The sequence below is a fragment of the Chiloscyllium plagiosum genome, unplaced genomic scaffold (genome assembly GCF_037043375.1).
Source record: "Chiloscyllium plagiosum isolate Xiang-an unplaced genomic scaffold, Cpla_swu_hap1 HiC_scaffold_3, whole genome shotgun sequence".
In the NCBI taxonomy this organism is placed as follows: domain Eukaryota; kingdom Metazoa; phylum Chordata; class Chondrichthyes; order Orectolobiformes; family Hemiscylliidae; genus Chiloscyllium; species Chiloscyllium plagiosum.
Window position 1 is genome coordinate 131,339,953 of NW_028270141.1, and position 144,179 is coordinate 131,484,131.

General features: G+C 44.7%; 1 long non-coding RNA gene across 1 annotated transcript; it reads right to left on the bottom strand.

Moving 5' to 3' along the window:
• Positions 1-52,780: 52,780 nt before the first annotated feature.
• Positions 52,781-106,798, bottom strand: LOC148151349 (uncharacterized). Its single transcript, XR_015752009.1, has 3 exons — positions 106,683-106,798; positions 102,902-102,955; positions 52,781-53,052 (listed from the first exon to the last, which is right to left on the bottom strand). It is a non-coding gene; the product is annotated as an uncharacterized LOC148151349 (long non-coding RNA).
• Between the last annotated feature and the right edge of the window lie 37,381 nt (positions 106,799-144,179).

The window sequence follows — 144,179 nt, forward strand, 5'->3', positions numbered from 1 at the left end:
CAGATTGCATTGAGAGAGCCATAGGTGGCTGACTTCTTCAATAGAAAACAGTCTCGTCAGATAATGTGCAAATCATAGTTGCCTCGCCTTGGAGAGATCTGTTCCTGGTCTCCTGGAAGTTGCCACAGTGACTAGATCTTTGAAATGCAACCCACATTTTTTTCACCACGGCCAGTGAAGCAGATGATTAGCTGAAGGTGAGTTTCTGGTGCTCTGGTTGGTCTGAGGAGGTCCTTGTGGTGCATTCTGGACAGATTGCTGCATAGTCCCTGGATAATGTGTGCTGCCCAAGTGCAATCAGAGGATGGGACAATGACATGGGAGAGCAGCAGTTGTCTTCTGAGGGGGAAACTGGTGAAATAGAACAGGAGGAATATTGCTGCAGATTTGGGCACACCAAAACAGGCAGACCCCTGCTTCCAACAGAAATTGCTGGAAAAGCTCAGCAGGTCTGGAGAACAATCAAAATTAACGTCTCAGGTCCGGTGACCCTTCCTCAGAAACTCAGCTTTTCAGGCAATTTTTTTTTTAGATTAGATTACAGTGTGGAAACAGGCCCTTCGGCCCAACAAGTCCACACCGACCCACCGAAGCGAAACCCATCCATACCCCTACATTTACCCCTTACCTAACACTACAGGCAATTTAGTATGGCCAATTCACCTGACCCTGCACATCTTTTGGATGATGGGAGGAAACCGGAGCACCTGGCGGAAACCCACGCAGACACGGGGAGAATGTGCAAACTCCACACAGTCAGTCGCCTGAGGCGGGAATTGAACCCAGGTCTCTGGCGCTGTGAGGCAGCAGTGCTAACCACTATGCCACCGTGCTTTTGTTTCCAATAGATCTGAACTAAGTGACAATCTCAGCTATAGGGAGAGGCTAAATAGGCTGAGGTTGTTTTCCCTGGAGTGTCAGAGGCTGAGGGGTGACCTTATAGAGGTTTATAAAATTATCAGGGGCACGGATAGGGTGAATAGACAAGGTCTTTTCCCCATGGTAGGAGAGTCTAGAACTAGAGGGTATAGATTAAAGGTGAGAGGGAAAAAGATTTAAAAGGGACCTAAGGTGGAACTTTTTCACACAGACGGTGGTGTGTATGGGATGAGCTGCCAGAGGAAGTGGTGGAGGCTGGTACAATTGCAACATTTAAAAGGCATCTGGATGGATATATGAACAGGAAGGGTTTGGAGGGATATGTGCCAAGTGCTGGCAAATGGAACTAGATTAGGTTGGGATATCTGGTCGACATGGACAAGTTAGACTGAAGGGTCTGTTTCCCTGCTATACATCTCTATGACTCTGTGACTGTAAAGTCACTGTTGCTTGGAAGTTTAGTTACAAAAGCAGCCTTCGTGTTTGTTCTTCCTTTTGCTTTAGCTTCTGTTTCAAAAAAGTTAATGTCACCACATGTTTGAAGGCTTCACAATATGTGGTGCTCCCTTATGGAGCAATGGCAAGGTGTTATGCAGCACTGGGTTCTAGGTGGACTTCTAACAACTGAGGGTGATGCAGGTAGACAGCTTTTGTAGTGTGATTCTTGGAGCATGCAGCTACCATGACAGACAGTAAGCCAGAACATGTTGCAAGACATTTACAAATGGGATATTACATTTCAAATGAGGTGCCTCCCATGTACCCTCAAAGTTCCCTTGTCCCACTATATGTATCGGCAATGAAGGGCTATTCTAAGCCGGCAAGAACTGACTGGGATTTCAGTTTGACACTGGAGGCAGGAATTCTGGAAGATTCAGGAAGTGCAAGCACCTCTACTGCTGGTACGAATACGAATATAGAGAATACGTAACGAGATAAGCAGCCAAGATCTGTGTAAGTAAACATACCAGAGCTCCGAGAGGGAAACATCATTTTGTGGTAAAATTCAACAGCCTCCCATTGCATGAAAAATAACTGACTGGCCATTTGTTCCTTACCTTTTCTTCCTGCGATAGGCCTGTACCAACAGTGATGTTGCTAGCATCAACAAGCAGTTTAAAAACTTAGTGTAAGACCATATGTTATAGCAGAATTAGACCATTCGGCCCTTCATTACTGCTCACTATTCAATCATGGTTGATATGTTTTCCAAACTCATTCTTCCTTAAGCCTCAGATCAATTTTTACAGATGCATCATAGAAAACATTCTGTCTAGATGCATCATGGTTTGGTATGCCAATTGCTCTGCCCAGGACTGTAAGAGACTGCAGAGAGTTGTGAACACAGCCCAGTTCAGCATGCAAGTCTATCTTCTATCCACTGACTCCATCCATGCTTTCCACTGCTTTGGGAAGGCAGCCAACATCATCAAAGACCCCTCCCAGCCCAGTTATCATCTCTTCCATTGGGCAGACGATACAAAAGCTTAAACATATGTACCATAAGATTCAGGAACAGCTTCTTCCCCGCTGTTATCTGATTGTTAACTGGACCTCTCAAATTTTAAATTTAATGTTGACTGTGCTTCACCCAATGGTGAAACCAAACCCAGGTTTCTGGGCATTGTGAAGCAGCAGGGCTAGCCACTGTGTTCCATTATCTTTCGGCACTTGGTATGGTATGATCTACCCGTACTGCATGCAAAACAAAGCTTTTCACTGTACCTAGATACATGTAGCAAGAATAAATCAAATCAAACCAAATCTCCTTGCTATTCACAAATCTATCTATCTGTGATTGAAGGACAGTCAATGACTTGGCCTCCACAACCTTCTGTGCTAATGGGCCCCACTGATGTAATTTTGTGCTGCTAAACCCAGTGCTGTGGCCTTTATAGCTTTCCAGGCATCAAAGGCAGCCTGATATTTCTTTGTGCACTCTACCTTCTAGCTGTTCTTCAACAAACTTGTCAAAGGAGTCACCGCTTCATGGAAGTTAGAATGAACTTCCAGTAACATCCATTCATGGAGATTATGTTGCAAACTTCCTCACCATGTCTTACACATGGCAATTGCAAGATAGGCCTTTCTTTTTTGATTTTCCATGTACTGCTCAGCCTTGTTCCACATTGTGGCCTCAACATTTGAAGGGCTTTTGCCCGAAACATCGATTTTCCTGCTCCTCGGATGCTGCCTGATCTGCTGTGCTTTTCCAGCACCACTCTGATCTAAACCCTCAATCTATCATGGTTGCTTTGTCAAGTTCATTTCTAGTCAACTTTGTGACCAACTGGCTTGTAATTTTGTCAAAACGTGTGTTCAGGTGTTTGCAAACGTTCCTTCCAGGTTTAGATGAACACAACCACATTTTCTACACATCACAAAACCTTATAATCCTTTGATGATCTTGTTATTTAATTGTTGAAAACTCACTGGTGCATTTTTCATTCCAAATGCCACGATTTACATTGATAAAGCCCATCCGAACTTTCTCTGCCTCTACCTGTCAATTTAACTTTCCAATCATGTTTTTACATGGCAATTTTTGTAACAAGTGATGCTTATCCAATCTTTTCAATACCGTATTCAAAACAAGGAATTGCACTTGAATCTAGCTTTGTTACTGCACTGAGTTTGTGATAAGCTGTACATGATCATTGCCTTGAAGAATCAAAACAGAAGACTCCCAGCTGCTATGACTAGGTATTTTTAAATCATCTTGTGCAGCAATGTTATTAGACTACTCCTGGAACAGGTGGGACTTGAACCTGGGCCTCCTGGCTCTCTAGTAGGGACATTACCATTGCACCATTCAAGCACCTTGCCTGCTGTAACTCTATTGCAGTTACAGCCCATCATTAACTAGATCTCTTTCCTCAGTTCGGTTAAATACTCTGCAAGGATGTTGTATGAGTAATGCATTCCAATATTAACATACATATAGCCAAAGGTGTTTTTCCTGACCCATATACATGAATTGATTTACAACTTTTTAATAGAATTTGTAAGTCACTTTGATAATTTTCTAGAAGATAGTACATTATTGCAAACAGCTTTTCAAGCATTACCCATACTGATTACTGGAGGGTCAACAGCAGAGCTTTCAATTTCTGATTTATTCTCCAATCATTCTGATATTTTTACTTAATCCCTTTTTCCTTTTACCAGTGTAAATATATTGCTGTACTCACTATTCTGCCTGTCACAATATCACTTGAATACTTTAAGGTGGCATGTTCGCTAATTATTTCTCCTGCATGGGAAAATCACTATTGACTATGAGGCCATTCAGCCTATAGCACCCATGCTAGTTGACAATGGCCTGACTATCAGGAATCTTTTTTCCAGCTCTTGGAACATAGTCCTCGAGGCTATGACAATGCAAGTGAATATCTAACTAGTGCTTCAATGTTATGGCCATTTCTGATGCAACCATCTTTTCAGGAAGTGAGTCCCAGACTCCTAGTCCCCTCCAATGCCTAACCAACATGTTTACAGTGTCTCTATAACCCCCCTCCTCTTGTATTTGATGCATCAGCTGAAAAAAAGGTAAGTATCTCACTTGCCTTCTTAATTGCCTGAGTTACTATCCCTGCTACCTTCGGGTAACTGTGGAAATGTATGGCAAAGTCCCTCTGATCTTCAGTAGTTTCCAGAGTTCTGCTATTCCTTGGGTAATCCCTTGTCTTGATATCCCTCCTCAATTGCATTACCTCACATTTCTTTCTGAATTGAATTCCATTTGCCACGGCTCTGCCCACCCTGGCCATTCTGTTTATATCCTCCTGTGGTTTTTAGCTGTTTTCCTTAATAGTTACCACCCGACCTGTTTTCATGTCATCTGCAAACATCTTCAGCATACCCCCTTCATTTCAGTCCTAATCATTAATGTACACCGCAAACACCAAGGGCCCCAGTGCCAAGTCCAGTGGAACCAAACTGGAAGCAGGCTTCCAATCACAGAAACATCCCTTAACCATCATCCTCTGCTTCCTGCCTCTCAGTCAACTTTGAATCCAATGGCTCTTTGTCTTGAATATCATGGGCTCTTGCTTTCTTGACCAGTCAACCATGAACAATCGTATCGAAAGCCTTGCCAATGTCTATGCAGGCTACACCAAATGCCGATCACACCCCCAGCAACACTCATGGCCACAAAATTACTAACACTTTGTTTGTATTGGCAACACGCTGAGGTATTGAATTGAACATTTAGGTATGCAGAGAATGCAGCTCTCTCAATTCAGGATCTATCAGTTGCATTTCTATTAAAGAACATGGGCTCAACATATCAGCCTCATTCTCTTTATCTTTTTTATTGAGTTTTCACACTATCTCCCCTTGCATCAACTCTTTACTTTCTGATCCTTTGAATACAGGGATGCAAAATGAGGACAAAAGGAAATGTGTCAGTGGAAGTCACCTAGAAAGGGGACAAAATGCCTGCAAACTATATGCCCAGCTCAGCGAACATACCCACAACAACTGGAAATCCTTCGCTGTTCTGGGAACAAGGGGAAGGGTTGAGGGCAAAAGTTCAGGATAAGGGTCAGTCCCACAGCCGAGGGCCCCATCAACCACCATGAAATGGAAGACATATCAGAGCAAACCCTTTGGAAAATGGTGACATTGTGACATGCAAACTGGGAGAATAGACTGGAATCCTGGCAAAACAAAGGCTTCAGGGAAGTGTAGTCAAGGTAACTAGGGAAGTTGATGGGTTTGTAGGTATTGGTTAATATTGATGGACAGCTTATCACCTGGAGTGGAAACAATGAAGTCAAAGGAAGGGAAGAGATGGCTCAGCAATGGAACAGGTGAAGGATGGAAATTGGAAGCAAAATTGATTAACATTTCCAATTCCGGATAAGAGCCATAAGCAGCACTGAAGACGACATCAATGTATCGGACAAAGGGTGGTGAGTGGGGGCCCGAGTAGGATTGGATAAAGGGATGTTCCACATACCTCACAGGTGTAACTGAGTCCCACATAACCACCCAGGGCCACACCTTTGACTTGGAGAAAGTGAGATGAAGTACTAGAGAACCTGGTCAAAGTGAGAATGAGCTCAGCCAGGCGGTGTGGATAGAGACAGTTTACATTGCTTCCCGAGGAAGACGTGGGGAGCATTCATCCTGATAGGGATGGACATGTCGAGAATGGCACATCACGGTGGAAGTGGAGATGGCTAGGGCCAGAAAAATGGAATTGTGAATGTAAGTGGGAAAAGATTGAACGAGGTGAAAAAATATTACAGGTGAGAGGTGACAAAATAAATTCAGAGGGGCTGTGAAAGGCTGAAATGATGGGGCTACTAGGCAGTCCAATTTTGTGGATTTTCAATGGAAGGTTGTGCTATCGACCAGACCAGACCCCCTCAAAATAATTTAAGAAAGTAGCCTAGCCCCTAACCTTTTCTTATTTCAAAGGCAAATGTGAAGTGCTTGCTCCCGATGTGATGTGACTGGTCAAACTACTCAATGTTAAGCAAAATACAATTTATTTAAACACTATAGTTAAAATACAAATAAGGAAAGAGGAATTTAGAATAATGTAACTCTATCAGAAAACTTGACAGACTAATAGATACAGTACCTATTATTAATTAGCTGTTCCAGTGTCGTGACATCCCACTAACACACCCCTTGGCAAAAAGGCAAATTCAGACACAATTGTCACATGTAGTTCACCAATCCAGGAGGAAAAAAACCATCGAGAGAAAACTCAGAGAGAAATGCAGTCAGGAGACATTCACTGAAGCTTCCAACTCTGTTGAGACCCCAATGGCTTCTGATACTACTGAGAAAACCAAAATCCAGAAATCCTAATCTCTGAGAGTTGGCCACACCCATTCAGGCTCTTAAACAAAAACCCAAGATATCCCAAGCAGTTTACTTGAGTGGTCTTAACTAGCCAGCTCAACATCTCTCGTTCAATATCTCTCTTGAAGGAAACCAGGACTTAATAACCTCCTGAAGCTATAGCATCGACAAGGTTGTGCGGCATCGGGGGATTGAACAGTGGAAAGCTGTGCTGGTGATGAGCTCAGTGACAGTCCTGGTAAAAAACATGGTTTGCTGTCTAGTGGTGGCCTTGTGATCCAGGAGAAGGTAGGGGGAAGTGTCTGTGAGCTAGTGTTCAGCCTCTGCCAGGTAAGGGGATGGCAACAGCTCCAGCCTTGCCAGCATTGATGTGAAATGTTGACCGAATTTATCTTGCTCGCCAGATGACTTGCGTGTGGCCTGGAAAGGTACTCATTCCTAAAAGAATAACTTGCCAGGTCTTCAGTAATTGGGCACTTGACTGGAGCCCAGTGGGCCTTCCTCCTGACCAATGATGTGATGCTTGGCTGTCTGCAGCTGCTGCCCAATCAGAAGTTGGCAGCTCTTGAACTCGGCAGCGCCACCTGGAGGAAGCCACAATTGCTGCTGATAAACAATGGAGGAGAGACCAGGGACGATGGTTAGGTTCTTTCAGTTGGGACGAGGAGGGAATGTTATGGGGATTGAAAGCAAGAGCAGGACTGGAGCTCTCATTGACCCCTCTGCCCTCTATTTCCATGCTCTTGATCACACACAGAGGTAATTTGCCAACCGAGTGACCCCTCCATGCTCACTTGCCTGCTTTCTGAATTACCTGGAGCCCACCTGCATTTACTTGCCTGCTAAGCCACTTGCAACATACAGCCTAGAGAGGGAGAAAGCACATGTTAGCATGAAGAGCAGCAGCAGAGGAATAGAGACATGCTTCCAACTCCCCAGGGGTCTGTCCACTGCATCCAGCTTCAGAAAGGAGTTGCTGATTGAACAAACGATTTTCAAAGTCATGATTTGAATGAAAGTGCTTTTGCACAGATTAATGGAGAAGTTGGTGAGGAAGGGGAAATACAGAAAAGATTGGAATCAGGAAGATAAAGAGACAGAATTGGGTAGCGGGTGAAATAATTGATTTCCTCTTACTCTCCATATAAACAATGACGAGCTCCTGCAAAGTCCCGTTTTAAGTGTATTGCTGATAATATCAATCAGACTCTGAGGGTATAGGACATGCCTCCCATCGGAATGATGTCTTTATCCAAACATTACTGCCTTGCACAACTTAATTAAAGTGCAAGGGTTTATGAAGTGCAAGAACACTGTTCATTAGAGAGAAGGATTGATAGGAGTTTTTAGTTTTAATAGCTAAATGTGCTGCTCTGCATCATATCATTCAATATTCATTAATTAGTATCACATGGAGGCTATCCTCCTGAAATCCTTTGTAAGACATATCTCATATTGAAAATGATTAGCTTTTAAATGTATTCATGATAGCAGAACATTAAGCAAATGGCTTTGGGGCATTTGAATGCCCCTGTTGGTACCAGAAAGGTCATTAGATCGCTCTTGATTTTCTTTCTCTCTTTTTTAATATACATACAGTTTGCAAGGTCTGAACTCATCAAACAATTTAGTGGCAGCAAAAGATAAGTGAAATGAAGATTTGTCAAGTTCTGGCTTGAATTTTTAACTTCGCCGGGAATGGTACTTACTGTGTCTTTCCGTAGCAGCTCCCTCCTTGGGGAATAGCTATAAACTTCCTTCGATCTTTTCTGTCAATCTGAGCAGGGAATGCCTCAAAACATGACTGGCTCCTCTTTTCCCCGACTCCAATTTCCACTTTAGTGGAAATGTTGAAAATCATTTGGATTTTGATAGAGTCGATTAGGAGAAACCGCCTGGAGGGATAATAACCAGATGACTTGGATTTCAGATGAATGGCAACAAAATCAGTTTAGAAATCCAGGGGGAAAGGCAAAGCAGCGTGTTACCCATCTGTTTCCCAGCGTATGGAAAGTGGGTTGAAAGCAAATTGAATAATAACAAAGCATTGGATTCCTGATTGTTTTCAGTAGTATCCAGGATGGTGAGTCTGGTCCCTGCATTTCTCTATGATGAGACATTTTATGTTTGGAAAAGGAAGCATTATGAAGGTCAAGAAGAATTGTGAATAGAGTATAGAAGTAGGCCAGTGTTGTTATGGGATGGCTCAGTGGTTAGCGCTGCTGCCTCACAGCACCAGGGACCCAGATTCGATTCCACTCTTGGGTGACTGCCTGTGTGGAGCTTGTACGTTCTCTCCCTGTCTGTGTAGGTTTCTTACAGGTGCTCCGATTTCCTCCCACCGTCCAAAGATGTGCAGGTTAGATGGATTGGACGTGCTAAATTTCCCATAGTGCCCAGGGATGTGCAGGCTAGGTGTTTTGGACATGGGAAATGCAGGGATGGAGTGGGTCTGGGTGTGATGCTGTTCGGGCATCAGTGTGGATTTGTTGGGCCGAATGGCCTGCTTCTGCACTGGGTTTGAGGAAAGACTCTGAGTAGTTTAAGCCTATACTTTCTTCAGTTTAGAAGAATGAGCGGAGATCTAATTGAGCTATGTAAGCTGCTAAAGGAGATTGACAAGGTCAACATAAAGTGGATGATGCCCTTTTTGGGCAATATAGAATGAGAGGTCATTGCTTTAGGATAAGAGGTTTGAGATTTAAAACAGACATAAGAAGAAATTACTGAGTCATCAAGTTATCGAGTTGTACAACATGGAAACAGATTCAAAGTTTGTGCGAAGATTTGTAGCTCGGGTGCTCGTTGTTGTGGTTCTGTTCGCCGAGCTGGAAGTTTTTGTTGCAAATGTTTCGTCCCCTGGCTAGGCGACATCATCAGTGCTTGGGAGCCTCCTGCGAAACAGATCCTTGCGTCCAACTCATCCATGCCAACCAGATCTCCTAAACTACTCTAGCCCCATTTGCCAGCACTTGGCCCATATCCCTCTAAACCCTTCGCGTTCATATACCCTTCCAGATGCCTTTTAAATGCTGTCATTGTACTAGCCTCTACCACCTCCTCTGGTAGCTCATTCCATACATGAGCCACCCTCTGTGTGACTAAACAGCCTGTTAGGTCCCTTTTAAATCTTTTCTTTCTCACAATAAACCTATGCCCTCTAGTTTTGGACAGCACCATCCTAGAGAAAAGATCTTGGCTATTTACTGTATTCATGACCCTCATTATAAACCTCTATAAAGTCACTGTTCAGTCTCTGTCGCTCCAGGAAAAACAGCCCCAGCCTGTTCAGCCTCTGACTATAGCTCAAACACTCCAACCCTGGCAATATTCTTATCAATCTTTTCCAAATGGAAAAGTTGAAGATCAATCCTTTCAACTTTCACAACATCCTTCCTATAGCAGGCAGACCAGAACTGAATTCAGTATTCCAAAAGTGGCTAAACCAATGTCTTTACAACTACAACATGACCTCCCAAACCCTGTACTCAATGCACTGACCAATAAAGGTAAGCATACCAAACGCCTTCTTTACTATCCCGTGACTTCTCTTTCAAGGAACTATGAACCTCCATCCCAAGGTCTCTTTGTTCAGCAACACTCCCCAGGCCATTAAGTGTATAAGTCCTGCCCTGACTTCCCTTTCCTAAATGCAGCACCTCGCATTTATCTAAATTAAGCTCCATCTGCTACTCCTCGGACCATCGCCCGGTCAGATCAAGGTCTCTCTCAAAGCCTTATGAATCTGTGGAATTCATTGCTCTAGAGTGCGGTGGTTACTGGGAGATTAAGTAAATTTAAGGAAGAGAAAGACAGAGTTTTAGTCATTAATCAGTTGAAGGGTTGTGGAGAGTGGAGTTGAGGCTGAGATGAGAACAGCCATTATCGTATTAAATGGCAGAGCAGACTCGAGGGACTGAATTGTCTCCTTCTGCTCCTCATTAGACTCATAGAGTCATACAGTCAGACAGCTTGATATATTACAAGAGATTGTTGCACTTAGAGTGGATATCTTGAACTGCAGATCTGGAAGTCACCATCTGTGTTTAATAGATTCAACAGTTTTGCCATACTAAATGCAAGTAATTAGTGAAGAAGTTGGATACATGCTAGAAAAAAAAATTACAGGGCTATAGTGAGTGGTCATGAGCCTAAATTGGATAGCTCTTACCCACGGTCAGCATTGGTACAATGGCAGGAGATGTGTAGAAAGCTATGGTTTTATAATAATTGGGGTCTGCTTATATTTCCCCCTTTTATTCCCACTTTCCCTGGTCCATCAGGTGCACTCTGGACATCAATCAGCTGAGGTAATTTTAACAATGGAATTTACTCAATGTTCTTTATGATAGGAAAAGTACACTGCAAACGTTACTGCAAGAATCTTATCCATGCAACGAGTGAACAGTTTTATGTGGACTTGTCCGAAGATCTGACCAGAATAGGTGACCAGCCTGCTCCAACTCAAGCTCTGGTCGATGATCAGACAACTGTTGCCCTACATTGGTTAGTTTTGCTGGCGAGACAAGCTCTTTCCATGCATTTGTACTCTTCACATGATCGAGTCTCCAGCAAGTGATCAGTTTGACAACTGGCCTGTTTTCACAAATAGGCCTGTTTTCCACATCAGTTTGTTCAATTAACTTGTCAAGACTTACTTATGTCTCCTTTGAAAGATGCTCATTGCTTGCTTTTAATAAACTTGACATAAAACTTTAGCTTCTGTTTGTTTTCTATCACTTTTATGTCATTCAATCAACCATACAACATGTACACAATGCAATTCTACTGCAGTTGCAAATTCAGTTGCTCGCTAGGCCACATTATCACATCTGATACTCTGCGTATGTTTTAAGTAAAACTTCGGTTTTTCCAGAAGGACTGTGACAGTTCAGATCTTTACTGCTGAGTTGCAATGCTTGATGTAAACAGACGCACATATTCTTCAGACTAAGAGAGAAACACTTTGAAACCAGTGACCCATCACCAGGCTTCATATGTTTTCTCTCTCCATTTCACTTAATTTCATTTGACTTCATTTTGCCTACCCTAGTAAATTTTAGGTTAATCTACACCCATTTATTTGCTGCTTCCAGAATCAGGAGAATCCCATTTGTAGAACTGAGACGCGAGAAATCACAGCATCTGGAATATAGTGGATACAATCGATGGGAAGGGGTAAAACATGGGTATATCATAATTGCAGCCAGGGAATGGAGAGAGTAATCTGGATGAATAAGGCTTGTGTTCTGACTGGATAAGGTCAAGGAAAAACTTCATTGCTACAGAGAAATAAAAGGCACATGTGTGAAATCCTGGGGTGTAATATAAAAATGTAAGATATCAAATGCATGAAATGGTAACTGCAATGCTAACTGAAATTGTATGTTGTCCGTGTGCACCAGACGCGTGTAATTAAAACTGACGATAGGTATAAAACAATGGGTGCTCCTGGAAACACTGAATGAAATCTCGCCTGAACGTGCAGTTGTGTTAGCCTTGGGTCCTTGGTTTATAAATATCAGTCTATAACTCACACACACTGCATGTAGATCATGATGTTCTACAGATGCTTCAATATTTCTTGGTCCTCACGTTTGCATTCAAGGCAAAGCAATTTTGACAATTTCCTTTTATATTTCATTGCAGGGGCATAACAATAACAACAACAGGGTAGCTACCATTTGGTCACCATTGGGATCCATTGGAACCAAAGTTTTGTCTTCCTAACGGATTGAGTTCTGCTGCGATGGGGGTGTTTCAAATTCTCCCTCAGATAGCAATGGGATTAAAATCAGACAGCTGTTATTACACATAACTAATCCATTCCAGCAGATTACCATACAGGTAAAGGACTCAGAGGTCTCCTCTGCTCCCTATGCCAAAATCTCTGCATAAGTGCTTGAGGTAGAGAAATTGTGCATGGTTTGCCATGGCAGTGCTTTGTAAGCAATCAGCTTTTCTCACATTAGATCTTGTGATGTTACCTTCCTCAATCTCCTCCTTTCCCCTATGGTTACTGCTTTGGTCAAACTCAGCCATTTTTCAGATATGACTACATGCCTTGCAAAGTCAGGCTTTTCTCAAACTTTCCCTCCAATGACATGATCAATCTGTTTTTAGATTCGGACTCGTGAAGTCTTGCTTATTTTCAGTGAATCTCATTGAGTTTGGCCCCAGGTTTAAGATTCAACGAGTCTCTCTGGGAAATATGAATAGAGAATACTTCCTTTACAGTATCTGTGTGGCCATCCCAGTGCTATCCTTACCAAGTCTCACTGCTGTTAATGCTTCAGCTGCTCAGAATAGAGTCTGACAGTGTTGGTCATTCAAATGTCAAGAGAAACTGAAAATGCTGGGACTACTCAACAGATCTGGTCAGCAGTGTCTGTGGAGAGAAAAGCAGAGTTACCTTCAAAAGTGTGGAAATAATTGAATGTTAGGACCATTTCTGGGTCAACTGTGCTTCGATTGGCAAAACTGTCATCTCTGAATCTTAAGGTCTGCGTATTCTGGAGTCATAGAATCATAGAGTCATACAGCACAGAAGTGGACCCGTCAGTCCAACCAGCCCATGCCAACCATAGTCCCAAACTAAACTTGTTCCACCTGCCTGAGCTTGGCCCTTATCCCTCCAAACATTTAGAGTCCATAGAGTCATAGAGATGTACAGCATGGAAACAGACCATTTGGTCCAACCCGTCTATGCCGACCAGATGTCCCAACCCAATCTAGTCCCACCTGCACTTGTCTAGATGCCTTTTAAATGTTGTAGCTGTACCCACATCCATCATTTCTACACACAAACTTCTCTTTGTGTAAAAAAGTTGTCCTTCATGTTTTTTCTAAATCTTTCTCCTCTCACCTTAGAAATATACCCCTAGTCTTGAAATTGTCCCACCCTAGGGAAAAGACACCCATCAGTCACCTTATCAATATCCCCTCATGATATTATAAACCTCTACAAAGTCACCCCTTAACCTTCTGTGCTCCCGTGAAAAAAGTCTCAGACTAACCAGTCATTCCTGATAACTCGAAGCATCCATTCCTGGCAACATCCTGGTAAATCTCTTCCAAACCTTCTCCAGATTGATAGCATCCTTCCTATAACAGGGAGACCAGAACTGGATACAGTATTCCAGAAGAGGCCTCACTGATGTCCTGTACAACCTCAACATAGCGTCCCACCTCTAATACTCAAAGGTCTGAGCCATGAAGGCAAGGGTAGTAAATGTCTTTTAACCACCCCGTCTGCATGTGATGCAAACTTTAAAGAATTAAGTATCTAAATCAAGGCCTTTGGTGCTTTGAGGCCTCTAATCTCAGCTAATTCCAGTGCAGAAATGAGGCATTGGTCTTTTTAAGATTGCACCTGTCCTTAGTAAATAAAGCTCCCATTGCACTATCAATGGTCTTCCCAGTGAGCTGATCAAAATTTATTCCTTTAGCAACACGTAAAACATTGTTACTTACAGTGCACCAAACATTCAAAGAGACTGGAGAAATTACGATATCTGGATAAAGATGGAATCACCTCATTGTTCATCGATGGGAAGAAGGAAAATATCCATAGGTATATCATAAATCCAGCGAGTGAATGGTAGGAGAAATCTAGAATGAACAGGGCTTGATAAGGGAAGAGAATAAGTTGCAAAAACATAAAAGACACATTCGCGGAACACCCAGAGCGTAATATAAAAACATAAGACATCAAATACATAAAATGGTGACGGCTAACTGTGATACTAAACAAACTTGCATGTATTTTGCTCACATATGCACATGCATGCATGGTGACATGTGACTCCATACCAGTTCCATGTAATTAAACTGATAACTTGCATAAAACACAGGGGCTCCTAGTACTCAAATTTGCACTAAAGCCCAAATATGTTCGATAAGTTCCTTTAATATCTCCACACAGGGACAAACTCTGGAATCTCATTCTAGTAGCAATTGTGGGTGTCCCTACACCTCCAAGAATCGCAGTTAATTGGTTTTCGTGTTTCTGATATTGCAACAGACTCTGCTTCCAACGTGTACCTCATTAGCCTAACATGTCTTGGTCTTCCATCAACAGTTTTGAGTCTATCTACCCTTAAGCCAAGCAATCAACTTCACAGTGTTGGCAAAAATTTGAAGCAAATCTAATGCTGTCCTCAGTGAATGTCTTTGGGCTATATTTGTTACTTCCTCCCAGTGTATATTCCTCCACGGTTCTGTGTTTCTTCAAGTTCTTGATTTTTGCACATCTCCAGTTCTTAGTGCCACATAACTTATGGTCATTTTACCCAGGCCCGAGTTTCTCAACTTCCCACATCTAACTTTTTTTTAGGGTCATAGAGTCACAGACTCATAGAGATGTACAGCATGGAAACAGACCCTTCGGTCAAACACGTCCATGCCTACCAGACATCCCAACCTAATCTAGACCCACCTGCCAACACCTGGCCCATATCCCTCTAAACCCTTCCTATTCATATACCCATCCAGATGCCTTTTAAATGTTACAATTGTACTCCACCACTTTCTCTGGCAGCTCATTCCACACACATACCACTCTGTGTGAAAACACTGTCCTGTTGGTCTCTTTTATACCTTTCCCCTCTCACCCTAAACCTATGCCCTCTAGTTCTGGACTCCCCCACCCCCAGGGAAAAGACTTTGTCTATTTATCTTATCCATGCCTCTCATAATTTTGTAAACCCCTATAAGGTCACCCCTCAGCCTCCGACGCTCCAGGGAAAACAGCCCCAGCCTGTTCAGCCTCCCCCATAGCTCAAATTCCCCCAACCCTGGCAACATCCTTGTAAATCTTTTCTGAACCTTTTCAAGTTTCACAACATCCTTCCGATAGGAAGGAGACCAGAATTGCACACAATATTCCAACAGTGGCCTAACCAGTGTCCTGTACAGCCGCAACATGACCTCCCAACTCCTGTACTCAATACTCTGACCAATAAAGGAATGCATACCAAATGCCTTCTTCACTATCCTATCTACCTGCAACTCCACTTTCAAGGAGCTATGAACCTGCATTCCAAGGTCTCTTTGTTCAGCAACACTCCCTAGGATCTTTCCATTAAATGTATAAGTCCTGCTAAGATTTGCTCTTCCAAAATGCAGGACCTCGCATTTATCTGAATTAACCCACTTCTCAGCCCATTGGCCCATCTGGTCCAGATCCTGTTATAATCTGAGGTAACCCTCTTCACTGTCCACTACACCTCCAATTTTGGTGTCATCTGCAAACTTACTAACTGTACCTCTTATGCTTGCATCCAAATCATTTATGTAAATGACAAAAAATAGAGGACCCAGCACCGATCCTTGTGGCACTCCACTATTCACAGGCCTCGAGTCTGAAAGACAACACTCCACCACCACCTTCTGTCTTCTACCTTTAAGCCAGTTCTGTATCCAAATGGCTAGTTCTCCCTGTATTCCGTGAGATCTAACCTTGGTAATCAGTCTCCCATGGGGAACCTTGTCGAACACCTTACTGAAGTCCATATAGATCACATCTAACGCTCTGCCCTCATCAGTCCTCTTTGTTACATCTTCAAAAAACTCAATCAAGTTTGTGAGACATGATTTCCCACGCACAAAGCCATGTTGACTATCCCGAATCAGTCCTTGCCTTTCCAAATACATGTACACCTTGTCCCTCAGGATTCCCTCCAACAACTTGCCCACCACCGAGGTCAGGCTCACTGGTCTATAGTTCCCTGGCTTGTCCTTACCACCCTTCTTAAACAGTGGCACCACATTTGCCAACCTCCAGTCTTCCGACCCCTTACCTGTGACTATCGATGATACAAATATCTCAGCAAGAGGCCCAGCAATCACTTCTCTAGCTTCCCACAGAGTTCTCGGGTACACATGATCAAGTCCTGAGGATTTATCCACCTTTATGCATTTCAACAAATCCAGCACTTCCTCCTCTGTAATCTGGACATTTTGCAAGATGTCACCATCTATTTCTCTACAGTCTATATCTTCCATATCCTGTTCCACAGTAAATACTGATGCAAAATATTCATTTAGTATCTCCCCCATTTTCTGTGGCTCCACACAAAGGCTGCCTTAGTGATCTTTGAGGGGCCCTATTCTCTCCCTAGTTACCCTTTTGTCCTTAATGTATTTGTAAAAACCCTTTGGATTCTCCTTAATTCTATTTGCCAAAGCTATCTCATGTCCCCTTTTTGCCCTCCTGATTTCCCTCTTAAGTATACTCCTACTTCCTTTATACTCTTCTAAGGATTCACTTGATCTATCCTGTCTATACCTTACATATGCTTCCTTCTTTTTCTTAACCAAATCCTCAATTTCTTTAGTCATCCAGCATTCCCTGTACCTACCAGCCTTTCCTTTCACCCTGACAGGAATATGCTTTCTCTGGATTCTCGTTGTTCGAAACTTTTCTTGTCAAGTGCTTTGAAACAGTTAAATAGCTTTAAGTACTAAAAGAGAGACAAGACTTTCTGAAATCTGCTTTGTGTATGAAGCTGTTTTTAGTGTTTTAAAATCTGTAACTTCATCAGGAGAGTTTGGCATTTCTGATTGCCTTTTTTTGTTCTTTTAAATCAAAGAGCAAACTATCAGCTTGCTTTTATTTTAAGCCGGGTGGTCTTCATACTGAATAGAATTTAAATTTTAAGCAGAAAGAAAATAGCATTGCCATCTGGTTGATCAATTTACAGATTTCTACTCACAGTAATTGGAACTGTTAAAATGTTAAAATTTAAATATTAAAATGTCCAAATGCTTTGATGCCCAGGGCTGTTGCTTCGTTCATCTTCAATGAGATTTTCAGAAGTTTACCACGGGGTTCTTGGATTGTTTTATAACTCACCTCTCGTGTTACCCATGACCTTTCACCATAGAGAAGATTTTTGCTTCCAGCAGGGCATCTGTACTTAACAGGGTCATAGAGGTAAGCAGCCAGGAAACAAGCCCTTCGGCCCAACTCGTCCATGCTGACCCCGTTTCCTCAACTCAACTAGTCCATTTGCCTGTATTTGGCTTCTATCCTTCTAAACCTTTCCTATTTATGTCCCTGTCCAAATACCTTTCACACTTCTACCACTTCCTTTGGCAGCTCATTCTATACACAAGGAAGAAGTTTGTCCTCAGGTCCCTTTTAAATCTTTCCCCCTCACCTTAAACCTATGCCCTCTAATTATGGACTCCCCTACCCCAGGGAAAAGACATTGACTATTTACCCTATCCATGCCCCTCATGATTTTATAAACTTCTATAAGGTCACCCCTCAGCCTCCCGACGTTCCAGGGAAATAAGTCCCTTTGACAAGGCATGTACCAGTTCCTGTAACATCAGAAGTAAAGGTATGTTTTGTGGTGCTGACATATTCAACAGACATCCATAACACTTCCTGATAAACAGTAACATTGCAGTCATAAGTCAGACCATAAGAACGTCAGACATTGGAGCTGAAATAGGCCATTCAGCCCATCGAGTCTGCTCCACCATTCAATGAGATCATGGCTGATCTGGTAATCCTCAACTCCACTTTCCTCCCTAACTCTTGATTCCCTTTCTGATTAAAAATCTGTCTGTCTCAGCCTTGAATATACTTAAAGGTCCATTCTTCTGTGGACAAGATTTCATTACTCTCTGAGGGAGGCAATTCCTCCTTGTCTCTGACTTAAATGTTATGACCCTTTATTCTGAGATTATGTCCTCTGGTCCTAGACTTTCCTACAACGGGAAATAATCTGTCTGCATTTACCCTCTCAAGCCCCCTAAGAATCTTCTATATTTCAATAAGGTCACCTCTCACTCTTCTGAACTCCAATGAATACAGGCCTAAACTATTCACCTTCTCATAAGACAGTCCCACTATATTTGGTATTACCTTAGCGAACCTACTCTGGATCATGGAGAAAGTGAGGACTGCAGATGCTGCAGATCAGAGTTGGAGAGTGCGGTGCTGGAAAAGCGCAGCCGGTCAGGCAGCATCCGAGGAGCAGGAGAATTGACGTTTTGAGCATAAGCCTTTCATCAGGAATGAGGGGGTGGTGCAAGGGGGCTTAGAGATAAATGGGAGGGAGTGGGGTTGGGGGGAAAGGGGGGACAGAAGGTAGCTGAGAATGCGATAGGTCGATGAAGTTGGGGGTGAAGGTGATAGGTCGGAGAGGAGGATGGAATGGATAGGTGGGAAGGCGAGTCTGCTTCAGCTCATGGCCGAAGAGCTTCAGGGCCAAGGAGATGACCTGGGGAGGTGGGGGTGGAGTGGGGGGTGGAGCAGTGACAGAGACAGTCACCGCGATCCTTGGAGAGGGAGGGGGAGAGCTTCAAGGTAGGCATCCTTAGAAGAGGCTTCACTGTAAGGTTATAATCAACTGGAAGAAAGTTGAGGACTGCCCGCCTGCATTTGTTTCCTTGGATAAGGGGCTCAAAGCTATTCACAGTACTCCAGCTGTGAACTGACTAATTCCTTGTACAGTTTGAGGAAAGCTTCCTTCTATTTATGAATCTCCCCTTTGAGATAAAGGCCAGCGTTCCACTTAGCTTCCCGATCAACCACTGAACTTGGATGTGATTCAGGAGACATAGCACAACAGGACAGGTCTGAGTGAAGAACCTCATTCGGCCCAATCGATCAAATCCTTCCAGAATGTTAACTCTGTAATTTCCTGGTTCTAGTTTCATTAAAGTTTAATGCTGAGCAGGGGGATGCCCTCTCAGGTCAACATCTGATCAAAGTGCCATTCTATTGACAAAGCAACACTCCCTTGTTTGGTGCAGGTCGCTGTTAGAAATTCTGACATCACTTCGGTCTTGAAAACAGAATCCATCAGGGGTGACCCACAGATTCAGACAGCAGGCAGCTGAATGGTCTTGGTTACTTTCAGAAGCAGCCTCATTGGGTCATGCAATGCCAAGGAGTTCAGTAAGAGATGTTGAATGGGGTCTAGTTGTTGCTGATTATTTAAGATTCTTGCTGAAGTGCCTGGAATGAAGCTGGGACCCGCTGCGTACATCGTTCATCTAACGAACACAGCAAACTGCGGTAGAACAGGCTTGCAGAACGGGCTCTGTCAGCTCTCCACTGCTCCAAAACAAAAAGGAGCCCTCAGCATAATCCGCAAGCTGTTAGGAGAAGGAAGAAATCTGTGTTGGAAGAAAGCTGTGGAAAACAATGAAGGGCTGCTTTACCTAAAACAGAACAAGTGCCAAATTAAGCCAATTGGCTCTGAGCTGCAAACAGGGAGGCTTGGAGTAAGCTTGTGAGGGCCGAAGATAGCTGGGTAACACAGAAGGAAGGAAGGTCCCAGATCCTGCACTCGGAAGCTGCCTGCTGCAGCAATGCGGACAGGAGTTTGGTATCAGGACCAGGCGGATGCCTCAGAACACATGACTCTGTGGGAATTGCCTGGGAACTTACTCTGTGTCTGGGAGCATCTTGAAAATTCCCCAAGTCTAAGATCAAGTTGGAGGTTTTGGCTGGTTGTGATTCATTTATGTGAATCGTTATGTAAAACTCACTTTGATTCCTGGTTAACTGTCAACATTATCCCACCACCACCACCCCCCACCCCAGACTGACCCCACTGTTGTCATCCAATGCTGTCTCCTCCTCCACATTGCCCAACAGGGACTCAATCCCTGACTAATCCCCCAGATCTGAAACAATGCATACCCAACCCAATCTGATCTTACCCCTCACTATCTGACCCCGACTCTATCACCAACCCCTGCTTGGGTAGATTTCCCTCCAGTAGTCTCCAATCTCCCCTCCCATACTGTCTCCCAGCAAGAATGCTCCTCATATACCTTAAGTCCTGATCTATGAGTCTGCCACACCACACACCCTACCATCCCATAAACCTACTATTTTAACATATTGTCACCTTCATGTCTTACCACCTTACCCACCTACCACCCTCCTATTCTACCCAACTACTACCCTGCAAGGCGAACAACTTGCAACCTTACCTGCCAACTTACCACCCTTACACCACCATAGATTCAGGTGAGTTATAGAGTCATGGAAACAGACCCTTCGGCCCAACTCGTGCATGCTGGCCAAGTTTCCTAAACTGGACTAGTCCCTTTTGCCTGTGTTTGGCTCGTATCCCTCTATATCTTTCCAATCCATATATCTGTCCAAATGTCTTTTAAATTGTACGTGCTTCTGCCAAATCTTCTGGCAGCTTGTTCCGAACACGCACCATCCCCTGCGTGAAAATGTTGCCCCTCAAGTTTCTTTTAAATCTTTCCCCTCTCACCTTAAACCTCTGCCCCCTAGTTTTGGACTCCTCTACTCTGTGGAAAAGACCTTGACTATTCAACTTATTGATGCCCCTCATGTTTTTATAAACCTGTATAAGGTCACCCCTCAGCCTCCTACACTCCATGGAAACAAGTCCCAGCCTATCCAGCCTGTCCACATAACTCAAATCCTCCAGTCCCAGCAACATCCTGGTATTTTTTTTGTATCCTTTCTAATTTAATAACATCCTTCCTATGGCACCTACTCCTTCATCATTACCTCAGGCCCAGTCGCTCACCCAGTTCTGTCGCCCACACTCATTCTCCAAAAATCGTTAAATGGCAATGCATCAGAAAAACTAATTACGCACGGCAGTTTTAAAGTAACAGTGATATTAAAAATCTTTAAAAGAGAAAAGGAAAATCATTACGCTTACCATTAACCAAGAAAATAACATTTAATGTTTAAAAGGAACAGGAAAACCAGTAACAAAAAGCTTTGTGATATTGACAGGAGTTTCATTGCACTTGGCTTTCTGTGTCGATCTTCATGTGTGTTTGCTGCTGTCTTCAGTAAGCATTCCCAGGCCCTCCAGCATAGTGGAGGTGGAAGGGATGCAGGATTTTATCCCTCGCACCGCACTGAGGTATAATCAGCAGCTGAAAGTGACCAGACTCTGAAATCCAGTGCGCAGAAATCATAGAATGAGAACTGCACAGTTATAATACAATTACTGTCAGATAGATCGTCTCAGAAGGATAATTGCAGACTGTACACCTCAGTGTCTAACTTGGTTTGTGAGAGGAATCTGAATGGTTACACTGAAATAAAATAAAGAACTGTGGAAATCTAAAAAAAGAGGAATTTCTGGAGAAACTCAGCAGGTCTGGCAACATCTGTGGAGAGAGGAACAGAGTTAGCGTTTCAGGTCTCTTCTGAAGAATGGTCATTGGACCCGAAACGTTAACCCTGCTTTCTCTCCACAGGTGCTGACAGACCTGCTGAGTTTCTTCAGCAATTTCAGTTTCAGTTTGTGAGCCTTGCAAGATTCAGAATTAAAGGTTCCTCTTTGACTCACAGTAGCTGTGGACTGGACTCCATGTTTATGTTGCATCTAATCACAGTAAAATAGGGATAAATGCTTCTGTGGTACAAAACGGGCTGAGCGTTATAGGAATAGAGACTGATAACTGGCTGCCATCTGAAAAATTGCAGAGATTCAACCAATATGCTATCATCTGCTTTACGCCTCAGGAACTTTTGATCCGGATTGGAAAATCAATGGGATGTCTCTATTGTCCCAGTGACATCCAAGGTCAGTTGGTCCCGTATCAGGATAGGTCTGTAAAAATGTGAGCACATTGCCCAACTGAATGAGATGCAAGGTTGCCTGTCTGTGAATGAAAGATAATGGAGGTACAAGGTCTACGATGTCGGGAACCCACTGGGTTTCAAGCTCAGCTCAAGTTTGCACTGAAGTTGTGAACATCTGGATCAGTGGTTGCTTCATTATTTCTGCCCCAGTGGCAATTGGTGACAATACAACAGGGTCAGAGGTGGCATCGCGATCTTTACCCACCTGATGTTTAACAAGAGGAAATTGCTGCTGAGCCAATTCTGGGTGTTGGGGGGTAGTACATCATCGAGGTGAGACTATGGAGACGTACCCGAGGAAAGTGACCAAGCATCTGAAGATTGCGCTAATAGGATGCCATGTTGATGAAGACGAGCCTTGAGGAGCACCAGAGATAACGCAGTTAGGGAGAGGGCTGGCAAGACAAGCCGTTTCCCCTGATTCTCTGGGTACAAACCATTTGTTCTGTTATAATAAGCATTTTCGTCAATGCGAATTGGCTGTAATGTGATTGATGAATAGGGGACACTGTTTCTAAACCACAAACTTTTAAAACACATGTTGGATGTAGCATGTTTGCATCACCCATACTTTAAGTATTATTTTTATTGCACAATTTTTGCATAGCGCAAGGTCACAGAAGAATGGAACCATTGCGTTATAAAAGAACTACCTGTACTCTTAAGTATTAACATGGCATCACGGCATCCATTGGCAACCCAGCTATGCCGGGTCAGAGAATACAAGAGATTTTCACTGTCACTGCACAATGCACCTGGAATACTTTCCTTCTATTCCTTCACACAATGGAATTGTTGTGGCAAAATCAGAAGTTGTTTCTCATCCCAAACTGCTCTCGAAAAGCTGGACATTATCCACCAACTTGAAATGATAACTGCCATGTGGTGTACACCCATAGGATGGTCAGGGAAGTGAGTGCCAGGACTTTGATCCACTGACAGAGAAGAAACACCAATATTCCTGAAGGGAATATCCCATTCCTATGTGTCAGATGCTCTCGTCGTTCAAAGTGTCAGAGAGCAGGAATTTGGAAGTTGCTATCAATGGAACCTTGATGCTGCTATGCATCTTCTAGAAGGTACATACTACTGTTATTGTGACTCACTGGTGAAGGGAGGGGATACTAGAGTTAGTAATATGATGCCAGGTCCTTTGCCTTGAATGGTGCTGAGCTTCTTGAGTGCTGTTGGAGCTGCTCTCTCTCGCAAGTGGAGAGCATTCTATCACAGTCCTGCGTTATATCTTGTACATGGAGGAGTCACTAAGGAGAGAGAGGAGGTGAGTTACTCCCCACAGAATTCCCAGCCTCTGACCTGCTCTTGTAGCCTCAGCTTTTGTGTGGTTCAGTTCAGTTTCTGATCAACATTTGATGTTGATCAACTTATCAGGAATTCAGCTGCAGTAATCATCACAACTTTGATCCCTATGTCAAGACTCATCACTGAACAAATCTCTCTAGGTAGAAGATTAATTTGTAGCATCTATTCCAGCTTGACTATCAGTCTCCAGGGGTTAGGCAAGTTATTTCATACATTTAAAAATCCTATCTACTCAGTATCAGTGGATTCAAGACCAATCAAATGTTAATCTAATCAAAAGATTTCATCTGCCGCAAACAAAGCACTGCAGTGTCTTCAGATGAACCTCTCGATTGAATTAGTGTCTGACAACCTCAGAAGCCTCCTTCATAAAACTGCATGTGAAAGAACATTTACTTTGGTTTCCATGTGACCACAGAAAGGTTTTATCTGCAATGGATGCAGCTTCAGCATTCGATTTTGTTTGCAAAACATTATCCTCTTGTCGCTCAGTGGAATAATCAGTCTTGAACTCTTTACATAATGAGAAAACAATGAACTCGAAAGCAAATCATATCGGGTGATATCAGCTGCCCTTGTGATCCCAGCCTGGAGCTGTAGTGAAAGCAGCTCTGCCCTGACATTGCTACTGCAGCTCCAGTGTACACAATCCTAGACGTTGACCCTACTGCATTATGCTGCATACACTGAATTAGAGCCATGGATTCATCAGAGTACAGAGGAGGTCGTTCGGCCCATCTTATCTGAAGGAGCAATTCACGCTGTGCCACTTCCCTGTATTTTGCATTGCAATTATCTCTTATTCAGATAAAGGTCCAATTCGCTTTTGAAGGATTGATCTCATGGCCAACAAGCTGCCAGGCTTTGTGCTCCAGGTCATTGCTGTTTACTGCATGAAGGGACAGCCACATATTTCCAAGTCTGGATGGTGAGTGACTTGGAGGGGACTCGTGCAAAGGGTGATTCCCCCCCTCCATGCATCTGCTGCCCTTGTCCTTCTAGATGGTCGAAGTCGTGGGTTTGAAAGATACTGTCCAAGGAACCTTCGAGAGTTGCTGCATTACACCTTGTAGATAGTACAGCCTGCTACTCCCACCCATCGGTGGTGGATGGAGTGGATGTTTAAGGTGGTGAATGGAAACCCAGTCAAGTGGGCTGCTGTACCTGAGATATATCTATGGACTCTTCTCTGGCTGCACTGCCCTGAGAAGCCCTCACCCTTGTTAATTTATAAAATGACAGACCAATTGTCAAACATGTTCAACTTCGGGGACTGCTGTAATAGTCACCCATTCCCTTTCGGCCTGTCTGCTTCTAATTTGTGGTGTAGTCACCTCCATAACTTCATTTTCCTCCAGTTTTACTTTATTTTACATTTTTATATCTATTTTATGATATGACTGATTTTGCCTTCCTTATCCTAGTATTCTTTTGAGAAATTCAAGGAGCTGTTCCTTCTTTCCAAACAGTGCAACACTTTTTTTAACCTTTAAGCTACTCCCTCTCACCGAGCAGTAAACCTACAGATTTCCTGAGATGTATTTTTGGATCTTTTTCAGACTCTGCCTCCTATCCCAGTTCTGCATTCAGAATTAAACCATTCCCAGCTCTCTGTGCTCTGTTTAAACTGCTTTGTCTCTTGACGCGATTTTCAGAATCTAAATTGCTCTGCTATTCAAACCTGAAACGTTAACTTTGATTTCTCTCCACAGATGCTGCCAGACGTGTTGAGCATTTCCAGCAATTTCTATTCTTGTTTCTGATTTACAACGCCCGCAGCTCTTTCAGGTTTTAGATGATGCATTGTGTGATGCTCTGCAATGCATACAGAAGGTAACCATGACTTTGGCTTGATGCCTCAACAGATAAACAGCAACTCGAACAGTGCAGCCCTCCCTTAGAGGGCTCATGCCCGAAACGTCGATTCTCCTGCTCCTTGGATGCTGCCTGACCTGCTGCGCTTTTCCAGCAACACATTTTCAGCTCTGATCTCCAGCATCTGCACCCTCACTTTCTCCTGGTGGCCCAGATTGCCAACTTAGATTGAAGCTTGAACGAATAATCATATTGGATTTGAAACACTAGCATTGACATTGATTTCTCCACAGCTCTTGTTCAGGTTCTTCAGGACACTTTGTTTATCTAACAAACCTGCGACTTCTATCACCTTTTGCTTTTATTGAATATGCGACTTCTGCATTGCTAACCTAAGGCCATATCCACTGGGCTACCCTCCTCTTCACCGGTCAGAAGGGGTATATCTCAAATAGCGTGCATAGCTATAAATTGTGAGGTAACAGATCAAGTCTGTAACCTGTGCGTCTCCAACAGATGCCTGCACCTTCACACGGATACAGGTAATACTTTATGGGAAAGGTGTAGGAAGAAAGACTCAGCTGATGCCAGGTTACTAGAAGGTTGTTAGAGATCAGCCATCAATTAGTAATGGGGTATAGAAAAAGTGATTGAGGCCAGGATTCAGTTTGTAACAAGTTGTTGGAAAAGTGATAGACAGCAGGATACAGAACTCCGACAGCTAGCAGCTCGCTGTTGGAATCCTAAGGTCTGGTGTTGATTAGATTAGATTAATTACAGTGTGGAAACAGGCCCTTCGGCACAACAAGTCCACACCGACCCTCCAAAGAGTAATCCACCCAGATCCATTCTCCTACATTTACCCCTTCACCCAACACTACAGGCAATTTAGCATGGCCAATTCACCTAACCTGCACATCTTTGGACTGTGGGAGGAAACCAGAGCACCCAGAGGAAACCCACGCAGACATAGAGAGGATGGGCAAACTCCACACTGTCAGTTGCCTGAGGTGGGAATTGAACCCAGGTCTCTGGCACTGTGAGGTAGCAGTGCTAACCACTGTGCCGTTGTGTTCTGGAAGGAGATGTTAAACGGAACTGACCAGCTTTGTTTGATCTGAGCTCGCAGTGCTGTCTTATACTTGCTCATTTTGTAGCTGCATTGGAAAACCTACTGGAGCTGCCCAGTCACCCAATCTTTCACTAGAATCTTTTAAAGGGGAAGGTCTGTTTTATCTGTTTTCAACCGTACGGGGTCGATTCCAGGTGAAGAGTTTCCCTGTATGAGTGGGGTGTTATAGAATCAAGGAAGGCTGTGAGCTCTTTGGACAAGAATTCTGTAAAGGGAGTGAAAAGGTAATTTTATTCCTTTATTCCCTCTTTATAAAATTTTGAGACTCGGGTTCCTCTGTTTAAATGTGTATTCATTCGTGAGTGTTCATCAGAAATGGTGCACAAATCAAGCAATAGACAATAGGCAATGGATCTGTACCATTTCTACAGGTAACAAGTTTCCAGTCAAAAGGTTACGCATTGGACGGCACGATAGCTCAGTGGTTAGCACTGCTGTCTCACAGCACCAGGGATCTGAGTTTGATCCCACCCTTGGGTAACTGTCTGTGTAGAGTTTGCGCGTTCTCCCCGCACTTGTGTTGGTTTCCTCCCATAGTCCAAAGGTTATGTGGATTGGCCATGCTCAATTGCCCATTAGTGTCTAGTAATATGCAGGTTAGATGGGTTGGCCAAGAGAAATGCAGCCATTTTGCCAGAGCGGTGAGGAGAGTAGGAGTGGTGAAGCGAGGGCTGCCGGGAAGGGCGAGTTTTCCTGCATTAAAATGGACTTACCTCGCGAGTCGGGCCTCCAATTGCCGAGAGGTGCGAGGGAGGAGTGAAGGACTTTTGGGAAGTCATATATTTGTGTGGGTGCGTTACCCGAAACACTACTCGGGTAAAGTCTCCCACCCATCCTCCTCCTCTAACCAAAAACAAAAGGTTCTGTGCGCCAGACTGGTAAGGTAACGAGTTTATTTTTTTATTCCTTATTTTTTCAATAGTCTCTTTGGGGATTTAGAATCATGGGAATGGAGGTGAGGGCAGTTGAATGTTCCTCCTGCAGAATGTAGGAGGTAAGGGTCACCACTAGTGTCCCTGCTGACCACATCTGTGGGAAGTGCACCCAACTCCAGCTCCTCGAAAACCGCGTTAGGGAACTGGAGCTAGAGCTGGATGAACTTCGGATCATTCGGGAGGCAGAGGGGGTTATTGAGAGGAGTTACAGGGAGGTAGTCACTCCTCAGGCACAAGAAAAAGGCAGATGGATTACAGTCGGGGGACGGAAAGGGAACTGGCAGGCAGTGCAGGGATCCTCTGTGGCTATTCCCCTCAATAATAAGTATACCGTTTTGGATAGTGTTGGGGGGGACAACTTACCAGGGGAAAGCAGTGGGGCACAGGGCTCTGGCACAGAGTCTGTCCCTCCTGCTCAGAAGGGAAGGGGGAAGAGGAGCAGAGCAGTAGTCATTGGGGACTCCATAGTTAGGGGGACAGATAGGAGGTTCTGTGGGGACGAGAGAGACTCACGGTTGGTGTGTTGCTCCCAGGTGCCAGGGTTCGTGATGCCTCTCATCGTGTATTTTGAATCCTTAAGGGGGAGGGGGAGCAGCCCCAAGTCATGATCCACATTGGCACCAACGACGTAGGTAGGAAGAGAGATGGGGATTTAAGGCAGAAATTCAGGGAGCTAGGATGGAAGCTTGGAGCTAGGACAAACAGAGTTGTTGTTTCTGGTTTGTTGCCCGTGCCACTGCTAGTGAGGCGGGGAATAGGGAGAGAGAGGAGTTGAACACGTGGCTACAGGGATGGTGCAGGAGGGAGGGTTTTAGATTCTTGGATAACTGGGCTCTTCCAGGGGTAGGTGGGACCTCTATAAGCAGGATGGTCTTCATCTGAACCAGAGGGGTACCAATATCCTGGGAGGGAAATTTGCTAAGGCTATTGGGGTGGGTTTAAACTAATCCAGCAGGGGGATGGGAACCAAAATTGTAGTTCGAGTATAGAAAAGGTTGAGAGTAGGGAGGTCCAAAATCAAGTTTTAGGGACGCAAGATGGCACCGGCAAGCAAGAAGTTGGTTTGAAATGTGTCTACTTCAACACCAGGAGCATCTGGAATAAGGTGGGTGAACTTGCAGCATAGGTTGGTACCTGGAACTTTGATATTGTGGCCATTTCGGAGACATGGATAGAGCAGGGACAGGAATGGCTGTTGCAGGTTCCAGGATTTAGATGTTTCAGCAAGAACGGAGAAGATGGTAAAAGAGGGGGAGGTGTGGCATTGTTGGTCAAGGACAGTATTACAGTTGCAGAAAGGATGTTTGGGGACTCGTCAACTGAGGTAGCATGGGCTGAGGTTAGAAACAGGAAAGGGGAGGTCACCCGGTTGGGAGTTTTCTATAGGCCTCCGAATAGTTCTAGAGATGTAGTGGAAAGGATAGCAAAGATGATTCTCGATAGGAGTGAGAGAGACAGGGTAGTTGTCATGGGGGACTTCAACTTTCCAAATATTGACTGAGAACACTATAGTATGAGTGCTATAGATGGGTCAGTTTTTGTCCATTGTGTGCAGGAGGGCATCCTGACACAGTATGTAGACAGGCCAACAAGGGGTGAAGCCACATTAGATTTGGTACTGGGTAATGAGCCCGGCCAGGTGTTAGACTTGGAAGTAGGTGAGCACTTTGGTGATAGCGATCACAATCCTGTTTTGTTTACTTTAGTGATAGAAAGGGACAGGTGTATACCACTGGACAAGAATTACAGCTGGGGGAAAGGCAATTACCACTCTCTGTAACCGTCTCCAATTTTGAATGGTACCGTTGCCATACTGGGTAGTGATACATCCAGACATAATGCTCTCGATGGCGCACCTATAAAAGTTGGCAAGGGTATTCGCTGTCATGCCAAATTTCCTCAGATGTCTGAGGAAGAAGAGTCATTGTTGGGCCTTTGTAACCAGTGCATCCACATGAAGAGTCCAAGAAAGCTTGTTGTGGATGAGCACTCCCAGGAGCTTGACACACTCCATCATTCCACCTCTGTGCTGTTAATGTGTAAAGTACTTCTAAAGTATTTGTGATTATCAGAAACCCTATTCTTTTTCTCCTATCAGGAGGCATGACAGCAGGATTTAAATTATGAAGTGACTCAATTGAGAGAACATGAGGAAATAGTTTGCATTGTTGGTGAGCCCACAATGAGGGGCCCAGAATGTAAGTTTGACACAAACAAAGAGTTTAGGAGAAATTTCTATGTAGAGATTGTAGTGAGAAGTTAGAACTCGCTGTCAAATGGAGTGGGTAGTGTAGAAAGCACTGAGGCATTAGAGAGGGCTGATTCATACATAAGGGATTAAGAATGCTAATGGCCTGTGTGCGTGGTGGAGGTTCAATGTTATTCTATTTCTGAGGAACCAGTTGTACGTCTTAAGCATTCTTCGAAATGTCCTGTCTCTGATCTTGTCACTTATGTAAATACATATATGTAGTTTAACATATGGCTATGGTCTGAACTACACTTTCTGGAAAAATAGAGGATGCACATTCAATGTTGATGTATCATCGTAGTCTTACCAGACCACAGGGGCAGCTCTCTTAGAGAGAAGCGACCAATGGTGATTTAACCTGAGGGCTACCAGACCTCAAGCAAGGGAAGAGGTTGAGAAGCAGAGTCCTTCATGGTAACCTCAAACCAGTGATGGGAATTAGAACCCACACTGTTGGCATCACACTGCTCTGTAAACCAACAGTCCAGCCAACTGAGCTAAACCGATTCCCATGCATTTGATAAGAGCTCTCCAAAAAGAATTGAATACGTACTTAGACATGAAAAGTTGCAGATTGATCGATTTTACACTGTCTCTGGGATTAAATTAGGTCTGTAATGGACAGAAATCACAAGTAATTTTGACTTCAGTCAGTCCTGTATGGTTTCAAGTGGACAGGGTCTGGGAAATGAATATTCAAGGATACATGTGTGATCGTAAGGACAGACTGACGGGCAGAGGGGGTGGGGTGGTCTTGTTAGTAAGGGATGATATTCAGTCCCTTGAGCGGGGGGACCTAGTGTCAGGGGATGTAGAGTCAGTGTGGATAGAGCTTCGAAATACTAAGGGTAAAAAGACCCTCTTGGGAGTCATCTACAGGCCCCCAAACAGTAGTCTGGATGTCGGATGTAAGTTAAATCAGGAGCTGAAATTGGCCTGTCGCAAAGATGTCACTACAGTTGTTATGGGGGATTTTAACATGCAGGTAGACTGGGAGAATCAGTTTGGGCCACAAGAAAGAGACTTTGTGGAGTGCCTCAGAGATGGATTCTTAGAGCAGCTGGTGCTGAAGCCGACCAGGGAGAAGGCAATTCTGGATCTGGTATTGTGTAACGAACCAGAATTGGTCAGAGACCTCGAAGTGAAGGAGCCATTGGGAAGTAGTGACCATAATACAATAAGCTTCAATCTGCAATTTGAGAGGGAGAGGGTACAGTCGGAAGTGACAGTATTTCTGTTGAATAAAGGGAATTATGGAGCTATGAGGGAGGAGCTGGCCAAAGTTCAATGGTGCAATACCTTAGCAGGGATGACCGTGGAGGAACAATGGCGGATATTTCTGTGTATAATGCAGAAGTTGCAAGATCAGTTCATTCCTAAAAGGAAGAAAGATCCCAGGAGGAGGCATGGGCGGCCGTGGCTGACGAGGGAAGTAAAGAAACATATAAAGTTAAAAGAGAAAAAGTATAACATAGCTAAGATAAGTGGGAAAACTGAGGACTGGGAAGCTTTTAAAGAGCAACAGAGGATTACTAAGAAGGAAATATGCAGAGGAAAAATGAGGTACGAAGGTAAACTGGCCAAGAATATTAAGAAGGATAGTAAAAGCTTTTTTAGGTATGTGAAAGGCAAAAAAATGGTTAGGACAAAAATTGGGCCCTTGAAGACAGAAACAGGGGAATATATTACTAGGAACAAAAAAATGGCAGAGGAATTAAATGGGTACTTCAGATCTGTGTTCACTTGGGAAGACACAAGCAATCTCCCTGAGGTAACAGTGGCTGAAGGACCTGAACTTAAGGGAATTTATATTTGCCAGGATTTGGTGTTGGAGAAGCTCTTAGGTCTGAAGGTTGATAAGTCTCCGGGGCCTGATGGTCTGCATCCCAGGGTACTGAAGGAAGTGGCTCGGGAAATCGTGGATGCGTTGGTGATTATTTTCCAGAGTTCAATAGATTCGGGGTTGGTTCCTGAGGATTGGAGGGTGGCAAATGTTATACCACTTTTTAAGAAAGGTGGGCGAGAGAAAGCAGGTAATTATAGACCAGTTAGTCTGGCCTCAGTGGTGGGAAAGATGCTGGAGTTTATTATAAAGGATGAAATTACTGCACATCTGGATAGTAGTAACAGGATAGGACAGAGTCAGCATGGATTTATGAAGGGGAAATCATGCTTGACTAATCTTCTTGAATTTTTTGAGGATGTAACTATGAAGTTGGACGAGGGAAATCCAGTAGATGTAGTGTACCTGGACTTTCAGAAAGCTTTTGATAAAGTTCCACACAGGAGGTTAGTGAGTAAAATTAGGGTGCATGGTATTGGGGGCAAAGTACTAGATTGGATTGAAAATTGGTTGGCTAATAGGAAACAAAGGGTAGTGATAAACGGCTCCATTTCGGAACGGCAGGCAGTGACCAGTGGGGTACCGCAAGGATCCGTGCTGGGACCACAGCTTTTTACAATATATGTTAATGATATAGAAGATGGTATCAGCAATAACATTAGCAAATTTGCTGATGATACAAAGCTGGGTGGCAGGGTGAAAAGTGATGAGGATGTTAAGAGATTACAGGGTGACGTGGACAAGTTAGGTGAGTGGGCAGATGCATGGCAGATGCAGTTTAATGTGGATAAATGTATGGTTATCCATTTTGGTAGCAAGAACAGGAAGGCAGATTACTACCTAAATGGAATCAATTTATGTAAAGGGGCAGTACAGAGAGATCTGGGTGTTCTTGTACACCAGTCAATGAAGGTAACCATGCAGGTACAGCAGATAGTGAAGAAGGCTAACAGCATGCTGGCCTTCATAACAAGAGGGATTGAGTATAGAAGCAAAGAGGTGCTTCTGCAGCTGTACAGGGCCCTGGTGAGACCACACCTGGAGTACTGTGTGCAGTTCTGGTCTCCAGATTTGAGAAAAGACATTCTGGCTATTGAGGGAGTGCAGCGTAGGTTCACGAGGTCAATTCCTGGAATGGCAGGATTACCTTACACTGAAAGACTGAAGCGACTGGGCTTGTATACCCTTGAGTTTCGAAGATTGAGAGGGGATCTGATTGAGACGTATAAGATTATGAAAGGATTGGACACTCTGTCAGTAGGAAACATATTTCCACTGATGGGTGAGTGTCGAACCAGAGGACACAGCTTAAAAATACGGGGTAGACCATTTAGGACAGAGCTCAGGCGAAACTTCTTCACCCAGAGAGTGGTGGCTGCGTGGAATGCTCTGCCACAGGGGGCAGTGGAGGCCCACTCTCTGGATTCATTTAAGGAGTTGGATAGAGCTCTCAAAGATAGTGGAATCAAGGGTTATGGAGAGAAGGCAGGAACAGGATACTGATTAGGAATGATCAGCCATGATTATATTGAATGGCGGTGCAGGCTTGAAGGGCTGAATGGCCTACTCCTGCACCTATTGTCTATTGTCTATTGTTTGACAGCATTAAAGATCGACTGTATGCTTGCAGCAATACCCAAGGCTAGCTTTTCCTCACAGGACTTCAACACGCCTATTTACCCTTTCACTCAGCAGTACTGCAGGATGGGAAATATGTGCCTAATCCAGTGCAATCTCATGTTCTCCATCACCACGTGTCTTTTGTGATATTTGTTTTTGGGGATCATTCCAGTGAATGAAGCAGTGACATTGAGTTATTAGTGGGAGATTTCTTTTTCATCTACCCTACATTTCAAGAAAATACTTTTCGCCTTATTTAAAAGACAGAGCACTTTATGTCAACCACTGTGCTGTTCTATATGAAGGGAATAATGCTGATTTCCCTTTTGCTACTTGGTTACCAGCTCTGTCTATTACTTTCGCATCAGGCAACCACTCAAGTCCAAAATCTTCTTTTGGGCTGTGATGTTCTATTTGAGTGTCATTATTGATGAATTTTACTCAGGTAGCTTTGAATCAGAAAGGAAACATAGTGCCTGGTTGTGTTCTATGTGTTTGTGGGGAGTGGGGAGGTCACCCAGGAACTGCAAGCGTGAACACTTCACTCTCTCCCAGTTCAGCTGCAGCCTTTTTGGGAATGTTGTTTTGGGAATACTAGAATACAGGAAAAGACTCCAGGGAACAGCATAGCAAGTAAAATTTGACACCAAGTTTTATAGGCTGATGTTAAACTAAGCATTCAAAATTCTCGTATTAATAGGCATCTTACAGACATCTGTGAGAAAAACTGGAAGGAAATTGGAAAATAACTCCACAGAGGCTGGTATCCTGTCAACAAGTCATCCTTCACTTATACTTGGAGAGTCCTTGACACTGATCCAGCTCCCTCAGAGCCAGCTCTCAGAGTGAACAGAACCTCTGACACTCCTGTCAACCAGGGCTCTCTGATTGGACGAGTTTAACAGCCCCAATCTGGGAACTCATCCTGCATGAGGTCAAGCTGTCTGACCTCCTTACAATCACTGCAGTTGGGTGGAGGAATGTGAAGGGACTACACTGCTGGATGGTGAAGGAATGGAAACTGGGGATCTGGTATTGCAGCATACACTCCAGACCTACAGGTTTGTGCATATAAGATAATGACGTGTCATCACGCCAAGTGGTGTCCTAGTATGAAGGTGACTGCCTTGCCTTCAGTCACAGTACCAGTCAGTGTAATCAGTCAGTTATGTGTGTACAATTCACAGTAACATCATTAAGCATAAGATCCGACTGTGCACGTAAGTCTGTGATATGAAAGCCTTACAAACAATTGCGTTGTAAATAAACTTCAAGACATTTGACTCAACAGAACCCATGGTGACATGGACTGACCACTACAGAAAACCACAAACAGGATGCATAGGAGACAAAATTGGAGATTGCAGAGTTCCTGGGTGGTTGAAAGATATTCAAGATAAAAGAGGTTATGGAGATGGAAAGGGGCAGGGTCACAGATCTCCTCTATCAATGAGGAAAGGAAACAACAAAAGGGTTCTGCTTATTATTGGCCTTTGTTCCTCAGGTGAAAATTAACATGCATTCAGACTCAGCATCAAACTATCTAGCAACATTCATTGTCTTCAGTAAAGTATGGACACCACATTAGAGAATTGAAAGGGCAAATGCCAAACTGACCAGTAAATGGCTGGCTCCAAAGTCTGATGTTTTCAGATGAAATAATACCAGTTTCCACTCGGGCAGACAGAATGGCCTGTGGGTTGGATCAATGAATGTTTCTCGCCTCCCAGTTGGTTGCTGTTGTTGGGCCATGAACCCAAAACTGTTTAAAAGGTCCCCAAAGCATATTTGTTCTTAGTAGTTAAGCAATAAAACTTTGATTACCGAACAAGCTATAACCTCAAGCAATGAGGGAAACATTTCACAAGAGCTTGTTATTTGGTTGGGAAGCTGCCAAGTTTTTATGCATAGTTCTCACAGGGTCGTAACTGGGCTCTTAAAGGCAAATGGGAACTGATGACTCTTTGGCAGAATTCATTCTTTGTTCACTTTTTGAATCATTATTAGATTAGATTAGATTACTTACAGTGTGGAAACAGGCCCTTCGGCCCAACAAGTCCACACCGCCCCGCCGAAGCACAACCCACCCATACCCCTACATTTGCCCCTTACCTAACACTACGGGCAATTTAGCATGGCCAATTCACCTAATCTGCACATCTTTGGACTGTGGGAGGAAACCGGAGCACCCGGAGGAAACCCACGCAGACACGGGGAGAACGTGCAAACTCCACACAGTTCGTCGCCTGAGGCGGGAATTGAACCCAGGTCTTTGGCGCTGTGAGGCAGCAGTGCTAACCACTGTGCCACCGTGCCGCCCAACTAGTCCCACCTGCCAGCACCCAGCCCATATCCTTCCAAACCTTTTCTATTCATATACCCATCCAGATGCCTTTTAAATGTTGTAATTGTTCACTTTTTGTTGAAATTGTAACAATTTCAATCATAGAATCATAGCATTATACAGCATAAAACAGGCCATCTGTACTAAACTAAATCTACACTAGGAGAAAGTTAGGATCTCTACATTTGTCCCACATGCCTCCATGAGGCCCCATAGCCTTGCAAGACAAACGGTGGTGGTGGAGGGTTGTTTTTCAGACTGGAGGCCTGTGACCAGTGGAGTGCCACAAGGATCAGTGCTGGGACTACAACTTCTCGTCATTTATATAAATGATTTAGATGCGAGAATAAGAGGTATAGATAATAAGTTTGCAGCTGACATCAAAATTGGAGGTGTAGAGGTCAGCGAAGACTGTTACCTTAGATTATAATGGGATCTTGATCAGATGGGCCAATGGGCTGAGGAGTGGCAGATGGAGTTTAATTCAGATAAATGCGAGGTGCTGCATTTTGGAAAGGCAAATCTTAGCAGGACTTATACACTTAATGGTAAGGTCCTAGGGAGTGTTGCTGAACAAAGAGACCTTGGAGTGCAGATTCATAGCTCCTTGAAAGTAGAGTCGCAGGTAGATAGGATAGTGAAGAAGGCATTTGGTATGCTTTCCTTTATTGGTCAGAGTATTGAGTACAGGTGTTGGGAGGCCATGTTGCAGCGTACAGGACATTGGTTAGGCCACTGTTGGAATATTGCGTGCAATTCTGGTCTCCTTTCTATCGGAAAGATGTTATGAAACTTGAAAAGGTTCAGAAAAGATGTACAAGGATGTTGCCAGGGTTGGAGGATTTGAGCTATAGGGAGAGGTTGAATAGGCTGGGGCTGTTTTTCCTGAAGCGTTGGAGGCTGAGGGGTGACCTTATAGAGGTTTATAAAATCATGAGTGACATGGATAGGATAAATAGACAAGGTCTTTTCCCTGGTGTCGGGGAGTCCAGAACTAGAGGACATAGGCTTAGGGTGAGAGGGGAAAGATATAAAAGAGACCTAAGGGGCAAAGTTTTCACTCAGAGGGTGGTGTGTGTGTGTGTGGAATGGGTTGCCAGAGGAAGTGGTGGAGGCTGGTACAATTACAACATTTAAAAGGCATCTGGATGGGTATATGAATAGGAAAGGTTTGGAAGGATATGGGCTGGGTGCTGGCAGGTGGGACTAGATTGGGTTGGGATATCTGGTCGGCATGAATGAGTTAGACTGAAGGGTCTGTTTCCGTGCCGTACATCCCTTCGACTCTATGCTATGAAGCTTCAATGCTCATGCAAGTACCTTTTAAAGGTTGTGAGATTTCCCTCCTCTACTGCCCTTGTGGGCAGTTCATTCCCTGGCCCCCACCACATTCTGGGTGAAAAAGCCTTTGCGCAAAACTCCACTGAACCCTCTGACTTTCACCTTAAAATTATGCCCCCTCCCACGAAGGGGACCAGCTGCTTTCTATTCACCCTTGTCCATGCCCCTCATAATCTTATACGTTCCTTTCAGCTTTCGCTTAATCAAACCTCTGTTGCACAATTATTGAATAATTATCAGGAAGGTGAAAGGTGAGCTTAATGGACCGCATCCCTTTCTGTCAAGCACTTGCTGCATTCTGTTCGAAGTTGGAGATGAGATCAACTTGAGTTTTAAACAAGCCCCAAGGAAAAGCTAGCTCATGCCAAAGACACATAAGTCCTGACCTATTTCCCAGCTTCATACACATTTTGGCAAAAACCTACAAAATCAACTACAATGGACTAAAGAGTGTTTCTGGATGTTCAAAAAGCCTCTGCCCAGCCAGTTCTGTTTACTCAGATCTGACATGGCTAGATTACATAAATAAGCACACAACATGTTAAATCTCTCCTTGAAGACCAGGAACAGTGCCATTAATGCTTGGAAAGAGTTTTCTGCTTCTTTCAAATTAGTAACAACTTGTTCATCAGGATGAGTTATGCTTTAAGTCGCAATGAGTCCAGGGAAGGTTTATGCGGCTTACACTGAGTATGGAGGGAATGTCTTTTGGGGAGAGGTTGCGTAGATTGGGCCAGTACTCAATGGAATGTAGAAGAAAGAGAGGTGTTCTTATTGAAACATCCAAGATTTTTCAGGGACTTGATAGGTAGATGTGAAAAGATAGTTTTCCTTTGTGGGACAGCCAAGGACTGGAAGGCATCATCTCAGAATAAAGGTTCATTCTTTTAAGACAGAAATGTGGAGGAATTTCTTCTCTGAGAGGGTAGTGAATCTGTGGAATTACTTACCACAGAGGCTAGGTCATTCAGTACATTCTAGGCTAAGATGGACAGATTTATTAAAAGGATAATGGCAAATCCCATTGACTGATAGAGGCAAAGAAATATCAGCATTTGTATAACCAGATAGAGTTTAGCAATGCCAAGTCTTTTGGAATGAGAATGCTCCGGCAGCTTTTTAACGATAACCAACATGTCATTGAAGAATTGTGTAATTGTGTTGCCTCTATTATGAATCTGGCCATGTCTAGCCAGACCTGGGAGATACACTTACTCCACTTGAATGAGCTGTTACATCGAGACAATTTGGTCATAAATCTGTCTAAAAGTGAACATGACAGAATCGAAGAGACTTATTTTGCTACTCTGTGAGATAAAACCTTGTAATACCTTGCGGAAACTCAAGTAAGGGACTTCCGTGTACTTAAAGCAAAAAGTGAAATTCTACAATACACTGGCATAAGTGAATGTTATCAGAAATTTATTCTAAACCTCAGAATGATAGTGGCTTCTTTATCAAGTTTAGTAAAGAAAGCAGGAAATTTGAAGAGACCAAAGAATGTCTGAAAGCCTTTTTCAAGTTGAAAGGACAATTTGAAAGTTGTGCTGATGTCCTGTTTTAAGCAGCACAGAAATATGAGAAGATATTACAACTCACAGTTGATGTCAGTGACAGGGGTATGAATGTCATTTTACTGCGAGAAGATGAGATAGTGGTCAAAGGGTCAGGCGGCCATTTTTTCAGGAAGTTGTATGCTTGTCAACAGAACTATTCAACTTCAGTCGTAGGAGATGCTGAGCATTGTTTTGACTCTAAAAGCTTTGGCTTTACATATCAAACAACTCCAAAGAGACTTTTTGAAAAGCATCACATTCCATGACAAAAATCTCAGGTTGTTTTGTTGGGATTTAATGTCATAGATATGAAACTTAAAAATCATTCATATGGTTGGGATGGAGAACATTACTTGTCAAGAGCAAATATGAATGAAACTGAATGTTATAGTCAGATTATATAAAATATGGTTTCTATGGAAATTAAAGCATGTTTAATGTTTGTATATATTATTGTCAATGTAACATAGAAACAGTGATAAGGAGGAATTGTGATGGAACCTGAAAGTGTCTCATAAGGATATCTGTTCATTTTTCTTTGGAAAGACATGTAATAAACATGCATAATATATTAGTTAGGGAAACTGGTGGCAGGTGGACTTTAGTTTCAGTTTTGAGAAGATATTGTTTTGTAAAAAGGGCCAGAATATCATTTGGAGTAGTTAGCTCAACACATTATTGCTTAGAAAACACATGATTCAGACAAATACCTAACAGGAAAACTGTGATGTTAATTAATGGAATATGTATACTGCTGAGTTCATGACAGGGGCAACAGACCATTGGCCGTTAGTTTAGTCTTTGTCTTCAGTTCAGAAGAATCAGGAGTTCAGTTCAGGAGAACAGCTTCCTATTCGCAGGAGAATTCAGTTTTCAGGTCTGAGGAACAATCACCCTAGCAGAAGTCTTCAAGCTGTGAGAATATGCATAGAAGTTCTCAAGGTATCAAAACTGAAAGGAGATTCAGTCTAGCAGGATTAGGAAGAAGACGTATAGCACTTTCAGCAGTACAAGAAAGAGAATTGAACTTAGTTAATAAAATAAGTAATTAAAGAGTTGAGATAGGATTGTTTGGGATTTGAGTGGATATTCTTCAGCCTGTTGATGTTGGTGGGTCCTCAGAGCTATGCAGTAAATGTCTGGCCCATCGAACCTGAGCTAATTTGGTTATAAAGGAGCAAAGGGCGAGGAATGGAAGAGTAGTGGAGGCAAGGGATTGAATAGTTAGAGGAACACACAGGCACTTCTGCAAATGTAGACGTGACTCCAGAATGGTATGCTGCCTCCCTGGTGCCAGGATCTAAGAGGGCACAGGGTGGCTGTAGGATATTCTTCTGGGCAAGTGTGAACAATGTCCAAATTGGTACTCATAATATAAATGTGAAAGGAGATATGTTCCTGCAATCAGAATTTGGAGAGCTAGGTAGAACATTGGCAAGATGGACCTCAAAAGTAATAATCTCTGGAATAGTCCCCGTCCCACGCTCCAAAAACAAGATTGATGGATGTGTGGCAGGAAAGATGGTGTACAAGGGAGTCTGTTGGATTCCTGCTGAAGTGGGATTGGTTGTGGGGAAATTGACACCTGTTCAAGTAGAACAGGTTGCATCTGAACAGAGCAGGAAGTGAATTCTTTATGGGGTGGTTTGGTAGTTGTAGAGGGGTTAAACTTAGTCTGTAAGGGTGTGGGAACCAGGAGAGAATATTAGGGAGGAATACCAGGATGCACAAGGTACTGAAGAGACAATTAGCACTAGAACAGGAAATAGCAAGTTAATACTTGGAGTCAGAAAAGCAAGAACTTAAAACTCTCACAATCAATGTTATATTTGCATCAAACATTATAGGTAAGATTGGTGAGTTACAAATGCAGATTGCCAGGTGGAATTATGATGCTGTGGTGCTAAGAATTTATATTACTCCTCCTGCTACCCTTCATATGTCCATTGCAATCATAGCACCTGCATGTTTCGGCTCAAGCTGAGAAATTCAGATGTACTGTATCATCTTGCCGTTACCATGTCATGCTGCAAGAGAACTGAGCTCAATAGGATAGAGACTGAGAGCAGTTATATCATTAGATCGTAGGCCATGATATGGTGATGAGATCATGACCACGGTCCTTAAAAATATTTTGCAGATCTGGTGTGAGACATAAGACAATAGTTTTAGGTATGGACAATATTGTAGCACTGGAGAAAAAGCATGTCTTGAGCCTTGCGAGGAGAGAATTGATTTGTAAAGAGATAAGAAATGACAAGGGTGCAATGACATGCCCACTGAGGAGATAGAGGAACAAATGTGTCATGAAATTACAAAGAAGAGCTAGCTTGACTGAATAGTTAAAAGTGTGTCTTTAACTATCTAAATATAAATTTGGATTGCGTTAAGGATAGCCGCTTCACCTATCTGCTCCACCCTCCTCACCGAGCTATCACCATTACCCCACCTCCATCTACCTATCGCACTCTCAGCTACCTTGCCCTCAGCCTGACCCCCATTCCCATTTTTCTCTCTACCCGTTAGCTCACAAGCCCCATTCCTGATGAAGGACTGTTGCCCAAAATTTCAATTCTCCTGCTTCTCAGATGCTGACTGACCTGCTGTGCTTTTCCAGCATCCGATTCTCAACCCTTAAGGATAGAAATGCCAGTAGTTTTAGGTTGTGCTCAGGAGAGTTTCCTACAGCAGCGTCTGTGACGTTCAAGAAACAAAGATACCACTAGTCTTGTTTCTTGGAAATAGGTGGGTGTGACGATACTATGGTTTTAAGAGGAATATTTCATCTTAGTTTTGTTTTGAAAAGAAGTTTAAGGCAGAGGTGCAAAGTGGTCTATTGAAAACTTGTAAAATACACAGCTTGCAAGACTTTGGTGTTTTTTAAAAGTTGGAAAAATAGAAGCAGCCTGAATGGGTGGTGGTTGAGTTCCCACAGAAACAGGATTTTTAGTTTTGATTTTCAGCAGTTGCTGTTGGTATCTTGAAGATGTGGAAGCTGTTCTTCCTCTCTCTTGATTACAGCTAAAAGCTGGGGGTTGTCTTCTTGCTGTGGGAGTTACATGTGAGACAATCAGTTTTCTGAATTTGCCTTTTGCCAAGGGTGTGTTTATGAGCTGTTCCTCTATTGGAACAGCTACTGTTTAGTCATAAAATAATCTATTTTTCCGTTAAGTTTTCCATTAGAGTCAAGTTATTCCAATTTCTTCTTTCTTTTGCTGTACTTTAACTATAATGGATGGATAAAATGTGTTTTGATTTAAATCTGGAAGTTTAACCAGACAAATTGCTTTTGGAACTTAACGCTTTATCATTAAAATAAGAAAAAGTTCGGGTCTAAACTATCTTCTTGATATATTTTAAGGGGGTTGGTCTGGTTCATAACAGTGAGTCAAAAATACCGAGTGTCAGTTGGGCTAGGGGACAGTTGAAGGACAGTGATCATTGAATCAGAAGATTTAGGATAATGTTGAATCAGGACAGTGAGCATTCTGAAGGTTAATTAGAAGGAAGAAAGGCAATTTCAATAGGACAAGAGCTGAGCTGTGCTGGATAAACTGGAGCACTCAAGATAAACAGTAGCTGTACATTGGGATACCTACAAAAAAAGAGATGGATCAGATACAGTCCAGTTAGGGAAAAGTAGAGCAAACCAATCCAGAGCACGCCTGAATGGAAAAGAAGATACCAATTAAGAAAAAGAAGAAAGTCGTGCTTAAGAAAATTGTGAATCAAGCTGAAATGTTCAGAAGGGAAATTGAAAAGATAAATAACTGAAACAAAGAGGCAATGTGAAAAAAGACTGCCAGCTAACATAACAGGGAATCTCATGGGTGCAATTAAAATAAAGTGGTAGAAGGATAGTAGGGTCAGTCAGGGATTGAAAAAGAGACTAACGCATGGAGGCTGGGATGTGAACATTTTGCATCTGTCTTTACCAAGGAAGCAGATTTCACCTAGGCCATGTTGAAAGCAGAGGAACCTCAGTCGCTGAAACAGTTTAAAATTGATGAGCAGGAGATATTAGATACAACGTTTATACTTGACATAACTCCTAGACCAGCTAAAATGCATCTAAGGGTATTGAAGGAAATGAAAGTGCAAAGGTACTGACCATTGACAGCAGCAGTGAAGATAACGATATATTTCTAAGTCAGAATGGTGAGTAACTAGGAGGGAACTCACAGGGGATGGTGTTCCCCTGTATCCGCTGCCTTTGTCCTTCTAGATGTAAATGATCATGGTTTAGGAAGGTGCTGTCTAAGGAGCCTTGATGAATTTCTGCAGTTGTAGATGGTGTACACTGTTGCTACTGAGTGTCAGTGGTGGAGCGAGTGGATGCTTGTGGATTTGATGCTAATCAAGTGGGCTTCTTTGTCTTGGATGACGTCAGGCTTCCTGAGTGTTGTTGGAGCTGCATGGTTAATTTACCTCTTGTTGTGGATGTTCCTTGCTTGTCACTTATGTGGGTGAATGTTACTTGCCACTTGTCATCCCAGGCCTGGATGTTTTCCAGATCTTGTTGCATTTGAACATGGACTGTTTCAGTACCTGATGAGTTGCGAATGGTGCTGAACGTTGCGCAATCATTGGCAAACATCTCCATTTCTGACAGAGGGTCAGACAGCATCCTTGGAAAGACAGCAAGCTAATGTTTCGAGTTGAGATGACTCTTCATCAGAGCACTGATGGCTCTGTTAGGGTCATTCAGACTTGAAACATTAGCTTGCTCTCTCTCTCCATGGATGCTGCCTGACCTGCTGTGATCTCCAGCATTTGTTGCTTTCAGTACAGATTCCAGTATCTGCAGTAATTTGATCCCACTTCTGACTTTAGGATGGGATGGGAGTAAGGTTTTTCCTGAAGCATCTGATGATGTTTGGACTTAGGATACAGCTGTAAGGAAGGCCTGCAGTGATGTCCTGAAGCTGAGAGGACTGACTTCCAACAATTACTGCCATTTTCCCCTTTACTAGGTATAACACCGAACAGCGGAGAGTTTGGAACTAGAGTTTTGGCACAAACTGATGCAATAAATTTGAATGAAAGTAGTGGAAGCACTTTGGTGACAAAATGCTTCATTGATCAGTGAATGAGTTTGAAGTGGAGGAACTGCCGTGCTCTAAGGAAATGTGGTGGTACACCAAAAGATCCCACAAGTATGGATGATGTATAGGACCATGTCAGTATGTTTCCAATGGGTTTGGCTATGGGAACCTATTGATGTTCTGTTGCATGTTTGATATAGGAACAAACTAGTTTCAAGTTGGCTAGGGACTCTGAGGAGCATGCACGCATAATATATGGGGGTGGGGGGGCGGGGGGTGGACAATGTGGGTGAGCAAGGTATCAATATCTCCTGGCATTTCCCTGAACAATATCATTTCTGCTAGCATGCTGTCTGTTACTTTGTCCTTGGAAGCTAATTTGACTTGAACAACTTATTCTCTCATTATCTTTTTTGTGCTTTTATAGTCTTCTTCGAACCTAACTTGAAAGTTCCCACATTGTGTCATATTGTGCTGATGGAGAGTCAAAAGGTGTTTCATTGCAATCTTCCTTTAATGAGAAAGAGCCCACTCTGTGAAATGAAGTCGCTTCTGGTTTAGCCGAGGCTGCCTTGCCAGCTGATTTAAAGGATGAATTATTATTGCAGAAATGGATAAGACATTCCCCAAATGCATCATTATTTTGTGTCAATAAAAACGCCTGAAGCTATCTCTATGCTAAGTGGACTTACCTCAGTTATAACACCAGGTTTTATTTCGCGGCTTGTGCATGTGTCCCATGATACCAAGCAAACACACAACCCAGTGCATCTTAGTGCAGGTGCTTCTTGGTGGAACTGTCAGTTGTCGCTCTGTCTAATGACAAGTATTTTATCTGTTGCCAAGGGAATGAAGGATGTCCCACAGTTATAAGGAAATGTCAATTCTTCTTTTACTCTATGTGTTCATTTTAAGAGTTTGACACCTTTATTTTAAATAAAGGTTTTGAAAGCACTCTTCCTCTCTACTCCTATACTAGACACCTCATTCCAGGAAGCTCACAGAGTCATACAGCTGTACAGCATAGAAACAGAACCTTCGGTCCAACTCATCCATGCCAACCAGATATCCTAAATTAATCTAGTCCCATTTGCCAGCACTTGGCCCATATCCCTCTGAACCCTTCCTATTCATATACCTATGCCTTTTAAATGTTATAACTGTACCAGCGTCCACTGCTTCCTCTGGCAACTCATTCCATACATGCACCGCCCTCTGTGTGAGAAAGGTACCCCTCAGTTTCCTTCTAGATATTTCCCCTCTCACCTAAAAGCTATGCCTTCTAGTTTTGGACACCCCCAGTCCAGGAAAAAGACCATGGCTATTCACCCTATTCTTGCCCCTCATGATTTTTTAAACCTCTATATGGTAACCCATCAGCCTTTGACGCTCCAGCTTATTCAACCTCTCCCTAGAGCTCAAACCCTCTTACCCTGACAACATCCTTTCTGCAGTCTCTCAAGTTCAGCATGGAAGGGTGACCAGAATTATAGGCAGTATTTTAAAAGTAGCCTCCCCAATGTTTTGTACAGCTGCAACATGATATCCTAGTCTCACCCCAACACATCTCACTCCATCCACCTCACTCCTGAGGTCTCCAATCCATGCATCCTACTTGAAAGATCCCATCCCAGACTCTAAGACATCGCTCTCCAGCGGTCACAGTGTACAGTTCCTGTGTAGGACCAAGGGGAGATGGGTGGGGAAGACAATGCTGCCCGAGGCATGGGTCAAGAATTCCGAAAACACCTGCTTCCTGGCACTGCCCATTTTCCTTACTGTGGGAATGAAGGGAGATAGCAAGTCCACACACAGTTTGAGCAATGTCCCAGGCACCATCAAGTTGAGTGCTGAACCCTTGGTCACTCCCGGATCAATGCCAGGTTGAGTTGGACATGGGAGATCAGTTTGCACAACAGGGGAATTGTGAAAAACCTGCAGTTTGAGCAGCCTTTTTGGGTAAAGGGATGAATGCTGGAAAAGATCAGAAAAGGTGATGGAGTTGGATTGAATTGGAGGGGTGATGGTAGAGGCAGATGATAGAAATGACCTTCATGCTGAGTCAGGGATAGTTCAAAAGGAAACTGGCACTAATTGGAAAACAGACTGTCCATTCTGACAGGAAGAAACTCAACCTAGAGCAAGGAAGGCTGCCCCTGATGGCTGCCATTGATGCAGTACAGAGACAATGTTGCACGTTACCAGGAAGGAAGATTAACCATGACCGTATTGACTGGTAGAGAAGGCTCAAAGGGCCAGACAGCGTGCTCCTGCTCCAATTTCTTATGTTCTTACGATCCTGGTCTACAAGAGAACAAACCTCTCACAGGAGCCTAGATCAAGATGGAGGGCGCTGGAAGAGTATGAGCATTATCTCTACCACAACAGACTCACTTACATCTGGAGACGTCTGAGTGCCAGTGAAGGAGCAGACTCCGATAGCCTGCTCACTTGGGAGTGACCAAGATTTGCGTCCTCTTTAATGATGAATTGACCCCAGGAACCGCACATCAACAGGCCCTCCCAGTAACACAGTGAGACTGTGTGTCACAACATCATCCTTTTGGCTTCATGTCAGGGCTCGGCTTTTGAGATCTCCTGATTGGCTGCCTATCTCTATATCACTGCAGTTGGTCACAAGGTTCTTTTCTGCAAGGATGGCTGTCTGTATCAGTTTCCCCCATGTCCTCTCACTGTACAGAGCTATAGATTTAGCAACAGTAGCTGAATGGCCCCAGGTTTCATGAGTGATTAACATCACGGTGACAGGTCGGACAGATTTGCCAATAGGAAGTGTTACATTGCGTTTATGATCAGCCCGTGCGTGAACATGTGAAGAAATGTCTGCATATCTATTGTTGTGTTCCCAGCTAATGGTAATATTAGACAAGACTGATTTCCAAATGAAATCTGGCTTAATAGATCAAAAACGTCATTCTTTTTCACCATGATAGTGGGTCACACAAACAAATTCTTATGAGGCAGTAGATGTTCTTTAATAATGGAATGTAAGTTTATCCACAAAAGATCAATCACAAACACAACTACATATATAAGATAATTTTATTGACCAGGCCAGACCCCCTCAAAATATTTTAAGAAGGTAGCCGAGACCCTAACTTTTTCTTATTTTAAAGGTAGACATGTAGTGGATTTTCTTGGTGTGACGCAGCTGGTCAAACCACTCAGCTTTAAGCAAAACAGAATTTATTTAAATGTCATAATTGAAATACAAACAAAAGAAAATGTAATTCAGAATAACTTAACTCTTGGAAAATTTAACTGAGTGCTCAATACAGTTAAGTAGCTAATTAACTATTCCAGTAAAGTAACATCTTATAAACACACCCCTTAGCAAAAAAAAATTCTAATACAGATTCTTACAGGCAGGAGGAAACAGTAACCAGAGAGATTTCTGAGAAGATCAGTTAGGAATCATTTACTGAAGCTTGCAACCTTTTCTGGTACTCACATCTTGTGACAGAAAAAAACGAGAGAATGGTGAACTGGGAGAACTGGCCCCTCCCCATCCATTGTGACACTGTTGTAAAAAAACACTGATCCAGGCTGGTTTCCTAGCCACTTCGGCACCTCTGCCACTACAACCTCTCTTCAAAACAACCAGGACAAAATAATCTTTTTAAAGTGACAGTATGATCACAATAGCTGGAAAGGTCTTAACACATAAACTGCAAAACATTGTTTTAACCTGTTTCCCAACAATGCCCATTTACCAATGCTCGATTCCAGAGACATCTAACTCCTATCTCAACTTTATATTTTTACTTTACTGACTTCTCCCAGTTTCTTTTCTTCAGGCTGTCAAGATGGTTGCATGATTCCTTTCTAAGTCTGCATTTAGAACATTGAACATAGAGCATTACAGCACCATACAGGCCCTTTGGCCCTCAATGTTGTGCTGACCTTTTATCCTACTCGAAGATCAAACTAACCTACAAACCCTCATTGTACTAACTTCTGTGTGCCTATCCAAGAGTCGCTTAAAAGTCCCTAATGTATCTGACTCTACTACCACTGGTGGCAGTGTATTCCATGCACTACCACTTCTCTGAGTAAAAACCTATCTCTGACATCTCCCTTAAACCTTCCTCCAACTACCTTAAAATTATGCCCTTTCATGATAGACATTTCCGCTATGAGATAAAGTCCTTGGCTATCCACTCTATTTATGCCTCTCAACATCTTGTACACCTCTTTCAAGTCACCTCCATACTTTCTCCCCCAATGAAAAAAATCCCTAGCTCCCTCACCTTTTTCCATAAGTCATGTCCTTCTGTCCAGGCAGCATCCTGCTAAATCGCCTCTGCACCATCTCTGAAGCTTCCACATCCTTCCTATAATGAGGCAACCACAGCCTAACACAATATTCCAAATATGGTCTAACCAGGACTCTATAAGCTTGCAGTATAACCTCATGGCTATTAAACTCAATCTCCCTGCTAATGAAAGCCAACATACCATATGCCTTTTTAAACAAACCAATCAACCTGGGTGTCAACTTTGAGGGATCCAGAGACATGGATCCCAAGATCCTTCTGTTCCTCCACACGGTCAAGAATCCTGCCTTTAACCCTCCAGTCTGCATTCAATTTTGACCTTCCAAAATTAATCACTTCAAAATTTTCCAGGTTCAACTCCACTTGCCACTTATCAGCCCAGTTCTGCATCCTGTCAATGTCCTGTTGCAACCTACAACAGCCCTCCACACTGTCCACAATTCCACCAACCTTCGTGTCATTGGCAAACTTACTAACCCACCCTTCCACTTACTTATCCAAGTCATTTATAAAAATCACACAGAGCACAGGTCCCAGAACCGATCCCTGGGGACACCACTGGTCACCGACCTCCAGGCTGAATACTTTCCATCTAACACCACCCTCTATCTTCCATGGGCCAGCCACTTCTGTATCCAGACAGACATTTTTCTCTGTATCACATGCCTCCTTACTTTCTGAATGAGCCTACAATGGGGAACCTTATGAAATGCCTTGCTGAAATCCAGGTACACTACATCCACCTTCCTACCTTCATCAATGTGTTTTGTCACATCCTCAAAGAATTCAATAAGATTTGTGAGGCATGACCTGCCCCTTGCAAATCCATGCTGACTATCTCTAATGAGACTATGCTTTTCCAAGCATTCATAAATCCTGCCGCTCAGAATCCTCTCCAATACTTTGCCCATAACCGACGTAGGATTGGCATTAGATTGACTGGTCTGTAATTCCCAGGAAAATCTCTATTCCCTTTCTTGAACAGGGAATAACATTTGCAACCCTGCAATCATCTGGTACTACTCCAGTGGACAGTGAGGATGCAAAGACCTTCGACAAAGATGCAGCAATCTCTTCCTTCACTTCCTGTAGCAACCTAGGGTATATCCCATCTGGCCGAGGGGGTTTATCTATTCTTAATGTTTTCAAACTTTTCAGCACATCCTCCTTCCTAACATTGACCTGTTCTAGCACATCAGTCTGTTTCAGGCTGTACTCAGAAACGTCAAGGTCTCAACTCTCAATTCTGATGGCCTCAACTATTTTAGTTTTTGCAACTTGAAGATTACTATCTGTACTCTGCTTGCTTGGAAGCTTCACAGACTAACGCCTTTCAGCCAGTGTGACTGGTTCCCTGAATTAAGAGGAAGTGAGAACTGCAGAACTAGGATGAAGGGCTTTTGCCCGAAACGTTGATTCTCCTGCTTCTTGGATGCTGCCTGACCTGCTGTGCTTTTCCAGCACCCCACTCTCAACTCTGGTTCCCTGAATTGAACTACAAAGCCTCACTTCCCTGGTAGTAGAAAATTTTTCGCCTTTATGAATTGAATTCCTGATTCTCCTGAACTGAAGTCAAAAACTAAATGAATGGCCTCTGCCCTATTTGTAAACTCAGCAGTATAAACAGTCCATCCATTAACATCATAGGCACAATGGCAGGCATCTAGCTGAAGTCACATACCTCATGGGAATTACGTACTGTCTGTTCTGATATAATGCAATAGTTCCGTAATCATGAGATCCTAAATTATACGAAAATCACATAATCACAGCACCATTTAACCAGTGAGACCAGAATCGCATGATAGCCAATACAGGTAAGGAAAGTTCACTTTCTATAAATGATGGTCTAAATTCTCCAATCGTGTTATAGCCAATTTGCGTTGAAGAAATGTGCATTATAGTAGAACTGACTGTATTAAGGTCACTGTTCCAAAACACTTTCTGACCGTTTAAAAAGAATGCATCTTCTCAGAATTAATCAAAGTGAGCCTGTCATTATGTTGAAATCAGAATTGAAATAAATGCTTTTTCTAACCTTGCATGCCCTCTAAGCAGCTGACGTGAGACCTTTATTCTCAGATACTCCAGCCTCAGCTCTTTCAACTTCCTCTGCTTCCAGTGGTATCATGCTAATGTCACGAACATCACAGGCTCTGATTCTGGGTTTAAGTCGCATTGTGGAAGGTTAAAATTAAATAAGATTGACACTTAACATAATATATCGCTGCCAGGGTGCCCTAAATGGTGGCAGTGTGCTGCACACTGTACAACATGGCCCAGTAAAGGCAAGTGGCACTTGTTGTGACAGGCCATCCTATTGGAGGAAGAGGGAGATGTGAGAGAGTAAGGACTGGGCTGAAGACAAGATTGGTTTAGATCAGAAACATGGGCTCAGTGCCGGAGGGATCTACTCCTCAGCTGGATGCTGAAGACATGCCAGCCAATGCCCCAAGGTGGAGCCTTCATGAGGCTAGCAACCAGCTTTCAAAGGTCCATCCTTACCTGATGATGGTCTTTACTCTCTGAGACACCATTGAGAACATGCTGTTATCTGTGTATACTGTAAATGGTCTTTGACATCAATTTATAAAGGGCATACAAACATCAGAAGTCCCTTTAATTACATTGGAGGTGAGGATGGGTTAGTAAATTTGCAGATGACACTAAGGTTGGTGGAGTTGTGGATAGTGCAAAAGGATGTTGTCGGTTACAGAGGGACAAAGATCAGCTGCAGAGCTGGGCTGAGAGGTGGCAAATGGAACGTAATGTTGAAAAGTGTGAGGTGATTCACTTTGGAAAGAGTAACCGGAATACAGTGTACTGGGCTAATGGTAAGATTCTTGGTAGTGTAGATGAGCAGAGAGATCTCAGTGTCCATGTACATAGATCCCTGAAAGTTGCCACCCAAGTTGATAGGGTCGTTAAGAAGGCATACGGTGTGATAGCTTTTATTGGTAGAGAGATTGTGTTTCGGAGCCACCAGGTCATATTGCAGCTGTACAAAACTCTGGTGCGGCCACACTTGGAGCATTGTGTACAGTTCTGGTCACTGCATTGTAGGAAAGATGTGGAAGATTTGGAAAGGGATCAGAGGAGATTTACCAGGATGTTGCCGAGAATGGAGGGAAGTTCTTATGAGGAAAGGCTGAGGGACTTGATGATGTTTTCATCAGAGAGAAGAAGGTTGAGAGGTGACTTAATTGAGACATATAAGATAATCAGAGGGTTAGATAGGGTGGACAGGGAGAGCCTTTTTCCTCAGTGATGGCTAGCATGAGAGGACATAGCTTTAAATTGAGGGGTGATAGATATAGGACTGATGTCAGAGGTAGTTTCTTTACTCAGAGAGTAGTAGGGGTGTTGAACGCCCTGACTGCAACTGTAGTGGACTTGCCAAATTTAAGGGCCTTTAAATGGTCATTGGATAGGCATATGGACAAGAATGGAATAGTGTAGGTTTGATGGGCTTTAGATTGGTTCCACAGGTCGGCACAACATCGAGGGCCAAAGGGCCTGTACTGTGCTATAATGTTTGATGTTCCATGTTCTAAATGATTTACAAATGATACAGATACCGAAGGAGACTGACCACCTGGTAACCATAGCGATGCCTGACAAAGACAAGCTCTCCGATGGTGCGATTCTCTTGCTTGAGGGCCGGAGGGGTTGGGCTGCTCATGTGAAAGGTTCAGCCAGTGTCAGAACAATCGACCTTGTTGAACAGGAACCTTTCCTTCGACTGTGCTGCCTATATCTGTGCACAGGGTGCGATTGACCCTGGCCCCGAGTTAGAGAGGCTGGTGAAACTGAGGGGGATGAGATTCCTGCTTCCAACCCGAGCATGCTCAGGAACTGGTTCGGACTTTCCCCCGTCATCAGGGAGTCTGGTGCTGGGGCATGGACTCCAGAATGCTCCATGGATAATCCGGGTCTGAACCGGCTGGGCGAGGGGAGAGACTATTTTTTATTCTGTCTCGGAATGAGGGTGGAGCTAGGTCAGCATCTATTACTCACCCCTAATTGCCCAGAGGGCAGTGAAGAATCAACCACATTGCGGTGGGTCTGGAGTCACTTGTCGGCCAGACCAGGTAAGGATGGCAGTTTCCTTCTCTAAAGGAAGTTAGTGAACCAATGGTTTCCTACGACATTCGATAATGGATTCATGACCATCATTAAACTCTTAACTCCAGGTTTTTATTGAATTCATATCTCACTGTGGCACATGGTCCATATCCCTATATTCTCTGCCACTCCATGTGGTTGTCTAAATGCGTCTTCAATATTGCTATCGTCTTTGCTTCTATCACCTCCCTTGGCAGCACGTTCCAGAGACCTATCACACTCTGTGTAAAAAACTTTGCTCACACATCTCCTTTAAACTTGCCCCACTCACCTTAAACCTGTGCCCCTCCCTCTTAGTGTTTGACACTGCCATCCTGGGAAAAAAGACTGATGATCCAACCCATCCTTGCCTCTCATAATTTTATATCCTTCTGTCAGGTCGCCACTCAGCCCTGATGCTGTAACGAAAAGCATTGAAGTTTGTCCAAATTCTCCTGACAGCTAGCTGTCCATAATTGAAACAAACTCCGCAAGAAGCATTAAACCATGCAAGTTAGCCTCCTCCAGTTTCATGCTCCTGAAACTGGATTAACATCATTGACTGTTGCTTGCCTTGACGAACGGTTGTTTGCCAAATCACCTGGGTGGTACAATTGTAACATTGTCTAGGTCAGCCTCTTGCCACTGCGGCACCCGATAAACTCTCTCCCACACCAAGCCCACTCCACCCCCGCCAACGAGAGACAGATGCAATTAGCATTTCTATTTGTTCGAATTGAAAGCAAACATTTTACTACAATCCAGGATGTGAAAAACAGAAGACACTTCTCACAGGTTGATCATCTAGTTCGAGTTCATAAATGATGAAGGAAAATGTCTGGCGCAAAGTTTTCCCCAATGGCAGTTCTTTATATGGAATCACTGTGTCAATTCAGTGCGAACCTTTTGTACATAATTATCCTCACTTCCCTGCTCTTTCCCTCGACATGTTGCCTTTCCGGGTATATATCCAGCACCCCTGCCTCTGGGCCTGAAGTTCATGGTTCAAGTCCCACCTGTTCCAGAGGTGTGTCAAACCATCTTCAAGCAGGGTGATTAAAATAAACAACTGTCTTTCTTGAAAAGTTACTATTGAAGCAATTTCCATCACGCATTAGATCATGCTTCTTTGTCTGTAAGCACAAAGCAAAAGGATTTAAATTTCAGTAATCTTCATTTCACCTCTCAGTAATTAATAGTAGAGAACTAAGGTGGTTTTTTTTGTTTAAAATGGCATGTCAGATATTATAAATGGCAAAGTTTGGGTGTAAAAATCCCTTAAAAGCAGCAGGGAAAGATAATAAAGTGATTAAAGATAAATATGAGTTATTCCAGTTGATAGTTAGAGAACCAGACTATAAAAATAAATGGATTTTGTTTGAACTTTAGGAATCACAGGTGAGACCCCGGTTGGAATATTGTGAACACAGCTGAACCTCATACTTTTGAAGCATTAGAAAAGGGGACAGAGATTGACCAGGCGTGGGGAAACTTTAGTTAGGTGGAAAGAAGAATTAGAATTCAGTTTTATTGTCACATTTACTCAAGTACAGGGATACAGGAGTGCAGAGAAAAGTGTGCAATGTCACCAGTACCACCTTAGGGACAAACATGCTGAGGTGCAGGTGTGGTGGCAGAGGAAGGAGTTGTGTTTGGTGTTCCTGGTGGTGCCAAGGTACAAGGTATAAAGTGGAAAATAAAAAGTTCAACATTGCACTCTGCCTGAAGTGCTCAGCCATGGGCTTGGATGTGGGCTCTTCCACTCCGACACTGAGAAGGTCACCAACAGGAAGCAGTTGGCCTGCCTCAAATATCTTCACCATAATGCAGCTGCAGAACCTGGTTGCCATGCCTTGCCACCATCTTGTCTGACTGGCTATGCCGCCACCATGAGACCATGCTGGGCTGATCTCGGCCATGCAGCTGCCAGATCCTACCCTGGGCACTGTGGCCAAACAAACCTCCCTCTGCCACCACCAGGAACACCAAACACAACTCCTCCCTCTGCCATCACCAGGAACACCAAACACAACTCCTCCCTCTGCCACCACCAGGAACATCAAACACAACTTCTCCCTCTGCCATCACCAGGAACACCAAACACAACTCCTCCCTCTGCCATCACCAGGAACACCAAACACAACTCCTCCCTCTGCCACCACCAGGAACACCAAACACAACTCCTCCCTCTGCCATCACCAGGAACACCAAACACAACTCCTCCCTCTGCCACCACCAGGAACACCAAACACAACTCCTCCATCTGCCACCACCAGGAACACCAAACACAACTCCTTCCTCTGCCACCACCAGGAACACCAAACACAACTCCTCCCTCTGCCATCACCAGGAACACCAAACACAACTCCTCCCTCTGCCACCACCAGGAACACCAAACACAACTCCTCCCTCTGCCACCACCAGGCCACCAAACACAACTCCTTCCTCTGCCACACCTGCCCAGAGCAAACCTTGCCCCCCACATACTGGACACCTCGATGCCACCAGAGCTGGCACAGCAAGTAAGTAAGGTTGAAGTAAATAAAAAGGCAGAGAAAAGAGAGAAAGACATGGAGCAGACAAGTTTCGGGTTCTTGGGCTGAGGAGCTGACATGCTGCACTGCTATCCAGCGGCCATCTTGACTGGCTTTACTGAAAGGTCGGGTGGGTTTAGACTTGAAAAGTTGGGAAGCGATCACTTGGCTGAATGAGGATTTGAGACATTAAGTCAAAAAATAAAAACCACTTCCTTGCAGTAAAACCTTTGACAAGATGGGTGTTATAGAGTCACAGAGATGTACAGCAAGGAAAAAGACCCTTCAGTCCAACTTGACCATGCCGATCAGATATCCTGACCTAATCTAGTCCCATTTGCCAGCACTTGACCCATATCTCTCTAAACCCTTCCTGTTCATATACCCATCCAGATGCTTTTTAAATGTTGTAATTGTACCAGCCTCCATCACTTCTTCTGACAGCTCTTTCCATACACGCCTCAGCCTCTGCATGAAAAAGTTGCCTCTTAGCTCCCTTTCTAATCTTTCCCCTCTCAACCTAAACCTATGCCCTCTAGTTCTAGACTCGCCCACTCTGAGGAAAATACCTTGTCTATCCATGCCCCTCATGATTGTATTAACCTCTGTAAGGTCACACCTCAGCCTTCGACACTCCAGGGAAAATGGCCCAAGCCAATTCAGGAGGAACTTTTTTTTTCTGGTTAAGGGTTTGCAATTCCTGACCTGGAAAGATGTCGGACACCGATTCCATAGATAATTGTGAGAGGGAGATGGGCAAGATGTTAAGGTTATGGAATCTGGAAAAGAGAGTGTGTGGGACTAAATCTGATGGCTCTTTCAAAGTTTGAGAAGAGGAGTGATGGGTCAAATGCCCTCCAACCATGCTGTCGGTGTGAAGGATGCTGGCAGGATAAATGCAGCAAAGTAGTGTGCTTCCCTGGGGAGAGAGAGGTGATTGAGTCATGTGGTGAAAATGTGAGGGGTTTAGTGCTTTGATCTTGCCCCCATTAATTCTGATGCAGTAAGCTGAATATGAAAAGATCAAGATCAACACTGAGATGAAGCTCACCTTTGCATCTCTGTTAATACAGTTTCAGCAAATGATATTTAGAGCTAACCATCTTAGACTGAAGAGTGAAACCAACTGCAGAACATTTTCCAACATTAAAGCAACTCCTTTTCTCTCCCAGAAGAAGAATAGTTGGTGCTGTTTTAGAGGTCCACAAGGGCTGGCCCAGTGGTTAGCACTGCTGCCTCACAGCACCAGGAACCTGAGCTCGACTCCAGCTTTGGGCGACTGTCTGTATGGAGTTTACACATTCTCCCCGTGTCTGCGTGGGTTTTCTCTAGGTGCTCTGGTTTGCTGCCACAATCCAAAGATAGAACATAGAACATAGAAGAATACAGCGCAGTACAGGCCCTTTGGCCCTCGATGTTGCGCCGATCCAAGCCCACCTAACCTATACTAACCCACTATCCTCCATATACCTATCCAATGCCCGCTTAAATGCCCATAAAGAGGGAGAGTCCACCACTGCTGCTGGCAGGGCATTCCATGAACTTACGACTCGCTGAGTGAAGAACCTACCCCTAACTTCAGTCCTATATCTACCCCCCCTTAATTTAAAGCTATGCCCCCTTGTAATACCCGACTCCATACGCGGGAAAAGGTTCACACTGTCAACCCTATCTAACCCCCTAATCATCTTGTACACCTCAATCAAGTCACCCCTAAACCTTCTTTTCTCTAATGAAAACAGCCCCAAGTGTCTCAGTCTTTCCTCATACGATCTTCCTTCCATACCAGGCAACATCCTGGTAAACCTCCTCTGCACCCGTTCCAGTGCCTCCACATCCTTCCTATAGTATGGCGACCAAAACTGCACACAATATTCCAGATGCGGCCGCACCAGAGTCTTATACAACTGCATCATGACCTCAGGACTCCGGAACTCAATTCCTCTACCAATAAAAGCCAGTACGCCATATGCCTTCCTCACCGCACTATTTACCTGGGTGGCAACTTTCAGAGATCTGTGTACATGGACACCAAGATCCCTCTGCTCATCCACACTACCAAGTATCCGACCATTAGCCCAGTACCCCATCTTTTTGTTATTCTTCCCAAAGTGAATCACCTCACATTTAGCTACATTGAATTCCATTTGCCACCTTTCTGCCCAGCTCTGCAGCTTCTCTATATCCTGCTGTAACCTGCCACATCCTTCCTCACTGTCAACAACTCCTCCGACTTTCGTATCATCCGCAAACTTGCTCACCCAACCTTCTAACCCCTCTTCCAGGTCATTTATAAAAATGACAAACAGCAATGGTCCCAAAACAGATCCTTGCGGAACACCGCTAGTGACGGCACTCCATGAAGAAACTTTGCCATCAACTACTACCCTCTGTCTTCTTCCATCCAGCCAATTCCTAATCCAAACCTCCAACTCACCCTCAATGCCATATCTCCGTATTTTCTGCAGTAGCCTACCATGGGGAACCTTATCAAACGCCTTACTAAAATCCATATATACCACATCTACCGCTTTCCCCTCATCAACTTCCTTCGTCACCTTTTCAAAGAATTCAATAAGGTTTGTGAGGCATGACCTGCCCTTCACAAAACCATGCTGACTATCCTTGATCACATTATTCCTATCCAGATGTGCATAAATCCTATCCCTTACAATTCTCTCTAAGACTTTGCCCACAACAGAAGTGAGACTCACCGGCCTATAGTTACTAGGGTTATCCCTACTCCCCTTTTTGAACAAGGGAACCACATTTGCTATCCTCCAGTCTTCTGGCACTACTCCTGTAGACAAAGAGGACATAAAAATCAAGGCCAATGGCTCTGCAATCTCCTCCCTTGCTTCCCAGAGAATCCTAGGATAAATGCCATCAGGCCCAGGGGACTTATCTATTTTCACCTTTTCCAGGATTTCCAACACCTCTTCTCTACATACCTCAAAGCCATCCATTCTACTTATTTGTGACTCAGTATTCACATCGACGACAATGCCCTGTTCCTGAGTAAATACTGAAGAAAAGTATTCATTCAGTGTCTCCCCAATCTCTTCCGCCTCCACACGCAACTTCCCACTACTATCCTTGACTGGACCTATTCCTACCCTAGTCATTCTTTTATTCCTAACATACTATAGAAAGCCTTAGGGTTTTCCCTAATCCTACCGACTAAGGACCTTTCATGTCCCCTCCTTGCTGCTCTTAGCTCTCGCTTCAGGTCCTTCCTGGCTACCCTATAACTCTCAATCGCCCCAATTGAACCTTCACGTCTCATCTTGAGATAGGCCGCCCTCTTCCATTTAACAAGGGATTCCAATTCCTTATTAAACCATGGCTCCCTCGCACGACCCTTTCCTCCCTGCCTGACAGGTACATAATTATCAAGGACACTCAATAGTTGCTCCTTGAACAAGCTCCACATATCATTTACAAGATGTGCAGGATCGGTGAATTGGTCATGCTAAATAGTGTTCAGGGATGTGTAGGTTAGGTGCATTAATCAGGAGTAAATGTCGGGGAATGGGTCTGGGTGTTTACTGTTTGGAGGGTTGGGTTGGGCCGAATGGCCTGTTTCCATACTGTATGATTCAATGAAGTATCGGTAGCCCTGTGCCATCTCAAGCATATTTGATTTATGTGACCAAAGCTCTAAGGGGCTTTACTGCAGAGCTGTAACCAGGCTCAAATAAAAACCCTGACAAGATTACTATTGGATGTGATGGCCAAACAGAGAATCCCAGTGATAGGCTCGTTAGAGTAGGCCATTCAGCATCTCGAACCCCTTCCATCGATCAATGAGAACATGGCTAATCTGTGCTCCACCTTTAGCCCATATCATTTAATACTTTTGCCTAACAAAAAAAATTATCAAACTCAAAGTTAAAATTAACAACTGATCCAGCGTCCACTGTGGAAGACAACTTCAAATTACTATTGCCATTTGCGTGTCGAAGTGCTTTTTAACATCTCTCCTGAACAGTCTAGCCTTAATTCTCAGACGATGCCCCAAACATTGGAAATAGTTTAACTTTATCGACTCTCTCTTCTTCTGTTAATATTTTGAAGACTTCAATCAGATCATTCCTTAAGCTTCTAAATTTGAAAGAAAACAGGCCTAGTTTGAATAATTTCTCTGCATAACTTAACCCCTGAGGTCCAGGCATAATTTTTGTGAACCCATGTTGCCGTCCCTCCAAGGTCAATAGATCCTTCCTGAAGGTGAGGTGCCCAGTTTTGCTCTCAGTACTCCAAGTAAGGTCTAACCAGGGCTTTGTATAACTGCAGCATAACTTCTGTGACCTTATACTCCAGTTCTCGAGACAAAAAGGCCAACATTCCATTAAACTTCTTGATTATTTTATGCACAGGGTCATGATATTTTAAAGATCTATGTACCTGAACTCCTAAATCACTTTGGAGATCCATTGTGTTTAACTTCATACCAAACAGAAAATACCCTGTTCGATCTTTTATCGGACCAAAATAAATGACTCCACGCTTACTTACATTGTACTCCATCTTCTGTAGTTTTGCCCATTCACTTAGTCTATTAATATTCCTCTGGAATTTTATGCCATAATTTACCCAATTTCACCCAACTTTGTGTCACTCAGCTTTTGGGCATTAATGTGAGCTGGGCAGCATGGTGGCTTAGTGGTTAGCACTGCTGCCTCACAGCACCAAGGACCCAGGTCTGATTCCAACATTGGGTACGATGCATGTAGAGTTTGCACTTTCTTCCTGTGTCTCTGTGGGCTTCCTCCGGGTGCTCCCGTTAGGTGGATTGACCATGCCAAATTGCCCATTGTGTCCAGGAATGTGCTGGTGAGGTGGATTAGCCATGAGAAAAATAGTGGAGGGCGTGTGTCTGGGTGGGATGCTCTTTGGATGGTTGGTGTGGACTTGATAGGCTGATTTGCCTGTTTCCACACTTTGGGATTCTATGAGTTTGCTCTTTGAATAAAGTGCCTTTTGTCCTATTCCTGTTGGTCACTTGTCCTTAATTAGCAGAATCCTGTTGTTATGGTCAAGCAATTCACGCCATTGAAGTAATAGGAGAAAGGGAAGAAATAACAAAACTGAGAAAGCTGCTTTCATTTAAAAAAAAATGATCCCCCACACTATCGCCTAACAGCGGTAGTGCTTATATTTCCCCCAGCACCCATGGTGTGTGTGTGTAGGTGTGAGACACAGTGAAAGACAACAGGTGTACAAACCTTTACTCAATTTCCACCGCCAGGAAGAAAGGAAACACCCAAGTGGCCAGTGACAAGCAGTGCCCTTCTCCGAGGGCAATGCTGAGTCATCAAAACAGTGAAGGGGAGGGCAGGGATTAAATCAAAATATAGTTGGAGGGAGAAATAAAGCTCTCCACTCCCTGTGGTGCCCCCCTCTCCCTGAACAGCTCAAGAGTGTTGGTAGACACCGCGTGCTCCTTCTCCAGGAACACCCGAACACAGACGTATAGAAAGCTGCTTTCATATAGTGTCACAACAAAAAAACGAAATTGCTGGAGAAGCTCACTAGTACAGGCAGCATGTGTGGAGAGCTAACAGAATTGGCATTCTGAGTGCAGTGAACCTTCTTTTGAATGGAGTCAGGGAGTTAACAAGATGGTGCTAAGCAAAGGATCTTCCCAGATCGAGCCGAGGAATAGTACACAGGAAGGCTGAGCTTCCTCAGTGAGGTTGCTGACACAGGAACTTACTATCTGCTGGCCAGCCAGAACACCACAAGTGGCTGGAGATTCAGGCCGAGCGATATTTCCATTTCTCTTTGTTTTGCTCTAGGGTTGTTCCAAGGTGCAACTGAGACATCTTACACTTTGCTGAGTTAGCAACAGTTCATTAAATGAGTGTTGAGTGCCATGCTGTGTCATGTCAGAACCTTGGGTTCTGGCAGTAGTCTCTGGTTTTTACTGGCAAGCGGCTGTTGGCTGTATCCAGTCACATTGCTCACAAGGGGTTCCACAAGACCAGACTGGAGATTTTTAAAAATTGGCTTCACTCAATTAATGTACAACTTCTCCATGGTCAGAGGAATAGGATTATCCAACAGTGTCTGGCTGGTAGACAACTGGGCGGCACGGTGGCACAGTGGTTAGCACTGTTGCCTCATAGCGCCAGAGACCCGGGTCCAATTCCTGCCTCAGGCAACTCTCTGTGTGGAGTTTGCACATTCTCCCCGTGTCTGCGTGGGTTTCCTCTGGGTGCTCCGGTTTCTTCCCACAGTCCAAAATAATGTGCAGGTTAGGTGAATTGGCCGTGCTAAATTGCCCGTAGTGTTAGGTGAAGGGGTAAATGTAGGGGAATGGGTCTGGGTGGGTTGCGCTTCGGCGTGGACTTGTTGGGCCGAAGGGCCTTTTTCCACACTGTAATCTAATCTAAATATACATAAATGGGTCTTTGCCTGAATTGATAGGATATGATGAGTGGACTCCTGTAGACCTTTTCACAATGTACATCAATGGGTGGCTCAGTGGTTAGCACTGCTACCTCACAGTGCCAGGGACCCGGGTTCAATTCCACCCTCCGGTGACTGTGTGAGTTTGCCCATTCGCCCCATGTCTGTGTGTATTTCCACCAGGTGCTCCGATTTCCTCCCACAGTCCAACAATGTTGCAGTTTGGGTGGATTGGCCATGCTATATTTTTAGATTAGATTAGTTACAGTGTGGAAACAGGCCCTTCGGCCCAAGTCCACACTGACCCGCCGAAGCGCAACCCACTCACCTACATTAACCCTATGGGCAATTTAGCAGAGCCAATTCACCTAACCTGCACATTTTTGGACTGGGAGGAAACTGGAGCACCCGGAGGAAACCTACGCAAACTCCACACAGTCAGTCGCCTGAGGTGGGATTTGAACCTGGGTCTCTGGCGCTGTGAGGCAGCAGTGCTGACCACTGTGCCACCATGCCACCCACTATATTGCCCATAGTGTCCAGGTCAGACCTGGGAAACGCAAGTTTACAGGGGTGGGTTAGAGCAGGGTGTTGTTGGTGTGGATGAACCTAATAGTCTATGAGGATGGCAGAGCAGTTAAATTCGTGATAAAACCAAGGAACTAATGTTGTGAAGAAGAGATAAGGAAGTTGCACAGGCATATGGATGGATTGAATAAGTGAATGGGAAAAAATCTGGCAGCTGGGAAAATGTGAAGTTATTTACTTTGTCAGGAAGAATAAAAATGTCAAATATTACCTGTGACTTGGAGTTGCCGGTGTTAGACTGGTGTGGACAAAGTCAAAAATCACACAATACAAGGTTATAGTCCAACAGGGTTATTTAGAGTATGAGCTTTCGGAGCACTGGTCCTTCCACCTAAAGAAGAAGCAGTGCTTCGAAAGCTAGTGCTTTCAAACAAGCCTGTTGGAGTATTACCTGAACAGAGAACAAGTGCAGACGTCTGCCGACTTTGTACATTTATTTCAGATGTGGTCGTCACTGGCTGGGCCAGCATTTATTGCCCATCCCTAGTGAACAGGGTAGTGGTAAATTGTCTTTTCGCATCTCAGCAGTCCATTTCCTGTAAATAGATCCACAATGCTGCTGGATTCCAGGATTTTAACATAGCAACCCTGAAGGGGCGGTGATATAATTCCGAGTCAGAATGGTGAGTGGCTTGGAGGGAAACTTGTAGGTGGTGATGTTTGCATGTATCTGCTGCCCTTGTCCTTCTAGATGGAAGTGGTTATGGGTTTGGAAGATGCTGCCAAGGAGCTTTGGTGAATTTCTGCAGTGTGTTTTGTAGATAGTACACGCTGCTGCTATTAATCTTTGGTGGTGAAGATAATAAATGTTTGTGGATATGGTGTCAATCAAACAGGCTGCATTGTCCTGGATGGTATCAGACATCATGAGTATTGTTGGAGTTACACTCATTCAAACAATGGGGAGTATTCCATCACACTCCTGACTTATGCCTTCTAGATGGTGGATAGAATTTCAAAAATCAGGAAGTGAGTTACTCACTGCAATCTTCCTAGCTCTGACCAGCATTTGTAACCTCTTGTAGATCTCATATGTCTAGTCCAGTTGGGATTCAGTGATGGTCATGCCATTGAATGTCAAGGAGGCAATGATTGTCTCTTGTTGGAGATGGTCAGTGCTTGGCACTTGTGTGCTACAACTTTACTTATCACTTGTCAGATTAGAGCTGGATATTGTCCAGATTGTGTTTGATTTGAACATGGACTGCTTCAGTATCTGAAGAGTCACGAACGGTATTGAAAATTGTACAATCATCGGCCTTGTAATGGAGGGAACATCATTGATGAAGCAGCTGAAGATGGTTGGGCCTAGGACACTACCCTGAGGAACTCCTGCAGAGACGCCCTGGACTGACATGACTGACCTCCAACAAGCGCAACTGTTTTCCTTTGTGCCAGCTGTAGGTGTAATTAGTGTAGAGCTTTCCCGTGATTCCTGTTGACTCCAGATTTGCCAGGGTTCCTTGATGCACAATCAAATACAGCCTTGATGTCAAGGGCAGTCACTCTCACCTTACCACTGGGAGTTGGCTCCTTTGTCTGCCTTTTGAGGGTACAGAGTGATTTAAAAGTTCTGGTGGGTGAGTCGCACATGGTTAGTATGCATGTACAGCTAGCAATCGAGAAGGTTAATAAGATGCTATCCTTTACTGTGAGAGGAATTGAATGTAAAAGGAAGGATATCATTCTTCATTTATACAGGTAATTGGTGAAGCCACTTGTTGAATACTGTACACAGTATCTAATGAATGATGTCGATGTGCTAAAAAATGTTCAGAGGAAGTCTATTAATTTGGTACCTGGAATAAGTGGGTTCAAAGAATCCCTACAATGTGAAAATAGGCCATTTGGCCCAACAAGTCCACACTGACCCTCCCAGACCCATTCACCTACTCTATATTTACCCCTGGCTTAACCAATTCATCAAACTGTGGGACTGTGGGAGGAAACTGGAGCACCTGGAGGAATGCAAACCCCACACAGACAGCCGCCCGAGGCTGAAATTGAACCGGATCCCTGGTGCTGTGATGTAGCAGTGCTAACCACTGAGTCACCGTGCCGCCCCCAGCCACCATTTAAAAGTTGGACAAATTGTGCTTCTTTCCACTGGAGATCAGAATAGTCAGAGGTGACCTGATAGAAGCGCATAAGATCCTGAATGGTTTTGATAAGGTGGGTGTGGAGAGGATGATTGTTTTTTGGAGGGGTCCAGTACATGGGGTACTGTCTTAAAATGAGTGCTGCCATTACTGGACAGAGGAGAGGAGAAATCTTTTCTTTCAGAGGGCTGTGACTTTGAAGCTCTTTGCTTCAGGAGGCAGTGGAAGTGGCATCATTGAATATTTTTAAGCAGAGGTTACATTCTTCATGGGCACGGGAATGGAGGGTTATCTGGGTAGATGCATATGTGGAAATCCAGGTACAGACAGATCAGCCATGGTCATATTGATTGGCCCAGCAGGATGTTGAGCTGAATGGCCTACTCCTGCTCTTACTTGGTAACTGAGTAATTTGGAAATCTGAAGCTCAAAAGGAACTGGGAGTCCTGGTTCAGGATTCTCTTAAGGTTAACGTGCAGGTTCAGTTGGCAGTTAGGAAGACAAATGCAATATTAGCTTTCATTTGAAGAGCGATAGAACAGAGAGTGGAAATGTACAAGGTTCCAGTTAGGCTACATTTGGAATATTATGAACAGTTTTAGGCCCCATATCTAAGGAAGGGTTTACTGGCATTAGAGGGAGTCCAGAGAAGATTTAGAAGAAAAATCCAGGGGACAAAGGGCTTGTCATATGAGGAGTGGTTGGGGACCCTGGGTCTGCATTCAAGAGAGTTTAGAAAAATGACAAGAATCTCATTCAAACTGATAGAATGCCAAAAGGCCTGGATAGATATGGAGAAGATGTTTCCAGATGTGGGGAGACTGGGGCCTGAGGCCACAGCCTCAGAGGGAAGGGATGACCCTTTAGAACTGCAATGAGGAAGAGTGTCTTCAGGCAGGGGGTGGTGGCTCCGTGGAACTCATTGCCACAGGTGGATGTGGAGGCCAAGGCATTGAGTGTCTTTAGGACAGAGATTAGTAGGTTCTGGTTGGTAAGGGGATTAAGGGTTACAGGGAGAAGGCAGGAGAAAGGGGTTAAGAAGCATATCAGCCTTGGTAGAATAGTAGAGCAGAATGGATGGGCCTGTCATGAACCAGGCCAGACCCCCTCAAAGCATTTCAAGAAAGCAGCCCGGGCCCTAACGTTTTGAGTTGTTTTCAGCAGGTGTGAAGTGGATATTCCAAGAGTGATACAGCAGGCCCAACCCCTCATGTTTTAAACAATGAAATACAAACAAAAGAGAACCAAATTTAGAATAACCTAAACTCCTTTTATCTCTCCACTCTGCAGGCACCCTGCCTTTATTCCTGATGAAGGGCTTTTGCCCGAAACATCGATTTTCCTGCTCCTCAGATGCTGCCTGACCTGCTGTGCTTTTCCAGCACCACTCTAATCTAGACCCTATCTGAAAACCCAGTTGACTCTATTGCAACTTAATGATGCTGTTCAAATACCTACAACATCCCCTTCAACAGCCCCTTGGCAAAAAAGGTCAAATAAAAACAAACACTCTTACAGGAGAGATGTCAGAAAGAGAGAGAGAGACTCAGCCAGAAAACCTGTGTTGAATCAGGGAGATGTTCCCCCCGGAAGCTTCCTTTGACTATCAGCTTCAATCAGAGCTGAAAATGTGTTGCTGGAAAAGCGCAGCAGGTCGGGCAGCATCCAGGGAACAGGAGAATCGACGTTTCGGGCATAAGCCCTTCTTCAGGAATCAGCTTCAATCCTATCAGCTTCAATCAGACTGCTTGCTAAAACCAAACAAAAGCAAACCAGGAAAAACCCTGAACTGAAAGAACTGGCCAGTCCCCTTTCACTGTACAAATGTTTTTAAAAAAGTTAAAAACCTTTTCTAGGAGTTATTTCCAGGCATATTGGAACCTCTGTCTTTACAAACTCCTCGAAAGTAAAACCAAGGACAACTTGCTAAAGGGGCAGAAACCAAAAGCGAAAATGTTGGAAAATCTCAGCAGGTTTGGTAGCATCTGTAAGGAGAGAAAAGAGCTGACGTTTCGAGTCTAACTGACCCCGGGCTTTGACTAAGGGTCAGTTGAACTCAAAGCGTCAGCTCTTTTCTCTCCTTACAGATGCTGCCAGACCTGTTGAGATTTTCCAGCATTTTCTCTTTTGGTTTCAGATTCCAGCATCTGCAGTAATTTGCTTTTGTACTTTGTTAAAGGGGCAGTATTGTCACAGGCTGAATAATCTAATTCTGCTCCTATACCTTATGGTCTTATATTTAGGCAGAACAGAATAGCAGCATTTAAAAAGAAGTAAGATAAGCAGATGGAATAGAAGGATATGGTGCTCATTTGCGTTTGCAATTGTATATATAAGTGAATTAGAACATAGAACATAGAAGAATACAGCGCAGTACAGGCCCTTTGGCCCTCGATGTTGCGCCGATCCAAGCCCATCTAACCTACACTAGCCCACTGTCCTCCATATGCCTATCCAATGCCCGCTTAAATGCCCATAAAGAGGGAGAGTCCACCACTGCTACTGGCAGTGCATTCCATGAACTCACGACTCGCTGAGTAAAGAACTTACCCCTAACATCTGTCCGATACCTACCACCCCTTAATTTAAAGCAATGCACCCTCGTAATAGCTGACTCCATACGTGGAAAAAGGTTCTCACGGTCAACCTTATCTAAACCCCTAATCATCTTGTACACCTCTATCAAGTCACCCCTAAACCTTCTTTTCTCCAATGAAAACAACCCCAAGTGCCTCAGCCTTTCCTCATACGATCTTCCTACCATACCAGGCAACATCCTGGTAAACCTCCTCTGCACCCATTCCAGTGCCTCCACATCCTTCCTATAGTATGGCGACCAAAACTGCACACAATACTCCAGATGCAGCCACACCAGAGTCTTATACAACTGCAACATGATCTCAGGACTCCGGAACTCAATTCCTCTACCAATAAAAGCCAGTACGCCATATGCCTTCTTCACCGCACTATTTACCTGGGTGGCAACTTTCAAAGATCTGTGTACATGGACACCAAAATCCCTCTGCTCATCCACATTACCAAGTATCCGACCATTAGCCCAGTACCCCATCTTTTTGTTACTCTTACCAAAGTGAATCACCTCACACTTAGCTACATTGAACTCCATTTGCCACCTTTCTGCCCAGTTCTGCAGCTTATCTATATCCCGCTGTAACCTGCCACATCCTTCCTCACTGTCAACAACTCCTCCGACTTTCGTATCATCCGCAAACTTGCTCACCCAACCTTCTAGCCCCTCCTCCAGGTCATTTATAAAAATGACAAACAGCAATGGTCCCAAAACAGATCCTTGCGGAACACCGCTAGTAACGGCACTTCAAGATGAACCTTTACCATCAACTACTACCCTCTGTCTTCTTCCAGCCAGCCAATTCCTAATCCAAACCTCCAACTCACCCTCAATGCCATACCTCCGTATTTTTTGAAGTAGTCTACCATGGAGAACCTTATCAAACGCCTTACTAAAATCCATATACACCACATCTACCACTTTCCCCTCGTCCACCTCCTTAGTCACCTTCTTAAAGAATTCATTAAGGTTTGTGAGGCACGACCTGCCCTTCACAAAACCATGCTGACTATCCTTGATCACATTATTCCTATCCAGATGTTCATAAATCCTATCCCTTACAATTCTCTCTAAGACTTTGCCCACAACAGAAGTGAGACTCACCGGCCTATAGTTACTAGGGTTATCCCTACTCCCCTTCTTGAACAAGGGAACCACATTTGCTAGCCTCCAGCCTTCTGGCACTACTCCTGTAGACAACGAGGACATAAAAATCAAGGCCAATGGCTCTGCAATCTCCTCCCTTGCTTCCCAGAGAATCCTAGGATAAATGCCATCAGGCCCAGGGGACTTATCTATTTTCACCCTTTCCAGAATTTCCAACACCTCTTCCCTACATACCTCAAAGCCATTCATTCTACTTAATTGTGACTCAGTATTCACATCGGCAACAATGTCCTGTTCCTGAGTGCATACTGACGAAAAGTATTCATTCAGTGTCTCCCCAATCTCTTCAGCCTCCACACTCAACTTCCCACTACTATCCTTGACTGGACCTATTCCTACCCTAGTCATTCTTTTATTCCTGACATACCTATAGAAAGCCTTAGGGTTTTCCCTAATCCTACCAACTAAGGACCTTTCATGTCCCCTCCTTGCTGCTCTTAGCTCTCTCTTCAGATCCTTCCTGGCTGCCTTATAACTCTCAATCGCCCCAATTGAACCTTCACACCTCATCTTTACATAGACCACCCTCTTCCATTTAACAAGGGATTCCAATTCCTTATTAAACCACGGCTCCCTCACACGACCCTTTCCTCCCTGCCTGACAGGTACATACTTATCAAGGACACTCAACAGTTGCTCCTTGAACAAGCTCCACATATCAATTACGCCCTTGCCTTGAAGCCTACTTTTCCAAGCCACGCATCCTAAGTCATGCCTCACCGCATCATAATTTCCCTGCCCCCAGCTATAACCCTTGCCCTGCAATTGAGTAGACAGATGTTCGAGTGAAGCAATAAATGCAAAATAGTTGGGCTGAATGGCCTGTTCCATGCTCAGAATTCTATGCAGACTTCTATGGACTGAGACAGGTTCCATCCGGCACCTCAGGGAATGTGAAATGGATTGATATATGGAATTTTCAATGAAGAAAAACGAGTAACAAGCTTATAATTTAATTTCAGCTTTATTTAATTAACCCAGATAGCGTCAGCCGCCATGGCAGTGAAATCTGAAAGGACAACATCCCAACACCCAGATTAAATTACAACCTCATTACTTACTCTGCGTGATCCATCATTTCTTTTTATATCCTGCGTTATAGTCTCAATAAAGGGGGAACAGTGTTAATCACAGTTAAAGCCAGCAGTGAGACTGCATTGATTTAAGACGTCAGGAGGTTATTGTGCTATTGCTGTAGAATAACATTACCCTGCGTCGATATGATAAGGAAATTATTTAGCAAACAAAAAACTTTCAGACCAAGTAAGAGGGATTTGCATCTTGCCTTTTCTCTTGGAGGAATAGATCTAGTTATTTCGAATTACGGGAATGGCTTAAGTGGGTTTAATTTAAAAATCACACTTGCAGTTATGACCAAATGAATAGATCATGGGGATCACAGTTAAAGTTAGAAATGTTAGCGAGCAGGTTGTGTCTAAAATGGATTAATCATCTATTCTAATCATATCGGCAGAAAAGTAATCTATATTCTACTTTCTTAATATCCACTTGACCAAGGCAGGTGTGACCTTGGCTTGACATTTCTTCCAAAGGTCATCACCTTTGACAATTTAGCACATGCTCAATGCCTTTTGAGGCTTAACCAGCAAGGACTGAATGACATTTTGAAGTGAGAGATAATCCGGGAAAGGTGTTAGTTTACATAAAGCTATTGCTGTTTGACACTGACTGGGACGTGTGGGGAAGTAGGGTTTGGATTAGAGTGGTGCTGGAAAAGCACAGCAGGTCAGGCAGCATCCGAGGAGCAGGGAAAATCCTGCCTGACCCTGCCGTGCTTTTCCAGCACCACTCCAATCTTGACTCGGATCTCCAGCATCTGCAGTCCTCACTTTCGCCTGTATAGGGAAGTAACCAGAGGCAGAAAAGCACTAGGAGGCTCCAACGCATGGATAAGGCGACAGCAGACAGGGGGAACAGGCAGCATTTCTTGCAGGCCACGTGCGTCACCATGGTGATCAGTGTATCCGGAGGCTTGAAAATTGATGCCAATGCCGAAAACAAGGCCACCGGTAAACCACCTCATTGTGGGACATCTACAGCAGAGACTGCCTCGAACTTCTCAATCACTTCAATGCCAGCAAACGTGAACCAGGCGAGTGTGGGGCAGCACGGTGGCTCAGTGGTTAGCACTGCTGCCTTACAGCGCCAGGGACCCGGATTCAATTCCTGCCTTGGGCGACTGTGTAGAGTTTGCTCATTCCCCCAGTGTCTATGTGGGTCTCCTCCGGGTGCTCCAGTTTCCTCCCACAGTCCAAAGATGTGCAGGTTAGGTGGATTAGCCATGGAAAATGCAGGGTGACAGGAATGGGGTGGATCTGAGTGGGATGCAGTTTGGAGGGTCAGTCTGGGCTAGAAAGGCGTGCTCCCAAACTGTCGGGATTCTATGATACTTTGTGAAAGAATCACATTCGCAAAATACTTGGTGCATGTCCATGATATTACTTTGTGGAAAGGTATCAATGAGAAATTAGAAAGATGGCAACAGAAAGCTCCAGGGTAGATGTCATTGAGAATTGTCTGTGTGTTAAAATTGCTGTGTTTGGTGTCATTGTAATGATGACCTTTCCTGGTTAATGATGTTGTTGATGGATCCCTGAAAAGCTGAATTTTCTGAGTATTTACAGTGTAACATGAGATTTCAATGAAGTATTTTTGAAAATAAACTTATAAAGAATGGTAAAACAACCCTCATGTGAGGGCGGGCAAGGGGACAATTATTGGCCCAATGTCATGAGTCATTGGCCAAAAGGATTCAGACAATCGATTGACACTGTACAAGCTACTTGCCCCTAGCAATATGGTGGCTCAGTGGTTAGCATTGTTGCCTCACAGCACTGAGGACCCAGGTTCAATTCCACCCTCGGGCGACTGTGTGGAGTTTGCACATTCTCCCCGTATCTGTGTAGATTTCCTCCAGGTGCTCCAGTTTCCTCCAGCAGTCCAAAGATGTGCTGATTAGGTGGATTGGCTGTGCTAAATAGCCCATAGTGTCTAGATGGATTAGCCATGGGAAATGCAGGGTTTTTAGGGATGGGTTTAGGTGGGCTGCTATTTGGAGGGTCGGTGCAGACCTGATGGGCAGACTTGCCTGTTCTCACACTGTAGGGATTATGTGAATTAGTGCTATACTCCAAGAGAGGAGGACTGAGGATAGGAGGCATTGGGGATGGTCGTGGGGGCTAGGTCAATTCCGAGTTGAAATAATCACCTCAAGGCCAAGGACGTTTGAGGTGCTGAATCTGTGCTAGAAAAGCCATGTTGGGCCCAAGTCAAATCTACACTGGAGGATTTGTGCAGGGGCCAAGGATAGAATTGACTTAGAGCAGAGAGGAGTTTGTTTAGAGAGCAGCTTTCATCAAGCAGTCCTCACCAGGCAGATGGAAGACAGACAGAGGGAGAGGAGGAAGACTCAGGGAAGAATTCCCTTGGCTAGAGTGCAGGATGCAGCCCCGACGACTTTAATGAGACTGACATGTTCCACACCGACAGGTTGTTTGACCCCAATTGTCATGGGTGCATATTTTTCTAATCTGGTCAACTAAAATATCATATCCAAACTACTGTTTAACAAACTCGATAAATTATCTGAAAATCATTGACTGCCTCACTGCGATCGCAAAACCATAAAAATAATATCAAGAGTTGATTTCTTGTCAGTTTGAAGAACTTACCATGTTTAATGGTGAGCTTTGAACAGGAGTGAATTGGCAATAAAATTGTTCCTTTTAGTGATAACTCAACTAAAGAATAAATTTGACATCAGGGGCAAATTATCGATTTAATATAAACCCCCTGGAGTGGTGGGGCAGTTGTTCGTGACTGAGGGTGAATTTTTGACTTTTCTTTTGACAGTGACAAAGCCTCATCCATCCAAGTGAAGATCTTGTGTGACGGAAAATGGAGTGTCTTTGAGAGTTGAGGGGTGGGGGGTGGGGGGGGGGGGGGGGGGAGAAGCAGTTTTACACAAAAATATTGAGTTCTGCCTTGCTTGTTTTGTAGTAGCACGTACAGCGAGAAAATATAGGGGAGCAAATTAATTCCTTCAAAAACGAAAAGAATGATCACACCCTACCATGACATGCCCAAGCCACTGTGTGCTATTGATATCACAAACATAGCAAGCAACACTGTTTGCCAGTGACAATTGATTGACACTGCGCGAGCTACTTGCCCCTAGCAATATAATATAACAATACTCAGAGACAGGAGGACCCAGGATAGGAGGCATGAGGGCAAGTCTAGTCACTAATTATCCACAATGCCAAGAGTTCACCACCCTCATTACCTGCACTTAAGTTATCCACTGGAATTGAAGCATGTCAACCTCACTGCAGATGTCAAAATTGCATGGTAGTTCTGAGTGCTATGTGAGAAGTAGACCGTTTTTGGTGTCTGGCAAGTCAGTAACAAAGTGTAATACCCACATAGTGATGAAAAGAAATAAATGTCTTTTGTGAAGACTGGGTTGTTGGAATATCGACAAGTTGTTATTGCTGCAGAATCGACAACGATTATAATGCTGTGGATAAGGATTTGAAAGAAATAAACCAATGAAGATACATAGGGAAGTGAGATTCAAATAGACAGTGACAGAGGTTGCCAGAAATGCACAGCAGGTCTGTGAAGAGAAATTCATAGTTAGCGTTTCAGCTCCAGCGACCCTTCCCCAGAGGCTCTCTGATTTCTCTTCACAGGTGCTGTCAGACCCGCTGAGCTTTTTCGGCAGCCTCTGTTTTTGTTTCTGATATACAAGCATCCCCAGTCTTTTTAGTTGTTTTATTCAAATAGACAATAGCTGCTTTAAGTTTTGCACTCTGGGCCGTTGGCTTCCTCTGCTGCTGAGGTGTTTATAATACGTGAACATAGCTTTTGTTTAATTCTGTAGCTGGTCGCCCCCTTGGTAAATGAGGAATATGTCAGTGTTGTTCTGCGCAATGCACTGGGGGAGTGTTGCAATGTTGACAATGGGCACTTGATATGAGATTTTAAAACTAGAGCCCCATGAAGTGGAAACTGAAGTAATTTGCAAACCCCAAACGTCCTGGTTTTTATTTATTCCTTAGCAACAGCAGAACCAATCTTCAACAGTCCCCATCACTGCCACTAACAGATACGTAACTTAAACCGTTTATCATGCTTAACTAGGTTATGGCCTTCATTAGTTTCCTCCTCTGTGGTATATTCCTCAACCTTGTACACTGCAGACAGTTGAAACACAGAAGGAATTGAGGGTCCTTGTTCATGAAACATTAAATGCTACTGTCCAAGTTCAACAGGTATCAGGAAGGCGAAGAAATTGCTGGTCTTTATTTCAAAGGGAAGACAGTATAGCAACAGGGAGGTTTTGCTGACATTATACGAGGCATGAGTCAGAGCACAGCTGGAATACTGTGAACAGTTTTGGGCACCTTGTCTAAGGAAAGATATATTGGCATTGGGGAAGATTCCCTTGGTATGGAAGAGTTTTCTTGTGAGGACAGGCTGAGTAGATTGTGGGTGGAGTTTAGAACGACAAGCAATCTTATGGAAAAATGTAAGATATTTGAATGCTTGGTGATGGAGAAGTGGAATAACGTTTTCCCCCTGTGGGAGAGTACGAGACCACAGAGCATCATCTCAGAGTAAGGGGCTACACATTTAAGACAGAGGTGTGAAGGAAATTCTTCTATCAGAGTTTCGTGAATCTGTGGAATTATGGATCACGAAGGACTATCGTGACTGGGGCACCTGAATACATCCAAGGCCGAAAGAGATAGATTTGTAATCAGTAAGGGAATCGAGAGTTATGCAGAAAAGGTAGGAACGTGGAATTGAGGATTAGCCATGACCTTCTTGAATACTGGAGTAGTTCCAATGGGGCCTTTGGCTGACCTCTGCTCTCAAGTCATATTTGCTCTCTGGATAAAGAGTCATAGAGTCATAGAGATGTACAGCATGGAAACAGACCCTTCGGTCCAACCCATCTGCCGACCAGATATCCCAACCCAATCTAGACCCACCTGCCAGCACCCGGCCCATATCCTTCCAAACCCTTCCTATTCATATACCCATCCAAGTGACTTTCAAATGTTGCAATTGTACCAGCCTCCACCACTTCCTCTGGCAGCTCATTCCATACATGTACCACTCTCTGCGTGAAAAATTTGCCTCTTAGGTCTCTTTTAAATCTTTCCCCTCTCACCCTAAACCTATGCCCTCTAGTTCTGACTCCCACACCCGAGGAAACATACTTTGTCTATTTATTCTATCCATGCCCCTCATAACTTTGTAAACCTCTATAAGGTAACCCCTCAGCCTCTGATGCTCCAGGGAAAACAGCCCCAGCCTGTTCAGCCTCCCCCTATAGCTCAAATTCTCCAACCCAGGCAACATCTTGTAAATCTTTTCTGAACCCTTTCAAGTTTCACAACATCTTTCCGATAGGAAGGAGACCAGAATTGCATGCAGTATTCCAACAGTGCCCTAACCAATGTCCTGTATATCCGCAACATGACCTCCCAACTCCTGTACTCAATATTCTGACCAATAAAGGCAAGCATACCAAACGCCTTCATCACTATCCTATCTACCTGCAACTCCACTTTCAAAGAGCTATGAACCTGCACTCCAAGGTCTCTTTGTTCAGCAACACTCCCTAGGACCTTACCATTAAGTGTATAAGTCCTGCTTTCCCAAAATGCAGCACCTCGCATTTATCTGAATTAAACTCCATCTGCCACTTCTCAGCCTAATGGCCCATCTGATCAAGATCCTGTTGTAATCTGAGGTAATCTTCTTCGCTGTCCCCTACACCTCCAATTTTGATGTCATCTGGAGTTGAAACTTTATTGCTGGAACAGCACAGCAGGTCAGGCAGCATCCAGGGAACAGGAGATTCGACGTTTCGGGCACAGGCCCTTCTTCCTGAAGAAGGGCCTGTGCCCGAAACGTCGAATCTCCTGTTCCCTGGATGCTGCCTGACCTGCTGTGCTGTTCCAGCAATAAAGTTTCAACTTTGATCTCCAGCATCTGCAGACCTCACTTTCTCCTCGATGATGTCATCTGGAAACTTACTAATATATCTCTTATGCTCCCATCAAATCATTTATATAAATGATGAATAGTGGAGGACCCAGCACCGATCCTTGTGGCACTCCACTGGTCACAGGCCTCTAGTCTGAAAAACAACCCTCCACCACTACCCTCTGTCTTCCAGCTTTGAGCCAGTTCTGTATCCAAATGGCGAGTTCACCCTGTATTCTGTGAGATTTAACCTTGCTAATCAATCTCCCATGGGGAACCTTGTCAAACGCCTTTAATTCACAGAGAAGCAGAGTCTTGTTTGTAATCCTTCCTGCAAACATGTCTTCTGAAAGAAATCTCTGGCACAGATGTGAAATCAAAGTGGAGTTGATTAAAATAATTAAAATGATCAAAGCCATCTAATGGTGTAATGATGTTTACAAACAATTTCAGATTCCTCATCACAAAGCAATCACCAAAAGCCACAATTCACATCTCACTTGGTGATAATTGAGTTTTATTTTCTCGCATTTCCGGCTTCTTATCCACTGGTACAATGGATGAATCCCTCTATCCACAGCTCAGTTTAACCGTGTGAGATCCGCAGTTTGTCATTTGGTTTCGGTACTGGGAACCATGCCTGAAAAACGAGCTTGTTGGCTTCTTTTGTTGGTGCGATTATTGCTTGTGGTGACAGTTTTTGCTTCGGAGATGAGGAAGCATCTCTTCTATCAGAGGGTTGAGAGACTTTGGAATTCCCATCCTCAAAAGGCAATGAATGCAGAACCGTTAAATGTGTTTAAGGCCGAGGGAGATAGATTTTTGGTTGCCAAGGGGGTGAAAGCTTCTCAGGGATATGCGGGAGCGCAGGTTAAAATCAGATCAGCCATGATGTTTTTGAGGGATGGAGCAGGCCAGAAGGGCTGAGTGGCCAACTCTTCTTTGACGGTATGCAAACTTGGGTGAGGAGGTCTCCCTTGGGATCAGCAAACACAAATAGTATGACCAAAAAAAAATGACATTTTCAGCTTCCCACATTTATGGACTGTACACTGAAATTCCACTCTAAATTCCTGAAGTTTGTCTTGGCTTCCTAATTTCCTGTCCATTGTAAATCCTTTGCAAACCTGCACAAGCAGAGGAAGATCCCACAAGCAGCAAAGCACAGTGCAGAGATTGCAATGGGGTCAGCTAGCTGGTCCTGAGAATATGAGTTCCCTGATTGGGCCTGTTAACCTGGTCCCATCCAGGAGTCCTGGCTGACATGTAGAAAGGGGAGTGTCAGAGATGCCGACACTCTGGTAGTTGATTCTGAATGAGGCAGTACTAAAGTCAAGGACTGTTCCTTTGTACATGAAGGGTGATTGGTGACCGGTAGAGGCCTCTGCAGAGTTGTTTTTCACAAGTGATGAGATAATCTGTCTTTGCCATTTGATCGAGGAAACTCTGATGACCCTCTTGAAAACAGGCTAACTGTGCCTGAGAGTTTGCACATTGACATTGAGGAGACAGGATAGGTGAGGAGTTGGTTAAAAGTCTCAGGTGTAGAACGTGATGCTGTGTTTGAGGCACCAAGCTGGTATGTAGCAGCAATTTCATACTTTCCCGGTACCTCTATCCAGTTCGAATTGCATAAAGACTTGGTGTCAGTTCCCAAAAGGCACCCTGTGCTACATAATTATACGTGAAAGGGAATAAGTAAGATAGACTAACAATCACTGTAATTAAAACACGCGATTAACCTGTCATCCATCCGTTGATCCAACAAAACACTCTCATTTAAAGTGGCTGCTGGTAGTGCTGTTGTCGTTTGTTTACAGTGTGGGTGATTAATTATTCAAATGAGGAGCTGGTATTTTGAAGATGATATCTTCATTGTTAATGCAAATGTTTGCATCTCGTCTGCTAATCCAGCCTCGGCTGTGCTGCACAATGTGGACTGTTGGGCCCCAGTAGCTCAGATAATAGCTATTCAGTAATAAAGAGAAAGACCTGCCCGGTGATTAAATTTGAACTTCTCCATCAGAAATACCCCACAGTGCCTCATCCCTGGATTCTGACCTTACAGCATTTAGCTGGCTGAGAGGGTGTTAATCTTAGTTATCTCATGTTTCTCTGCCACTGTTCCCTGGTTTGTGGATGTGGACATCTCTGGTTTGTTCAGCATTTATTGCCCGTCCCTTGTTGCCCCTTGAGAAGGTGGTGGTGAGCTGCCTTCATGAACCACTGCAGTCCACCTGCTGTTGGTAGACCCACAAGGCGACCCAATGACACAGAAGGAACAAGGATATATTTCCAAGTTAAGAAGGCACGTGGCTTAATGGGGAACTTACTGTAAGTAGCGATCCCATGTCTCTGATGCTCCTGTCCTCTAGCTGGAAGTGGTTGTGGGTTTGGAAGGTGCTGTCTGAGGAGTCTTGATAAATTTCTGCAGTAGTTCCTGTAGACGGTACACACTGCTGTTACTGGGGGAAGAGAATGAATGTATGTGGATGTGGTACCAATCAAGTGAGCTATTTCGTCCTAGATGATGTCAAGCTTCTTGAGTGTTGTTGGAGCTGCACCCATCCAGGCAAGTGGGGATCATTCTATCACACTCCTGATTTGTGCCTTGTATATGGTGGACAGGCTTTTGGGAATCAGGAGATAAATTATCCATTGCAAGATTTCTAGTCTCTGAACTGCACTTGTATCCACAATATTTATATGGATAGTTGATTTTGGGGTGAGTGGTAACTCCGAAGGTGTCGACAATGGATATTCAGTGAAGGTGGATGCCATTGAAGGTCAATAGATGATAGTTATAATCTTTCTTGCTGTTGATGGTCATTGTCTGGCACTTGTGTGGCCTGAATGGTATTTGGCCTAAAGGTCTTCTTGAAAGTTTTTCGATCTGCCCTCCCTATGCCATGCTACAGACTCAGAGAATACAACAGGTATTCCTCTGGGGCAGGAGTAATTGCCAAAATTCTAGAACAGCCTAGCACAGTGTCCCGTGAGCTTGCACAATTAAAGTCAAAACAAAAGCATTCCATCTGTAACTGGTTGAGTGGCTCTCCTAAAGAGTATCATTGTAAGCCGACTCATAGCTTAGCCCTTATTGCAGGGACTGTGGGTGTTAATCAGGTATCCCGACACCTCAGCAACTGATTGGGCAGGGCAATGTCGAGAGAGCGTTCACAGGCCTCTGGCACACATTGGCATTGTCCACATCGTTCCCAAGATGCTGTGTTGTATAAGATCCCAACAGGATGACACGAGACTTTTTAGTGTCACTGGAGATGATTAGATTAGATTTCCTACAGTATGGAAACAGGCCCTTTGGCCCAACAAGTCCACACTGACCCTCCGAAGAGTAACCCACCCAGACCCATCCCCCTACCCTATATTTAGCCTTGACTATTACACTGAACACTATAGGCAATTGAGCATGGCAATTCACCTGACCTACACATCTTTGGACTGTGGGAGGAAACCGGAGTACTTAGAGGAAACCCACGCAGACACAGGGAGAATGTGCAAGCTCCACACAGACAGTCACCCGAGGTGGGAATGTTGAGAGCTGAATTTTTCTCCCTTTTAAATCAACACCTGCTCAGCTGTCAGTTTTCAATCACAGTGTAAAAATTCTGTCAGTTGTCTCTCCGATTTGAGAGCTGTTTAGAAATGTTAGTTTTTATCAATTGAGGAGACATTCTTCTCCTATTTGCCTTTTGACAGACAGCTTTCAGAGTCTGCCATTGCCTAACCCATTCCTTTGTTATTCTTGACATATGCTCCGAACTGAGTGTTTTTAAAAAAACTAATCGGACATTATTGCGTTGACCTGCCTATCTTCATCAACCCCTCCAGAGTTGTCACCAAACCAGCCAAGCAATGTACAAATGAACAAACATGTGTCAAAATAACTGCTTCTTTGATGGAAGAGATTTGCTGAGTTCCATTTGATAAAAAATGTCTAAACTCCCAATGTTTAAGCAGCTTCTATTTGGCTTCCTTTACCTCTCTCTGGCTTTCTCCTGTACTGACGCTCTTCCTGATCAAGAAACCAGGACAAGTACTTGTGTTCCCAGAATGCAGTCTGTGGGTCTCTCTCCCCTAAACACATGTGGATCTTTCTGTTTTGGTAATGCCTTTGATCAGTCCTTGACAGCTTGGTTGAGATAAGTCCATGTTTGTGGATTTCCGATCAGAACGCCAGTGTTCCCTCAATGCTGCTGTAGTTAATGATTGACGATGTGTTTCTGCAACTAAGCAGAAAAAAGGACTGTGAGGAATACAGCACGGAAGGCCATTTGGCCTAGCTAAAGAACTCGCAACTAATCCCACAGCTTTGTTGCCTTGTTCTTACCTCATGGCATTACCATATTTTTCCTTCCTGAGGAGAGATCCTCAGATGAATTGGAGGCATGAAGTGACACAGTTTTGGTGTCATTGCCTCTGAGCCAGAAGTCCCACTTGCTTCAAAACTATGTCATAATACATTGATTGGAATGTCTTATGTGCCACTTCTAAATGTGAGCTCACGGAGCGGTGGTGGTGTTGTGATATTGTCGATGAACAATTATTTCAGAGCCCTATGTTCTGGGGACAATGGGTTTGGACCCCACCGTAGGCAGATACTTAGATTTAAGTTCAATGGGATGCCTTAAATAAAAGTCTCAGTGACTAGCACTGCTATCTCACAGCACTAAGGACCTGGGTTCAATTCCAGCCTTGGGTGACTGTCTATGTGGAGTTCGCACATTCTCCCTGTGTCTGCATTGGTTTGCTCCCGTTTCCTCCCTCAGTCCAAAGACATGTAGGTTAGGTGAATTAGCCATGCTAAATTGCCCATACTGTTCAGGGATGTGTCGGTTAGGTGTATTAGTCAGGGGAAATGTAGATTAATAGGGTTGGGAAATGGGTCTGGGTGGGATACTCTTTGGACGGGTTGGTGTGGACTTGTTGGGCCGAAGGGCCCGTTTCCACACTGTAGGGAGTCTGTGACAACAATGATCATGTAACCATTGACAATTGATTTTGGGAAGGAAGCTGCTGTCTTTGCCTAGTCTGTGAGTCCAAATCCACAGCAATGTGGGTGACCCTTAGCTGTCCTCTGGGCAATTCTGGCTGAGCAATTAGTTCTGGCCGAGTTAGTGACACCCACATCCGAAATATGCAAAAAACTTAATTTACTATTGAGACGGTTTCCACCATCATTTCAGACAGTGCTCTCGTGGATTAAAAAGCATCTCTTATTTGATTTGAACAATTTCATCTTCAATGTTGCCAGACCTGTTGTTGTGTCTGACCAGCACTGTCTGTTCTTATTTCAGATCTCCAACCTTGCCAGTATTTTGCTTTCATCCAAGATCACAACAACATGCTGAAAAGATCGCTGGAAAATGAAGAGGTTTCTTCTCCTGCTCGCTGTGTCCCTGCTCAGTTCAGTATATGACCTCTGATTGCTGATCTCCCTCCCTGCCACTGTTGCTGAGATCTCCTCCTCATTAAAACTCCCCAATAATGCTCCTTATTATGTTCCCCACTCCAAGGAGAACCATCCGGTGTACTTTAGCCCTCTCTCCCCCCGAGCTGCCTGAACTCTTCAAAGTTGCCTGACCGTTTTCAACGAGATGTATTTTCTAACTGGGGCTGCCCATGTATGTTCACTGACTTAACCTGGCTGACAGGATCGATTTCCCACCTTGAAGATTCCCTGTCACTGCTCATGGGCTCTTTGTGTGGCCGATGAGCCTGATCCTAGAGTCTCATCTCTGATCATACGCTTCTGGGAGTGGGAAGTGGTCCTTATCTTTGAGGCGTTCTGCATTCCTTTCTCCAGCTCTTTATGAGTACCTTCCCTTGTTGACAGGAGGTCTCAAAGAATTGTGTCCCTTTGCACAGGAGTTTCCTCCAAGTCGGATTCTTCCAAACCAAGATCTCCTACATGTTGACGTCTATGTTGCATTTCTTAAGGGAAGCCTACAGGGACCCTCTGATATGCTTCCTTTGTTCACCTCTTATCTGAGTGCCTCCCTTGAGCTAGTTGAGGAGGACTTATTTTGGCAGTTGGACCTCAGGCATCGAAAGCATCTCCTCAGGTGGAACCAATCTTGCACTGAGAAACACACTGAGGGATTTAGTACACGGATGTTTGGTCAAAAGGCAAGGAAGGTTGAAACATATAGCAGGTACCATTTTACTGATAGCTGTTTGAGTATTGGAACACGGGTGCAGTTTTATAGTGGGTACCATCTTACTGATAGCTGTTTGAGTATTGGAATATGGGGTGCTGTTTTATAGCAGGTACCATCTTACTGATAGCTGTTTGAGTATTGGAACACGGGGGCAGTTTTATAGCAGGTACCATCTTACTGATAGCTGTTTGAGTATTGGAACACGGGAAGGGCAGTTTTATAGTGGGTACCATCTTACTGATAGCTGTTTGAGTATTGGAACACGGGGGCAGTTTTATAGTGGGTACCATCTTACTGATAGCTGTTTGAGTATTGGAACACGGGGGCAGTTTTATAGTGGGTACCATCTTACTGATAGCTGTTTGAGTATTGGAACACGGGGGCAGTTTTATAGTGGGTACCATCTTACTGATAACTGTTTGAGTATTGGAACACGGGGGCAGTTTTATAGTGGGTACCATCTTATTGATAGCTGTTTGAGTATTGGAACACGGGGGCAGTTTTATAGCAGGTACCATCTTACTGATAACTGTTTGAGTATTGGAACACGGGGGCAGTTTTATAGTGGGTACCATCTTACTGATAGCTGTTTGAGTATTGGAACACGGGAAGGGCAGTTTTATAGCAGGTACCATCTTACTGATAGCTGTTTGAGTATTGGAACACGGGAAGGGCAGTTTTATAGCGGGTACCATCTTACTGATAACTGTTTGAGTATTGGAACACGGGGGCAGTTTTATAGCAGGTACAATCTTACTGATAGCTGTTTGAGTATTGGAACACGGGAAGGGCAGTTTTATAGCGGGTACCATCTTACTGATAGCTGTTTGAGTATTGGAACACGGGAAGGGCAGTTTTATAGCGGGTACCATCTTACTGATAACTGTTTGAGTATTGGAACACGGGGGCAGTTTTATAGCGGGTACCATCTTACTGATAACTGTTTGAGTATTGGAACACGGGAAGGGCAGTTTTATAGCAGGTACAATCTTACTGATAGCTGTTTGAGTATTGGAACACGGGAAGGGCAGTTTTATAGCAGGTACCATCTTACTGATAACTGTTTGAGTATTGGAACACGGGGGCAGTTTTATAGCGGGTACCATCTTACTGATAGCTGTTTGAGTATTGGAACACGGGGGCAGTTTTATAGCAGGTACAATCTTACTGATAGCTGTTTGAGTATTGGAACACGGGAAGGGCAGTTTTATAGCAGGTACCATCTTACTGATAACTGTTTGAGTATTGGAACACGGGGGCAGTTTTATAGCAGGTACAATCTTACTGATAGCTGTTTGAGTATTGGAACACGGGGGCAGTTTTATAGCGGGTACCATCTTACTGAAAACTGTTTGAGTATTGGAACACGGGGGCAGTTTTATAGCAGGTACAATCTTACTGATAGCTGTTTGAGTATTGGAACACGGGAAGGGCAGTTTTATAGCAGGTACCATCTTACTGATAACTGTTTGAGTATTGGAACACGGGGGCAGTTTTATAGCAGGTACAATCTTACTGATAGCTGTTTGAGTATTGGAACACGGGAAGGGCAGTTTTATAGCGGGTACCATCTTACTGATAGCTGTTTGAGTATTGGAACACGGGAAGGGCAGTTTTATAGCGGGTACCATCTTACTGATAACTGTTTGAGTATTGGAACACGGGGGCAGTTTTATAGCGGGTACCATCTTACTGATAGCTGTTTGAGTATTGGAACACGGGAAGGGCAGTTTTATAGCGGGTACCATCTTACTGATAACTGTTTGAGTATTGGTACATGGGGGCAGTTTTATAGCAGGTACAATCTTACTGATAGCTGTTTGAGTATTGGAACACGGGAAGGGCAGTTTTATAGCGGGTACCATCTTACTGAAAACTGTTTGAATATTGGAGCATGGGGCAGTTTTATAGCAGGTGCCATCTTACTGGTAGCTGTTTGGTTATTGGAACACGGAACAGTTTTAAAATGGATACCATCTTACTGATAGCTGTTTGAGTATTGGAACATGGTGGGGAGGAAGCAGTTTTAGGTCATCCAGCCTCCTCTATCATGCTGGATCATGGCTGATCACCGTCACCGCACTCTCTGCCCATAATCTGTGATATCATCAATAGCTCGAAATCTATCAACCTCTGTTTTGAACTTACCTTGGGACAGGGAATTTCTCAGATTCATCATCCACTGAATGAAGAAGTCCCTCATCATCTCAGCCTTGTATTCTGAGACTGCACACCCTGTTGCTACAACCCACAGCCTGGGGAACAAACCCTTTCAGTATTGACTCCATCTGTCTCTTTAAAAATGTTTTAAGTTTCTCTGGGATTGCCTCTCATTCTTCCAAACTCTAGAGATTACAGGCCCAGTCTCCTTCAGCTGACATCAGAGGACAGTCCAACGAAGCCAGGGATCAGTCTAGGAAAGCTTTGCACTACTCTCTCTCTGGCAGATTCATCCTTCCTTCGGTAAAGGAACAAAAAATACACACAACACTTTGGGTGTACTCTATACAAATGAAGGAAGACTTCATTGTACCTGTATTCAACAGCTATTAAACTGAAGGCCAATGTACTGTTTGCCTGCTGAATAGCATGTTGTACCTGCTGTCAGAGACGTCCAAGCTTGCTCCCTTTGTACAACTCTTTATGGCCTCTCATCATTTAAGAAAAATTGTACATCTTCAGTCCTCTGTCCAAAGTCAGACTCTTCTCCATGTTATATTCCATCTTCCCTGCTCTTGCCCACATACTCAACTCATCTCAGTCTCCCTGACACCTCTTTGCATCCTCATTTGAGTCACAGGCAAGACTTCCCTCAGGATCAGTGGGGACAGCTCACTAGGCCAGGTTCAAGATTGCCAATTGGGTGAAAGTAGCCTCGGGGGGAATGCACAACACGCACGGTCAAGGTCTGCCAGTGTAAGAGCCACCATCTGTTCCCTCCAATTCGCTGTCTCAGCTAATGCATTGCTATGAAGGTATAATGTGACTGTACCTTTGAGAGAGCTAAAAGCCAGCAGAACTACCTGACAGCGCCAAGTGTTCTGAACAAGATGCAATGTAACCTTTTGGTTCAGCAGCTAGGGGAGATGGTTGCCTGGAGATAAAAACAAATTCAAATTCGGCCAATCAGTTTAAATTATACCCCAACAAAAAACCAAACTCCAATCAAGTTTGAATTGAGTATATTGACAATATCTTAAAAGCTAATAACACAATCCAAGGCTTTGGTGGTACAAGATCGGGGAAAAATTGAAGACTTGGGCAAGGACTGCCAAGCCACCAACACATGCAGACTGCCCAGAGAATAGCTCACTTAAAGGTACCTTTATTGATCAGTGACCTGTGAAACAGAAACCCTAAGAAAAAGAAAAGAAGACAGAGGAAGATATAAAGAGAAGATTCGACAGCTGGCTGGTTTTGAAATTTAAACTTTTGGTAAATCTTAATCGGGGGTTTTATCAGACTAGTATTATAGCAGGGAAAGATAAAAGGTAGGTTAGAAGAAGGAGTTGTAAATAATTGTTGGTTATTTATTCTCTGGTATACACTAAGAAATAAAATTGTTAATTTTTACTTTAAATAGGGACCTTTGGGATAGTTCTTGGCCTCTCAAATTTTGACAGATTACTGTGTTGCTGGTTTAAAATAGCCGGGGTGGGGGTGGAGGGGGTGGGGTGTGACCCCATGGCGTTACAGTACTTAATTCCCACCAAGACTCATTCTCTACTGCTCTCACGGCAACACCTTCCCTCATGAAGTGCCATCCTTCCCCAACCCCTGGCACCACTAACCCTGCATGCCCTCTGCACCAGCTACTCACTCACTTAGGACACCTCTCCATCTGCCCCAAAATAACAAGCTGCACTGCCCACTTTCAGCTCCATTAATACGGCTCCTCTCTCCTTCGAGGAGGGAATAAAGACGATAATTGGACAGAAAGATTTGGGACCAATGGTAGACCAGTTTGAATGTGTCTATTCCTTGTGAGTGAAGACTTGACTTGATTGAGAACTGCTGAGGAGAAAGTGAGGACTGCAGATGCTGGAGATCAGAGCTGAAAATGTGTTGCTGGAAAAGCGCAGCAGGTCAGGCAGCATCCAAGGAACAGGAGAATCGACGTTTCGGGCATAAGCCCTTCTTCAGGAATCCTTCCTGAAGAAGGGCTTATGCTCGAAAAGTTGATTCTCCTGTTCCTTGGATGCTGCCTGACCTGTTGATTGAGAACCACTGCCAATCATGTTCTGGATTTGTGTCTGAAGTAAATGCCAAAGCAAGACAGAGTAACGTGAGCCTTGTTTGTCTGGGTGAAGGGGAATGAGTGCTGTGCATGTGACTGGTATCTACGGAGTACTCCTTGAATTGCTGCTTCATCACTAACTGCAATAAGGTCAGAAGTGGGAAGATTCACTAATGATTGCACAACGTTCTGCACCATTCATGACTCCACAGACACTGAAGTAGTCCAAGACCAAACGCAGAAAGACCTGGGTAACATCCACCCACAGGCAGACAACTGGCAAGTAATATTAATGCCACACAAATGCCAGGCAATGGTTGCATCATAAACAAGGAATCTAATATCACTCCTTGAAGTTCAATGGCACTGCCATCACTGAAAATCTTAAAATCAACATCCTGGGAGTTACTACTGATCAACAACTGAACGAGATTAGCCATTTAAATGGGCGGTACGGTGGCACAGTGGTTAGCACTGCTGCCTCACAGTGCCAGAGACCCGGGTTCAATTCCCGCCTCAGGCGACTGACTGTGTGGAGTTTGCACGTTCTCCCCGTGTCTGCCTGGGTCCCCTCTGGGTGCTCTGGGTCCCCTCCCACAGTCCAAAAAAAATGTGCAGGTTAGGTGAATTGGCCACGCTAAATTGCCCGTAGTGTTAGGTGCATGGGTAAATGTAGGGGAATGGGTCTGGGTGGGTGCACTTCGGCGGGTCGGTGTGGACTTGTTGGGCCGAAGGGCCTGTTTCCACACTGTAAGTAATCTAATCTAATTTAAAAAAGCAACATCAGAAGTTAGGAATCCTATTGCATGTAACTCATCTACTGACTCCCCAAAGCTGTCCACCATCTGCAAGGCACAAGTTAGGAGTGTGATGGAATAATCCCAACTTGCCTGGATGGGTGCGGCTCCAATAACTCTCAAGAAAACAGGAAGTAGGACACCAATTAATTGGCACCATCACAACAAGCATCCATTCCTTCCACCAATGATGTTCTGTAGGAGCAGTGTATACCATCTACAAGATACACACCCAAGATCATCACAGAACCTTCCAAATCCATGATCACTTCCATCTAGAAGGACAAGGGCAGCAGATAAATGGAAACACCACCTACTGCAAGTTCCCCTCCAAGCCACTCACATCTTGACTTGGAAATATATCACTGTGCCTTCATTATCGCTGGATCAAAATCCTGGAATTCCCTCCGTAACAGCATTGTGGGCCCACCTGTAGCAACTGGACAGCAGTGCTTCAAGAAGGCAGCTCATTACCACCTTCTCAAAAGGCTGTAGGGATGGATAGTAAATGCTGGTCTAACCAGTGAAGCCCTGGCAGTATTAAAAAAAATTATTGGTGCCCAATGTTCAATCGATATTCTTTGGAGCAAGCATGAGCCACATGTGCCAGATATCCATTCCAGTTTCCCCCTTCAGTTTTCCTTATGTCCAGTTTATTTGGTGAGTGTGGTAAGATGGGAAGTTGGATATTACTGAGTTTGGCTGTTAATGAGGCACTTCACAAATAACAATTCCCCTTTACTGGCAATTCAATGGTGCCTTGCAAAATTCTTATCTCATCACTTGTGAAAAGAACAAAAGATGGAACAAGGTGCTCCTGGTGTTGAGATGGGCTGTGCCACACTTCTCATCCAATTCTGCCACAAATCGCACCATGGCCCAACTCACTGAGACCCCGATAAGATTCCATCATTACCTCCGTAACCTTCCTTTTTGACACTCTAGGATAAAGATCATCAGATTCTCAGGGATTTGTCAAGTTTCAATCCAATTAATTTCACAAATGTTACCTTTTTGACAAATCCTTAATCATTAAATCTCCAGAGTTCTTACAATGTGGAAACAGGACCTTTGGCCCAACAAGTCCACACTGACCCTCCGAACAGTAACACACCCAGACACATTCCCCAGCCTATTACTCTACATTTACCCTGATTAATGCACCTAACCTACACATCCCTCAACACTATGGGTAATTTAGCATGGCCAATTCACCTAACCTACACATCCCTCAACGCTATGGGTAATTGAGCATGGCCAATTCAGCTAACCTGCACATCCCTCAACACAATGGGTAATTTAGCATGGCCAATTCACCGAACCTGCACATCCCTCAACACTACGGGTAATTTAGCGCGGCCAATTCAGCTAACTTGCACATCCCTCAACACTACGGGTAATTTAACATGGCCAATTCACCTAACCTACACATCCCTCAACACTACGGGTAATTTAGCACGACCAATTCACCTAACTTGCACATCCCTTAACACTATGGGTAATTTAACATGGCCAATTCACCATAACCTACACATTCCGCAACACTATGGGTAATTTAGCATGGCCAATTCACCTAACCTACACATCCCTCAACACTATGGGTAATTTAGCATGGCCAATTCACCTAATTTGCACATCTCTCAACACTACGGGTAATTTAACATGGCCAATTCACCTAACTTGCACATCCCTCAACACTACGGGTAATTTAACGCGGCCAATTCAGCTAACTTGCACATCCCTCAACACTACGGGTAATTTAACATAGCCAATTCACCTAACCTACACATCCCTCAACACTACGGGTAATTTAGCACGGCCAATTCACCTAACTTGCACATCCCTTAACACTATGGGTAATTTAACATGGCCAATTCACCATAACCTACACATTCCGCAACACTATGGGTAATTTAGCATGGCCAATTCACCTAACCTACGCATCCCTCAACACTATGGGTAATTGAGCATGGCCAATTCACCTAACCTGCACATCCCTCAACACCAAGGGTAATTTAGCGCGGCCAATTCAGCTAACTTGCACATCCCTCAACACTACGGGTAATTTAACATGGCCAATTCACCTAACCTACACATCCCTCAACACTATGGGTAATTTAGCATGGCCAATTCACCTAATTTGCACATCTCTCAACACTACGGGTAATTTAACATGGCCAATTCACCTAACTTGCACATCCCTCAACACTACGGGTAATTTAGCACGGCCAATTCACCTAATTTGCACATCCCTTAACACTATGGGTAATTTAACATGGCCAATTCACCATAACCTACACATTCCGCAACACTATGGGTAATTTAGCATGGCCAATTCACCTAACCTACACATCCCTCAACACTATGGGCAATTGAGCATGGCCAATTCATCTAACCTACACATCCCTCAACACTATGGGTAATTTAGCATGGCAAGTTCACCTAACCTACACATCCCTCAACACTATGAGTTATTTACTATGGCAAATTCACCTAAACTACACATCCCTCAATACTATGGGTAGTTTAGCATGGCCAATTCAGCTAACCTGCACATCCCTCAACACTATGGGTAATTTAGCACGGCCAATTCACCTAACTTGCACATCCCTCAACACTACGGGTAATTTAGCATGGCCAGTTCACTGAACCTACACATCCCTCAACATTATGGGTTATTTAGCATGGCCAATTCACCTAACCTACACATCTCTGGCGCTGTGAGGCAGCAGTGCTAACCACTGTGCCACCGTGCTGCCCCAACTTCTTCTTTAAAATATTCAATGTTTTGACGTTGATCACTTTCTCTGACTGAGACTTTTTCAGGTTCGCCATTCTCTGGGTGAAGACATTTCTCCTTCTCTCCTTAATGGGCTCCCCCGAATCCTTAGACTGTGACCCCTGATTCTGTACTCCCTGATCATCAGGAACTTCCTTCCTGAGTTAACCCTGTCCTGACCTGTTAGAATCTTATTGGTTCTTGTGAGATTTGCTGCCTCATTCTTCTAAACTCCAGTGAATATAATCCTAACCAACCCAGTCTCTCTTCGTCTCTCTTCATCCTCATCTGAGGAACACAGCCAAGGTGGATGCCCGGAGAAGAAGCCAGTGAACTGTAAGTACCAGGTAACTACTCTGAATAGTATTCTGTGTCGTTTTTGAACTGCTCTGCATGGCAGTCATCATATAGTTGGTGTGTACAACATCTCTACCAAACATAATCCACTTGCCAACCAAGTAGCACTCTGTTCTCTTACATTACAAAACATTGATGGCCCTTTATGGGCATTTCTTGCTAATTGTTCTGAGCAGTGCGATATGGAAAGCTTTCGTTTCTCAGCAACACATAAACTCTCTTTAAAGAAGGAACAAATTGGTTGTCTTCCTAAGACCACCATTGGCAAAGGTATTCTTCAACTCCCATTCCAAGGATTCAGTTATACAAAGTAAGTAAAATCGCCATAGTCCCAGAGGACCACTCGCGCTGTTCTCTCAACACATAGAGGTGACCAGTGGTTGTTTAACCTGAATGCCACCACGCCTCAGGCAAAGAGAGAGGTTGAGAAGGAGTGTCCTTCAAAGTAACATCAGCTGGTGTAGGAGTGCTCAGGTATATTATCTTGGCTGGCATTGTATTCTTTACTGATAGAGCGCAGGACTGTCTTTTGGTCAGTATGTGGAGTCAAAGTTCTCTCTGCCCTCGGGTGGATTTATAAATCTCCATTTTTCCAAGATGGCCTGGTCATCTTGGAAAACTAGCAAGAGCATTTATCCTACTGGTTTTGAGGGCAGGGGTGGGGGGAGAGCAGGTCGTGGTGGAGGGGAGTCAGTCAGAGAAAAGTGGTTCCAAAGTTCATGTTTCCTTTATTCGTCCGAATTTTTGTCATGCATGAGAAATTACCCACAGGGGACAAATAGGACTCACAACCACCTGATGAAGGAGCGTCGCTCTGAAAGCTAGTGCTTCCAATTAAACCTGTTGGACTATTACCTGGTGTTGTGCGATTTTTAACTTTGTCCACCCAAGTCCAACACCGGCATCTCCAAATCGAGACAAATTGTGGGGTGGAGGCAACAAGGTTAGAAATGAGGCTGGTTTGGAGGCGGACTGAGGGGCATGGGGTTATTGGAGGGAGAGCAAGGAAGAGTTGAGTCATGATACGCCAGCCATTACGCTGCAGAGTGACTTAATCAGGCATTTTCATGCGCCTAATCTTCTATACTTGGATACATTATGTGACGGCAGAATTAAACTCCAATAATTTTGCTTTTCTAATATCTCTGGGTCTCATGGATAAGGCTTGACAGGACAACACATCCTTTACTGTGTTTAAAGCCATGCTCCCTGGTCCTGAAATTCAAGCTGGTGTTGCCAATTAACATTTCATTCTTCAGCAAAGCGCGGTGAGGATGCATGCTGTGAATGTCGCATTTCTCTCAATACATGCCCCGGTGTTGTTTGGTTTTGCTAAAAAGTTTAACTGCTTGGAGCTGCTCAGTGTGAGACACATCCGTCGCTTCCAGCAGCATGAGTAAGCACTGGGTATGTCAATCCACAGTTGGCTAGGAATTAATCAGTAACCTAACCTTTGTCCTTATATATTTATAATTTCTCTCATGTCTCTCTCTCTCTCTCTCTCTCCCTCCCCCCCCCCCCCCCCCAGCCCCAGTCAGTGTTGCTATGTTTCCAGGGAAGACGATAGAGAAATTATTTGGGCATTGAATGAGGGGGTGGGAAAAATTGACAGAAAATTTGAACTACAGCCTGTTCTTTATAAAGAAGGAGCGGGGTGGTGGGTGACATTGCCATAGTAACCATGCCCAACATAAACATTCTGCCTTACCTCAACTCAAAGAGTGTAATGATATAATGGATAACATGGTGGTGGTGTTGTGCTGTTAATTGTCTTTGGCAATCAAGTTCCCTTTCTATCATCTCTCACTCTCTACCGTTGCCTGAAGGAACTATTTATCAGCAACAAGGTACCTTACATAGAGGTGGCTGCAGAGTCTATTCAGCTCAAATAGGCTACATAGAACATAGAACATAGAAGAATACAGCGCAGTACAGGCCCTTGGGCCCTCGATGTTGCGCCGATCCAAGCCCACCTAAACTACACTAACCCACTATCCTCCATATACCTATCCAATGCCCTCTTAAATGCCCATAAAGAGGGAGAGTCCACCACTGTCACTGGCAGGGCATTCCATGAACTAACGACTCGCTGAGTGAAGAACCTACCCCTAACATCAGTCCTATATCTACCCCCCCTTAATTTAAAGCTATGCCCCCTTGTAATACCTGACTCCATACGCGGGAAAAGGTTCATACTGTCAACCCTATCTAACCCCCTAATCATCTTGTACACCTCAGCTATATGCTGCTGTTTCTATTTCAGACAGATGTTAGACCATGTCTGTCTCTGCATTGATGTAATCTTCAGTCTCTTTAACCCTGGACGTGGCAGACTAGGAAAACAGGCACCCTGTTTTATGGGCAGGGATGGGAGGTCTCCTGCTGGAAGAGGTGCTGCCAAATCAGTTCTGCTTGGATCTCCCAAGACCAGCAAAGGAAGTCCCAGCACTGGACCATGCCAGCTTGGTTGCTAAACAGATCACTCCAGGCTCAGCTGTCTCCACTGCCCAGAAGGAGGAGGAAACAGCCAGTGTGATTAAAAATAGATGAACCGTCATCTCTCCCTTATCTCACAGTCATTCTACCTCTACTACTGTAACCATCTCTGCCCCTCACAAGACTCAAGCTCTACCACTCCCAGCTTTGCCTGCACCATTTTCCCTCCCTCACCGTCACCCAGCCTATCCCCTGACACCGCTAACCCTGCGGAACCCCCTCTGCGCTGGGTGTGTCTGTGTGTGTGGCTGGTACCTAACAAGTGTGTCATGAGATGTTGGTGCCCAGTGTCCAACATGGAGGGCCTGTGGAGAACTGAATGCGCCAAGTGCCCGTTTCGCCTTCCGTATCAAGGATTCTCAGGTTGCTCGTGGTGTGTAATACGCTAGAGAGCTGTATATTGAGGAGGCGATATTTGCAGTTAATAAGGTTGGTGCCAAGCAATAATCTACAATGAACTTTTCACAGATCACAATTCATGTAAGTTTTGTGTTGGCTGCAATTGTTGAACTCTCCCCCTGCACATCAAGACCTTGATCATAAGACCATAAGACACAGGAGCAGAAATTAGGCCATTCAGCCCATTGGATTTGCTCCACCATTCAAACATGGCTGATAAGTTTCTCAACCCCGTTCTCTGCTTTCTTGCCTTGATCCCCTTGATACTCAAAAACCTATCTCCGTCTTAAATTTACTCAATGACCTGGTCTCCCTCTGTGGCAATGAATTCCATAGATCCACCACTGTCTGACTGAAGAAGTTTCTCTTTATCTCCTAAAAGGCCTTCCCTTTACTCTAAGGCTGTGCCCTCATGTCTTAATCTTTCCAACCAATGGAAACATCTTCCCAACACCTACTCTGTCCATGCCATTCAGTATTCTGCACGTTTCAATTAGGTTCCCCCTCATCTTTCTAAACTCCATTGAGTATAGACTCAGAGTACTCAAACCTTCCTCATATGTTAAGCTTTACATTCCTGGGACCATTCTTGTGAAATTTATGTTATGGAAAATGAGGCATCTCAATATCAAACCATGCAGAACTCCAGTATAAACTTTCCCTTAGACTAAAAAATGCCCATCAAGTATTACCCTCTGTTTCCTACTCCTCAGTTTGCCTCCACTCTCCACGTGGTCTGTGACTTTCAACATAGAATCATCATCATCATAGAATTCCTATAGTGTGGAAACATGCCATTCAGTCCCTCGAGTTCTCACAAGTCTGTTGTGCAAACCCTTTTGGAAGTCCACGTGCAGTATATTAATCTCATTGACCCTCTCTGTTACCTCTTTTGAAAAAGACCAGCTAGTTAGTTAGACACAACTTACCTTTTACAAATCTGTGCTGACTCTTTCAAATCAATCCACATTCTTCCGTGTAAGTATTCATTCCACCATGAAGAATTGTTTCTAGAAGCTTCCACATTGCTGAATTTAAACGGACTGGTCTGTGATTGCTTAGTCGATTGTTATAACAGTTTTTCAATCAAGTGCAGTATTTGCAAATTTTCGACCTTCCTGCATCTGGGAATGATTTCCACTCTCAATTTCCTCATCTAGTGTCCAATAAAGGAAAGCATACCAAATACCTTCTTCACTATCCTATCTACCTGCGACTCCACTCTCAAGGAACTATGAACCTGTACTCCAAGGTCTCTTTGTTCAGCAACACTCCCGAAGACCCATTAAGTGTATAAGTCAATGGGGATAGCCACAGAAGACTCCTGCACTACCTTCCCATCTCTGTTACCTTTCCTGGTGCTAACCCAGCTATGTGACTGTACCTGAGACTTTCCCCCTTCCTATAACTGCCATCCATCACATCCCCTTGCTCTTGTAAATTCCTCATTGCCTCCAACTGCCTCGCCAAATGAACCATTCGAAGTGATAGGATTCGCAACCCACGGCATTTATTGCAGATATAATCCTCAGTAACCCGTAAACTCTCCCAAAACTCCTACATCTGACAAGAAGAGCATATCACTCTACTAAGGGCCATTTTTGCTTTTTTCAGAAAATAGCACTGTCTTATTCCTCTACAAAACACTGCTCCAGGTTAAATTAATACTTATGGCTTATGTTTTAAGTGTAATCAAGAGACATAGCACAATAAAACATATAATCCAGAAAGAACCTACTCTACTCAGTAACTGCACATTTATTTTAAGGCAGACTTATTTTAGTGCTGGAACGTTATTAAGTTTACTTCCCGATAATGTATCTAATATCTCTTTCTGATCAATTATAAACCCTTCTTGAGTTTCCTCCTCGATTACCGTGGGCTGGGTAGGATCTGGTCATTCCCACGGATGGTCCAACGAGGAAAAGTTATGAAAGTTGGTAACCTTTGATAAATAAATATTGACCTATTGAACAAATCTCTCCTCTCTGGGCTACCGGCCCTCATTGTATAATTATCTCTCGATATGAGCAGGAGACTGGAGAAATTTCAGGAATAGGAGTAGGCCATTCAGCTACTTGACTCCTCTCCGCTATTCTCTAAGCTCATGCCTCATCTGATTGTATTAAATTCTTACTTGCCCTCACCCTGATAATCTTTCAACTTCTTGCTTCATGCAAATCTATCTACTCTGCCTGGAAAATATCCATGATGTGGAGATGGGGTGTGCTGGGGTGGGCAAAGGTAAAACACCAGGTTAATGTCCACCTGATGAACTATAATCTGGTGTTATGTGATATTTAATTTGGAAAATATTCATGCACTCTAGTTCCAATGTCTTTTTAGAAAGAGAGTTGCAAAGAAACCTGCTCCTCTGAGTGATACAGCTTGGAAACAGACCCTTCGGTCCAACTAGTCCATTCCAAACATAACCACAAACTAAACTAGTACCACCTGCCTGTTCCTGGCCCATATCCCTTCAAGCCTTTCCTATCCATGTATCCATCCAACTGTCTTTTAGACATTGTATTTTTACCCATATCCCACCACTCCCTCAGGAAGATCATTCCACATGCGAACCACCCTCTGTGTAAAAGATTTGCCTCATGTCTTTTTTAAATCTCTCTCCTCTCATCTGAAAAATGTATCCCCTAGTCTTGAAATCATCTATCTTGGGGAAAAGGCAACTCCCATCAACTCTGTCTATACCTCTCATTATTTTATAAACTTCTATCAGGTCACCTCTCAACCTCCAGAGAAATAACTTCACTGTTTTAAATGGGAGACCACTGGTTTTTCAATGTGGCCACTCATTTTAGGCTCTTCCAGACTGATTGGTTGATTGTCACGTGTACTGAACTACAGTGAAAAGCTTTGTTTATGAGCAGTACAGGCAGATCATCGTCAGCAAGTATGTACTGATCAAAAAGGCTTAGAGGCTTACAGGTTAGATTGCACAGTGCATGCACTGTTAGCAAGATCACCATTATTTGAGATTAGAGATTCCATTCATCAGTCTAAAACCTCTCAGGCTCCATGGCTCAGGGATTATAGCACTGGCCTTGCAAGCCAGGTGTTGTGAATTTGAGTATTGCTGGGGCCTTTGAGATGTTTTACATTCATGCTCCCTACAACAGTCGAAGGAATGATTTATTTGCGGGTGACACAGTGCTCAGCACTGCTGCCTCACAGAGCCAGGGACCTGGGTTTGAATTCAGATTTAGGTGACTGTGTGGAGTTTGCACATTCCCCCTGTTTCTGTTGGGTGCTCCGGTTTCCTCCCACAGTCCAACATGTGCAGGTCAGTGGATGGGCCATACTAAACACCTCAGTGGATCAGTCGTGGGAAGCACACTGAAATGGAGTGGGGTGGAGTGGGTCTCAGTGGAATGCCCTCTGGTTTGGGGAGGGTGGGGAACGTAGGGGTTGGTGCGGACTTGATGAGCCGAATGGCTTCTTTTGCACTGTAGGGAATTCTATGAATGGCAACATCTTCTTCACATCTGCACTGTTAAGACCCCTCAGGATCTTGCATGTTTCAAATTTAATCATCTCTTTCGCTTTTAAACTTTAGCAAATTGGTGCCAAACCTGCCTGACCTTTCCTGGTAAGACAATACACCCATTCCGGCTATTAATTGAATAAATCTTCTTTGAACTGAATTTCTGTAATACATTTACGTCCTTTCTTAAATAAGGTGACACCCAACTATGCGCAGTCCTTCCCAGGTGATCTCACCCATGCACCCCCACCCCACCCCCCCCACCCCCATATCTGAAGCAGTAACTCCCTCCCTCTGTATTCAATTCCATTCATGATAAATGATAACATTTTGTTCAATGTTCCCTGGATGTCTCAAGGGCAGAAAGTCGTGATCCCACTGCAGAGCCTCGAGCACAAATCGTGGCCTCACCATTGCTGTGCAAGTGCTGAGGGAGTGCTGCCCCCTCAGAAGTCTGCTCATTCAGGGTGGGTCCTTGAGCTTTTTGTCATGTCAAGAAACGCCCTTGGCATTATTCTGAGAAAGGACAGGAGAGTTTTCGGGTTCACCTGATTACCGAGAAACAATTATTTGCTTAGTATCACATTGCTGCTGGTGTAGCCTACTGCGTTACACTTCCAACATTACAACATTGATGGCATTTCAAATGTACTTAATTGTCTATAAAACACCTTGGGGCATATCGCACTGGTGAAAGCCAATGTACAAATGGAGATCTTTCCTTTATTCTAGCAGACGGGTTATGTTGTAGACAGCAAACGTTATCAAAAGTCAGCAGGCAGACTAACCAGCATAAATACATGTTTTCCTTAATTAACATATAGTAATAGACTGTTTCAAGAAACATGTATTATTCATGTTGTATTTGTAGTCACTCATTGTTTACTTTACATCTGGCAGTGTTGATAACTATTCCTGGAAAAAATGCGTCGCTGTTTACTTGTTACGAAACAGTCTTGTTAATTATACATAGTCCCTATTGTTCCAGACACCCAATTAAGGAACTCATGCTATTATAATTGTACACGCTTTGGAAATATTACTCAAAGTGGTGCATGTGTGACTAAATTATCAGGTGGATGTGCAAATTATTAAAATTGATCTAATCATTCCCTGTTCCCAATTTGCCAGTCCCCAAAAGCACTGCCTCTCATGAATGCTGTAGCAGGGAACCTGTTGCTATTTTTAAACTGGTTGGAGTCTTTTGAAAGGGTGAGGCTTTAGGTCCACTGGGTGAAGGTAGTTTAGGACCTCCCCACTCTCAACCAGGGAGACACAAATTATAATCTCAGAGCTCCACAACAGGCAGGAAAAGAATCTTGCTGTCAGGAGGCAAGTCACACAAAGGGGTAAAACTTCTTCCTGGTGAAGGGCTCATGTTCGAAACACTGATTTCCCTGCTCCTTGGATGCTGCCTGATCTGCTGTGCTTTTCCAACACCCCACTCTCGACTCTGATCTCCAGCATCTGCAGTCCTCACTTTTTCCCGGGGGCAAAAATTGGTCAGGGCAATAAAGGAGAGCCTGGAACAGGCTACCATTTCACTCAGATTAAGGCTACGTAAGTGCAGTGGCAGGGATGAGGAATCGTCAGATGGTGCAATTCAAGCATAACTTTTTAAATCAGACTGGACCTAAAGCAAAATGAAAGAACTGCAGATGCTGTAAATAAGAGACAAAACTGAGGAAAGGTCACTCAACCCGAAACAATCCAAAGCAGGTGGACTCTTCATCAGGGGGCGTCTGGAATATTTGTGTATTACACTTCTGCTAGCCCAGTAGATGTTGTGGACTTGCCATTGAATCCATGTAAAATGTCAAAGGTGGATTCACAGCCACTAATCCTTCCTTTCTGTGTTAGTCTGGATGGAGAAAGCTGTCTCCACAAACTCTTTGGCTAAAGAGAGACTCGGAACTGATGAACAAAGCTGGTTTATTACATCACACTCAATAGCTAGTTACATTACCTCTGAGTTACATGATTGTGCTTTGTGAAACGGCAGGTTGGTCTCAAGAGTAAGTACACATTACTGTTAGCTACATGGAATGAAGCACTTGAACAACTTGTACAAAGCATTGCTTATTCCCTCACAGCAACAGTTCATTATATCCTGATGAAACTTATCTTGTTTTGTCAGTTAACTCCTTCAGGGTTATGCAACCTTGTACAACCAGTTGCTTTAGACAACTAGCTATCGACTCATTCAGCATGGACACAGACCCTTTGTTGCAAATTGTCCATGCCAACTAAGTTTTTCAGAGTAAGCTAACCCCATTTGCCTGCATTTGTCCCATATTCCTCTAAACCTTTCCTACTCGTGTACCTGTTCAAATGTCTTTTAAATGTTGTAACTGTACCTGCATCCATCACTTCCTCTGGCAATTCATTTCACACGAACCACTCTCTGTGTGAAAAGATTGCCCCTCAGGTCCCTTTAAAATCTTTCCCCTCTTAACTTAAACCTATACCCTCTGGTTTTGAACTGCAAATCCTAGGGAAAAGATCTTAGCTATTCACGTTATCTATGTCCCCCATGATTTTCTAAACCTCTATAAGGACACCCTTCAGCTTCCTACTGTCCAGGGGAACATGCCTCAACCTATCCAGACTCTTGCTATAACTCAAACCATCCAAGTCCTGGTAATATCTTTGTAAATCCTTTCTGGGCCATGTCCAGTTTAATGAAATGCTTGCTCTCGCAGTGCTACCAGAACTGTGTGCAGTACTCAAGAAGTGGCCTTACCATCGTCTTGTACAGCTGCAACATGCCATCCCAAGTCCTGTACTCAATGTTCTGACCAATGAAGGCAAGTGTGCTGAACACCTTCTACACCATCCTGTCTACCTGTGATGCCACTTTTAACGAACGATGTATCTGAACTCTAGATCTCTCTGTTCAACACACTCCTCAGGGCCAATCCCATTTACCAATAAGTCCTGCCCTGGTTTGTTTTCCCAAGATGCAATTTGCATTTATCTAAATTAACCTCCATCTGCCATTCCCCAAACCCATTGGCCCAGTTGTGCATTAAGACAGTTTTATATTGCTGGCTTGCACATCAGGTGGATTCTACATTGAAGTTGTGAAGAGGACATAAGCAGTGGGGTATAGATAGGGTAAGTGGGGAAAGGAAAAGGCATTGGCAGATAGAGTGGGAAAATGTGAATCTGCCCACATTTTCAATGGGTTCTTCCAAAATGGTGAGCTCAGTGTATAATGTGCTCCTCGATTCCACAAAATTCCAGGAAGAATAGAAACGCAGCATCTTACGTCAATAGAGAGAGCCTACAGAACTCTGAGGTACAGGGTGAGTTGGCTATTCTGATACATGAATTATGACTTTGCTTTGCAGTTGTAGCAAATGATTAAGAAAGCAAATGAAATGGTAGTGCTCATTGTGAGGGAAGTGAAATATAAAAGGAGGGGTATTTTGTCCCTGATATAGAGGGCGTTGGGAACCCATAGCAGAATGACTTATTTAGGGAAGAATATAACTGATTGAAGAGCAGTTCAGAGAAGTTTCATCAGACTGATTTCTACAACGAAGAGTTTGTTTTGTGAGGAGAGGTTGGTCAAGTTGGGAGCGTATCCATTGGAGTGTGAAAGAATGAGAGCTGATTGTATTGAAAAATGTAAAATCCTGAGAGGGTGGACACTGAAAAGATACTTCATCATGCATAGAACAATACAGCAAAGAACAGGCCCTTCGGCCCACGATGTTGTGCCGAACATTTGTCCTAGCTTAAGCACCCATCCATGTACCTATCCAATTGCCGCTTAAAGGTCACCAAAGATTCTGACTCTACCACTCCCACAGGCAGCGCATTCCATGCCCCCACCACTCTCTGGGTAAAGAACCCACCCCTGACATCTCCACTATACCTCCAACCCTTCACCTTAAATTTATGTCCCCTTGTAACACTCTGTTGTACCCGGGGAAAAAGTTGCTGACTGTCTACTCTATCTATTCCTCTGATCATCTTATAAACCTCTATCAAGTCACCCCTCATCCTTCGCCGTTCCAATGAGAAAAGGCCTAGCACTCTCAACCTATCCTCGTACGACCTATTCTCCATTCCAGGCAACATCCTGGTAAATCTTCTCTGCACCCTCTCCAAAGCTTCCACATCTTTCCTGAAGTGAGGCGACCAGAATTGCACAGAGTACTCCAAATGTGGCCTAACCAAAGTCCTGTACAGTTGCAACATCACTTCTCGACTCTTGAATTCAATCCCTCTGCTCATGAACGCTAATACACCATAGGCCTTCGTACAAGCTCTATCCACCTGAGTGGCAACTTTCAAAGACCTATGAACATAGACCCCAAGATCCCTCTGTTCCTCCACCTCACTAAGAACCCTACCGTTAACCCTGTATTCCGCATTCTTATTTGTCTTTCCAAAATGGACAACCTCATACTTGGCAGGGTTGAACTCCATCTGCCACTCCTCAGCCCAGCTCTGCATCATATCCCAGTCCCTTTGCAGCTGACAAGAGCCCTCCTCACTATCCACAACTCCACCAATCTTCGTATCATCTGCAAATTTAGTGACCCACCCTTCGACTCCCTCATCCAAGTCATTAATAAAAATTACGAACAGCAGAGGACCCAGAAACTGATCCCTGCGGAACTCCACTTGTAACTGGGCTCCAGGCTGAATATTTACCATCTACCACCACTCTCTGACTTCGACCGGTCAGCCAGTTTTCTATCCAATTGGCCAAATTTCCCTCTAATCCATGCCTCCTGACTTTCCGCATAAGCCTACCATGGGGAACCTTATCAAATGCCTTACTAAAATCCATGTTTACTACATCCACTGCTCTACCCTCATCCACATGCTTGGTCACCTCCTCAAAGAATTCAATCAGACTTGTAAGGCAAGACCTACCCTTCACAAATCCGTGCTGGCTGTCCCTAATCAAGCAGTGTCTTTCCAGATACTCATAAATCCTATCCCTCAGTACCCTTTCCATTACTTTACCTACGACCGAAGTAAGACTAACTGGCCTGTAATTCCCGGGGTTATCCCTATTCCCTTTTTTGAACAGGGGCACAACATTCGCCACTCTCCAATCCCCTGATACCACCCCCGTTGACAGCGAAGATGAAAAGATCATTGTCAACGGTACTGCAATTTCCTCTCTTGCTTCCCACATAATCTTAGGATATATCCCATCAGGCCCGGGGGACTTGTCTATCCTCAAGTTGTTCAAAATGTCCAACACATCTTCCCTCCTAACATGTATCTCCTCTAGCTTACCAGTCCGTTTCACACTCTCCTCTTCAACAATACGGTTCCTCTCATTCGTAAATACTGAAGAAAAGTACTCATTCAAGACCTCTCCTATCTCTTCCGACTCAATACACAGTCTCCCACTACTGTTCTTGATTGGACCTACCCTCGTTCTCGTCATTCTCATGTTTCTCACATACGCATAAAATGCCTTTGGGTTATCCTTGATCCTATTCGCCAAAGATTTTTCATGCCCTCTCTTGGCTCTCCTAATCCCTTTCTTCAGGTCCCTTCTGGCTATCCTGTATCCCTCCACTGCTCTGTCTGAAACCTGTTTCCTCAACCTTATGTAAGCCTCCTTCTTCCTCTTTACAAGACATTCAACCTCCCTCGTCAACCAAGGTTCCCTCACACGACCATTTCTTTCCTATCTGACCGGTACATACATATCAAGGACACGTCGTATCTGTTCCTTGAAAAAGTTCCACATTTCCACGACATCCTTCCCCGGCAGCCTATGCTCCCAACTTATGCTCCTCAGATCCTGTCTTACAGCATTGTAATTACCCTTCCCCCAATTGTAAAACCTACCCTGTTGCACGCACCTATCTCTCTCCATAACCAAGGTGAAAGTCACAGAATTGTGGTCACCATCACCAAAATGTTCACCCACTAACAAGCCCATCACTTGTCCCGGTTTATTACCGAGTACCAAATCCAAAATGGCCTCCCCTCTGGTTGGACAATCTACATACTGTGTTAGAAAAGCTTCCTGGACACACTGCACAAACACCGCCCCATTCAATCTACTTGATCTAAAGAGCTTCCAATCAATATTTGGGAAGTTGAAATCACCCATGACTACTACCCTGTGGCTTCTGCACCTTTCCAAAATCTGTTTCCCAATCTGTTTCTCCACATCTCTGCTGCTATTGGGGGGCCTATAGTAAACACCCAACAAGGTGACTGCACCTTTCCTATTTCTGACTTCAGCCCATACTATCTCTAAAGGCAGATCCCCCTCGAACTGCCTTTCTGCAGCCGTTATACCATTTCTAATTAGCAACGCCACCCCCCCCTCCTTTTTTACCACCCTCCCTAATCCTGCTGAAACATCTGTAACCAGGAACCTCCAACAACCATTCCTGTCCCTCTTCTATCCACGTTTCCGTGATGGCCACAACATCGTAGTCCCAGGTACCGATCCACGCCTTAAGTTCACCCACCTTATTTCTGATACTCCTTGCGTTGAAGTATACGCATTTGAACCCATCTCTGTGTCCGCAAGTATTCCCTGTCAGTGCTACCTTCTTCACAGCCTCCCCACATACTTGGACATCCTGACAAACAGCTAGCCTACTTGCTGGACTACAAGTCCGGATCCCATCCCCCTGCCAAATTAGTTTAAACCCCCCCGAAGATAGCTAGCAAACCTACCCCCCAGGATATTGGTGCCCTTCTGGTTCAGGTGCAACCTGTCCTGCTTGTACAGGTTCCACCTTCCCCAGAATGCAGTCCAATTATCCAAATACCTGAAGCCCTCCCTCCTACACCATCCTTGCAGCCACGTGTTCAACTGCACTCTCTCCCTATTCCTTGCCTCACTGTCACGTGGCATCGGCAACAACCCAGAACTGACGACTCTGTCTGTCCTAGCTTTCAGCTTCCAGCCTAACTCCCTGAGCTCCTGAATGACCTCCCCACCCCTCTTCCTACCTATGTCGTTGGTGCCAATGTGCATCACGACTTCTGGCTGCACACCCTCCCCCTTAAGGATTCTGAAGACACGGTCTGAGACGTCTTGGACCCTGGCACCCGGGAGGCAACAAACCATCCGAGAGTCTCGCCCATGTCCACAGAATCGCCTGTCCGTCCGTCTAACTGGAGAGTCTCCTATAAATAGCGCTCTCCTCCTCTCCCCCTTTCCCTTCTGAGTCTCAGAGCCGGACCTCGTGCCAGAGACCCGGTCACTGCAGCTCACCCCTGCTAGGCTGTCCCCCCCAACAGTATCCAAAGCGGTATACTTATTGTTTAGGGGAACGACCACAGGGGATCCCTGCACTGCCTGCTTCCTCCCCTTCCCACCTCTAACTGTTACCCAGCTACCTCTGTTCTCTGGTGTAACTATGTCCCTGTAGCTTCTATCTATCACCTTCTCAGTCTCTCGAATAATCCTCAGTTTATCCAACTCCAGTTCCAGTTCCCTAACTCGTTCTGTGAGGAGCAGAATCTGACTGCATTTCCTGCAGACGAAGTCGGCAGGAGTATCGGTGGTCACCCCTACCTCAAACATCCTGCAGGAGGAACATTCCACTGCCTGCGCTGCCATTACTCTACACTTTGTCTCCAAAGCAAGAACACTGAGAGCTTACCTGTGGACTTTAAAGTTAGATTAGAGGAGGAGGATGGGAGGGAGGCCCTACTATGTAGGGCCTGGGCTCTAAAACACACCCACTCAAATATCAATCACTTACCTTCCCGACCAGCTCTGCGCTCCAACCTCACTTCCGCCCAGCTCGCGCTGCTCTCTGCTGAGAAAAGACCGTTGGCGTCGAGGTAAGTTCTTTATATATCACTTACCTTCCCGACCAGCTCTGCGCTCCAACCTCACTTCCGCCCAGCTCGTGCCGCTCTCTGCTGAGAAAAAAAAAGACACTGTTAAGTAATAAGAAGTCCGTCAATAGAGATGGGTTTGAACAGAAATGTAGGTCAGAGGCCTTTGGAGCTTTCTCTCGCCCACAGTATGGAGGAGTCAGAGTCATGACATTAATGTAAGTCAGAGGTCGATAGATTCCTGACAGAGAAAAGAGACAATATTTATCAAGGGTTGGGTAGAAGGGTTGGTGTTGAGGTCACAGACTGACCAGCGATGTTCTTATTGAATGGTGGAGCAGTCTCAGGAGAACTGAAGCCTCCTTTGAATTTGTACACTTGTATAAGCATTGGGCAAGTACTAAGTCAGATGGGTCCTACATCAAGTGAGTTCTACTTCAGGAGATTTCTGCTCTCTAATGGTTTCTGCAGCAGGTGAGTCCCATATCAGACGTGGCCGACGTTGGTCAGATTCTAGATCAAAGAGATTCTAACTTGGGCGGCTTCTAGACCGATCAAGGTTCTATATACTGCGGGTTCAGTATTCAGTGGCAGTGGAGTGACATTCGTGATTCACTTGGCGAGCTGCAGCAGACACGACAGGCTGAATGGCCTCTTCGGTGCCGTACAAATGCTGTTATTCTGGAATTTTGTGGAATCGAGGAGCACATTATACACTGGGCTCACCATTTTGGAAGAACCCATTGAAAATTGTGAAAGCAAACTTATCAACACCAAACATTTAAGCAATCAGCAAATTAACACAATTACCAAAGGAAACAAAATAAAGCAGTGGGATTTTATTTAGACATAACAGTAGCAAAACAATTATGATCCAATTTACTCCACTCAAAGCCAGTGATGGCTAGATACTCAGTAGGTGTCTAATAACTACTCGATATGCTAAAAGTGTTAGCATACATAATTATTCCCAAGTAAACAATTTGCTTATAGGCTTCAAACATTGAGAAAAAGGCATTGCCTGAGGAAGTTGCTTTCACACCACAACCCCTTAGGCAGCAACACAAACGGCTAATTAATGGGTTTTTTTACCTGACTGGAATTAAAGGGAGACTTGCACTTATATCACGCCATTTGTAAAATCAGAACCATTAAAAATGCTTTGGATCCAAAAGAAATTAGGTAGATTTTAAAGTTTACTTACTATTGTAATTTGGGAAATGAGGATATTGAAAGGACTCCTGGAGGTGAAGCAATGGGATTATTAGTTATGGGTCCTCTTTACTCCAGGTCCCTCAACAGCCAGAGTGCAGGTTTGCACCCATGTAGGAACATTCTCAAGCAAACACTGAGCCAGCCCAGGAAACATTGGACAGGTGACCGAAAGCTGGTTCAGGAGCCAGTGTAGGTCAGACAGCAGAGTCACCATGGCTTCATGAAGGGGAAACCATGCCTGACAAATTTATTAGAATTCTTTGAGGAGGATACAAGCAGGAAAGATAAAAGGGCTCACAGGAGATGTAAGGTATTTGGGTTTTTGGAAGTTTGTAGAGTCAGAGCGCCATTAGTGGAGCTGAGAGCCATAAGATGCATCCTGCACAGATGGACAAGATAGCTGTGGGTCGCTTGAGTGCAAAGCAACCTGGCAGAAGTCAAAGATGTCCCTGAGCTCCACAGTGATGTCCTGAAGGGGATTCTGAGTTGGTTGATCATGCGGTGGGGCTAATGCTTGGACTGTACCGTCTTCAGTAGATGAAGGGTGAGGCATTTACTGCTGGACCTTATCCTGAGATCTCCAGACATGGAGGCCAGGAGAAACCCCTGATAGGCCACATCCACCTGGTAACAGCTCTGCCTTTCAAATGGGAATTGACGCTGTCTAAGTTCTCACCAGTCCCTGGGACAATTGCAAACTGCAAATGAGAAAAGTCACATCCATTACATGGAAGACTGAGATCATGGCAATGTTTGAAAGCAAGGATCAGAGTTTTAAAATCAAAACTCATGGTCAAGGTAACATTTATCATCCTCGGGCTTCACGTCTGCAGGTTGGGGAGTTGATGGCCTAGTGGTATTATCGTGAGACTATGAATCCAGACGTCAAGATTAGAGTGGTGTTGGAAAAGCACAGCAGGTCAGGCAGCATTCAAGGAGCAGGAAAATCGACTTTTCAGGCAGAAGCCCTTCATCAACAATTCATGATGAAGGGCTTTGCCTGAAACATCAATTTTCCTGTTTCTCAGATGCTGCCTGACCTGCTGTGCTTTTCCAGCACCACTCTAATCCTGACTCTGATCGGCAGCACCTACAGTACTAACTTTCACCAATGAATCCAGAAGCTCAGCTAATATTGTAGAGGTCAGGGTTCAAATCCCACATTGCAGATGGTGAAATTTGAATTCAATAGAAATATGCCATTGGCAAGATAAACCCAGAAGAGGTTGCAGCATAGGAGTTGTTAATATTGAATGTGGACCTTATGGCATCAGGTTAAACATGGACAAGGAAACCTCCTGTCGATTGCCACATATCATCCTCCCTCAGCTGATGAATCAGTTCTCCTCCATGTGGAACAACATTTGGAAGAAGCACTGAGGAGAGGCAAGGGTGTAAAATGTACTCTGGGTGGGGAATTTCAATGTCCATCACCAGGAGTGGCTCGGCAGTATACCACTGAGCGAGCTAGTCGGATCCTAAAGGACATAGCTGCCAGACTGGGTCTGCGGCTGGTGGTGAGGGAACCAACAAGAGGGAAAAGCATACTTGACCTCATCCTCACCAATCTGCCGGCTGCGGATGCATCTGTCCATGATAGTATCAGTAAGAGTGAACAGTAAGTGTTGAAGTAAGTGCTGATCTATCTTGGCTTCCTCCAGTGGACCCCAGCATCACAGATACCAGTCTTCAGCCAATTCAATTCACTGCACACAATATCAAGAAATGGTTGGAGGCACAGGCTATGGGCCCTGACAACACTTTGGCAATAGTACTGAAATCCCATGTTCCTGTAGCCAAGCTTTTCCAGTATAGTTACTGGCCTACGTTTGGTTTGTCCTATATATAAAAAGCAGGACAATTCCAAGGTGGCCAATTAATACTCCATCAGTCTACTCTCGATCATCATTAAAGTGATGGAAGGGGTCAAGAACAGTACTATCAAGCTGTATCTGCTCAGCAATAACCTGCCCAGTGACGCCCAGTTTGGGTTCCATCAGGGTCACTCAGCTCCTGATCCCATTACAGCCTTGCTTCAAACAGGGACAAAAGAGCTGAATTCCAGAGGGGTGGTGAGAGTGACAGCCCTTGACATCAAGACAACACTTTAGATTAGATTAGATTCCCTACAGTGTGGAAACAGGCCATTTGGCCCAACTAGCCCACACCAACCCTCTGAAGAGTAACCCACCCAGACCCATTCCCCCTAACTAATTCACCTAACTCTACTGTAATTTAGCATGACCAATTCACCTGACCTGCACATCTTTGGACTGCGGGAGGAAACCGGAGCACCCAGAGGAAACCTACGCAGACACGGGGAGAATGTGCAAATTCCATACAGATAGGCACCCAAGGCTGGAATCAAACCCGAGTCCCTGGCGCTGTGAGGCAGCAGTGCTAACCACTGAGCCACCATTCCGCCCAATAATAAGGATTTATTTTTCACACAGGAAGCAGTAAAGCTCTGGGATATCCCTTCTGCTGAGACTGTGATGGAGGTAAAGTCAACCATGGGTCTGATAAGAGAACTGAATAACTATATGACCTCATGGAGCCCTTGAAGAACTGGAATTGATGGTTGGAGTCATACCTGACACATAGGAAGATAGTTGTCGTTGTTGGAGATCAATCACCTCGGCTCCAGGGCAACTCTGCAGGAGTTCCTCAGGGTAGTCTTCTAGGCCCAACCATCTTCAGCTGCTTCATCAATGACCTTCTCTCCACTATAAAGGGCAGAAGTGGGGATGTTAGCTGATCATTGCATAATGTTCAGCACCACTCGCGACTCCTCAGATACAGAAGTGGTCCATGTTCAAATGCAACAAGATCCAGTAGTCGAGCTATCAAGTGGCAAGTAGCATTTGCATCACAGAAATGCCAGGCCATGACCGTCTCCAATCCAAGATAATTTCAACACCGCCCTTTAACATTAAATGGTGTTACCATCACTTATCAAAGGCTTTGCCTCAAATCATATAAATACATCAACTGCACCATCGTCAAGAAACCCTGTTAGATTTTCTAAGTATGACAGAGCTATACCGACTCTCCTGGATAAAACCTTGCCTCTGTGAAGGTGGAATTTTCTCCATTACTTTCCCTGCCACTGCTGTAAACCTTATGCATCTATAACTCTCTGAGTGCTGGATCCCTGGATGCTCCTACACTTCAATGCTGCCCCAGTGACTCTCATGGTAATGCAGCAACAAGCAGACTGTGTCCTCAGGGACACTCACCCAGCTCGTGGACTGCACCAGGCTGTATCTCTGGGTTCCTTAATCACTGTCACTTCACTTGCTTGGAGCTTACTTGGATACCATTAGCATCCCTGCCTTGTTTTACTTGCCTTCTTATGGTTTTACTTGCCTTCTTATGCTTTGACACAGATACCAGGCTCACGCAGTCTTGCTGAGCTGTTTAATGCAGACACAAAGCCAGGAACCTTGTCACAGTTGTCAGCAGGCCTCAGTCAAGTCAAGGGAGATGGTTGGGTTTTTGTTTTGCAAAAATATACTTTATCCATTAAAAAAAAGAAATCTTTATGCATATACAGTTACTAAAGCAGTTCAGATCTGTACAGATTTTGTGTACATAGAAGAAAACAAACATTGGCATTTGGCTGTCTAACAAATCTAAAGGCATTTTGCAATTATGCTGGGTATGAGGAACCATTTACATGTATCTGGGGCATCGGGAGGATCTGATAACTGAGTGGACTCGCTGCGGCAGGAAGACCTTAAGTCAAGGAATAGGGCTGTTACGCAAAGGGTCACAAACCCCTCCCCAGGTTGCTCCATCCTCCCTGTCCAAAATATTTGGCTCAGGCATCCATCTGCCTTTCTTCATAGAGGTGCCTGGGGTCCTAGCAACACCCAATCCTCAGTTTTTGACTCTATTAAGACGCTGGCCAATCAGATTAACCAGTAGCTCTCGAACACAGGGCTTCCTCCAACTGGAGAAATGCAGAAGGTCTTGACCTGAGCCAGTTTAGTTCGCTGGAGACACCCTATCCAGGGTAGCAGGGGATGGGGGAAGCTTCTTTACATCCGCCCGTCACTGGCAAACTCTTGCAATGGGAGCACAATGAGTAAATCAGACCACCCTCCCTGTGAAATGCAGCCCCCTGATGCGTTGGTTGTTGGGCATTTAAAAAAAAGGTGCTATTTTAAACAAGAGTGAGGAAGCCTCTTCAAGTGTCTTGGTTGACATATACCCATCCAGAAAATCTTCAGCAGATGATCAGGTTATCTATTTTGTTGTTGTTGATCTCTTTGCTGAAATGGTTTGCTGTGTTATCTACCTTAGGAGAACAAGTACCCACGAATTCCAAAAGGATTGCATCACTTGTGAAGAGCTTTAGGATATCAGAAAAGACAATTGAGTCTTTTAATTCCCCTTTCCAGTCTTTATCTCCCTCTAACTATGAGTAACTCTGATTCATTAACAATGGCTTCGCTCCAGTCACCAAGGAATTAGTAAAATCATGTTTTCTTAGCAAATCTCAGAATTACTCGTGTTGAAATTACACACTTTGTCGTCTCAGTAATGGATATGTGAATGTGTTTGTCTGAAATTCTTCAGTCTGCTGTAATGCATGCAATATTAAAATAACAGATTAAAGAAATCAATTCAAACTCATTTAAAACTGTCACACAGCTCATTTTAAATTCACAAATGAGATTTGTAAATCTTAAAAATCTTACAGCTCAAAGGAAGTCCTGTCGATAAAACCTCGCTTCCTGTTACCAAACCTTTTTTATTCCCACTTGTGTGTTCTTTCTCAGCAGGATAAAGCTCCTTGCCCAGATTTATGATAGAAAGGTCTATAATTAGAAACTTTGCACATTACTGTTGTAGCATGTTGCTCGTGATGGCACTTGAATATATTGGCTTTGCTCTGCAGACTCTATTGCAGAGATGATTTGGAGATGCCGGTGTTGGACTGGGGTGTACAAAGTTAAAAATCACACAACACCTGGTTATAGTCAAATCAGCTGATGAAGGAGCGTCGCTCCAAAAGCTAGTGTTTTCCCAATTAAACCTGTTGGTCTATAACCTATTGCAGAGAAGATGACTACACTTTAGCTTCTGAGATGTCACTGGCTTCTTGACTCCTGCCCCTGCATCCCTCCCATCTAGCACTCCTGAGGTAGGCCAGAGATATTGACAGAGATCGCCCATCAACAGAAAGTTGAATGGCAGGTCCAGGTAGAGGGCTTCTTTGTCTTCTGATTCTTAAGGTCTGTCATATGCTGGAGTAGTAACCGTTAATGGCTTGTGGTTGGGTTAGTGTGCTGTCACCAATCTGTTTTGTATTGCAGGCTGTAAAGCTCTATCAAATTAACAATGTTAGAGGATCAATCATGCATCTTAGCAAGAAGGAAGCACTTCTCTTAACACCAGGATACAGTTTAAATAATTGCTTGACAAGACAGAACTTAGACATTCCCAAAGGGAAATATGAAGTTAAGACCCATTGCTTTACACTTAGTCATAGAGTCATAGAGATATACAGAACAGAAACAGATCCTTTGGTCCAACCCATCCATGCCAATCAGATATCCCAACCCAATCTAGTCCCACCTACCAGCACCCGGCCCATATCCCTCCAAACCCTTCCAGTTCATATACTCATCCAGATGCCTTTTAAAAGTTGCAATTGTACCAGCCTCCACCACTTCCTCTGGCAGCTCATTCCATACACGCACCACCCTCTGCGTGAAAAAGTTGCCCCTTAGGTCTCTTTTATATCTTTCCCCTCTCACCCTAAACCTATGCCCTATAGTTCTGGACTCCCCCACCCCAGGGAAGAGACTTTGTCTATTTATCCTATCCATGCCCCTCTTGCTTTTATAAACCTCTGTAAGGTCACCCCTCACTTATTGGGACTTGGACCAAGAAACGAGACTTTAATAAGGAACACCAATGTATAAAGCACGAGAAGAGGGTGCTGATTGGTTGGGCATTGTTGGAATGGCCATGCAATAGGATCAGCTAACTGTCAATCAGACCTGGTAGACTTTAGCTGGTAAGAGGGTTGTCAGGAGAATATAAGGGAACTTTTATCAATGAATCCTTTTTGCCTGCATAAAATAAGTCCACTTGTACCGTCGAGCACACACTAAATCTATTATACACTGTGATGAATAATAACCTTAGTTTGGTTTCTGGTGCAATTCTGAGCATTGCCTGGGTTATTTAATAAATGCTATTCAATAAACTTCTGGGCGTATCTTATATTTTTGATGATGTACCATCCTTTTGTCATAGCTGTGCGCTATTTGTATCTTTGCTCCACAGCTCTGACATGAACACTTAGTATCTGCTGAAAATATGTTGCTGGAAAAGCGCAGCAGGTCAGGCAGCATCCAAGGAGCAGGAGAATCGACATTTCGGGCATGAGCCCTTCTTCAGGTATCTGCTGTCTGGCCGACTCTTTGTGTTGAGTGCATCTGTAGAGTATTTGTTCCTTAAAAATTAGATACATTTTCTTGGCCTCCTGTGGTCAGGCTGTCCTTCCCTTCTCAGGATTTTTCTGTTTTCAGCTTCCACCACAATTTGAATAAAATCTTTTTTGGACTGTAGTATTTCTGAAAAAAGACTCCTCAGTAATTGCACCAACAATTCTGTGTCTTATGAACTCTGCTTTCAAATCTCCACAGTCATATTTTTCCATCAACCAGTAGAAGGTTGTTAATGAAATTTTCCATCTTTTTTTCCTGGAAGCTGAAATCTTCTATGAAATTGGGTTCTTTCAAGAAATGAGTTTGCTCTCAAATTAAAGTAATCATCAAAAGCTGATAGAACTTCTTCAAAAATCCTGTACCTCCTTTTATATCTTAACAATCTATAAAATCATTCACTGGAGGACTTACCGAATATTTGTATAGTTATTTGTTCAGCCTGAGATTTAGCATTTAGAGTCACAGAGATGTATGGAATGGAAACAGATCCTTCAGTCTAACGCATCCATGTCAACCAGATATCCCAGCCTAATCTGGTCCCATTTGCCAGCACCCGGCCCATATCCCTCTAAACTGTTCCTATTCATATACGCATCCAGATGCCTTTTTAATGCTGAAATTGTACCAGCTTCTACCACTTATTCTGGCAGCTCATTCCATACACGTACCACCCTCTGCATGAAAAAGTTGCTCCTTAGGTCCCTTTTATATCTTTTCCTTCTCACCCTAAACCTATGTTCTCTAGTTTTGTACTCCCCCACCGCAGGGAAAAGACTTTATCTGTTTATCCTATTCATGCCCCTTATGATTTTATAAACTTACATAAGGTCACCCCTCAGCCTCCGATGTTCCAGGGAAAACAGCCCCAGCCTATTCAGCCTTTCCCTGTACCTCAAATCCTCCAACGCTGGCAACATCCTTGTAAATCTTTTCTGAATTCTCAGTTTGCTGATTTTAAAAAATGGACCAGTTTATCCCAAATCCAGATTGACTAACTAACAGGAGGCAAAGTGGGACCAGCTAAACTTTGTAACCTGCAACTTATCCCAGTCCCAAGCCTTCAACTCAGCACCGCCCTCTGGACCCATCCATCAATGCCCCCTCTGACCTATCCCTTCTCCCTCACCTTCATCCACCTATCGCTTTCCCAGTTACCTCCCATTTATCTCTCAGCCACGACCCACAAGCTTCATTCCTGATGAAGGGCTTATGTCCAAAATGTCAATTCTCCTGCTCCTTGGATGCTGCCTGACCTGCTGTGCTTTTCCAACACCACACACTCGACACTAAATTCAGCTATAGGGCAAGGAAAGAAGTACGTTTCTCAGAATTCGGTATTTTGCTGTGGTAATGTGTGGTCATAAAGAATCTCCCTGAAAGTGCCTTTTCCTTTGAGTACCTAGTCGACATTTAGTTGTTTATTCACTTATTCAAGGTTTATTAGATTATTGTGGAGTGTTGGACTTAAAGTAAAACCACAAAGGTCAGAATCTCTTGTTTGGGAATAATCAAATTGGCATAAAGAACAGTTACTAATGTAGGGAGCAAACTAACATGGCTAATTGGGCGAAACATAATATTTGATTTTCCACTATGAAGATATGATGATGCAAAAGGCCAACATAGGTCGATCGCTCTTTCAGATTCCCACGCTTCTCGGATCTTCTTTTTTTCAATCCTTCAGGCTGACACTTTGATAGGGTAGCATGGTGGCTCAGTGGTTAGCACTGCTGCCTTACAGCACCAGGGTCTCAGGTTCAATCCCAGCCTCGGGTGACTGTCTGTGTGAAGTTTGCACGTTCTCCCTGTCTCTGTGTGCAGACCAGGTGAACTGGTCGTGCTAAATTGCCCATTAGTGTTAGGAGGGAATTGGTTCTGCGTGGGTTACTCTTTGGAGGACTGGTTGGGCTGAATGGCCTGTTTCCACACTGTAAGAAATCTAATAACTTAAACTTTTATGTGTGTTTCAAACACATGCACACACACAGATGTGGGATTCAAGATGTTTCGTACAATTAACTCGTACCTATACAATTTGCTAAGTTGCCACAAATACGCCACCAAGGTGAGGGATAGGAACAGATGGTATGAGAAAGTATTTAATTGAGGGGGGAGGTAAAATTATATTGCTTTAGAAGGGAGCTGTGGAGAATAGATTGGGAACAATTATTCTACAGGAAATGCACAACAGAAATGTGGAGGCTGTTTAAGGAGCACTTGTTGTGAGTGTTGAATAACTTTATCCCCATGAGACAGGGAAGGAATGGTAAGGTGAAGGAGCCTTGGATGACAAGACAAGAGGAGCTTCTTGTCAAGAGGAAGAAGGAAGCTTACTTAAGGAGGCAAGGCATAGCTTTAGAGGATTACAGGGTAGCTTAGAAAGAACTCAAAAATGGACTGAGGAGAGCAAGAAGGGAGCATGAAAAAGCCTTGGTGGGAAGGATTAGGGAAAACCCCACAGGCGTTCTACACGTATGCGAGGAATAAAAGAATGATGAAAGAGAGGGTAGGGCCGATCAGGGATAATGGAGGGATCTTGTGCTTAGAGTCTGAAGAGGTAGGGGAGGCCTTTAGTGAGTATTTTGCTTCAGTATTCACTAAACAGGGGGACCTTGTTGATAGTGAGAACAATGTGGACCAGACTAACGGGCTTGAACACATTGACATTAAGATGGTGGATGTGCTGGAAATTCTGGGAAGCATCAAGATAGATAGGTCCCCAGAGCCAGACCAGATATGTCCAAGGTTACTATGGGAAGCAAGGAATGAAATTGCTGCACTTCTGGCAATGGTCTTTGCATCCTCGTAGTACCGGATGATTGGAGGGAGGTGAATGTTGTTCCTCTGTTCAAGAAAAGGAATAGGGAAATCCCTGGGAATTACAGACCAGTCACTCTTACATCTGTGGTAAGCAAGGTACTGGAAATGATTCTGAGAGATTGGATTTATGATTATTTGGAAGAACAGTTTGATGAAAGAAATTCACATGGCTTTGTGACGGGCAGGTCATGCTTCACAAGCCTTTCTGAGTTCTTTAAGGATGTGACAAGACAAGTTGACAAAGTTTGAGCAGTGGATGTGGTGTACATGGATTTCAGTAAGGCATTTGATTAGGTTTCCTACAGTAGACTCTTGCAGAAAGTTAGGAGGTATGGGATACAAGGAAATCTGGCTGTTTGGATACGGAATTGGCTGGCTAAAAGAAGACAGTGAGTGATAGTGGATGGAAAGTATTCTGCCTGGAGGTTGGTGACCAGTGGCGTCCCGCAGGGATCTGTTCTTGGGCCTCTGCTCTTTGTAGTTCTTATAAATGAATTGGATGAAGGAGTGGAAGGATAGCAAGGATATAGATACTTTAGAGAGGGTGCAGAGAAGATTTACCAAGATGCAACCTGAATTGGAGGGCTAATCTTACAAAGAGAGATTGAGTGAGCTAGGGCTTTTCACACTGGAGAGAAGAAGGAAGAGAGTTGACTTGATAGAGGTGCACAAGGTAATGAGAGGCATAGATAGAATAGAGAGCCAGAGACTTTTCCCCAGGGCAGAAATGACTGTCCTGAGGGGTCGTAATTTTAAGGTGATTGGAAGAAGGTATGGGGAAATGTTAGAGGTAGTTTCTTTGTGTGGAGAGTGGTGGATGCATGGAATGTACTGCCAGCAGTGGTAGTGGAGTCAGAGACATTAGGGACAGTTAAGTGACTGCTGGACAAGCACATGGATGGCAGTAAATTGAGGGATGTGTAGGTTGGGTTAATCTTAAGTTAAGATTATGCTTGGCACAATATCGTGGGCCAAAGGGCCTCCACTGTGCTGTACTGTTCTATCTTCTAAAGGTGACTTCTAATAATTGCAATCATAACAATACCAAGCTCCAGCAGCACAGTTCAGTAATGCAGGCTGGCTTATAAATATATTGTGATAATGTAAACTTTGTAACTTTAATAACTGTGAAAGAAGTAGTGATAACTCTGTCTGGAATAAGCTCCTAAAGGGGAAGGACAAACTTATCCAGGAATTGAAAGCAAGTGTCTGGGAAAAGGAGGAGTCAAAGCTGTATAAAGAAAACTATTTTAACAACTCCTTGATAAATGGTTGCCCTATGCCACAAGGACAAACAGTTGCCCTGCAGAATTTAAAGAGTTAATGATGGGAAAGCTGTGTCTTCAAATAGACAGGCAACATCAAATGTAACAAGGAACAAGGAAGCTGATTCTGATAAGAAGGCGAACTGTGGACCGGCAATACTTTGGAAGAAATAGGACCAACAATGATGTCACACTACAAACTTGCAAGATGGAAAACTGTATCAAAATTGAACTCCAGGATTATTTGAGAGCAAACTCTGGAGAACAACACTGCATGAGGATCAAACTTTGGGCACTTGTCAGTGGGAATTACAGCTAAATAACACCATTAATTGAGTAATAGTTACGTCAGGTTGTGAGGCTTAACTTGCTTACTTGAGGGCTATTATTTTGATTGCTACATGCAATAATGTTTGTATCATTGTTTCAGTAATTGATTGTGAACTTCCTTAGTTATTTGCCAAATTACAAGTTGCTTGTGCTAATTTACCCACAACACTATATTCACTGAAAGATCTCTGCTTAATGAGATTGGAAACACAGACCATGAAAGTCAAGCTGAAGAACTCATTTCACTTTCTACTTCATCACTTTGTGCTTTATTGTTGGATATTGTATCTTAAAAACTGTTTTCTCCAAGATATTCAATCCTGTGTACTGCTTGGCCCATCTCAGACATTAAAACTGGATGTCAAGATTATTTTTCCAGTTATTCCTCTTAACATGGTTATTTATTCTTATTACTTGTGAGCTCTTTGCTAATGGACTATTTTCTTAAACATTTAGGATTCTGCAATAGATAAATGTTGCTGGATTTAAAGCTGGTAATCTTAAGTTAAATCAATGTTGTTTTAATTTTCTTGTATTGATGTCTCTCCAAATTTCTAAACTGTATAATAACAGTGTTACAGTATTTTCTTCGACTGCAAGTTTTTAAACTCTATTGTGTGGTAATTTATTCTAATAAAACTGCAAATTCTGCATTATGGCAAAACTCTGTTGCTTTACTTATTTCAAGCTCATTTCATTTTTATAATAATTTTGTACCATTGTGCAGCTTACGAGGGATTCGCATGCATTTTTTCCCAATGGTGGTTATCCATCTTCTGGCGGTATTCCCACTTTCTACAGTGAGGAATTCCCACTTCTTCATGAGCAAAATGTTTGATAAGCTTCAAGGGTTTGGGCCTCAGTAAATCATCCAACAAAAGCCATTGTACAAATTATGAATGTCTCAGGTTTATCAAAATCTTAAATTTCTTTGAACTGTCTTGTCTCCAATATCTTAAAAGCAAACTACAGGTTTCCTGATACTGCGGCATCAGCAGAAATTAGTTCCCTGGCTCGTGTGTACATTTAAGGTTGGGATAGATGGACCTTTGATCAGTAAGGGATCAAGGGTTCTGGGGGAAAGGCAAAAAAGTGATCATGAGCAAAGTCAAATCAGACACGATTTGACTTTGAATCAGACCTATTAAATGGTGGAGCACGGTTGCAGGGTCAAAGGTGGGGTCAAAATACTGTTCTGACTTTTTACCGTCTTCCTCTATCTACTTTAGCTGTCGCTGTGTGGAACCTGGTCACAGGGAGGTGGCAGTGCTCGTTCTGAAAGGTCAGGCTCTTTTCGCTTTTGATTATTAAATCCCCTCACCACAAAGACCAACGTACCATCTGCCTTCCTCAATTACAATCTCATGCTTACTTTCAGAGATTGGTGTACGAGTCTCTTTGCACCTCCTCCTTCTCCAACCTATCACCAATCGGATAATAAGCTGCCTTCCTGCCTTCGTTACCTCATCAGATTCCTCAGGGTCCAGTTGGTGCTTTGAATGTGGCTCCTGCCCTTTGGAGTGTCACATCGACATTTCAGCCTGTTGGTTTTTCTGAGGGTCGCTTACATGAATTCCTGCTTATACTATAGAACTATAGACCTATAGAGCGAAAACTATAGACCAGTGAGCCTGACCTCGGTGGTAGGCAAGTTGTTGGAGGAAATCCTGAGGGACAGGATGTACATGCATTTGGAAAGGCAAGGATTGATTCGGGATAGTCAACATGGCTTTGTGCGTGGGAAATCATGTCTCACAAACTTGATTGAGCTTTTTGAAGAAGTAACAAAGAAGATTGATGAGGGCAGAGCAGTAGATGTGGTCTATATGGACTTCAGTAAGGCATTCAACAAGGTTCCCCATGGGAGACTGGTCAGTAAGGTTAGATCTCATGGAATACAGGGAGAACTAGCCATTTGGATACAGAACTGGCTCAAAGGTAGAAGACAGAGGGTGGTGCTGGAGGGTTGTTTTTCATACTGGAGACCTGTGACCAGTGGAGTGCCACAAGGATCAGTACTGGATCCTTTACTTTTTGTCATTTACATAAATTATTTGGATGCGAGCATAAGAGGTAAAGTTAATAAGTTTGCAGATGACACCAAAATTGAAGGTGTAGTGGACAGATTACAACAGGATCTGGACCAGATGGGCCAATGGGCTGAGAAGTGGCAGATGGAGTTTAATTCAGATAAATGTGAGGTGCTGCATTTTGGGAAAGCAAATCTTAGCAGGACTTATACACTTAATGGTAAGGTCCTAGGGAGTGTTGCTGAACAAAGAGACCTTGGAGTGCAGATTCATAGCTCCTTGAAAGTGGAGTCGCAGGTAGATAGGATAGTGAAAAAGGCGTTTGATATGCTTTCCTTTATTGGTCAGAGTATTGAGTACAGGAGTTGGGAGGTCATGTTGCGGATGTACAGGACATTATTAGGCCACTGTTGGAATATTGCGTGCAATTCTGGTCTCCTTCCTATCGGAAAGATGTTGTGAAACTTGAAAGGGTTCCGAAAAGATTTACAAGGATGTTGCCAGGGTTGGAGGATATGAGCTACAGGGAGAGGCTGAACAGGCTGGGACTGTTTTCCCTGGAATGTCGGAGGCTGAGGGGTGACCTTATAGAGGTTTACATAATTATGAGGGGCATGGATAGGATAAATAGACCAAGTCTTTTCCCTGGGTTCGGGGAGACCAGAACTAGAGGGCATAGGCTTAGGGTGAGAGGGGAAAGATATAAAAGACACCTAAGGGGCAACTTTTTCATGCAGAGGCTGGTACGTGTATGGAATGAGCTGCCAGAGGATGTGGTGGACGCTGGTACAATTGCAACGTTTAAGAGGCTTTTGGATGGGTATATGAATAGGAAATGTTTGGAGGGATATGGAGGGATATGGGCTGGGTGCTGGCAGATGGGACTAGGTTGGGTTGGGATATCTGGTCAGCATGGATGAGTTGGACCGAAGGGTCTGTTTCCATGCTGCACATCTCTATGACTCTATGACTCTATTTGGGAATCCAGCTATGAGTCCTTTGGGAAAGTCCAACGATCGCTGACCCCAGACTTGGGAGAGAACGCAGCGTCAAACATTTTCCCAATGAAGATGATAGTTATCATCAGGGTAACGTTATGATGAAAATTGCTATCAACCATCAACAATGAAAAAAAAATCCAATAATACTTGTATTTGATACCCTTTATTTGCCCTAACATTCTGATATTGCATAAAACATCAAAATCGGAATGCAGAACTCTGCGTAATTGAAATATTAACAGTGAGCTCAGTATTTATGGTGACTCATGGAAGCTGTTTGCACTCCATTGCCACTTGAGTTTATTTAATTCCGGCTGATTTACTGGCTGGAGTATTTGACTGTTGCTATTTCCATGTGAGGTTGCATTCAGGAGCTGCTCTGTTCTGCAACCTCTCTCACTTGCCATGGGGGACCTCTGACTAGCCTACTGCCACCACTGGAGCAGCTGACTGATGGCAAATTTCTCATGTACGCTCAGTCCCAGCACTGTTCCGATGGATTGAAGGCTTAGATAGTGGTTGGCTGGCCCAGTAAACTGTATTTCTATCGCTGAGTGTTAACCATGTGGAACGGGGAGTCTGTGAAAGCACTAATTATTGCTTTCCACTTCACTAGATTGAAATCAGTAAATAGCTGCTTGAGATACATCACTAGAGCACTATTTGCACAACATTCAGAAGTATTCATGATTCCTCACAAACTGAAACAGCCTATGTCCATATAGTAAGGCCTGGACAGCACCCAGCCTTGTGTAAGTAAGTGGTAATTAATATCCACTCTACATAATTGATGGGAAATGACTATTTTCAACAAGCGAGAATCTAACCACACCTCATTGACATTACCATCACTGAATCATCCGCGATCAACATTGTGGAGGTTACTTATTGACCAGAAACAGAACTTAATTCACCATATAAATAGTGTGGCTCTCAGAGCAGATCAGAGGCTAATACTATGATATGTAACTGAATTGAATTAGGTTCATTGTCACATGTACTCACATAAGTACAGTGAAAAGTTTACAACTCACCACTTACAACACTATCTTAGAGACAAAGGAACCAAGATACAGATTCATCAGTCCATGTTGTTAGGAAAAAAAAAAGAAAATAAAGAAATAAAAAGTCGAGCACTGCAGGATGTGGGAATAAAGTAGAAATTGTAGAAATAAAAGGTTCAAGCAACGGTTCCTCCAAGCCAGTCCACAAGGCAACCCAGCCTCCTGTCCACCCCACACCATGACTCTAGAACCCATCAAGCTTCATCTTGAGGTTCCCGAGGTTGGGAGATCACTCTGGAATCACCTCAAGATCAGACATCCATGCTGAGGCTATGCTGGGCTCAAAGATCACCACGTTCCATGGAAGCCCACCATGCTGGGGCACCGAGAGACTGCCACGCTGGGTTAGGAGATCACAATGTCAGGATAGGACGTTGCCATACTGGTTTGGAATTGAGGCAGGGAGCCCCAGTCCGGGTGTCCAGACCCACACTGAGGCAGGGAGCCCCAGTCCGGGTGTCCAGACCCACACTGAGGCCAGGAGTCCCAGACCGGGTGTCCATACCCACATTGAGGTAGGGAGTCCCAGACTGGGTGCCTGCACCCACACTGAGGCCAGGAGTCCCAGACCGGGTATCCATACCCACACTGAGGCAGGCAGTCCCAGTCTGGGTGTCTGCACCCACACTGAGGCCAGGAGTCCCAGACCGGGTATCCATACCCACACTGAGGCAGGCAGTCCCAGTCTGGGTGTCTGCACCCACACTGAGGCCAGGAGACCCAGACTGGGTGTCCATACAAACACTGAGGCAAGAAGTCCCAGTCCGAGTGTCTGTACTGATGCTGACGCATGATGTCCCAGTCTGGGTGTCTGCACGCACGCTGAGGCAGGGAGTCCCAGACCGGGTGTCTGCACCCACACTAAGGCAGGGAGTCCCAGTCTGGGTCTCTACACCCACACTAAGGCAGAGAGTCCCAGTCTGGGTCTCTACACCCACACTAAGGCAGGGAGTTCCAGTCTGGGTCTCTACACCCACACTGAGGCAGGGAGTCCCAGTCCGGGTCTCTACACCCACACTAAGGCAGGGAGTCCCAGTCCGGGCCTACACCCACACTGAGGCAGGGAGTTCCAGTCTGGGTCTCTACACCCACACTAAGGCAGGGAGTCCCAGTCAGGGCATACACCCACACTAAGGCAGGGAGTCCCAGTCTGGGTCTCTACACCCACACTGTGGCAGGGAGTCCCAGTCCGGGCCTACACCCACACTAAGGCAGGGAGTCCCAGTCTGGGTCTCTACACCCACACTGAGGCAGGGAGTCCCAGTCTGGGTCTCTACACCCACACTAAGGCAGGGAGTCCCAGTCTGGGTCTCTACACCCACACTAAGGCAGGGAGTCCCAGTCTGGGTCTCTACACCCACACTGAGGCAGGGAGTTCCAGTCTGGGTCTCTACACCCACACTGAGGCAGGGAGTCCCAGTCTGGGTCTCTACACCCACACTGAGGCAGGGAGTTCCAGTCTGGGTCTCTACACCCACACTGAGGCAGGGAGTTCCAGTCTGGGTCTCTACACCCACACTAAGGCAGGGAGTTCCAGTCTGGGTCTCTACACCCACACCGAGGCAGGGAGTCCCAGTCTGGGTCTCTACACCCACACTAAGGCAGGGAGTTCCAGTCTGGGTCTCTACACCCACACCGAGGCAGGGAGTCCCAGTCTGGGTCTCTACACCCACACTAAGGCAGAGAGTCCCAGTCTGGGTCTCTACACCCACACTAAGGCAGGGAGTCCCAGTCTGGGTCTCTACACCCACACTAAGGCAGGGAGTCCCAGTCTGGGTCTCTACACCCACACTGAGGCAGGGAGTTCCAGTCTGGGTCTCTACACCCACACTGAGGCAGGGAGTCCCAGTCTGGGTCTCTACACCCACACTGAGGCAGGGAGTTCCAGTCTGGGTCTCTACACCCACACTGAGGCAGGGAGTCCCAGTCTGGGTGTCTGCACGCACGCTGAGGCAGGGAGTCCCAGACCGGGTGTCTGCACCCACACTAAGGCAGGGAGTCCCAGTCTGGGTCTCTACACCCACACTAAGGCAGGGAGTTCCAGTCTGGGTCTCTACACCCACACCGAGGCAGGGAGTCCCAGTCTGGGTCTCTACACCCACACTAAGGCAGAGAGTCCCAGTCTGGGTCTCTACACCCACACTAAGGCAGGGAGTTCCAGTCTGGGTCTCTACACCCACACTGAGGCAGGGAGTCCCAGTCCGGGTCTCTACACCCACACTAAGGCAGGGAGTCCCAGTCCGGGCCTACACCCACACTGAGGCAGGGAGTTCCAGTCTGGGTCTCTACACCCACACTAAGGCAGGGAGTCCCAGTCAGGGCATACACCCACACTAAGGCAGGGAGTCCCAGTCTGGGTCTCTACACCCACACTGTGGCAGGGAGTCCCAGTCCGGGCCTACACCCACACTAAGGCAGGGAGTCCCAGTCTGGGTCTCTACACCCACACTGAGGCAGGGAGTCCCAGTCTGGGTCTCTACACCCACACTAAGGCAGGGAGTCCCAGTCTGGGTCTCTACACCCACACTAAGGCAGGGAGTCCCAGTCTGGGTCTCTACACCCACACTGAGGCAGGGAGTTCCAGTCTGGGTCTCTACACCCACACTGAGGCAGGGAGTCCCAGTCTGGGTCTCTACACCCACACTGAGGCAGGGAGTTCCAGTCTGGGTCTCTACACCCACACTGAGGCAGGGAGTTCCAGTCTGGGTCTCTACACCCACACTAAGGCAGGGAGTTCCAGTCTGGGTCTCTACACCCACACTGAGGCAGGGAGTTCCAGTCTGGGTCTCTACACCTACACTGAGGCAGGGAGTCCCAGTCTGGGTCTCTACACCCACACTGAGGCAGGGAGTCCCAGTCTGGGTCTCTACACCCACACTAAGGCAGGGAGTCCCAGTCTGGGTCTCTACACCCACACTGAGGCAGGGAGTTCCAGTCTGGGTCTCTACACCCACACTAAGGCAGGGAGTCCCAGTCTGGGTCTCTACACCCACACTAAGGCAGGGAGTCCCAGTCTGGGTCTCTACACCCACACTAAGGCAGGGAGTCCCAGTCTGGGTCTCTACACCCACACTAAGGCAGGGAGTTCCAGTCCGTGTCTTTACACCCACACTGAGGCAGGGAGTTCCAGTCTGGGTCTCTACACCCACACTGAGGCAGGGAGTCCCAGTCTGGGTCTCTACACCCACACCGAGGCAGGGAGTCCCAGTCTGGGTCTCTACGCCCACACTAAGGCAGAGAGTCCCAGTCTGGGTCTCTACACCCACACTAAGGCAGGGAGTCCCAGTCCGGGTCTCTACACCCACACTGAGGCAGGGAGTCCCAGTCTGGGTCTCTACACCCACACTGAGGCAGGGAGTCCCAGTCTGGGTCTCTACACCCACACCGAGGCAGGGAGTCCCAGTCTGGGTCTCTACACCCACACTGAGGCAGGGAGTTCTAGTCTGGGTCTCTACACCCACACCGAGGCAGGGAGTCCCAGTCTGGGTCTCTACACCCACACTAAGGCAGAGAGTCCCAGTCTGGGTCTCTACACCCACACTAAGGCAGGGAGTTCCAGTCTGGGTCTCTACACCCACACTGAGGCAGGGAGTCCCAGTCCGGGTCTCTACACCCACACTAAGGCAGGGAGTCCCAGTCCGGGCCTACACCCACACTGAGGCAGGGAGTTCCAGTCTGGGTCTCTACACCCACACTAAGGCAGGGAGTCCCAGTCCGGGCATACACCCACACTAAGGCAGGGAGTCTCAGTCTGGGTCTCTACACCCACACTGTGGCAGTGAGTCCCAGTCCGGGCCTACACCCACACTAAGGCAGGGAGTCCCAGTCTGGGTCTCTACACCCACACTGAGGCAGGGAGTTCCAGTCTGGGTCTCTACACCCACACTAAGGCAGGGAGTCCCAGTCTGGGTCTCTACACCCACACTGTGGCAGGGAGTCCCAGTCTGGGTCTCTACACCCACACTAAGGCAGGGAGTCCCAGTCTGGGTCTCTACACCCACACTAAGGCAGGGAGTCCCAGTCTGGGTCTCTACACCCACACTGTGGCAGGGAGTCCCAGTCCGGGCCTACACCCACACTGAGGCAGGGAGTCCCAGTCTGGGTCTCTACACCCACACTAAGGCAGTGAGTCCCAGTCCGGGCCTACACCCACACTGAGGCAGGGAGTCCCAGTCTGGGTCTCTACACCCACACCGAGGCAGGGAGTCCCAGTCTGGGTCTCTACGCCCACACTGTGGCAGGGAGTCCCAGTCCGGGCCTACACCACACTGAGGCAGGGAGTCCCAGTCTGGGTCTCTACACCCACACTGAGGCAGGAAGTCCCAGTCTGGGTCTCTACACCCACACTGAGGCAGGGAGTTCCAGTCTGGGTCTCTACACCCACACTGAGGCAGGGAGTTCCAGTCTGGGTCTCTGCACCCACACTGAGGCAGGGAGTCCCAGTCTGGGTCTCTACACCCACACCGAGGCAGGGAGTCCCAGTCTGGGTCTCTACACCCACACTAAGGCAGAGAGTCCCAGTCTGGGTCTCTACACCCACACTAAGGCAGGGAGTTCCAGTCTGGGTCTCTACACCCACACTGAGGCAGGGAGTCCCAGTCCGGGCCTACACCCACACTAAGGCAGGGTGTCCCAGTCCGGGCCTACACCCACACTGAGGCAGGGTGTCCCAGTCCGGGCCTACACCCACACTGAGGCAGGGTGTCCCAGTCCGGGCCTACACCCACACTGTGGCAGGGAGTCTGTGGCTGAGAAAAAATAAGCGAGAAGTAGTAAAAAAACTCAAAAGCAAAAGAAAGAGAGAAAAATGAACTAGAAATGGATGGAGCAAATGAGCTCTGGTTGAAACGGTATATTCTGCTACCATCTTGAGTCTTTCTCACTTCCTGTCAGGAGTATAAAGTTAAAAGTCACACAACACCAGGTTATAGTCCAACAGGTTTAATTGGAATCACACTAGCTTCCAATTAAACCTTTTGGACTATAACCTGGTGTTGTGTGATTTTTATCTTTGTACACCCCAGTCCAACACCGGCATCTCCAAATCATGTCAGGAGTATGATGAATTACTCTTCATTTGCCTAGCTGCCATTCCATCAACACTGAAGAAGCTCTACATCATTCAGGAAATAGCTTCCTGCTTGACTGACACCCCATCTAAAACCTGTGACATCTATCCGTCCGTCACCAATGTCCAGTAGCAGTAGTATGTACTATCTACAAGATGTAACTCATCAATTCATCCAGCCTCCTTCAACAGCACCTTCCAAATCCATGAGCTCTCCCACCAATGCTTCTCCCTGGAAGGACAAGGGCAGCAAATACATCGGAATGTCACCATTTGAAACCTCTACCCCCCCTCCCAAGACACACTTGTCTTGGAAACGTTTCACCAGTGATGCTAGGTCAAACTCCTGGCGCTCCCTTGCTAACAGATCTATGGGTAAACATATCCTGAATGAACTGCAGTGATTCAAGACATTTGCTTACCACCACCTTCTCATAGGCAGCTAGCTATGGACAAACACACCAGCCCAGCCAGCAATGCCTACATCTGCTGAATGATTGGTCTAACTTGCTTGGGAGGGACAGGTCACTTTTGACCAAGGGCACCTAAATCTCTCACCCAATGTCGTAAATCCCTTGTGGGTCACAAATTTCCTTTAAGCAGGATAATCTGCTTTCCTTGTCCCGCCTATCAGTCACTCCAGGGTCACAGTAATGTGGCTGACTCAAAATGGCCCAGCGAGCTACTCAGTTTTTCCCAGAGACAAAAATAAATCTGCAGATGCTGGAATCCAAGGTAGACAAGCAGGAGGCTGGAGGAACACAGCAAGCCAGGCAGCATCTGGAGGTGGAGAACCAAATGTTTCGGGTGTAACCCTTCTTCAGGACTGGGGGTGGGTGTAGGGGAAGCTGCAAATAAAAGGAGGTGGAGGCAGGACTATCTGAGGACTATCTGAACCAGTTGAATTCTAAAAGGCTTTCAGTCATTTTGGATTAATGCTCAGCTAATTAGTTCCTCATTGAAACCTGGGTGCCTTCAGTGTTAAGGTGTCTATTGTACCTCAGTGAAAGTATTATGCCTTCCAGGTCATGAGGTTATGGGTTCAAGTCCCACTCCAGAAAGTTGTGCACCAGCTATTAGATTGTAGCCGGATGTGACAAATCATGCAATGTTCTAATTGCAGGCTTTTTGGATGAGATGTTAAACTGCATCACAACCTGTCAACATAACAGTACAACTTTATTTCAAAGAGACATAAGATGAGGTAAGATAAGAGGCAGCACAATGATTCAGTGGTTAGCACTGCTGCCTCACAGCGCCAGGAACCTGGGTTCAATTCCACCCTTGGGCAACTGTCTGTGTGGAGTTTGCATATTCTCCCTGTGTCTGTATGGGTTTTCTCCAGGTGCTCTGTTTTCCTCCTGCAGTCCAAAGGTGTGCTGGTTAGGTGGATTGGCCATTCTAAATTGCCCCATAGTGTTCAGGAATGTGTAGGTTAGGTGTGTCAATCATGGGAAATGCAGGGTTACATGGGATGGGTCTGGGTGGGATGCTCTTTGGAGGATCGGTGTGGACTTGTTGGGCTGAATTACCTGCTTTCATACTGTAGGGATTCTGTTCCCCCAGTACCTTGACAAATGTATCTCCCTTAAACCTGCTTGTCTGATTCCATTGTGTTTCAAGAGTTTGCCGTGTGCAAATTTACAGTGTTTTCTATATGGGGACATCAAGAGGTCATGCCACATCCTGTATGGTCATGCTACACTATGGTCTCGCAGTGCTTATTCCAAACCAGCTAACAATTTCAGACCGACAGGAAGCCTCGCAGGCTAGTAATGTGAACGGTTTTCATTGGTTAAACACACTTATAGACAGTTTGCCATCTTATTTCAGCAAAGCCACAGGATAGGGTGGAGCGAAGGTGCACAGAATGTTGCCTGGCTTTGAGGGTTTCAGCTACAGGGAGAGGCTGAATAGATTGGGGCTCTTTTCCCTGGGGGCTGAGGGGTGATCTTCCAGAGATTTTTAAGGGCATGGATGGAGTGACAATCCAAGGACAGGAGAGTCCAAAACTAGAGGACATAATTTTAGGATGAAAGGGAAAAAGGTTGAAAAGGGACTTAAGATGCAATTTGTTCACATAGAGTGTGGTGTGTGTACGGAATGAGCTGCCTGAGGAAGTGGTGGAAGCTGTTACAATTATAACATTCAAAAGGCATCTGGATGGGTATATGAATAGGAAGGGTTTAGAGGGGATATGGGCCAAGTGCTGGCAAATGGGACTGGATTAGTTCAGGATATCTGGTCGGCATGGACGGGTTGCCCTGAAGGATTTGTTTCCCTGCTGTACATTTGTATGACTCTAATTTGGACCAGCCCCCTGCAGGAGGGATTTCTCAATGACGTGGCTGGGAGAATGTTACCCACAACACAGGATTCCCAGAAAGAAGCCCACAGCACCAATCTGTGAAGAGAGAGGAGCTGACGTTGACATTTTGTTTTTAATTGGACAGCAGCCATCCCATCTAGCTCCAGTTTCACTGTGGAAGCCGACTGCATCCGTTCTGCGACACCTGGGCCGGGACCTCATTAAACAGGCGCTGACATCAATCTCGAACACAGCGTGTTCAATCTGAGCTTCTGAGCTGAATAGACCACTCTGAGTTTCCTTTCAGCCCGTAGCTGACAACATCCCCCAGTTTCACAGATTACTGAAAACCTGTTACAGCTCATTATCACATTCCTGGGAGTGAGCTGCTGAGCAGGTGTGGAAAGCACTTTGACAGACGGTTGACGTGAATTGTCGTTTGTTTTCAGTTCATGCAGCGAGCTGAAAGCTGGAGTGGGGCGGAGAGCAGCCTGTGAGCATGGAGCAGCAGTGAATCTTGGTGCCATGTTCGAATCTTATCAGGAAAAAGACAACTGCTCCCTTTCTAAGTTGCCTACCCTTTCTATCAATCTGCCAAGCAGGCTAATGCTTGTGGTTCAAAAAGATCTATCTGGTGACATCTTCCTAAACTTGTCTCCTGACCAACCTCAACAAAACAAATTATCTGGTCATTATCTTTTTTCTTTTGGCAAGAACCTGCTGTGCCTTTACTGACTGCCATCTTTCTTGACATAACAACAGTGATTGTAATTCCAAACTGCTTCACTATTTGTAACACACTTTGGGGCATCCTGAAATCATAAAATGCACAAGTAAATACAGCTATTTCTTTTGTTACTGCTAATTGTTGGCATTTAATATTCATTGCACTTAGACAGATACTCCATGATCTTGTAGGTTTAGACCTTTACTATTGAACATGAAAGATTCAACAGTGGTGATGCCATTGTATGTCAAGGCATGATGGTTGGACTGTCCCTTGTTGGAGATGGGGGAGGGGACAAACTGGAAATTTAAGAAGGAAGTTGAAGGGAAAGTCAAAATAAGAGAAGTTAAAACAGACAACGGAATCAACAGAGCAGAAAATTCGAGAAGGGATCAGACAGTATGATCAAGTGAAATAGAGAGTGATAGGAAGGGTGAGGGGAGTAACAAATTAAAAATATTATATATGAACGCATGAAACATAAGAATTAAGTTGGATGAGCTTGAGGCTCAGTTGGAAATTGGCAGGTACAATGTTGCCGGGACAACTGAGACGTGGCTTCTCATGGACAGGGCCTGGGAAATGAATATCCAAGGCTATACGTGTTATCGAAAGGACAGACTGATGGGCGGGGGATGGGGGGGGGGGGGGTTTGGGGGGGGTGGGGGGGGGGGTGGCGGTGGCCCTGTTGTTGAGGAATGATATTCAGTCCCTTGTGAGGGGGGATGTAGAGTCAGTGTGGACAGAGCTGAGAAATTCTAAGGGTAGAAAGACGGTAATGGGAGTTATCTACAGGCCCCCAAACAGCAATCTGGTTGTAGGGTGTGTAAGTTGAATAAGGAGTTGAATTTGGCCTGTTGCAAAGGTATTACTACAGTTGTTATGGGGGATTTCAACACGCAGGTAGACTGGGAGAATCAGGGTGGTACTGGACCCCAAGAAAGGGAGTTTGCGGAGTGCCTCTGAGATGGATTCTTAGAACAGCTTGTGCTGGAGCCTACCAGGGAGAAGGCAATTCTGGATCTGGTGTGCACCGAACCAGATTTGATCAGGGACCTCGAAGTAAAGGAGCCATTTGGAAGTAGTGACCATAATATGATAAATTTTAATCTGCAATTTGAGAGAGAGAAGGGAGAATCGAAAGTGTCAGTATTGCAGTTGAACAAAGGGAACTATGGAGCTATGAGGGAGGAGCTGGCCAAAGTTCAATGGTTCAATACGCTAGCAGGGATGGCAGTGGAACAACAATGGTAGGTATTTTTGGATAAAATGCAGAACGTGCAGGTTCAGTTCATTCCAAAGAGGAAGAAAGATCCTCAGGGGAGGCAGGGGCTGCTGTGGCTGATGAGGGAAGTTAAGGACTGTACAAAGATAAAAGAGAAGAAGTATAACATAGCAAAGATGAGCAGGAAGCTGGAGGACTGGGAAACTTTTAAAGAGCAACAGAGGATAACTAAAATGATAATATGCGGAGTAAAAATGAGGTACGAAGGCAAACTGGCCAAAAATATAAAGGAGGATAGTAAAAGCTTTTTTAGGTATGTGAAAAGAAAAACAAAATGGTTAAGACAAAAATTGGGCCGTTGAAGACAGAAACAGGTGAAGTTATTATGGGGAGCAAGGAAATGGCAGAAGAGTTGAATAGGTACTTTGGATCTGTCTTCACTGGGGACGACACAAGCAAACTCCCAGATGTAATAGTAGCTGAAGGACCCAGGGTAATTGGATGAACTGAAGGGAGTTTATATTAGGCAGGAAATGGTGTTGGAGAGACTGTTAGGTCTGAAGGCTGATAAGTCCCTGGGACCTGATGGTCTGCATCCCAGGGTGCTGAAGGAGGTGGCTCTAGAAATCGTGGATGCATTGGTGATCATTTTCCAATGTTCTATATATTCAGGATCAGTTCCTGCAGATTGGAGGGTGGCTAATGTTGTCCCACCTTTCAAGAAAGAAGTGAGAGAGAAAACAAGGAATTATAGCCTGGTTAGCCTGACATCAGTGGTGGGAGAGATGCTTGAGACAATTATAAGAGATGAAATTATGACTCATTTGGATAGCAGTAACAGGATAGGTCAGAGTCAGCATGGATTTACGAAGGGGAAATTGTGCTAGACTAATCTTCTGGAAATTTTTGAGAATGTAACTTTGAAAATGGACAAGGGAGGGCCAGTGGATGTAGTGTACCTGGACTTTCAGATAGCCTTTAATAAAGGCCCACTAAGGAGATTAGTGAGCAAAATTAGGGCACATGGCATTGGGAGCAAAATACTGACTTGAATTGAAAATTGGCTGGCTGACAGGAAGCAAAGAGTAGTGATAAACAGGTCCCTTCTGGAATGACAGGCGGTGACCAGTGGGGTACCACAAAATTCGGTGCTGGGACCGCAGCTGTTTACAATATAATTAATGATATAAATGAAGGCATTAAAAGTAATGTTAGCAAATACTCTGGTGACACAAAGCTGGGTGGCAGGGCGAAATATAAGGAGGATGTTATGACAATACAGGGTGACTGGGACAGACTAGGTGAGTGGACGGATACATGGCAGATTCAGTTTAATGTGGATAAATGTGTGGTTATCCACTTTGGTGGCAAGAACAAGAAGGCAGATTGCTTTCTAAATGGAGCTGAAAATGTGTTGCTGGAAAAGTGCAGCAGGTCAGGCAGCATCCAAGGAGCAGGAGAATTGACGTTTCGGGCATGAGCCCTTCTCTTCCTGAAGAAGGGCTCATGCCTGAAACGCCGATTCTCCTGCTCCTTGGACGCTGCCTGACCTGCTGCACTTTTCCAGCAACACATTTTCAGCTCTGATCTCCAGCATCTGCAGTCCTCACTTTCTCCTACTTTCTAAATGGGGCCAAATTAGGTAAAGGGGAAGTACAATGAGATCTAGGTGTTCTTGTATGTCAGTTAATGAAAGCAAGCATGCAGGTACAGCAGGCAGTGAAAAAAGCTAATGGCATGCTAACCTTCATAACAAGAGGAATTGAGTATAGAAGCAAAGAGGTCCTTCTGCAGCTGTACAGGGCCCTGGTGAGGCTGTACCTGAACTATTGTGTGCAGTTTTGGTCTCCAAATTTGAAGAAGAACATTCTGGCTATTGAGGGAGTGCAGCGTAGCTTCACGAGGTATATTCCTGGAATGGCGGGGCTATCATATGTTGAAAGATTGGAGCAACTGGGCTTGTATACACTTGAGTTTAGAAGGATGAGAGGGGATCTGATTGAAACATATAAAATTATTAAAGGATTGGACACTCTGGAGGCAGGAAGCATGTTTCCACTGATGGGTGATTCCAGAACCAGAGGACACAGTTTAAAAATAAGGGGTAGGCCATTTAGAACAGAGTTGAGGAGAAACTTCTTCACCCAGAGAGTGGTGGATATATGGAATCCTCTCTTAATTACAGTCAAAAGCTGGGGTTCCCTTCTTAGGCTGCTGGATTGCATGAAAGGCAAAATTTGTTTTTCTGAAATTGCCTTTTTGCCAAAGGGTGTGTCGATTGGATATTACTATATTGGAACAGTTAATTACTGTATCTATTATTCTGTTACATTTTCCAAGAGGGTTAAGCTCTCCTTTCTTGTGTTGCACTTTTGTTACCTTTAACCATTTGTCTTTAAAATAAGAAAAAAGTTCGGGTCAAGGCTACCTTCTTCAAATATTTTGAGGGGGTTGGACCTGGTCCATAACATCTGACCCAACATGTGACTCCAGACCCACAACAACATGATTGACACTTAACTGACCTTTGTTTTGGGCAGTAAACACTGGCTTAGTCAGTGATGCTGGCATTCTGTGAACTAATTTGAACACAAAATGATGGAGCAGAAGTTATTAGTAAAGCAGCTGAAGGTGGTTGGTCCTAGGTGTGGAAGTAGTAAGAACTTGACATACTGCTGCATGATGGGATACTTGACGAAAGTAAAAAGTGACCTGGCTCTCAGGTTTGTAGCTGTGATGGAAAAATACTGCCGGAGATAAAGACTGAGGTTGTGTAATTATTTTTTGACAAAATCTAGAGTGTATCTTAAGCTCGTCAGTCTCTCTGTCCTTGAGCAACATTGAGAACAAAGGGAGTAGCATCTGAATACCTTTCTTTATCTTGAATTATTGTATTCAACATTACTTGAGTGTGGAATAAATCTAAGTAAAACAAGCAAAGTTGTTTGTATCATTGTACAAATACAGGCTGATGTTCAACTCGGCAGCGCGCTGTGAGACAGTGAAGACTGGCAGCCTCTCTGTGAGTTCACAAAAAAAAGCTTCTTGAAACAAGTTTTGAAGTCTCAGACTAAGCAATTACCTCAACACCAGGTCACTGACCTGAAGAACCCCTGAGATTGAGATAATCGATGTCCAACAAACACAACCACTTTCCTTTGTGCCAGATATGATTCAAAGCAGCAGGGGGCTTTCTGTCTGATCCCATGGACTTCAATTAAACAAAGTCTGCTAAAGTCAGTCAGGTGTTGCCTTGATACCGTGTCACTCTCACCTCACGTTTGAAGTTTAAATTTTCTAACCTCTTTTAGAGTAAAGGTTCAATGAGTCTGGCATGAGTGGCTCCAATAGAAACCAAACTGCACATCAGTGAACATGCTATCACGGTTCTGCCATCACTTGATAGCATTTTTGAAGGCCCGTTCTGTCATATTGCTGATGATTAAAATTGGTTCAGTTGGATTTGGCCTACTTTTTGTAGGTGGCACACATGTGGGCAATTTTCCACACAGTAAGCATTACACCTGTACTGGAACAAAGGGCACAGCTAGCCCTAGGTTGTAGATTTGATCACTACAGCTGGGATGTTGTAAGGCCCCAGACCCTTTGCTGTTTTCACTGCACTCTAGAATTCCTTAATATCAGGTTAAATGATTTCAGTTGCCAAGCGCCAGGCTTCTGTGATGATGGGGACCATTGGAAGATGTCGAGATGGATCATCCAATGAGTACGTCTGGCTGAAGATTGTTACGAATGCTTCAGCCTTATGTGTTTTGCACTGAAGTAATGAATTATCCTATCATTGAGGATGGGGATATGTGTGGAGCTTCCTCCTCCAGTCAGTTGTTGAATTGGCCAGCACCATTCAAGACCAGATGGGGTGAGAATTTAGATCTGACTTGATAATGTGTAGAATGCTTAACTCTGTTCATAGCATGAACCTTCTGCTGGTTAGTGTGCATTCAGCTCTGCATTGAACTTCAATGGGTTGACATCTCAGTTTCACATAGGCCTAGCACTATTCCCAGCATGATCTCCTGCATGCTTAATTGATCCAGGGTTGATCTCTTAGCTTGATGGTATGTGTATGTGTGTGTGTGTGTGTGTGGTATGTTGGCCATGAAGCCACAAATTGTGGCTACATAGAATTCTGCTGGTGATGATTGCCCATAGCCCGTTATGGATGTCCAGTTTTGAGCTGCTCAGCCTAAAACCTATACCGTTTGTTGAAATTTTGTGCCATACACCACAAATGGGGAGGATGGGGGTTGTGGTGTGCCCCCTTAATGTGAGCATAGTCTTCATCTCCGTAAGGGCTGTGCACTGGTCACTCTTGCCATCACTGTCATAGCCAGATGCATCTGTGACAGGTAGATTAGTGAAGATAAGCAGGATATTCCCTCTTGTTCATGCTTTAACCACTTGCTGAAGACCCGGTCTAGCAGATATATCCTTCAGGATTTGATCAACCTGCTTAGAAGTGGTGCAACTCTTAAGATGGATTTTCTCATGTTAGAGCACTGAGTAAAAGCACATTGGTGTCATACCATTCTGGAGTAGTGAGTATGCATGGTGTGGTAGAAAATCCCCAATGTCGTCTAAAAGCTAGGCCTGTGCTCAGTAACTTGCTCTTGAATCCAATATGTTTGAATGCCTATCACTGATAATTTGCTCTTCAAGTCTATCAGGTTTTGTGTTAAAAAAAAAATCCATTCAGCTTTTCTCTTTTCCATAATTATTTCTACCCTCATATATAAAAATAAAAATCACCAGGGTCTGGTCTCTCATTAGAAAGAGATAATTGATTTTGAGTCGACAGAAACCAAAATTGCTGAAGAAACTCAGCAGGTCTGGCAACATCTGTGAAGAGAAAAACAGAGTTAACATTTTGAGTCCTATATGGCTCGTTTTCAGAACATATAGTCATTAGGAAAAGGTGGTAATTATGCTAATGACCAGGGGGTGGAGTGAAAAGGAGTGTGTGGGGAGTTGGAGGTGGAGCCCACAGAGCGAGAATGATAGTTAGGTGGACAAAGGGAAGGCTGATAGGAAGACAGAGAAGGAGATACACTGAGAACAGGGACAATGATGAGGTGAAAATTGATGATGTTGAGTTTAAACCCCAAAATTACTCGAGAAACGCAGCACATTTGGCAGCATCTGTGATAAGAAAGTAGAGTTAACATTCAGAGTCTTTTTACTCTTCATTAGGACTTTGTTGGCAGTTGGGAAAGCATGCTATTTATGCTGAAGACAAAGTTGGGGTTGGGGAAGGGAAGAGGTGAGTGATAGGAGCAGATGGAACTCTAAGAGCGTCAGAGATATGAAAAAGGATAGGTAAATGTAGTGATTTGGAACCAGGTGGACCTCAGTTGACTATGAGATCCTTGATTGAGTTTGTTAACCAGGGCTAATCAGAAAGCCCTGGCTGACAAAAATAACCAGATTAGAATCTCCTCAGCTGAGGACTGACTCTGAGCTGGCTGACCACCAGCCAGTGTTACTGTCCACCAGGAAGTAAAGGGTGATTGGTGATGGGATACTGGGCTTTATGCAGTTATTTCAATAAACAAGGAGAATACCAATAGCAGGCCAGGACAGGGGAAAAGCTGAATAAATGATAGTAAGAGCTAAGAGTCAGAGAAAATGGGTGAGCTGTGCTGAATACAATTCATATAATGGGATAGTGGGCCTAGGAGTAAGTGAGAATGGGTGACTGTGCTAAGAGCAACCCATGTCATAACAGGGTTATGTGGGGGCAGGTAAAAGAACTTGGAAGGATAGAATCCGGCTGTAAAGTTGTTGATGTCAATGTTGAGTTCTAGCTTGACTCAGGTGAAAGCTTCATGGTGAGTTTGATTAGATTCCGCACAGTGTGGAAACAGGCCCTTCAGCTCAACCAGTCCACACAGACCCATTTCCCTCTGTCTAATGCACCTAACACTATGGGCAGTTTAACATAGCCAATTCACCTGACCTGCATACCTTTAGACTGTGGGAGGAAACCAGAGCACCTGGAGGAAACCCACGCAGACACAGTGAGAACATGCAAACTCCACACAGACAGTCGCCTGAGGCTGGAATCGAACCTGGGACCCTGGTGCTGTGAGGCAGTAGTGCTCGCCACTGGGCCACCATGCTGCCCTTTAAATGCTGCCATCAGGAACAAGGCTGTTCCTGCCCGGTTAGGAACTGGGGACCTTTTGCGTGGTAGGCAAATGTGATAATCACTACCATGTGATAACCAGCCTTGTTCCTGATGGCAGTGTTTAAGGGGTGGTACGGTGGCCCAGTGGTTAGCACTGCTGCCTCACAGCATCAGGATATGGGCAGCACGGTGGCACAGTCGCTAGCACTGCTGCCTCACAGCACCAGGGTATGGGCGGCACGGTGGCACAGTGGCTAGCACTGCTGCCTCACAATACCAGGGTATGGGCGGCACGGTGGCACAGTGGCTAGCACTGTTGCCTCACAGCGCCAGAGACCTGGATTCAATTCCCGCCTCAGGCAACGGTCTGTGTGGAGTTTGCATATTCTCCTCGTGTCCGCATGGGTTTCCTCCGGGTGCTCCGGTTTCCTCCCACAGTCCAGAAATGTGCAGGTTAGGTGAATTGGCCATGCTAAATTGCCCGTAGTGTTAGGTGAAGGGGTAAATGTAGGGGAACGGGTCTGGGTGGGTTGCTCTTCGGAGGGTCGGTGTGGGCTTGTTGGGCCGAAGGGCCTGTTTCCACACTGTAAGTAATCTAATCTAATCTATACTACAGAAATGCTGATATGGCAATTGAAATCACACTGTGGGGTCAACCTCACTGACCAGCCATTCTGAGCTAAATGGGTTTCTCTAACACTCATGTGCTGACACATAGACATACACCTAAAAATACAGAGAAACTCCCCACAGTTTGGTTGCAGGACTGCTCCACACCATGTATAATAATAATAGAATCAACCTAGGAGTACATACTACAAATTCAAAGCTTGCAATAAACTTGGAGCAACAATGAACTATGTCGAGGGAAGTGTAGAGTGACAAAATGACATGGAAAATTTGGAGCGACATGTGGACAAGCGGTAGATGAAATTTAATGGAAAGTTAGCCAGGGAAGAGCTGGAGTAAATATTTACTCCCCTCTCATTTACAAGTGTTTTTGAAAACTTGAAAGCCTTTTTTCTGAGGCAGTATCTGTTGGCTACAATCAAATTGGCCCTAAAACCCATTCAAGTCCAGACTTTTCAGAACCTGTGTTATTATGACATCCTGGAAAAAAAACATGGACAAAATAACCTTGGTAAAGGAACAGCATCATCACACAAGGGGAGCAAAGGTTATGGGGAGAAAGCCAGAAAATAATGGCAGAGCAGACTCGATGGGCTGAATGGCCTAATTTCTGCTCCTCAGTCATAGGGATGTACAGCACAGAAACTGACCATTCAGTCCAACTTGTCCATGCCAACCAGATATCCCAACCCAATCTAGTTCCATCTGCCAGCACCCAGCCCATATCCCTCCAAACCCTTCCTATTCATATACCTATCCAGATACCCTTTAAATGTTGCAATTGTATCAGCCTCCACCACTTCCTTTGGCAGCTCATTCCACACACACTTACTACTTTCTGTGTGAAAAAGTTTTCCCTTAGGTCTTTTTCATTTCTTTCCTCTCTCACCCTAAATCTATGCCCCCTTGTTCTGGACTCCCCCACCCCAGGGAAAAGATCTTGTCTACTTACCCTATCCCTGCCCCTCATGATTTTATAAACCTCTATAAGGTCACCCCTCAGCCTTCGATGCTCCAGGAAAACAGCCCCAGCCTATTCAGTCTCTCCCTATAGCTCAAATCCTCCAACCTTGGCAACATTCTTGTAAAGCTTTTCTGAACCCTTTCAAGTTTCACAACATCCTTCCATTAGGAAGGAGTCGGAATTGCATGCAATATTCCAACAGTGGCCTAACCAATATTCCTTCTTATGGTCTTATAGAGATAGGAACCATGCTGTTGGCTTAGATGGATCAGATTCTGATCAGGAAATGGGAGATAGAACATTATTTAGTGAAGGAGTCAACAACTCAGAAAGACAAAGAGAATGAGGATTAAAAAGTGCCTGGCAAAGGACATTGATGGTGTTTATTCTTCAATGCAAGGTATATTACAAACAAGGTAGATCAGCAAAGGGCACAGGTAGACACATGGCAGCACGATATCATTGCTATAAAAATAACCTGGCTAAGGAGGACAGAGTTGGCAACTCAATATTCCTGGATATAAAGTTTTCAGGCAGAATAGAATGGATGATGGAAAGATAGTTGGGAGGGAGGTGAAAGAACTGGTTAAAGAATCAATTACAGTTATAAGACTAGATGATCTACTAAACGGGTTAACATATGAGACTTTATCGTTTGAGCTTTAGGACTAAAAAAGGAGCAGTCACACTACTAGGAGTTAATTACAGACCCCCGCACAGTGAGTGAGAGATAGAAGAACATTTTTATAAAATTCATTCACAGGATGAGGGCATCGCTCACCAGACCGCATTTATTGCCCATCCCCAATTGCCCAGAGGGCTGTTAAGGGTCAACCACATTGCTGTGGGTCTGGAGTCACATGTAGTCCAGACCAGACAAGAGTGACAGCTTTCTTCCCAAAGATGAAATTGGTGGACCAGATGTGTTTTTCCAGAAAAAAGCAATTCATGGCCATCATAAGGCTCTTAATTCCAATTTTTTTTTTATTGAATGAAAATTCCACCATCTGCCCTAACAGATTTTGAACCCAGATTGCCATAAGATTATGTGGGTTAACAGGAAACTGTTAGGGATGGGCAATAAATGCTATCTGGTGAGTGATGCCCTCATCCTGTGAATGAATTTTATAAAATATGCTCTTTTCTCTCTCACTCACTGTTAGGGGGTTTGTAATTAACTCCTAGTAGTGTGACTGCTCCTTTTTTAGTCCTAAAGCTCAAACGATAAAGTCTCATATGTTGACACTCTTGCTGGTCTACATTAGGTCGTCACCTCCACATATATGTGTAGACAAATTTCTGCCTATAGGAATAAGATTAGATAGGAAGGAGGCTGGAAGAACACAGCAAGCCAGGCAGCACCAGGAGGTGGAGAAGTCAAGAGCAGCACGGTGTATCAGTGGTTAGCACTGCTACCTCACAGCACCAGGGTCACTGGTTCGATTCCAGCCTTGGGTGACTGTCCGTGGGGAGTTTGCCCATTGTCTGTGTGGGTTTGCTCCAGTTTCCTTGCAAAGATGTGCAGGCCAGGTGAATTGCCCATAGTGTTGGGTGCATTAGTCAGAGGGAAATGGATCTGGGTGGGTTACTCTTCGGAGGGTCAGTGTGGACTGGTTGGGCCGAAGGGCCTGTTTGCACGCTGTATGGAATCTAAAAGTAGACATTATGGGTGTAACCCTTCTTCGGGAATAAGAGGGAAATAATAGGTGGAGACTTTAACTATCCTAATATCAATTGGGATTCAAACAATGTTAGGGATATTGAGGGTGAAAAATTCATGTACTGACTCCAACAAAGTGTTTTTCAACAATATGTGGCAATCCCAATGAGAGGAGATGCACCCCTGGTTTGAGGTTCGGGAAATGAAGTTGGGCAAGTGAAAGTGGGTGGCCATATCAGCGATGGAGACCACAATTCAGTTAGATGCAATATTATTAAGGAAAAGGACAGAGATAAATCAGGAGTAAATGTTTTTTAAACAGTGAGAAGGCAAATTTTACAAAACTGAGAAGTAACTTGGCTGAGGTGGACTGGACAGGACTTCTAAAGGAGAAATCAGTGGGAAACCAGGGTGAGGCGCTAAAAGGCGGGAGCCTTAGGGCACAAAGCAGACATGTCCCCTCTAAAATTCAGAATACTACAGCCAAATCTAGACTCCGATGGTTGCCCAGGAAAAAGACAGGGCAAGATCAATCAGAAAAAGAAAGCTTAAGATAGTCACAAAAAAACCTCAACACTGCAGATAGCCCAGAGGTGTTTGGACAGTACAGGGATCAAGGGGAAAAAGAAATAAGGAAATCAAAGACACAGCATGAAAAAATATTAGCAAGAGAAAGGAGAACCTAAGGATGTTTTGTCAGTATATAAAGAGCAAAAGGATAGTTATGGAAAATATAGGACCTATCAGTGATGAAGAAGGTAACTTGTGTGAAGATGCAGGATTTACCTGTATTCAGAAAGGCAAGAACTGATTAGAGGTAGACAACATGGGATTCCTGAAGAAGGGCTTATGCCCGAAACATAAATTCTCCTGTTCCTTTGATGCTGCCTGACCTGCTGCGCTTTTCCAGCAACACATTTTTAAACTCTGATCTCCAGCATCTGCAGTCCTCACTTTCTCCAACATGGGTGGAAAGTCAACATGGCTTTGTGCATGGGAATGAACTTAATTGAATTTTTTGAAGAAGTAGTGACCTACATATGGACTTCAGAAAGGTTTCAATAAAGTTCTTCATTGATCCTGGTTAGCAAGGTTAGATCACATGAAATACAGGGAGAACCATCCATTTGAATACAGAACTGTATCGCAAATAGAACACAGAGGGTGGTGGTGGAGGCCTGTGACCAGTGGTGTGCCACAAGGATTGGTGCTGGGTCCACTGCTTTTTGTCATTTATATAATTTATTTGGATGTGAACATAGGAAGTATGGTTAGTAAGCTTGAAGATGGCACCAAAATTGGAGGTGTAGTGGACAGTGAAGAAGGATACTTCGGAGTACAATAGGATCTTGATCAGATAGGCCAGTAGGCCATCAAGTGGCCGATGGAGTTAAATTTAGATAAATTTGAGGTGCTGCATTTTGGAAAATCAAATCAGGACAGGACTTATACACATAATGGCTTCTGGATTAGTGGTGCTGGAAAAGCACAGCAGTTCAGGCAGCATCCGAGGAGCAGTAAAATCGACGTTTCAGGTAAAAGCCCTTCATCAGGAATACAGGCAGAGTGCCTGAAGGGTGGAGAGATAAATGAGAGGAGGGCGGGGGTGGGGAGAAAGTAGCATAGAGTACAATAGGTGAATGAGGGTGGAGATGGAGATGATAGGTCAGGGAGGAGGGTGGGGGAAGGTAGCAAAGAGTACAATGGGTGGATGTGGGTGGGATGAAGGTGATAGGTCAGAGAGGAGGGTGGATATGTAGAAAAGACGATAGGCAGGTAGGACGAGTCATGGGGACAGCGCTGAGCTGGAAGTTTGGAACTGGGGTGAGGTGGGGAAAGGGGAAGTGAGGAAACTGTTGAAGTCCACATTGATGCCCTGGGGTTGAAGTGTTCCGAGGCGGAAGATGAGGCGCTCTTTCGCCAGGTGTCTGGTGGTGAGGGAGCGGCGGTGAAGGAGGCCCAGGAACTGCATGTCCTCGGCAGAATGGGAGGGGGAGTTGAAATGTTGGGCCACAGGACGAACTGGTTGATTGGTGCGCGCGTCCCAGAGATGTTCCCTAAAGCGCTCTGCTAGGAGGCGTCCAGTCTCCCCAATGTAGAGGAGACCGCATTGGGAGCATCGGATACAATAAATGATATTGGTGGATGTGCAGGTAAAACTTTGATGGATGTGGAAGGCTCCTTTATGGCCTTGGATAGAGGTGAGGGAGGAGGTGTGGGCGCAGGTTTTACAGTTCCTGCGGTGGCAGGGGAAGGTGCCTGAACGGGAGGGTGGGTTGTTGGGGGGTGTGGACCTGACCAGGTAGTCACGGAGGGAACGGTCTTTGCGGAAGGCAGAAAGGGGTGGGGAGGGAAATATATCCCTGGTGGTGGGGTCTTTTTGGAGGTGGCGGAAATGTCGGCGGATGATTTGGTTTATGCGAAGGTTGGCAGGGTGGAAGGTGAGCACCAGGGGCGTTCTGCCCTTGTTACGGTTGGAGGGGTGAGGTCTGAGGGCGGAAGTGCGGGATGTGGACGAGATGCGTTGGAGGGCATCTTTAACCACGTGGGAAGGGAAATTGCGGTCTCTAAAGAAGGAGGCCGTCTGATGTGTTCTGTGGTGGAACTGGTCCTCCTGGGAGCAGATACGGCAGAGACGGAAGAATTGGGAATACGGGATGGTATTTTTGCAGGAGGTAGGGTGGGAAGAGGTGTGATCCAGATAGCTGTGGGAGTCGGTGGGTTTGTAAAAAATGTCGGTGTTAAGTCGGTCATCATTAATGGAGATGGAGAGGTACAGGAAGGGGAGGGAGGTGTCAGAGATGGTCCAGGTAAATTTAAGGTCAGGGTGGAATGTTGATGAATTGCTCAACCTCCTTGCGGGAGCACGAGGTAGCGCCAATGCAGTCATCAATGTAACGGAGGAAGAGGTGGGGAGTGGTGCCGGTATAATTACGGAAGATAGACTGTTCTACGTAGCCAACAGAGAGACAGGCACACCTGGGGCCCTGTTTTTACCTTATACACTTAATGGTAAGGTCCTAGGGATTGTTGCTGAACAAAGAGACTTTGGAGTGCAGGTTCATAGTTCCTTGAAAATGGAGTTTTAGATTAGATTAGATTACTTGCAGTGTGGAAACAGGCCCTTCAGCCCAATAATCCACACCGACCCGCCAAAGCGCACCCACCCAGACCCATTCCCCGACATTTACCCCTGCACCTAACACTACAAGCAATTTAGCATGGCCAATTCTCCTAATCTGCACATTTTTGGACTGTGGGAGAAAACTGGAGCACCCGGAGGAAACCCACGCAGACACGGGGAGAATGTGCAAACTCCACACAGTCAGTCGCCTGAGGCGGGAATTGAACCCAGGTCTCTGGCGCTGTGAGGCAGCAGTGCTAACCACAGTTGCAGGGAGACAGGATAGTGAAGAAGGCATACGGTATGCTTACCTTTATTGGTCAGAGTATTGAGTATAGGAGTTGGGAGGTCATGTTGCGGCTGTACAGGCTGTTGCATGGATGTTGTGAAACTTGAAAGGGTTCAGAAAAGATTTACAAGGATGTTGCCAGGGATGGAGGGTTCGGGCTATAGGGAGAGGCTGAATAGGCTGGAGCTGTTTTCCTTGGAGATTCGGAGGCTGATGGGTGACCTCATAGAGATTTATAAAATCATGAGGGGCATGGGTAGGGTAAATAGACAAGGTCTTTTCCCCCAGCTGGGTGAGTTCAGAACTAGAGAGCATCGGTTTAAGCTGAGAGAGGAGAGACATAGAAGAGACTTAAGGAGAACTTTTTCACACAGAGGGTGGTACGTGTATGGGATGAGCTGCCAGAGGAAGTGTTGGAGGCTGGTACAATTGCAACATTTAAAATGCACTTGGATGGGTATATGCATAGGAAGGGTTTGGAGTGATATGGGCCAAGTGCTGGCAAATAAGGCAAGATTTATTTAAGATATCTGGTTGGCATGGTTGAGTTGGACCAAAGGGTTTGTTTTTGTGCTGTCTATCTGTATGACTCCATGCAGTGTCATAGTGTCATAGAGTCATAGAGATGTACAGCATGGAAACAGACCCTTCGGTCCAACCCATCCTTGTCGACCAGATATCCCAACCCATTCCAGTCCCACCTGCTAGCACCCGGCCCATTACCCTGCACCCTTCCTATTCATATACCCATCCAAATGCTTCTGAAATGATGCAATTGTACCAGACTCCACCACTCCCTCTGGCAGCTCATTCCATACACGTACCACCCTCTATGTGAAAAAGTTGCTCCTTACGTCTCTTTTATATCTTTCCCCTCTCACCCTAAACCTATGCCCTCTATTCTGGATTCCCCGACCTCAGGGAAAAGACTTTGCCTGTTTACCCTATTAATGCCCCTCATTATTTTGTAAACCTCTATAAGGTCACCCCTCAGCCTCCGACGCTCCAGGGAAAACAGCCCTAGCCTGTTCAGCCTTTCCCTATAGCTCAAATCCTCCAACCCTGGCAACATCCTTGTCAATCTTTTCTGAACTCTTTCACGTTTCACAACATCTTTCCGATAGGAAGGAGACCGAAATTGCACGCAATAGTCCAACAGTGGCCTAACCAATGTCCTGTACAGCCACAACATGACCTCACAACTCCTGTACTCAATACTCTGACCAATAAAGGAAAGCATACCAAATGCCTTCTTCACTATCCTATAGAACATAGAACATTACAGCGCAGTACAGGCCCTTCGGCCATCGATGTTGCGCCGACCTGTCATACCAACCTGAAGCCCATCAAACCTACACTATGCCATGTACGCCCATATGCGTGTCCAATGACGACTTAAATGTATTTAAAGTTGGCGAATCTACTACCGTTGCAGGCAAAGCATTCCATACCCTTACTACTCTCTGAGTAAAGAAACTACCTCTGACATCTGTCCTATAATCTATCACGCCTCAATTTAAAGCTATGCCCCCTCATGTTCACTGTCACCATTCTTGGAAAAAGGCTCTCCCTGTCCGCCCTATCTAACCCTCTGATTATCTTATATGTCTCTATTAAGTCACCTCTCAACCTTCTTCTCTCTAATGAAAACAGCCTCAATTTCTTCAGCCTTTCCTCGTAAGACCTTCCCTCCATAACAGGCAACATCCTAGTGAATCTCCTCTGCACCCTTTCCAAAGCTTCCACATCCTTCTTATAATGCGGTGACCAGAACTGTACACAGTACTCCAAGTGCGGCCGCACCAGAGTTTTGTAAAGCTGCAACATAACCTCATGGTTCTGGAACTCAATCCCTCTATTAATAAAAGCTAAAACACTATATGCCTTCTTAACAACCCTGTCAACCTGGGTGGCAACTTTCAAGGATCTGTGTACCTGGACACCGAGATCTCTCTGCTCATCTACACTACCGAGAATCTTACCATTAGCCCAGGACTTTGCATTCCGGTTACTCTGACCAAAGTGAATCACCTCACACTTGTCCGCATTAAACTCCATTTGCCACCTCTCAGCCCAGCTCTGCAGCTTATCTATGTCTCTCTGTAATCTACAACATTCTTTGTCACTATCCACAACTCCACTGACCTTAGTGTCGTCTGCAAATTTACTAACCCATCTATGCCCTCATCCAGGTCGTTTATAAAAATGACAAACAGCAGTGGACCCAACACCGACCCTTGCGGTACACCACTAGTAACTGGACTCTAGGATGAACATTTCCCATCAACCACCACCCTCTGTCTTCTTTCAGCAAGCCAATTACTGATCCAAACTGCTATATCTCCCACAATCCCGTTCCTCCGCATTCTGTACAATAGCCTAATGTGAGGAATCTTTTCGAACGCCTTGTTGAAATTCATATACACCACATCAACCGGTTTACTCTCATCTACCTGTTTGGTCACCTTCTCAAAGAACTCAATAAGGTTTGTGAGGCACGATCTACCCTTCACAAAACCGTGCTGACTATCCCTAATCAAATTATTATTTTCCAGATGATTATAAACTCACATTTCTAATGTGCCCATCCCCTGCAGTTTCCTTCCCACCCTATGCTTCCTAAATCTTGCTTAATCGCATCATAATTGCCTTTCCCCCAGCTGTAACTCTGTCCCTTTCTATCACTAAGGTAAACCTGACAGAATTGCGATCATTATCACCAAAGTGCTCACCTACTTCCAAGTCTAACACCTGGGCGGGCTCATTACCCAGTACCAAATCTAATGTGGCTTTGTCCCTTATTGGCCTGTCTGCATCCTGTGTCAGGAAACCCTCCTGCACATACTGGACAAAAACTGACTCATCTATAGCACTCGTACTATAGTGTTCCCAGTCAATATTTGGAAAGTTGAAGTCCCCCATGACAACTACCCTGTCTCTCTCACTCCTTTCGAGAATCATCTTTGCTAT